Source organism: Sorex araneus, chromosome 6 (assembly GCF_027595985.1).
Source record: "Sorex araneus isolate mSorAra2 chromosome 6, mSorAra2.pri, whole genome shotgun sequence".
NCBI classification, from domain to species: Eukaryota; Metazoa; Chordata; class Mammalia; order Eulipotyphla; family Soricidae; genus Sorex; species Sorex araneus.
This window is the reverse complement of record NC_073307.1, coordinates 86,224,725-86,367,003: the sequence shown is the minus strand read 5'-3', so window position 1 is coordinate 86,367,003 and position 142,279 is coordinate 86,224,725. Positions and strand designations below refer to the sequence as shown.

At 47.9% G+C, this 142,279-nt stretch overlaps 4 protein-coding genes and 1 non-coding gene across 5 annotated transcripts in view; 1 reads left to right on the top strand and 4 right to left on the bottom strand.

Moving 5' to 3' along the window:
• Nucleotides 1-20,676: 20,676 nt before the first annotated feature.
• On the bottom strand, nucleotides 20,677-49,674 carry NDUFA9 (NADH:ubiquinone oxidoreductase subunit A9). Its single transcript, XM_004610445.2, has 11 exons — nucleotides 49,559-49,674; nucleotides 42,425-42,598; nucleotides 42,012-42,109; nucleotides 39,420-39,511; nucleotides 37,827-37,968; nucleotides 31,920-32,022; nucleotides 30,236-30,303; nucleotides 28,975-29,051; nucleotides 24,443-24,538; nucleotides 23,404-23,470; nucleotides 20,677-21,013 (listed from the first exon to the last, which is right to left on the bottom strand). The coding sequence occupies exons 1-11, from the start codon at nucleotides 49,605-49,607 to the stop codon at nucleotides 20,843-20,845; spliced, it is 1,137 nt and encodes a 378-aa protein (XP_004610502.2). The 5' UTR covers nucleotides 49,608-49,674; the 3' UTR covers nucleotides 20,677-20,842.
• Nucleotides 49,675-58,899: 9,225 nt separating this feature from the next.
• On the top strand, nucleotides 58,900-72,420 carry AKAP3 (A-kinase anchoring protein 3). The gene is made up of 3 exons (XM_004610444.1): nucleotides 58,900-58,995; nucleotides 63,786-66,107; nucleotides 72,265-72,420. Exons 1-3 carry the CDS (start codon nucleotides 58,900-58,902, stop codon nucleotides 72,418-72,420), a joined length of 2,574 nt encoding a protein of 857 aa, XP_004610501.1.
• A 5,791-nt stretch (nucleotides 72,421-78,211) lies between these two features.
• On the bottom strand, nucleotides 78,212-118,921 carry DYRK4 (dual specificity tyrosine phosphorylation regulated kinase 4). Its single transcript, XM_055143101.1, has 15 exons — nucleotides 118,812-118,921; nucleotides 113,926-114,019; nucleotides 105,346-105,426; nucleotides 104,381-104,497; nucleotides 103,439-103,577; nucleotides 100,850-101,013; nucleotides 96,044-96,180; nucleotides 95,651-95,791; nucleotides 93,369-93,507; nucleotides 88,832-88,913; nucleotides 88,019-88,191; nucleotides 87,825-87,885; nucleotides 83,524-83,653; nucleotides 79,356-79,531; nucleotides 78,212-78,447 (listed from the first exon to the last, which is right to left on the bottom strand). The coding sequence occupies exons 1-15, from the start codon at nucleotides 118,847-118,849 to the stop codon at nucleotides 78,212-78,214; spliced, it is 1,908 nt and encodes a 635-aa protein (XP_054999076.1). The 5' UTR covers nucleotides 118,850-118,921.
• LOC129406289 (small nucleolar RNA SNORA72) lies at nucleotides 98,311-98,447 on the bottom strand. The gene has a single exon (XR_008630909.1). It is a non-coding gene; the product is annotated as a small nucleolar RNA SNORA72 (small nucleolar RNA).
• A 6,622-nt stretch (nucleotides 118,922-125,543) lies between the features above and the next one.
• Nucleotides 125,544-142,279, bottom strand: part of RAD51AP1 (RAD51 associated protein 1) — a 20,189-nt gene continuing 3,453 nt past the window's right edge. The window contains exons 2-9 of the mRNA XM_055143113.1: nucleotides 140,689-140,738; nucleotides 135,531-135,660; nucleotides 131,903-132,012; nucleotides 131,506-131,592; nucleotides 130,954-131,112; nucleotides 129,113-129,286; nucleotides 128,037-128,186; nucleotides 125,544-126,179 (exon numbers count right to left, since the gene is read on the bottom strand). Coding sequence (XP_054999088.1) covers nucleotides 126,046-126,179; nucleotides 128,037-128,186; nucleotides 129,113-129,286; nucleotides 130,954-131,112; nucleotides 131,506-131,592; nucleotides 131,903-132,012; nucleotides 135,531-135,660; nucleotides 140,689-140,738 — 994 coding nt within the window. The 3' untranslated portion in view covers nucleotides 125,544-126,045. The remainder of the gene's footprint in view (nucleotides 126,180-128,036; nucleotides 128,187-129,112; nucleotides 129,287-130,953; nucleotides 131,113-131,505; nucleotides 131,593-131,902; nucleotides 132,013-135,530; nucleotides 135,661-140,688; nucleotides 140,739-142,279) is intronic.

Genomic DNA, 142,279 nt, shown 5'->3' with positions numbered 1-142,279 from the left:
TTCATTCAGGGTCTTGACAAAGGAGTCTGACCATCTCGTAGGTGGGCAGCCAGGCGTTCTGGACTGTTAATCCACCAAGAAGCTACTGAGCATCTAGAATGACTAGACCTCGTAATGACTAGATGCTAGGGATGCTGACCAAGACGGACTGATCCGATTGTTTCACTACCACCTCCAGCTGAGTCCTTCTTTTCCTTCTTTTTTCTTTTCTTTTTTTGCAATTTGAGTCATACCTGGTGATCTCAGGGATTACTCCTGGCGGTGCTGGGGAACCGTATGGGATGATGCCAGGGATTGAATGCAGGTCGGCTGCACGCAAGGCAAACACCGTATCTGCTGTACTACCGCTCTGGCCCCCTCCAGGTGACTCCTTCACCAAGCTGCCATGCACTTTGCTCGTGGGTGAATACGACCAGGGTATTTCTCTTCTCTGTGCCCCAGAGGCTGATGGTGATAACTCAGTGGATGGATCCAGATAAAGTGCCCAGAACATGCCGGAGAACCAATAGAGCTTAGGAGTTATTCTGGTTTCTCTACCCTCTCTAGGACCAGTTACTCCTTTTCTTCTTATTCTTTTTTTTTTCTTTTTGGGTCACACCCGGCAATGCACAGGGGTTACTCCTGGCTTTGCACTCAGGAATGACTCCTGGTGGTGCTCAGGAAACCCTATGGGATGCTGGGAATCGAACCCGGGTCGTCTGCGTACAAGGCCAACATCCTCCCCACTATATTATCGCTCTAGCCCCTTCTTATTATCCTTGGTTCCCCCTGCGTTTTATACACTCTAAAATCATTTCCTGTCACCTGAGATAAAGCTCAGAACTTCTCCAAATCACATAATCTTTTCTTGAAAGATGTCCAGAAGTTGAAAGCCAGTTTCATTTCTCATCCTCCTGGGCGGCTACTCATTGCCCCCCAGGAGACTGGTAGATCAAGAGGAGGGTCCCTAGGCTGTCAAGAACAAAAATCAGAACTTAGTGATAAACATACCTTTCTTGCAGAAGGAGTTTGTTTGGTCACTCTAAACCAGTTTTCTGGTACCTCCTTAGGAGTTCTTAAATACCTCACCAGAGCAATTCTCTCGGTTGTGATCCCTCCTGGGTCTTGGAAAGCTTCTGCCTAGGTCATAGGGAGTGCCTAGAGACACTTTTTTAAATATCCCGTTCAATACTATATTGTCACTGTCACTGTCATCCCGTTGCTCATCGATTTGTTCGAGTGGGCACCAGTAACGTCTGTCATTGAGAGACTTATTGTTACTGTTTTTGGCATATCCAATACACCACGGGGAGCTTGCCAGGCTCTGCCGCGTGCAATACTGTATTGACATCCTCAAATGGACTCTGGGATGCCCAGGTCCAAATGATTTTGCATCAAAGGAGTGACAAGTGAGTGCTCACCGCCAGTGCTCACTTCAGAATGCAGGGACAGAGCCCTTCTCTCTGTGTTGGACGGGGTTTTGTTTGGCTTGGAATATTCTCTCCAGACAGAGAGAATATTCCCCGAAGGGTGGGAAATCTGGACTATGGGGCATTAATGGGATAGCTATTATTGCTGCTGTGATCTAACTTAGCTACTTTTCTCTTGCCACAATGAAATCATTCTTGGCAAAGGGCAGGAAATGCTTGCAAAAAATCAATTAGGCCCATTTATCCTATTTCTAGCTGTCTGGTAATAGACTCCCCCCTCAAACCCTCCGGGGTTGCTACCTGTACCTGCTTTTTGGGTAGGCAGTGTGAACCAAATATGAGGTGGCCTGTAGGCATACGTTTGAGTTAGGTGTGTACGTATGTGTGTGGTTTTGTGTGTTTGGTGACTGGTGTCTCAGCTTTGGTCTAAATTACTGCGTTTGGGCATGCCTTGCAGACCTTTGTTGGATGCTAACCCTAAGTGTTTGAGGCTTCATCAGTGAAATGCCCCTTTTCCTCCTCCCAGAGAAGCTCCCCGTGCTCTTGCTAGCATCCGTAATTTAGTTCAATTTTATCTTTAACCTTTCCTTTGTGCTTTATCTCTCATTGTCTCATTTCCCCTAATCAGTCTGGATTGCTTATAAGGCAAACTTTCTGGTAACTCTGGACTTTGTATCTGTAGTGCTGTGTGTTTGTACCTGCTTTTCTATTTCCCTTATAGCCTTTTTATATTTTACTATAGAGCAATGTTCTTTGGTTAAACACAGAAAAAAAACATTAATGCTGTGCTCCTAATATTTAATATTTTGGGGTTTTTTGGGTTTGGGGCTTTTTTTTGGCTTTCTGGGTCACACCTGGCAATGCACAGGGGTTACACTGGCTTTGCACTCAGAAATTACTCCTGGCAGTGCTCGGGTGACCATATGGAATGCTGGGAATTGAATGCGGGTCGACTGTGTGCAAGGCAAATGCCCTACCCACTGTACAATCGCTCCAGCCCGGTTCCTTATATTTGGGAGTTGACTGACTCTGAAATATATCTACTCCTGGGCATTGGTCATAATTACTTGACTCAGGCTTCAGTTGCTGTAGATTCTAACACCCCAAAAGGGAGGTCCCACCATGGACTGGGATGGACCTGGGGCGAGTGGCAAAGCTACCCCGGCATCAAAATGGGATCACATAAATGCTTGGTTTTGATGCAAGTTGTTATGACTTAAGAGACAGGACCCCCATGGGGAAGGACTAGCTAACCCGACCTGAGCACTTAGTCTGGGATTTATGGTAAAAGCTTGCTTGCTCTCAGAGAACTAAGAGCCCAGAGAACTAAGTTTGGTTTGTTTTTTTTTATCTTTTTGGGTCACATCTGGTGATGCACAGGGGTTATTCCTGGCTCTGCACTACGGAATTGCTCCTGGCGGTGCTCAGGGGACCATATGGGATGCTGGGAATCGAACTTGGGTTGGCTGCATGCAAGGCAAACGCTCTCCCCGCTGTGCTCCAGCCCCGAGAACTAAGTTTGGGATCCTCATCTCTTACTGTGTTTGTCTAAATAACTGCAAGTATTGGTAAGAAGTTGACTTCATTGTTTGTTTGATTATTTGATTCATTGCTTGACTTAATTGTTTGACATATACGACTAGAAGGAAAGAAAGAAGCGGTATAGACATCCCTGGGAGACAGAGCGTCTCCTTGAGTTTATCTCCCCCAAAGAACTGCCTCTGCTGGAATGTTCTACCTCTGTAAATCACACGGACATGCAGTCCTACACCTCTGACCCCTTCAGATGTGCTGTAAGTATGCGCGTAGCTCTGCTTTAAACAGGTCATGGTGAGGGTGAAATTATTGCCAGCACAGGCTGCAGGTAACATGAAGTCCCAACCAGGCCTCAGTGTCTGTTTCCCCAGAGCAGGACTTGCAGTTTCTGGTAGACTCCCAGTTGAGGAATTTGCCTAGATAAGGAATTGGGCAGTTGGGTCTGGCCTGTCATGTGGGGGGGGTCACTGCACCCTCCTTAGAAACTGTTGCTAACCATTGCCTAATTACTGACCACCATTGTTATTGGGCCAATGCTAGAAATAGATCACAAAATCCCGTTGATCGTCGATTTCTCGAGCGGGCTCAGCAACCTCTCCATTCATCCTTTCCCTGAGATTTTAGAAGTCTCTCTCGACTCAGCCCTCTCAACGATGTCGCACTGGGGGCTCTTTCAGGGTCAGGGGAATGAGATTCAGCTGGTTACTGGCTTTGGCATATGGATACACCATGGGAAGCTTGCAAGGCTGTCCCATGTGGGCAGGAAACTCTCAGAAGATTGCCAGTTTCTCCCAGAGGGAGAAGTAGGCTACAAGATATCGCAGCCGTGTGCTTCTGGGAGCTTGCTTTTAAGTCTCTGGGTGCTGACCATTGATGGGATTACACACACCTGGGTTCCTCTGCCGCTACCTTCATGCATGAGGCTTGTCCGAACGTGTGGAGAGGGGCCTCGAGCATGGCTGTGGCTAGGTTCTGGTGGTCTTTGGCCGCCGGGAGCTCTGCTTGGGGCGGGGAGGGAAGCTGGAGCCCATCCCCTTCGAGGGGCCCCGGGGAAGAGAGCCAGGCATGGGGGCAAGAGACTCTCTGCACTAGAAATAGATCGGTCTGTAAATTGCTTAACTCTGAACCCTATAGAAACTGCTTGTGATTGGGAGTCGGGTCCTTGTCAAGACGCCACTGCGTTGGATGGGACTCGGACCCTAGCTGGGGCTAGCGCTGGCTCGGGCTAGTAATGAAGTTCCTTTGCTTTTGCATGATCGTGTGTGGAACTGGGTCTCTCCGCAACTGGGGATCTGAAACTCGGGCACAACATCATTTTCACCATCCGGCAGTGGTTCTCCATCTCCCTGTTTCTCTTCTGGGGAGACCTGGGGGGGGGACAGGGGGCGGCTCCTGGACACGGAACGCACCCACATATTCCGTGAACAACCAGACCCTCAGTGACCTTACGACAGACGGCGCTGCAGGTCTGAGGGGGAGTCTGGCAAGGGACTGAGTGCTCCTTCTTCTGTTTCCCCCACTGCCCGACTCGACACAGCTGGAAACAAAACCCCCCTGGCCCATCCCCTCCCCTCTCCAGAGCAGTTTGCCATCAGGACACTTCCCTGACCGTGACTCAGTCTAAATTCTGCTTTTCCGTGGAGCTTGGCCTTTACTTCCTGTTGCTCTAGGAGAAGGTCTAGGGGCTGGGCCTTGAGGGTCTACACCTCGGGGAAGGAAGGGTAGGGTCTCGATGTCGACGCCTTTGGGGTTGAGCTGAAGGGCAGATCAATAACAGGCGAGCAATAAACTAGTTTTCTGATCGATCACTCCCTGTGTCTGCAGTATCATGAAATCCCCGTTAATCGTTGATTTCTCAGTAACCTCTCCATTCGTCCTTTCCCTGAGATCTTAGAAGTCTCTCTCAGCTTGGCCCTCCCAATGATGTTGCACTGGAGGCTCTTTCAGGGTCAGGGGAAGGAGATCCAGCTTGTTACTGCATTTAGCATATGGATACACCATGGGAAGCTTGCAAGGCTGTCCCATGTGGGCAGGAAACTCTCAGAACCTTGCCAGTTTCTCCCAGAAGGAGAAGTAGGCTACAAGATATTGCGGCCACGTGCTTCTGGGAACTTGCTTTTAAGTCTCTGGGTGCTGACTGTTGATGGGATTACACACACCTGGGTTCCTCTGCTGGTACCTTCATGCGTGAGGCCTGTCCGAACGTGTAGAGAGGGGCCTCGAGCATGGCTGTGGCTAGGTTCCGGTGGTCTTTGGCCGCCAGGAGCTCTGCTCGGGGTGGGGAGAGAAGCTGGAGCCCATCCCCTCCGAGGGGCCCCGGGGAAGACAGCCAGGTGTGCAGGCTAGAGACTCTCTGCTGTATATTCTGGCTTTTTTTTTTTTTATAAACGTCTAAAGAAGGAAGATCTCATGTAAAGAAAGTGTTAGACTGCTCAAAAAAATAAAAAAAAAGAAAGAAAGAAAAAGAAAAAAATAAGCCAGCAATGATCTTATGTTTGGAGGAGATGGCTTTCCTAGAAGCCTGAGGAAGAGACGCGATATTCCCAGCAACCCAGCATGGCAGCCCATCAATTCCCAACCATATGCTCCTCTTTCCTTATTTAAAGACTCTTTACTTACCCTTGGACATAAATACTCCCTTCTTATGTAAGGGACAACGCTCGGTTACAGCTCTGTCACGAAGAGCCCGTTAAGTGTCAGCACACAACCAACCCGCTTCCTGTTTGCTCCCGCTCTGATGAAGTCCCAGTGCTCATTTCAGAACACAAATAATAATGTGCATGGACTTCCAGCCCCTCCCGGGCTCCTGAGTTACGGCCCGGGGAGGTCTGAGGACTTGAATGTGCTGATCTCGTGCTTGTCTAGCCAAGCGTCTTCTCAGCATTGCACGTCTCTCTCTGTCTCCCCTGTCTGCAATGTCTGTTCCCTTCTTCCTTTCCTTCAAGGCACGGTAAAGTGCTCCACCCCCCCAGGCCCAGGGTCAACATCTCCTTCTGTCTGCTGCTTTTCCCAAGTCTCTATTCAGCCACTGAAGTGCCCTCCAGACTTCTAGGGGTGCTTGCTTTTTTTTTTCTCTGAATGCAGCTCTGTTTTCCCAGTCCAGGCCCACCTATTCGTGGGTCTGTCTTTGCAACAAGTTCATTAGAGAAAGTTTCCGCTCCCTCTCTCATGAACAGGATCAAGAGTAGAGTTGGAGCAGTTCAAGGTCTCAAGTTTTCAATGAAACAAATAAACAAAACCATTTATTGCACTAGTGAGTCTCAAAATGTTTTCTTTTTTTTTAAGTGTCTTTCAGTGTTTCTTTTTATGTTCACTTTCAACAAGGACCTGTCTTTATTATTATTATTATTATTTATTATATTTGAGGTTGGGGCTGGAGCGATAGCACAGCGGGTAGGGCATTTGCCTTGCATGTGGCTGACCCGGGTTCGATTCCTCCGTCCCTCTCGAAGAGCCCGGCAAGCTACCGAGAGTATCCTGCCTGCACAGCAGAGCCCGGCAAGCTACCTGTGGAGTATTCAATATGCCAAAAACAGGAACAACAAGTCTCACAATGGAGACGTTACTGGTACCACTCAAGCAAATCGATGATCAATGGGATGACAGTGATACAGTGATATTTGAGGTAGTTATAAAAACGTTGAAGTACATGGCATTGATATGCAAACTTACAACAACCCCCCACCACTAAAATGTCCCCAACCCTCTGCCACTGTTCTCCTGTCCCATCAAGTCTGTCTGCTCTCCTGCTCTCTCCCTCTACTATTTGGTTATTGGTTTGTATCCTGCTGCCCAGGGTTTGTCACTGTTCCATACTGTCTCTTATTTTGACTTCCTATGGATGAGAGAGCCTTTGGCATTTGTCCTCCCTTTTATTTTGCTTACCATGATGCCCTGCGGTTCCATCCACATTGCAGCCAGCTCCATGCTTTCATCTTTGCTTACAGCTGTATAGTATTCCATTGTGTATAGGACCGACTTCTCGATCCATTCATTCAACCTTGGGCATCTGGGTTCAAACAAAGATTTCTTAATGTCTTTCATATCAGGTAAAGATGCCCAGGATACAATAGAAATAAAGATAAATTCCACTCCTTCCAGAGACTTACTATAGAGACATTTGCTTTTTTTCCCAAAAGAATTGAAGGGAAAAAAATTAATTAACCTCAGCTGTATCACTGTATTTAAAAATTTTAGAATTCCTGGAGCGACATCTCACACTCTGCACCACTGATGTACCAAGACAAGGGCCTGATGGCTCCAGGGTGAGATACAACAATCTTCACACACTTTCCTCTAAGGAAACATTTCTGGGTCATTTTTAGCAAGTCATTCATAACAAGCAGTACAATGTAAATGATTTAGGTCCTGCTCCGGGGACAGACTTTAGGGGTTAGGGTGGAAACATTCTAAATATGGTGGTGGGTAGGTGTGATAGTGGCGGGGTTGGTGTTGCAATATCAAATGTAATGAACTAGTGTGAACAACTTTATAAAATAAAATTTAAAAAGTAAAAAAATTAAGATAATTAAAATGATAGAACAGAACTTCCTGCCTTCAGTTCTCTCCCCCCGCCTCAGCAATTTCACAGACCCTCAGATATGGACAACTGTGATAACAACACTTAGTTAGATAACATTCTGTGAGGATTCTACCACCACAGAAAGCAACATGATGATTATGGTAAAAACAACAGAAGTTATTCCAGCGAGCTAATTTCCTTTCCAACTATCAATTTTTTAATTTTCTTTTTTTCATAACATTGGTAAATACTGGTTTTTACTGATTGGTTTATACTGTGCCACTGGAGTGTCAGAATCCCTCCCGCCATTATCCCAAGAATCCCTCAACCATTTTCTTATTTTTTTCCACCAGCCCCATGTTTCCTAATATTCCCCTGTAGGCTGCCCCTGACGACCCCCCCATTTTTTTTTGCATTTTGGGTCACACCGAGAGATGCACAGGGGTTACTCCTGGTGGTGCTCAGGGGACCCTATGCAATGCTGGGAATCAAACCTGGGTCGGCTGCATGCAAGGCAAATGCCCTCCCCGCTGTGCTATCACTCCGGCCCCTGCCCCTGCCCCTGATCCCTTATTCAAATCATGGTTCTTATCATATCTCCGGGGGGTTGTTTCCTTTGGGGATTGTCTAATACCCTTAATACCCTGCTTTGTTTCTCGTGTGTGTGTGTGTGTGTGTGTGTGTGTGTGTGTGTGTGTGTTGGGGGGGACGAGGAGATCTTGCTCCTGACTCTGTGCTAAGGGGCCACTCCCAGGGACCATGGATGTGCTAAGCATGGATCACACCTGGGTTAGTTGCCTTCGAGGCAAGTTCGCTACCGCTGCCCTGTCTTGCCAGCCCGAGTTTCTTTAATACCCCACGGTGGCCGCCAGTGCTGTTGCACACAGAGTTCTGTAGACCACGTGGGAGTTGGGGCCACGTGTCCTGAGCTGGCAACACGCTCACCCACACTGACGAGGGCTCCTTTCTCACCGCCTCCCCACCAGCCGTGGGTGCTCCCAGACTTTTTGCTATGTGTCTGTCTTGCTGCGGTGAGAGGTTGTCTCGCTGGGGGCTGGGGCTGAGGGACAAGAACTGGTCCGGGGCAGAGGCCCAAGGCCCTTGAGTAGCTCTTGAGAAGCAGAGTCATTGCCGGCAATCCTTCCACACTGCCATGGCCCCCAAGGGTGCCATCTCAAAGAGTAATGGTGAAGCTTCTGTCGAGATGAACAAAGTCTATTCCCTCGGAAGGCCTTAGAAAGCCTAACATAAATTCATCTGCCGCTCTTCCTTGTGATTAACTAATCCTCATGACAGATCTCTATTTGTGAGTGGAGGGCACGAGCACATACTGACCTTTGTTTGGCTTCCAAGCTAGACCCAGCAGTGATCAAGAATCAGTCCTACTGGATTTCGGGGAACCATGTGGTGCCAAGGAGCAAATCCTGGCCTCTCGGGGCTGGAGAGATACTCTAGCAGACAGGGTGAGTTTATCGGGGTTTTATCCCTGGCACCCCACCGAGTCTCCCACTAGGAATGATCCCTGAGCATAGAGATTGGAGTAATCCCTGAGTGCTGCTGAGTACGGCCCCTCGAATGAACAAACAAAACAAACCCAAAGCAAAGTGCTCTAAACTCCTGAACCGACTTTCTGGTCTGTGAGAGCTGTAAAATGGACCTTTACAAAGTACTTTAGGTTGTGGGGCGGGGGCGGGGGGCAGGGGAAAGGGCAGTATCACTGCGTCTCTGTCATCCCGTTGTTGTCGATTGACTCAAGCAGGCACCAGTAAAGTCTCTATTACACTCAGCCCTGAGATTTTAGCAGCCTCTCTTACCCGTCTTTCCCAATGATTGGAGGCTCTTTCAGGGTCAGGGGAATGAGACCTATTGTTACTGTTTTTGGCATATCAAATACACTACGGGGAGCTTGCCAGGCTCTGTCGTGCAGGCGGGATACTCTCGGTAGCTTGCTGGGCTCTCCGAGAGGGATGTATATCTCTGTTACTGTATTTGGGATATGAATACACCACGAGGCTCTCCCAAGTGGGCAGTAGACTCCCGGTAGCTTGTCAGGTTCTCCAAGAGGGTGAACTAGGCTATTAGATGTCGTGCGGCTGCGCACGCTTCCGGGAGCTTGGTTTTATATAGTCTCTGGATGTTGGCTGTTGATGGGATTACACGGTGTGGAAGGGGGGTGGGGAGGGGGACAGTCTCTGGGTGTGGCAGCCTAGCTACTGGAAAATGGGGGATCTGGGTGAGAACAAAAACTGGAAGAGGCCCAGTCCCGATCCGAGCGGCCTTGGAGATCTCGGCCCCGGATCTGGCACACCTGGGTTTCTTTGCCGCCCCCCCGCCCTCACGTGTGAGGCTCGTCTGAACCTGTGGAGAGTGACCCTGAGCATGGCCGTGGCAGTAAGTCTAGAAAAGGGACCAGCATGACAACAGTAGTTGGCAATGATCACTCTGGACAAGAACCGAGTGTTAAAAGTAGGTAAAGGGAGATGCATGATGACCTTTCAGTGTCTGTATGGCAAACCGTAATGTACTAAAGGGGGGAGGGGAGAGAGAGGCAGAGACAGAGACAGAGACAGAGACAGAGACAGAAGAAAAGTGCCTCCCACAGAGGTGGGGGGCAGCAGGGAAATGGGGAACATTGGTGGTGGGAAATGTATGTTGGTGAAGGGTTGGGTGTTGGAAAATTGTATAACTGAAACCCCATCATGAACAACTTTGTAACTGTGTATCTCACTGTGATTCAATAATAAAAAATATTTTTAAAAAAAGTTATTGGGGGGTTGGAGCGATAGCACCGTGGGTAGGGCGTTTGCGTTGCACGCGGCCAACCCAGGTTCGATCCCCAGCATCCCATAGGGTCCCCTGAGCACCACCAAGGGTAATTCCTGAGTGCAGAGCCAGGAATAACCCCTGTGCATTGCCGGGTGTGACCTAAAAAGCAAAAAAAAAAGTTATTGGGGTGGGAGATGGCTGGAGAGATAGTAAGAGAGGTAGGGCACTTGCCTTGCACCTGACTGACCTGGGTTTGATCCCCAGCATTCCCTATGGTCTCTGCGCCCACCAGGGGTCATTCCTGAGTGCAGAGCCAGGAGTAAGCCGTGAGTGCCATCGAGTGTGGCCCCAAAACAAACAAGCAAACAAATAATCAAAACAAAGAAAGAAAGAAAAGCAAAACAATCCCCCCAAATCAGTACTTGGAGGTGACCAAGGAAATAACTCAAAGCCTTGAGGAAGGAAATAACTAAAAGCCTTATGTGTCCTCCACATCCCACCAAGTGTGGCCCTGGGGGAGCCAGAGCAGCACTGAGCTGCCACTTGGCCAAATGCCTTCTGGAATGTTCCCTAGGCTCCCCCCCACCCCGCCCCAGGAAGCTCTCAGAACAAAAATAAATGAGAAGACAGATGCCATGCAAGGCTAAACCTGTGCACTCTCCCCAGCTCTGCTTCTCATTCTGACCCCTTTCAACCTTCCGTCTGCCTCTGGCTCTCAGTCCTTAGGTCTTTTCATTTGCCAGAAGATTCCTTTGGATAGATCTGTCAGTCCCTACATCTCCCATCCACTCTGCACCTTCTAGAATGTAAGTCTGAGGGTAGTAGAATGTACGTCTCCAGAGTGGGTTGGAAAATCCTTCCTGGGACAAGGAGGCTGTTTTCAGGTTTGTTTGTGTTTTTTTATTGAATTGCTGTAAGGTACGCAGTTACAAAGTTCTTCATGATTGGGTTTCAGTCATACAATATTCCAACACCACTTGGGGCAGGCTTTCAAAAAATGCCTGCCATAGAGGCAGACTGGATAGGGGTAAGGATGGCAGGAGAGAAACTGGGAACAGAGGTTATGGGAAACGTACACTGGTGTTGGAATATTGTATGACTGAAACCCAATCATGAACAACTTTGTAACTGCATACCTTACAGTAATTCAATAAAAAAACACAAACAAACCTGAAAACAGCCTCTCCCCCCCACCCCTCTCTCATGGCAGAGCCTGTCAAGCTAGCCGTGGCATATTCAATACGCCAAAAACAGTAACAACAAGTCTCACAATGAAGACGTTACTGGTGTTCGCTTGAGCAAATAGATGAACAACGGGAGGACGGTGCTATGACAGTGCTACAGTTCTCTCTCTCTCTCTCTCTCTCTCTCTCTCTCTCTCTTTCTCTCTCTCTCTCTCCTCTCTCTCCTTTTGGGCATTATGGTTTGCAATCCAGATACAGAAGGTTACCACGTCTGTTTCTTTCCTACTTCGAGCATGCAGTTCCTCTCCAGAGTGATCATTCCCAACCATCTTTGCCATCATGGTCCCTTCTCTGCCCAACTCCCTCTCCCCCCGCACTTGGGGCAGGCTTCCAACCGTGGACCAATCCTCCCAGTCCTTGTGTCTATTGTTCTTGGGTATTAGTCCCAAATTATGATTTTTTAACATCCCACACCTGAGTGCAGCTGTTCTACGTCTGTCCCTCAAAGAGGCTGCTGTGTGACCAGCAAGACCAGCTCGGCCGGCTCAGTTCCTAACAGGCCATTGGCCTTTCCCCAGTCTGTTTCGGTCCTTGAGGCACGGAGACCTCTACCTCTCAGAACAACTGTGACTCAAGACGAGCACGGCTGCGGTCCTGGCCCGAACGCCAGGCCCTCCCTGCGTCTCCCACACACCAGTTCCTTCAGTGTCGCACAGCTACATCTGCAAGTTCTTTTCCTTTTTTTAAGGTACGTTTATTTATTTTTTAAAGTTATTTTTCTTTTCGGGTCACACCCAGTGACGCTCAGGGGTTACTCCTGGCTCTGCACTCAGGAATTACTCCTGGCGGTGCTTGAGGGACAGACCCTATGGGATGCTGGGAATCGAACCCGGGCTGGCTGTGTGCATGGCAAACACCCTCCCCGATGTACTATCGCTCCAGCCCTAGATCTGGAAGTTTCACTGGCATCGTTTACAGACAAAGAAGCTGAGGCTGAGGAAGAGAGATGAGGTGATCTGGACAAAGGCAGAAAAGTGGCTCCCTCAGTGGAGGGGTGGGCAAGGTGGTTTTGAGGGGATGAAGCCCTATCCTGACAAAAGAAGTTGCCAGCGATAGTACAAATGGGTAGGGTGTTTGCCTTGCACGTGGCTTACCCGGGTTCAATCCCCTGCATCCCATAGGGTCCCCCAAGCACCACTAGGAATCACTTCTGAATGTGACTCAGAGTAATTCTCAAGAGTATTACTCAAGAGTGTTACTAGAGTATTGCTGAGTGATTCCCGAGTATTATTCAGAATATTACTCAGAGCCAGGAGTAACCCTGAGCATCATGAGTTGTGGCCCCAAACGCGGAAGGAAGGAAGGAAGGAAGGAAGGAAGGAAAGAAGGAAGGAAGGAAGGAAGGAAGGAAGGAAGGAAGGAAGGAAGGAAGGAAGGAAGAAGGGAGGGAGGGAGGGAGGGAGGGAGGGAGGAAGGAAGGAAGGAAGGAAGGAAGGAAGGAAGAAGGGAGGGAGGGAGGGAGGGAGGGAGGGAGGAAGGAAGGAAGGAAGGAAGGAAGGAAGGAAGGAAGGAAGGGAGGGAGGGAGGGAGGGAGGGAGGGAAGGAGGATGGACTGGGAAGGAAGGAAGGAAGGAAGGAAGGAAGGAAGGAAGGAAGGAAGGAAGGAAGGAAGGAAGGAAGGAAGGAAGAAGGGAGGGAGGGGGGGAGGGAGGGAGGAAGGAAGGAAGGAAGGAAGGAAGGGAGGGAGGGAGGGAGGGAGGGAGGGAGGATGGAAGGAAGGAAGGAAGGAAGGAAGGAAGGAAGGAAGGAAGGAAGGAAGAGAGGGAGGGAGGGAGGATGGAAGGAAGGAAGGAAGGAAGGAAGGAAGGAAGGAAGGAAGGAAGGAAGGAAGGAAGGAAGGAAGGAAGGAAGGAAGGAAGGGAGGGAGGGAGGATGAAAGGAAGGAAGGAAGGAAGGGAGGGAGGAAGGAAGGAAGGAAGGAAGGAAGGAAGGAAGGAAGGAAGGAAGGGAGGGAGGGAGGGAGGGAGGGAGGATGGAAGGAAGGAAGGAAGGGAGGGAGGGAGGATGGAAGGAAGGAAGGAAGGAAGGAAGGAAGGAAGGAAGGAAGGAAGGAAGGAAGGAAGGAAGGAAGGAAGGAAGGGAGGGAGGGAGGGAGGGAGGAAGGAAGGGAGGGAGGGAGGGAGGAAGGAAGGGAGGGAGGGAGGGAGGGAGGAAGGAAGGGAGGGAGGGAGGGAGGGAGGAAGGAAGTCTCCAGCATGGAGATATGGGGAGCCCAATGTCTCCTCTCTTGGCAGAAATGCCAATTCGCAGAATGACAGCTGAGCCGATGGCCCCAACCCCAACCTCTCTTACCTTCTGCAAATGTGTTAACTCCCAGTACTGCTCCCTTAGCCTCCACATACAACAGAACCAGTAACACACAGCAGGACTGATAACCCCACTTCCCTCCTCCCAGGCGAGGGTTTCCCTCCCACTGCAAGGTCCTAGAAGGCACAGGACAGTTTTATAAAAGGGCAGGAAGGGGACAGCACGGGACGGGCCTCGATTTCAGGTCAAGGTCCGGAGCATTCTGGGAAAAGTTTATCTACAACGTGCATCAGTGATTTTATCCTTCCTTACAGGAGACTAAAACCATCACCCGATGTCCATGCATCTTCCATAAACTCACTCAGTGCTTTTATTGCTTTGCGTGAGCAAACCTGGAGACAACAGCTGTGTTCATAAACGCCTTTGTATTCTGCATCATGAACCTGCACCTTCCCCCAACAATTTATCAAGGTTGTGCAACTACAGAGTGAGTATCACTGTATCACTGTATCACTGTCATCCCGTTGCTCATCGATTTGCTTGAGCAGGCACCAGTAACGTCTCCATTGTGAGACTTCTTGTTACTGTGTTTGGCATATCGAATATGCCACGGGGAGCTTGCCAGGCTCTGCCGTGCGGGCGGGATCCTCTTGGTAGCCTTCCGGGCTCTCCGAAAGGGATGGAGGAATCGAACCCGGGTTGGCCGCGTACAAGACAAATGTCCTACGTGCTGTGCTATCGCTCCAGCTTTTAATTAGTATAAATTAGTCTAATAAGCAAAGAAGTACAAGTAAAATAAAAATCATGATTAGTAAAGCATTGCAAGATTTTAAAATTAAAATTTCTCGACAACCAGGATGCTGGTCACCGGTGCGGGCCCACAGAGAATGCATGAGTGCGCCAACAGTGCAGTGAGGGATGCACACTCCCGCTCCCCTCCAGGCGTGCTGTGACGGCCGATGGGGAAGAACTGGCTCACCGAGCCAGGCTGGACTGGAAATTGCTGACCGGCCCCCACTCACGGGGGACAGAGCAGACCAGCCATTTTACTTAAAATGGGTGTTATTGAATATTGTCAATTTTTCACTATCTGGACACATGACTTCTTTTTCAGTTGATACATATATTGCATGAATTGAACTGTGTCGAACTGTCCTTGCATCCCTGGCATGAATCCCAGCTGGTCCCTCGCAATGTCAGATTCCTTTTGCAGGGGTTTTGTTGAGAAAAGCTGCTGATCAGAGACAGTTGCCCACTGTTTTCTTTTCTGCATGTGCTGCCCTTTTCTGGGTTTAGAATTGGAGTGATATTGGCCTCATAGAAGGTGTTTGTAACTGCCTCCTTTGGAAGAATTTGAACAGTCTGGGTATAAGTTCTTTGAATGTTTTTTAGATTTTACTGTTACACTATTCACTGGGCTTGAACTTTCTCCTTCTCTCTTATCTCTTTTCCTTCCTTTATTATATGTTTACCAGTATGAGAATAGAAGTCCTGCCCATACTCCTTGGAACTTTCAGCTCTTCCCTCTAAGGCTATTTGTTTACATCTGTCGTGAGCTATTTCCCCCCTACGTTTTTGGGTCATGCTTTGCTTGTTTTTGAATCCACCCAGCGACTTTACTATCTTTTGATTGCTGAGTTTATGCCTTTCACATTTCAGTAAGCATTGATTTGTGGACTTTTCTTATTGCCATCAGACATTTTTCGTTATTTCTTATTCCATTTGTTTCTACCTGCCTTTTCACTTGAAAGATTATTCAAGGTAATTCTCTAAATTCCCTAATGTTTAATTGAGCGCTGAAGGAGATAAAGGGATAAATAGGATAACTTTTCAGTACCTGTATTACAAACTGAAATGCGCAAAAGGGAAGAGAGAGAGGAGGTGTGTGTGGGGAGAGAGAGAGAGAGAGAGAGAGAGAGAGAGAGAGAGAGAGAGAGAGAGAGAGAGAGAGAGAGAGAGAGAGAGAGAGGTATCTGCCACAGAAGAAGGTTTAAGAGTGGGGGGGTGAGGATATGGGGTGGGGGTGGGTGAGGGTGAGGAGGTGGGAGGGAAGATGGAAACATCGATGGTGAGAAACGTACACCAGTGGCGGGGCAGGCTGAGGAATGCACACCGGCGAAGGGGCCAGTGTTGGAGCATTGTATGACTGAAACCCAATCATGAACAACTTTGTAACTGTATATCTCACAGTGATTCAGTAAAATAAACAAATTTCTTAAACATTCCTTAACTTTTATTTCTGTCTCTGACCCAGATTTTTGTTTTGTGGTTACCAAGAGGACCCCCTAATCATTCACGCTATTGTGCCAATTCACATGGATGGGAGCCGTTGACAAATTCATTGTGCTCAGTTGGCCCTGTTCAGACATGGCCTGCTTACGGTATGCGTGATTTATTGTGTACTACTTTCCCTTAATGTCTTTTTTTTTTATGAAGACAAGGGGTTATATTTTGATTACATATTAGATAGGTGATGTAGCCATGACTCATAATAGGATAATAATGGATGTGTTACAAAATTTAAAAGGGGACAGGAAAGAAAAACTATGTTTGCTGAATTAGGGCTTTCAAGAAAGCCAAGTACATAGCATTGAGTTATGATACAAATCGAAATGAAAAACAGAGAGTACTAAAACACGCAAATTCTATGTGAGACAGCAATTGTAGAAGTACTGTCTATTTGCAAATCAAATGTTCCCATCTCTGGATCTCCTGGTTGGCTAAAGATCAGCGGGAACTGTCACTGTCACTGTCATCCCATTGCTCATCGATTTGTTCGAGCAGGCACCAGTAACGTCTCTCATTGAGAGACTTATTGTTACTGTTTTTGGCATATCCAATACGCCATGGGGAGCTTGCCAGGCTCTGCCATGCAGGCGCGATACTCTCGGTAGCTTGCCGGGCTCTCCGAGAGGGGCGGAGGAATCGAACCCGGGTCGAACTCGTGAAAGGCAAACAGCCTACCTGCTGTGCTATCGCTCCAGTCCCCACCGGGGGCTATTCTCTGGAAAAAAAACCCCAAAAAAACATGAGAGCATGCAACTGAACGAATTGAAGCTGGAGTTTGAATTCTTTTCCCGGAGCAGATTCTCTTATTACTCCGCGTGAGCATCAACTGCCACCTTTAATTCCACTCACAATCCAAGACCCTCATTCAGTAGGTCTGGGTGGGCCATCTGAACCCCAAGATCACTTGGTATTTTATTTTATTTTTTTTAAATTTTATTGAATCACCATGTGGAGGGTTACATAGTTCTCAGGATTATGTCGGTTATACAATTCTCAAACACCCTTCCCTTCACCAGTGCCCATCCTCCATCACCAACCCCCCCAGTATACCTGCCGCCCCCTCCCACCTCCCCAGTCCCCACCCTTGTACTTGATAAGTTTCACTTCATTTATGCCTTATCTCGATTACATTCCATGTTTCAACACACAACTCACTACCGTTGTTGGGGTTTCCCCCAAAAAAGAAAAGCAGTCCTATTGCCAAGGAGGCATTTGATAGTTCTCCACTGCTAAGAATATTCACTTGGTATTTTAACGCTTTGCATGCTGATGTGAATGCAGCGATTCCCTGGGACCTGTATAAAATGCAGCTTCTGGTTGGATAACTCTGAGGGGCAGGTCCTAGTCTTGGACATTTCTTATTTTATTTATTTGCTTTTTGGGTCATATTGGGCGATGCTCAGGGGTTCCTCCTGGCTCTGCACTCAGGAATCACCCCTGGCAGTGTTCAGGGGACCCTATGGGATGCTGGGAATCAAACCCGGGTTGGCCGAGTGCAAGGCAAACACCCTACCCACTGTGCTACTGCTCCAGCCCCCAGTCTTGGACATTTCTAATGGACCAGGTGAGGCCAATGCTCCAGTCCACGGACCACACTCAGAAAATGACACTTTTGGGGCTGGAGCAATCGTCAGCGAGGAGGGCATTTGCTGTTCACGCAGCCGACCGGGGTTTGGTCCCCGGCATCCCCTACGGTCCCCCGAAGCACCTCCAGGAGGAATTCCCGAGTGCAGAGCATTGCCAGGTGTGACCCAGAAAGAAAAAGAAAAATCGTATTTTCCCCCCTTTGGAGACAAAAGATTCTGGAGCGTACAAAGACAGGTAGAAAATTCACTTTCAGATGAGTCTCTCTGCCTGGTTCTCTGCTCTCTGAAAATAGAGCATTTCTACCTGGGATGCAGGTAGGGCGTTTGCCTTGCACTGAACCCAGGTTCGATTCCTCCGTCCCTCTCGGAGAGCCCGGCAAGCTACCAAAAGTATTCCGCCCACATGGCAGAGCCTGGCAAGCTCCCCTGGCGTATTTGATATGCCAAAAAACAGTAACAAGTCTCACAATGGAGACGTTACTGGTGCCCGCTCAAGCAAATCGATGAACAATGGGACGACGGTGCTACAGTGCTACATGGGTTGGTAAGCTGATTTGGGGGAAGTGGGTGTTTCCGAACTCCACCTCCAAGAAAAAAAAAAACATTCGATACAGAAATACCATCCCCGGAGCCCCCAAATAACCTACCGAGTTCGAATGTTCTACTTTCAGAGTGGGTGAAGCCTGTGGCTTTGTGAGGATGACACGGGCACTAAGGTGACCGTCGGCGTTTATGGGGTCATTCCCATCCTCCAGAGTTGAACTGCAGCAGCAAGAGCGGCCAGCCTGGGGTTACCTGTCGTGTGTCATCGTCACCGTAAATCACATGAGTCCTTATTTGGGGAGCATGGCAAGGAGCGAGCGCCAGAGCAGGTAAGATCTGTCCCTGCATAGTGGCCCAGTAGGGAGTGTCTGGGCGTATTTTACAAGCACCAGGTATCCGGCCTTGAGTGTCACCTAACCCCCTCCCACCTGACCCAAGAACTGTCACCTACGCTTAGCGCATCATTCCTAACTGCAGCATCTAGACCTAACTGGGACTGGGCCGGGGCAGAGCAGAGTTGGGGAGGCCAGTCATGCTTAACTCATGTGACCGGACCATCCTCTGAAACCAAGACCCTCTATAAAATATGCATATATTTGGCGATAAATGAACGGCCACCAGCTGTCTCCTGGAGTGGTTCCTCCGCGTGCCCGTCACCCCTCGCCCCACGTCTGCTCGGATCCCGTGTGCAGCACGTCTGGGCACGCTGGGGAGAACTGTTCCCAACACTTATTCTAACAGTGCCGAGGGAATGTTTTGTTGTTGTTTTTTTTGGCTACACCAGCGATGCTCAGGGGTGACTCCTGGCTCTGCACTCAGGAATCACTCCTGGGAGTGCTCAGGGGAGCCTATGGGACTCTGGGAATCCAATCGGGCTGGCCGCATGCAAGGCAAACGCCCTCCCCGCTGTCCTATGGCTCCGGTCCCAGGTCCTGAGGGATTTATCCACACGAAACCAATAGTTCATCCTGATTTAGGTGGCCAGGTATTGCCCATCTTAAATAGGTCGGCATAGAAGCCAAACGCTTTGGCATTACTGACGGGAGATCATGGCCCCCTTCCTTGGGAGAGCACCTCTCCCCGTGGAGGTGAGTCATCCCGGAGCTTCTCGGCAGCTCTGAGCTGGGATGACCACAGATCGCCTAAAACCTCACTTAGCAACACTGCTCTTCCCAGGTACCACTATATGTTGCCATCAGTAAGAGAATTTTGTTGTTGTTGTCAGTATTTGGGCCACAACTAGCGGTGCTCTGGGGTTACTCCTGGTTCTACACTCTGGGATCACTCCTGGTGGGGACTGGGGGACCCTATGGGATGCTGGGAACTGAACCGGGTCAGCCAACCCACATGCTAGGTAGCACCTCACCTGCTGTAGTATGACTCTGGTCCCAAGAGAATTTTTTTTTAATTTGGAAAGTATGGAATATAATCAGAATTAAGTTATTGCACACTATAATGTTTTCTTAATTCACGATCACCCATCAGTTAAGGTCTTAACAGTATTCTCACATAAAAGAGTCCTTTACAGAACATAGGTTAGGAACGACCTCACTGAGAACATCAAATCTGGAGCATTTCGAAGAATAAACTACATGTGAAGAACACATGTGTGAGTATGTAACATATAGAATTATATGAATTCTATAGAATAGATATCTACTATTATAGTCTGACTATCTGCAGTCATTTCAGAGCCTCTAGTATATATACATAATATGCATATATTATGCACATAATATACATAAAGAATATATACACAAATATATAAAATGTATGTATATACATTAAAAAAATAAGGCTCAAATTCCAAGTGGTTGATTTCTCGTTTATACATTAAGAAAGAAGAAAAAAGAAAAGAAAAACAAAACAAACTGGCAGAGGAACCCAGGTGTGTGTGATCCCATCAACGGCCAACATCCAGAGAGACTTAAAAGCAAGCTCTCAGAGCCGATGCAGAGTCTCTTGCCCGCATGCCTGGCTGTCTTCCCTGGGGCCCCTCGGAGGGGATGGGCTCCAGCTTCCCTCCCCACCCAAGCAGAGCTCCTGGCGGCCGAAGACCACAGGAACCTAGCTGCAGCCATGCTGGAGGCCCCTCTCCACACGTTCGGACAGGCCTCATGCATGAAGGTACCGGCAGAGGAACCCAGGTGTGTGTGATCCCATCAACGGCCAACATCCAGAGAGAGACTTAAAAGCAAGCTCTCAGAAGCAATATCTTTAGCCTACTTCTCCCTCTGGGAGAAACTGGCAATCTTCTGAGAGTTTCCTGCCCCCATGGGACAGCCTTGCAAGCTCCCCATGGTGTATTCATATGCAAAATCCAGTAACAAGCTGGATCCCATTCCCCTGACCCTGAAGAGCCCCCAGTGCAACATCGTTAGGAGGGCCGAGTCGAGATGGACTTCTAAGATCTCAGGGAAAGGACAAAATGAGATGTTACTGAGCCTGCCCGAGAAATCGGTGATTAACGGGATACTGTGATCGTGATCGTGATCTAAAATGTATGTATATGCATAAAAGAAACGAGGCTCAAATTCCAAGTGGTTGATTTCTCGTTTATACATTCAGAAAGAAGAAAAAAGGAAAACGAAGCCTGCTGCAGAATTTCCTCCCCCGTGTTTTTACAGCAGGACGTCACCCCCGCGACAGGCCTGGCGCTCTGGGCAGGGGGCTGGCTGCTGGCCGGGCCGCCCAGGGGCACTAGTAGTTGACGGTCTTGGCGGGCTTCACCTCCTCGATCTCGGAAGACAGCCAGCGGTAGGTGCGGTGCCGCCGCAGCACCTCGATGGCCTTGAGCTCCAGGGGCGTCGGCTGGACGCCCAGGTCCTCCAGCCCGGGCAGGTGCGGCAGCGCCACGTCCGTGATGTGGATCTGCGGACAGACAGACACACGCCGCGGGGAGCCGTGAGCACCGGCCCCGAGACGCCCCAGGCCGCCTCGCGCGCGGATTTCCCAGACCCAGGGCGACGCTTCTGACCCCTGCAAGAGGTCGCGGGCAACGGGCCGAAGGGGAGACACGGCGAAGTGCCCAGTGCCCAGTCCCGGCTCAGAGGCTGCCGGCGCGACCCCGAGCACAGGACACGGGCTCTGACGGCCAGAGCGAGGTCTGAGGCAGGAAGGGGCCGGAAAGGAACAGGCTGGCGCGAGCCGCTCCCTGGAGGTGTGCAGGGAGGAAAGAGTTAAGAGCCAGCCCAGGCCCCTGAGCACAGACATTCTTCAGCCCGGGTTCGGGGAAGGGCCGGCATCTGTCGCTCCCATACTCAGAGGGGCTCCTTCACCCAGTGCTCTGGCCTGGCTGAGCCTGGCTGGCCTCTGCTCCCGAGACCTGCGGGGCACACGCAGCTTCCACGCAGGGTGGCAGGAGCCCGGTGCTTCTCCGAGGGCACGGGGCTCCCTGCAGGCCCGGGAGACTCCCAAGGGCCCGCTGGGTAAACGCATAAACAGGAGGGTGGGGGCGACTGCGCGAGACTGGGGCTGACTGGCAGGGTGGGGGCGGGGAGGGAGGAGGGCAGGGCAGGTGCAGGAAGGAAATAAGGTCAGATGCGGCCCAAGGTCGGGAACATGGTTGAGAAGCCAGTGAGGAGGCTTTCAAAGACACAGGACGACCCAAAAGCTCGAGAGGGAGGATCAGGGGGGCTGAGCCCGCCTCTCTGGGTGCACTGGGGCCTGGGGCTGGGTGGGGCTTGGGTGGGGGAATCCAGCGAGAAGGACTGGAAGCTCCTCCCCACCCAAGACAACCAAGTTTGTTTTTTTTTTCTTTTTGGCTTTTTGGTCCACACCCAGAGATGCCCTGGGGTTACTCCTGACTCTGGACTCAGGAATCACTCTTGGTGGTACTTAGGGGACCATGTGGGATGCTGGGGATCGAACCCAGGACGGCTGTGTGCAAGGCAAATGCCCTCCTCACTGTGCCATCGCTCCGGCCCCTATCTGTGTCTCTGACCTGGGGGCTGTGGGGCAGTGCGCAGACCCCACCCCAGCCCACACCCCACTCAGCTCTTGTGTCAACAGTGTCTTAGCCATGTGGGTGTGGAGGCTCATTAGCGGGAGAGACAGTGGCGTGTCGTTAAAGGGAGAGACGGTGGCGTGTCATTAGCGGGAGAGACAGTAGCATGTCGTTAGTGGGAGAGATAGTGGCGTGTGTTAGTGGGAGAGACAGTGGCATGTTGTTAGCGGGAGAGACAGTGGCTTGTCGTTAGCAGGACAGTGGCGTGCCGTTAGCGGGAGAGACAGTGGCGTGTCATTAGTGAGAGAGACAGTGGCATGTTGTTAGCGGGAGAGACAGTGGTGTGTCGTTAGCGGGAGACAGTGGCGTGTCGTTAGTGGGAGAGACAGTGGCGTGTCATTAGCGGGAGAGACAGTGGCGTGTCATTAAAGGGAGAGACAGTGGCGTGTCCTTAGCGGGAGAGACAGTGGCGTGTCATTAGTGAGAGAGATAGTGGCGTGTGTTAGCAGGAGAGACAGTGGCGTGTTGTTAGCGGGAGAGACAGTGGTGTGTCGTTAGCGGGAGACAGTGGCGTGTCGTTAGTGGGAGAGACAGTGGCGTGTCATTAAAGGGAGAGACAGTGGCGTGTCATTAAAGGGAGAGACAGTGGCGTGTCATTAAAGGGAGAGACAGTGGCGTGTCATTAAAGGGAGAGACAGTGGCGTGTCCTTAGCGGGAGAGACAGTGGCGTGTCATTAAAGGGAGAGACAGTGGCGTGTCCTTAGCGGGAGACAGTGGCGTGTCATTAGCGGGAGAGACAGTGGCGTGTCATTAAAGGGAGAGACAGTGGCGTGTCCTTAGCGGGAGAGACAGTGGCGTGTCCTTAGCGGGAGAGACAGTGGCGTGTCGTTAGCGGGAGAGACAAGGCGAGCCGGAGCGACGGCTCTCCTGCCATCTTTCCGGAACGGTCAAGAGCCTTCTGGGAGCCGGTCTTGGCTTCCCGGACTCCGCCCAGCCATCCTGCCTGTCCCTCGGGGCTCATTTCTCATCTTCTGGTCTAGCTTTTAGGGAGGGCTAGCGGCTTCCTGTGATGAGAGGTAAGTAAGTCTTGAGAGGCAGAGTGCTGTTTGTTTCTCTCCTTCCTAGAAACTCTTCTCCACACAACAGACAAGGGATCAATGAGGCAGGTTAACAGAGGGAGCGGGCGAGGCTCTGGGGGGAGGGCGAGAGCTCTGGAGCTGAAACACTGGGAAGGGCAGGAGAGGCGACAGGAGGTGAACTGAGAAACGAGAAAGGCTGGGGGCCTGGAGGTGCCCCGGGTCCCACGCTCACTCACCCGGTCCACTTTATCCCGCGTCGTCCAGGGCTCAAACGGGCTCATTTCGAAGAGCTGCCCCACCAGTCTGGGGGAGGGAAGGGACACGGCACGTGGGTAAGTGTCTGTCCACCGGAACCTCACGCCCACAGGAGCACCTGGCCCCGAGGCTGGGTGAGGGGCTCTGCACAGGAGACCAGGAACACCGCACGGGCAAGACCTTCTCCAAAACAACCCACGCAGGGCGGCTGCCCCGTAGGCGACTGACCTGGGTTCGATCCCTAGTGCCCCGTATGGGCCCCTGAGCCCACCAGGAGTCAGCCCTGAGCACCGCCAGGTGTGGTCCCAAAACAAACCAAAAAAAAAAGAAACCAAAAAAAGCAGGGGCTGGAGCGATAGCACAGCGGAGAGGGTGTTTGCCTTGCATGCGGCTGATCTGGGTTCGATTCCCAGCATCCCATAGGGTCCTCTGAACACCTGAGCACCGCGAGGGGTAATTTCTGAGTGCAGAGCCAGAAGTGACCCCTGTGCATCGCTGGGTGTGACCCAACAAACAAACAAACATACAAAAAAAACCCCAAAAGAAAAAAAGCTCAGTTATTTTCAAGGGGAGAGTTTCATATGTGTGTGTGTGTGTGTGTGTGTGCGTGCGCGTGCGCACGCGCGCTGGTGGGGGCGGGAGAGTTAGGCCACACCCAGCAGCACTCAGCAGCTCCACCCAACCCTGGCTCAGTGCTCAAGAGTGACCCCTGGCAGTGCTCAGGGCTCCCTCTGCAGTGCTCGGGACCAACCCAGGGTGGATCACGTGCACGGCCGCTGCCTCAAGCCCCGCGCGTCTCTCCAGACCACAGCTCGGGAGTCGGGAGATCTGCAGACTCAGTTTCCAACTCAGGCTGTTCTCCCCCCACCCACCCCTACGATTCCTCCTTTCCGAGACCTCTTGGGCTCCGGCCCCCATTAGCATCAAGACACCGGAGAGTGGGGGGAGGTCCCCCCCACCCCCGCCCCCGCCGGAGACCAGGAGGGGCGACCGTGACGAGAAGGCGCAAGGCTGACTCACTGATAGGCGAAATGCGGCAGCGGGTAGGGGAGGAAGGGCCTGTGGGCCATGGCGAAGATGTACTGCACCAGGTCGAACAGGAGGTACCGGTTGGGCCTGCAGGACACAGAATTCAGATGGCGTCACATGCTTGCTCTGCATACATTTTTCTCCACCCAGCGATACACAGGGGTTACTCCTGGCTCTGCACTCAGGAATCACTCCTGGCGGTGCTCCGGGACCCTATGGGATGCTGGGAATTGAACCCGGGTCGGTCGAGTGCAAGGCAAACGTCCTCCCCGCTGTGCTGTTGCTCCAGCCCCATTTTCTTTCTTACTTGAACAAAACAGCTGTCTGGCTCAGTGAAAGACAACAGGTGTGCACTGCAACCCATTCCGTATTAGCACCAAGGGGACAAAAGTCACGTTAGCCCCATCAGAGGCCACTGGGTTGACAGACTGAACACACTGCCTCCTTATCCCCCGACAGGGAGACCTTTTCGTCTTCCTAAAATATAAGATTACAGTCGACCCCATTCCGTCTTTTTTCACTTAGTACTGAATCACGGTTTTCTTTCTCTGCCATCCAATACTCTGGTGTGGGCCAGAGGTCAAAGCACTTGCCTTTCACCCCATTGGCCCTGGTTAGAACCACAGCCCCCTCTGCACCCCTCACCCCACCCGCAGCGCATATGGTCTCCTTGGAACCATCAGCCATCACCCCTGAGCAGAGCCAGGAAGAGCTTTGGACGCTGGGTGTGGCCCCCAAGGCAAAAATTTAAAAAAAAAAATTCTTTTTAAATTGTAATACTGTTTAGTGGTTACACATGTAGCACTGCACCAAGACTTAACTACCTCACCCACTGCCAGTGTGGGAAGGGCTAAACTAAAATGTTTCCTTTATGAATGTTTCCATAAATATTCTTGTAGTAGCAAATGTTTATGCTTATCTATAATTATGTATTCATAATGCAGTCTACAGATACGCTGGCTCAAGGTGTATTTTGAGGATTCAAGGCTTTTACTGAATGTTCCCACACTGCCCCCACCGAAGGTTAGACCAATCTACATAAAACTGTCAGCAGCCCCTCCTCAAACACTACTTTTATCATTAAAATGCGCAAGATTTTGCCCATGGGGTAAAAAGGTCCTTCCATGTTTTAATCACCTTACCTTGATACTATGGATTTATTTTTTCTTTGTATGATATATTTCTGTTTACACCTTTTCTCTGGAGTCTCTATTTGGAAGACGGCACTCTGGGTAGCACTTGCCTTGCATGCTGCTGACCCTGGTTTAATCCCTGGCACTGCAGGGGTCCTGCAGCACCGCCAGGGGTCACTCTTGAGCACAGAGCCCCTGACCAGGTAAAGACTTGGTCCCAAAGGGGCCTGAGCACTACAACAGCGTGCAAGGGTGTTTGCCTTGCACGTGGCTGACCTAGGTTCAATCCCCGGCATCCCCTATGGTCCCCCGAGCACCACCAGGAGTAATTCCTGAGTGCAGAGCCAGGAGTAACCCCTGAGCATTGCTGGGTGTAACCCAGAAAGAAAAAAAAAAATCAACAAAAAAACCCAAAAAACACTTAGTTCCAAGACTTCTTTAAATTATAAAGTGGAAACATCTGTTATAGTTTGTATTTTATTTTTTAATGTTTAAGACTTTTGTGGCATAAAAACAAGTTTAAGCATCCAATCTCATCAAATTCATTAAAGTGACTATTCTTTACTTTGATGGTTTGGTTTTATATCAAAAAAATCCCCCTACCGTCCTTCGTGACATAAATTTCTATGTATCATGTCTGATGCTGTGAAGTTGCCTTTTAAGCACGAAGAAAGTTTCTTCTGCACAGTTGATGTACTAACATATGTTGAAGCCATCATGCTATTTACTGAATACCTACATTCTAAAACGTTCCTCATCACATATTTCAATGCATCTGAAACTGTCTCTGGACTTTCCATCCTACTCTAGTGATCTGAATCTTTTATACCGGAGAAAGCAACATTTCACAATTACTACTACTTAAACTTCATTTAGATAACTCTTCCCCATTTCCCTAATCCGTAATGCCTCAGAAAGCCTATGAGAGCCAAGAACTAAATGAAGATAACTCAGTAAGAACCTCATCTTTTTTTTTTTGCTTTTTGGGTCACACCCAGCGATGCTCAGGGGTTATTCCTGGCTTTGCACTCAGGAATTATTCCTGGCGGTGCTTGGGGGACCATATGGGATGCCGGGGATCGAACCCAGGTCGGCCGTGTGCAAGACAAACGCCCTACCCGCTGTGCTATCGGTCCGGCCCCAGAACCTCATCTTTTTAACATTCACACCAAAATTTTGAAAAAAAGAAAGAAAAAAAAAAAGTCACCTAGGAAGAACAGCAGACCTGGTCTTCGAACCGTCCTCCTCCCTAAGCCGAGAGGATTTGTACGGCTCCCTGCAGGAATATCTGCTTTATGCCAAAGAACAATCTGCCACCTCTAGCTTGATTGCTCTTTGATTGCTCTTTTTTTTCTTGGGGGGGGTTTGGGTCACACCCAATGATTCTCAGAGCTTACTCCTGGCAGTGCTTGGGGAACCCTATGGGATGCCAGGGACTGAACCCAGGTCGGCCGCGTGCAAGGCAAACGGCCTCCCCGCTGTGCTATCGCTCCGGTCCCCTGTGGTTGTTTTAAAACACTTGTGCCTACCCACCAGGTGAAAGCAAAGCAGACGGAGATACTCCTGCCCCAGAGTTACTCGGAAGCCGGCCTCAGCATCACAGCTGGGCACTGGAGGTATCATTTTGCAGACATCAAACCTTGACTCGACTCTACGCTCCGGCTCCACGGTACAGAAAAGCCCCCCGAGTGCCCCCCACGGAGCTGCTTTCTCGGTGTCTGGACGCCCGGCAGCATCTCTGTGCAACATTTAAACATTTCAAATGCAGGTGATTTACTGCCGGCTCACCCCACTGAGACATGCCCGGAGCACCTGCAGCCTTGCACCCTCGCCGGCAATTCCTGCATCTCCCCCTGAGGACATGGCCCCCGGCCCTCTGGGAAGCGCCATCTCCCAGGTGCAGGCCTGAGTGCCGTGCTCTCACTATGGATGCTCTGCTTCTCTCTGGCGCCTTCCTGCGCCTGGCTGTGACTTTCTGCCTTCGCCTCGCTCAGCCGCATCATGCCAAGTGCCTGCCCGGTGAGAGGCCCTTCACAGTGCTCCCTGGGTGGATGGCCTTGCAGCCACCGGCCGCCCCTCCCCATGGCTCTTCCGTCGTTTCCCAGGGGCGTTTCCTACCTTCTTCCCCCTCACAGGTGCTCATCTGGAACTGGAGCGATAGCACAGCAGGCAAAGAGTTTGCCTTGCGCCCGGCCAAGCAGGGTTCGATCCCCGGCATCCCACAGGGTCCCCAGAGCCCTGCCAGGAGTAACCCCTGAGCACCGCCAGGAGCGACCCAGAGGCAAACACAAAACACAAGCCAATCAAATGTGCTGATCTCAGGTCCTGCCTTTTTTTTTTAAATCATCTTCCGGTGTCCTTTGCTTTTGTGTGTTTTTGGGGGCGGGGTGGGGATGTGTTAGGGGGGCCACCCTGGTAATGCTCAGGGCTCACTCCTGGCTCTGCCCTCGGGGATCACTCGCGGTGGGACACCAAATGGGGTGCTGGGGATCGAAAGCTAGGTCGGCTGTGTGCAGGGCGAGCACCTAAGCTGCTGTACCATCTCTCAGCACCCAAGCACAGAAGCTTTCCATTCTAATGACAATCATTTTAACATTTTTTTTTTGGGGGGGAGGCGTTGTTTTAGAGATAAGGGTTTTATGTCTGGTCTTAAGTTCTGCCTAAACCAAGGTCCAGATAAAGGCTTCCTTTGGGGGGGAGGGGTGGTCAGGCAACACCTAGTGATGCTCAGGGATCACTCTGGCAGTCTCGGCAGCGTAAGGGGTGCTGGGTACAGAGCTGGGGTCAGCAGCGGGGCCTCCTGTGCTCATGAGAGTGTCCGTGCCTCCTGCCTTCCGTCCGTCCTCCCATCCATCCTTCTGTCCATCTATCCTTCCTTCTGTACATCCATCCTTCCTTCCGTCCATCCGTCCATCCTTCCCGCCATCCTTCCCATCCTCCTTCCAGTCTTCTGTTCGTCCTTCCTTCTGTCTGTCCTTCCTTCCGTCTTCCCGCCTGCCCTGCCTCCCTCCTTTGCTTCCTTCCCCGATTTCTCCCTTCCTGGACACACCCAGCCTTGCGCCTCCAGTTCCCTGGCGTGTGCCTTTGTGTGGGCCCAGTTTGCGGGTCGGGCCGGGGGAGGCACCAGTCCAGGCCGCTTGCCCACCGGCAAACATTCCCGGGATCCTGCGAATTCTGACTTAGGAGCATTAGGAGAATCGGACAACAGTGACCAGCGGAAAGCTCTGGGAGCCACACTAGCCTCAGGGCTGCAGGGACACGTTGGTCGGAGGAAGCCAGAGGAAAGAATGAATGGACGGACTGAATGCAGTGGGGGACGGACAGGATGCTCACAACTTGTTCCCGTTTTACCGACCGGTACCGTTTCACAGCTGAGCCCCGGCCACGTACCCAACGAAGGCGTAGGTCTTCCCTCGGGCATCTGGCTCCTTAATGGCATTAACGATTCCTTTGGAAACGTCAACAACCTGGAAGACACCGTAAAACACCTTTAATTACGGAGAGGGTCGGGAAGAGGAGGGGAGCGAAGGCAGGAGGGAGGGAAAGGGGGGGCGACGAGAAGGGGAGGAAAGGAGGCTCCATCGGGCGCAAGAAAAACCACAACATGAGAACAGGAGCACTCCTCGCTCTCGGCACCTGCTGAAGCCACCTCCGCCCTGGAGGGCTGCTGTCGGTGTTTCCTCCGGTCAGGACGTGTGTCCCCGGAGATGGCCGGGAAGGTCTATCTGCTTTGCCCGCCATCTGCCCGCCCTCATCGCTCCCCACCCCACCCAACGCTGCACTTCTTGGTCCGGAACCTCTGGGAATTGCTCTCATAGTCCAGCGCTTGGGATTTCAAAAGTAATCCTTTCACTCGGCTTCACAGAACCAAGAGCTTTCAAAGGGGGGGTGGAGGGGTGGGGGAAACTTGGCAAAAGACTAGAGAGATTTAGTTGCCAGGTTTAAGGGTAGGGAGGATCGCTACTGCCACCTGGTGGCAAATCAGGGATACTCCGCTATTCCACAACTGTCCCCGGGCCAGAATGACACAAAAACCGAGGTTCAACTTAACAGGGAATGGACCATCTGCACATAACTGTCCCCTAACCACTTTCCTTTCTAACGGGTCACCTTAGGTGTTATTTCCTCTAGGTGGCCTTCCCTGATCTGCTTTCTGGGAACGCAACGGCAGATAATCCTCTCCCTTATCACAGTACATTTGACATATGCCGACCCGCCTCAGAGACTGACTTGAGAACAACGCCGTGTCAGCCTGGGCCGGCATCTGCTCATGCAGTAGCTCATGTTAGCACAGTAAAAGATCAACACATTCTTCTTTTTAAAAAAAATTTTTTTTTAGGATCACACCCAGTGATGCTCTGGGGTTACTCCTGGCTCTGCACTCAGGAGTTACTCCTGGCGGTGCTCAGGGGACCCTATGGGATGCCGGGATTCGAACCCGGGTTGGCCGCGTGCAAGGCAAACGCCCTCCCCGCTGTGCTATCGCTCCAGCCCCTCAACACAATCTTCTTGAGCGGACGAGAAGGCAGCTATCTCTTAGGTAAACCGAGACAACCAGTAGAAGCCGGTGATGAAGGACGTGAGCGTGAACCCGGGAACACAGACCGTCTGAACCTGAGTCCAGCTATGCCCCTTCGCCTAGGACACTTACGTAGACCGGCTGTTTCACCGTCTTCATGCCCAGGGAGACCAGGGGCACACCCCCAAACCAGCGGATGTCTGGCAGGAGAAAGAGAGCCGGGTTTAGGTGGAAGCACTATGAGACCCCGTCCACATCAATCCCCAGTGGTGTCAGTTAGCAACGGTCGTTTGGCATAATGGAAAAAAATGAAATGAACATAGCTGGTCCTGCCAAAGCCAGTGATGAGCTAAGGAGGGCTCACTTGTTATAGATACTTCAGATAACAAGCACGGGGAGTGGAAAGCTGCACATACATGGAGACACAGGGAGCACAGAAAAGGCGCCAAATGTCCTTTGCTTCAGTGCTCATCCATAGTGCTCACCGAGGGGCCCTTCCCACAGCCGCACCCACTTGAAGAAACAAAGGAAGCAACAGGTAATCAACACACAGCCTGGCAAGTGAGAGGGAGAAAAAGGTGCTGATAAAAATGGGACTGTGGACTGCAATGAATGCAGTGCCACATGGGGTGCCGGGGATTGAACCCAGGTCATCTGTGTGCAAGAGCCTTACCCGCTGTATAACCTCTCCAGTCCCTGTATCCAGAAGCTATACAGGAGGACAATTTTCAGTTCACTCAAAGAATTTTCAATTCATCATTCAATGATCAAATACTGTAATGCAATGTTCAGGACAACAACAATATATTTGAAAATTTTCATTTAAAACATGCTCCCAGGGCTGGAGCGATGGCACAGCGGGTAGGTCATTTGTCTTGCATGCGGCTGACCCGGGTTCGATCCCCAGCATTCCATAAGGTCCCCTGAGCACCTCCAGGAGTGACTCCTAAGTGCAGAGCCAGGAGGAACCCCTGAGCATCACCGGGTGTGATCCCAAAAGCAAAATAAATAAATAAATAAAACATGGATCCTAGGACTTTAGTCTTAGATTTAAAGTCTGTGGATTCACGGACTTTAATTAAAAATAATGTTTTGGGCCAGAGATAGTACAGCTGGTAGGGCGCCCTGCCTTGCACACAGCTGACCTGGGTTCAATCCCCAGCACCCCACATGTTCCCCCAAGTCTCCCAGGAGTGATTCCTGACTCCAGAGCCAAGGGTAGCCCCTGAGCACCACCAGGTGTGCCCCCAAAACAAAACAAAAATAATAATAATAATGTCTCAATACTGCCAGCTCAATTGGAACCACTGTTGCACATTAATGCAAGATGTTAATGACAGACAAAACAGCTGCAGGAAGAGAACAAGAGATAAAGGAATAGGCAGAAATGGTGTTTTCTGTTCAGTTTTCTCTGTAAACCTAAAATTGCTCTAATACATAAAGCCTATTAATTAAAGTGCAAAAGTTGCAGGTAAATAAGTCAATAATATTTTAAAAACTGCAATATAAGATGCATAGTCTTAATACAGAATCAGCTTAAATAAATAAGAAAAACATCTCAGAAAAAAAAAAGCGGGGTGGGTTAGAAAGACAGGACAGGATTCGGGTGCTTGCCCTGCATGTGAATTATTTGGTTTGATGCTCAGTACGACATGGTGCCCTGAGCCCTGCCAGGAGCACAGAACCAAGAAAAATTCATGTGTACAGCCTGGTGTGGCCACAAAAAAAAAACACCTTTATTCAACAAGTAAAATAAAGTAAGGGAGGAAAGTAAAAATAAAACTGAGTGAGAGAAAAGAACAGAACAATGACATACTTGCAAAATAATTGAGAAATCTATCCTCTCTTCCAAACAAGTCCGACGGCTTTATGATGGTCACTTCCGGAAATGCTTTTTTCACTTCTTTCTCTCCCACGGCCTAAACAAACAAACGAGCAAGCACCGTTTTGAGAGGAGCAAGCAGCATTGGCGTTCCCTTCACGCCCTGGCCATGTCTGGTATTCCAAAGGTGCTACATCCCTCCAGACCACGGTAGCGATGCCATCCCCAGAGCCAGGGGCACGCGGGGGTGCGGGGCCGTGCCTGAGTGTCAGAACCACGCACGTAAGCGTTACCGTCGCCGTGTTACCTAACCTGCAATAAAAATAAGCCAGTGACAGAATCACTGACTAAACCGCCCTGTCCCTTCTGGGCCGGGCTGCTTCTTCCCATACGTAATTCTAGGCAACGTGACACAGAGCTAAGGAGAAAATACGGGGCAGAACCTTCCAGGCCTTCACTCTGCCTTCCCGTCAAGGTTCTCTGTCTGGTTCACACCCACTGTTTGAGCCCTGCAGGGAGGGGACAACGGGGTGGAAATGGCTCCAGGCTGGGACGGTGACAGCAGGACGAAGTTCCCCGGTGCTGGGGCCGGGAGTCACGCCTGTCCCTACACCTCACCTGTCACTCTCCACTCTCCTCCAAGGCCGGGCCTCGTGCCCAGGGAGGGGCATCTGAGCGCCCAGCTCCGTTGCTGTCCCCGGGTCAACTCCCTCCCGGCACAGGAGCGGGCGGGGGGCTTCAGTGGGTCCAGCTGGACACGGACCTCCGGGGCCTCTCGCCTCCGCCGCCACCCAGAGGGCCTGTTCTCCAACCCTCAGCAGAAAGACTTGTCCCCGTGTCCATCTCCTAGACGCCCGGGCTGCCATTTCTCCGTCTGTCTGCTCCTGAGTTTCCACAAGCCCTCAGGAACTCCGGAAACTCATTCTGCCTCCCTGGCAACACTCCAACCTCTCGCCACAGTCAGCACTTCCTCTCCCTCTCCCTCTTTCTTTGGGGGGGGGCTTTTGGGTCACACCCAGTGATGGTCAGGGGCTCAGGGCTTCCTCCTGGCTCTGCACTCAGGAACTACCACTGGCCCTCCTCGGGGTACCCTATGAATGGGATGCCGGGGATCGAAGCAGGATCGAACCCAGGTCTGCCACATGCAAGGCAGACGCCCTACCTGCTGTACTATTACCCTGGCCCCTGTCAACCACGCTCATACTCGCCCCGTAAACCGCTGGTTCCTTTGGCCTTAATTCCACCCACTAGAAAAAAAATAATAATCCCAATCCTGGAAGGAGCCAGGGAGCCTGTCTCTGCACTCCGGCTGCCTGCGGAGCTGGGGGAAATGCACCTGTACAAGGTCATCAATCCACACGGAACCGGACACTCGGACACTGTCCCCCCCAAAATTGTGCTTTGTTTTCATGAGTTTACATCTGCATGAGGCACGGTCAACACTGGCTCTTCTCTTCAAATTTCTCCCTCTTTTCCTCTTCTTGCCCGCAACTGCCTTCTCCACCAGCCTCCTCCAAGGGACATTTCCAGGGGCAGAGACGAACTGCCTGGCGTTCCCACGACTCGCCTACCAAGCCGGAACCTGGATGCAACCGCACTTCCTCCTCCTCCTCCTCGGAACTGGGGAACAGGCCCCCCCTTTATTTCTTGCTTTTTGGGTCACACCCGGGGATGCTCAGGGGTGACTCCTGGCTCTGCACTCAGGAATCACTCCTGGCGGTGCTCGGGGGACCATATGGGATGCTGGGAATCGAACCCGAGTCGACCACGTGCCAAGCAAACACCCTCCCCGCTGTGCTATGGCTCCAGCCCCGGAACAGGTCCCTTCTGAACTCAGCAGTGCTCGCCGACTCCGGCTTGCTCGGGGACCTGCCCCGGTCTCTCCCTCCCGCAGCTTCAGTGCCACCGTCCTCAACAGCACCTTCTCCCCAGGGAAAACCAGCTTCGGGCTCCCCGGGCCCCTCTACTCTCCCGGTCCTGCGATCCCCTTCCCGAAGCCAGTGCAAGAAGCGCCGCCCACCCGCCCTCACGTCCCACCCTGGCCGGACATTAGGCAGAGCCCAACTCTCCTCGGTAAGGTCCCAGACGACACCCGTGCCAACCGCCCTCACCCCGCGTGGCTCCCCAAAGGCCAAGGAGCTACTCGCCTGGCACGTGCTCTGCCTCTGGCTTCCAGAACCTTCAGCAATCTGGGTCTCCCACCTTCTCAGAGCCTTTGCCCTGCAGACCTCGCCTCCCCGGCACTGCCCCAGGCCCCGTCCAGCTCTCTCGGTCACCTCTTTCCCTCAGGGCCACCCTTCCCTGTCTCAGTGCTGCCGCCATGTCCATTTCCTGCCCCGACCATCCTCCCGAGGCCCAGGACCAGCTGCCCCGCCCACTGCTGTGCAGGCCCTGGGCACCTCCAATGCAGCCTGAGCCGCCGAGTGGACGGGCCTCTTGCGCGTGTGCAGAGAGCATTTCACTGGCCACTGCACACTGGAACTCCGAGGGCGCGTCCACAGGGAGGAATGTCCAAGTGCTCTGCCCTGTGAGTGGGCCGATTGCTCGGCTGCTTCTTGGGCGTGGAGATTGCTTAAAGCTCGCCAAGACTGGGGCCAGAGCGAAAGCACAGCGGGGAGGGCGTTTGCCTTGCATGCAGCTGACCCGGGTTCGATCCCCGGCATCCCATAGGGTCCCCCAAGCAACGCCAGGAGCAATTCCTGAGTGCAGAGCCAGGAGTAACCCCTGAGCATCGCCGGGTGTGACCCAAAAATAAAAAAAAAAAAAAAACCTTGCTGAGACGAAGCACAGCTGGCCGGAGCCCAGCCCTTCCCATGGGCCTCTCATCCCACCCGGCAGGGCCAGCCCCAGCCCAGGGTCCAGGCCGGAGGGCCGGGCATCGCCTCTCCCCCGCCACCCTCCCCCCACTGCCTGCGATCATCATGAGTACAGGAGACTGGATGATGTTGGGCAGAGACGGGCCAGGGCTACCTCTCTCTCTCTCTCTCTCTCTCTCTCTCTCTCTCTCTCTCTCTCTCTCTCTCTCTCTGACACACTGTCAGGCGCTGCCAACAGGAACACTGCTCTGAAGAACAAAGCTGACGCCCAGAGGAGCCTGGGCACCAACGGAGTTCAGCCCGGCCAGGGCTGGAAACTTCTGTTCCTTTGGGCATTAAAATTCCCTTTGAGGTGTGTCTGATGACCTTTCAGGGTCCGTACTGCAAACCGTAAGGCCCAAAAGGGGAGGGAGAGAGAGAGAGAGAGAGAGAGAGAGAGAACAAGTATGAGTGAGTGTGTGTGTGTATGCAAGAAAGAGAGAGAAGGAGAGAGAGAGAGAGAGAGAGAGAGAGAATAAGTATCAGTGAGTGTGTGTGTATGCAAGAGAGAGAAGGAGAGAGAGAGAGAGAGAGAGAGAACAAGTATCAGTGAGTGTGTGTGTATGCAAGAAAGAGAAGGAGAGAGAGAGAGAGAGAATAAGTATCAGTGACTGTGTGTGTATGCAAGAAAGAGAGAGAAGGGGAGAGAGAGAGAGAGAGAGAGAGAGAAGTGCCTGGCATAGAGGAGAGAGGGAGAAACAGAAGTGCCTGCCATAGAGAAAGGAGAGAGAGAAAAAGAGAGAGAGAGAAAGAGAGAGAGGGGGAGAGAGAGAGAGGGAGAGAGAGGGAGAGAAAGAGAGAGGGAGAGAGAAAGAGAAAGAGAGAGGGAGAGAGAGAGGGAGGGAGAGGGAGAGAGAGAAAGAGGGAGAGAGGGAGGGAGAGAGAGACAGAGAGAGGGAGACAGGGAGAGAGGGAGAGAGAGAGGGGGGAGAGGGAGAGAGAGGGAGAAGGAGAGGGAGAGAGAGGGAGAGAGAGAGAGACGGAGAGAGAGAGACAGAGGGAGAGAGAGAGAGAGGTGTCTGCCATAGAGGCGGGAGGGGCTGGGGCAGGGAAGTGGGGACACTGGTGGGAAATGTGCACTGGTGACGGAACGGGAGTTGGAACGTTATATGACTGAAATCCACTCATGAAAAACTTCACAGATGTGTATCTCACTGTGATTCAATAAAAAAAATTTTTTTTCTAATTTCCTTTTGTATTCAAGCCAGTCAACAATGAATATTCTTCTGCTCCCCGTTTAGGGCTCCAACGGACGGACAGCCTGTCCCCCGTGCTAAGCCCCACGACACAGCCGGCTGCTGTGCAGCAACTGGTGGCTCTGGAATTCTCTCCCTCGACTGGAAACCAGACGTGTGCCAAGACTGAGTCCGGCTTATCCGCTACTATCTGCGCAGCACCCGATACAATACAGAACACACAGCACATCCTCAGCCAAGGACGCGCTCAGGAAGACAGGGGGGCTGAGGCCAAAAGCTGGAGCTCGTCCAAGGGACTCAAGTTCCTTTCCAGTCGACAAGGTTGCGGTGGCAGAACCAGACACGAAGTCTGCCGCTGTGCTGAGTGCTGGGTAAGAAGGAACCAGGAGGCCTGCCCCACAGCCTGGAAACTGGCCTCACAGGCTGGGGGAAAAGGCAGCTGAGACAGAGAAGGGAACACCAAGGAGAGGATGTTGGGAGGATCCATTCGGGTTGGAAGATGCGAGCTGAAAGTAGACTATAGACCGAACATGAAGGCCACTCAATACCCTTATTGTAAACTACAACACCCAAAGGGAGAGAGAACAAAAGGGAATGCCCTGCCGCAGAGGCAGGGTGAGGTGGGGGGATGGGGTGGGGGTGGGGAGAGGGATACTGGGATCATTGGTGGAGGAGAGTGGGCACTGGTGGAGGGATGTAAACCAAATGCAAACATAAAAGCTCACAAGTTTGTAACTGTACCTCACGGTGATTCACTAATAAAAATTAGAAAAAAAAAAAGAAGGTCATTTCAGGTCACGGGCAATTACAGGCGGCTCCTGCGGAGTGGCCCACCCCCAGGTATGACTGGGATGACAGCGGGGCTTGTGCAATAAAGGAGGCCAAGTCCTACGTGAACGGCGCTTTCCCCTGGCGCACACTCATCGCCCGGTCCCTAGCCTCACTGCACACCTGCAGGGCGCCCGAGGACCCCAGCTAGGCGAAGGGTTTGGGGAAGGAGGAAGTTCCTTCACGTCAGCGGGTGGCACGGGCCTGAGTCACGCAGCCAGCGGTCACCCCTCCCGCTTTGGGGGAGTCAGTCGGCACCGCGTGCGGTGTAAGCTCGTCATGTCCTGCCTGTGAGAGTCAGCGGGGACTGTGGTGTCAGCTGGGGGGAAGGTCAGTCTCGAACATGGGCTGATGGGTGGGTCTGTCCAGCTGGGGGCAGCTCGACCGCTCAGCAAGCTACGCACCGTTTATTCCCCCCTTTGGGTGGACGACGCTCTAGATTTCTCTCCCACCTGGTTAGCTGTCAGTGGTCATTCGTGGTGCTGTTTGGGGGAGCAGGTGATGCCGGGGGAGCCTGTTCCTCCCCCCCCACCCTCCCCACGCCCCTGCTTACAAAGCACACTCTTCAGCCCTCTGGCCTATCTCCCTGCCCAACAAACTTACTATGCTCCAAGAAATTGCTGAATTTGGGCAGGTGATACTAGAAAACATGGGCTATCCATGTTTCAAGGCCCTTGGCATAGTTCCCTGCAAATAAGAAGCTACTCAACTGAAACACAACACACACACACACACACACACACCCCTCACTCAAGGCTATCCATCTTTCAAGGCCTTTGGCATAGTTCCCTGCAAATAAGAGGCTACTCAACTGAAACACAACACACACACACACACACACACACACACACACACACACACACACACACACACACACACCCCCCTAATTCTGAATACAGGGAATTAGAAAGCCCTTTAACCCAGAGATCTCAGTGCAAAGCTCTTCTCACTGAACTCCCCTGTCACCGGGGCCCCCCGAAACCCAGCACTGTGAGCCACTCTCTGAGACACCCTGCAATTACCTTATTTCTCAGATACTTTGAAGAACTTTTAATATCCGCGTTCAGATGTGAAACGTGAATCAGTTTCTCAACTCCAACTTCCTTGCACGTTTGAGCAATTGTTTGCGGAATCCTCACATAAACGTCCTCGAAACCAAAGTTTCTGGAAGGGGGAAAGAGAAGGAGGGATTAGCTCGGACCGCCTGACACAGGATGTTCAAGTGTTCCAGACAGGCGTTCCCTCGGCCGACACCACAAGCCTCACTGCCTTCCACGGGCAGGACATCAGACTCACACCACACTTGACGCCGACTGACTTCTCTGAAGGGGCTCTGGGATCAGTGCTTACGGACAGACGGACAACGTCACAAACCAGGGATATTTCCATCCGATGGCACATGGCAGGAGCCCAGGCGACCGACTGAGCTTGGATACGGCGTATGCAAAGGGACCAGAGGAGTAACTCTCGGAAGAGAGCACAGAGCAGCACGCCATAGAGATGCCTCCAGACCCCGCGCCAGGATGTTCGATTCGGGGATGCCCGGAGCGGGGTGGCTGAGTTCCCCTCCCCGGCCCCGGGGGACCAGCCCCAGCAGCCGAAATCCTCCAGAACTCAACCGCCACCATCTCAGGGTGCCTCTCCACACGCTCGGATGAACCTCAGCCACGAGTCAGTCCATTCCTGGTCATCCCATACTTCACACCCTCACGTACCAAGAGTAGCACACCACGTTTGATGGGGTTTAAACAGAAGGCAACCAATCTTCGGGGGAAATGTATTTATGCCGATACAGATATAGGCACACGAGTCTCAACCTTTAGCAACATGTTACCAATCTCTTACAGCAGGACTTAATGGCTCCTGGGTGAAATACCACAATCTTCACACACTTTCCTCTAAGAAAAGGACATTTGGGGATCACTGCTAGCAGATTATTCAGAACAAGCAATACAAAATAAATTACTTCGGTTCTGCTTTGGGGGCAGGGCTTGGGGTTCAGGATGGAAGCATCCGAAATATGGGAGTGGGAAGGTGGGAAGAAGGTCATCATCATATCATCCCGTTCATCGTCGATTTTCTTGAGCGGTCTCAGTAATGTCTCCATTCGTCCTAGCCCTGAGATTTTAGCAGCCTCTCTTTACTCGTCCTTCCCAACAGTGCCGCATTGGAGGCTCTTTCAGGGTCAGGTGAACAAGACCCAGCATTGTTACTAGTTTTGGCATATGAATATGCCACAGGGAGCTTGCCAAGCTCTCCCATGTGGGCAGGAAACTCTCGGGAGCTTGCCAGGTTCTCCCAGAGGGAGAACTAGGGAAGATGGTGGATGCTCTAATTTTTTTTTCTTTTTTGGTCACACCCGGCGATGCACAGGGGTTACTCCTGGCTCTGCACTCAGGAATGACTATTGGCAGTGCTCAGGGGACCCTATGGGATGCTGGGAATCGAACCCGGGTTGGCCGTGTGCAAGGCAAATTGCCCTCCCCGCTGTGCTATCACTCCAGCCCCAGGTGTTCCAATATTAAATGGAATCAATTACTGTGAACAGCTCTATAAAAATAAAATGACATTAAAACACAAACAAATAAGCACAGAAGACCCGAGTGACCGCTTACCTGGTCTCCCACTCTCGACCCACCAGGTTGATGACCACATTGCTCTGCTCCACGGCTCTCCGGATAGAGTCTTTGTCTCTCCCGTTCCATTCCTAGGATGCGAACAGAAAGGCCACTGACCCCAGCCCCAGCTCACTGCCTCGCTGGCGGGCGAGAGGAGGAGCCAGAGCAGGCTGGCATTTTATTAGCACCCAGGAACTATACCAGCAAAGGTGCTGGGGCCTCAATTCCCGGCACATTCTCTAACTCGGATCCAGGACGGAAAAGACACTCGACACATATTACATTCAGGTCATGGAAAGACAGAACTAGAAGGGGCTGGAGCGACAGTACAGCGGGGAGGGCGTTTGCCTTGCATGCCGCCGACCCGGGTTCAATGCCCAGCATCCCAAAGGGTTCCCTGAGCACCACCAGGAGTGATTCCTAAGTGCAAAGAAGCCAGGAGTTAACACCTGTGCATCGCTGGTGTGACCCAAAAAGCAAAAAAAGGAAAAAAAAAAGAGCTAGTTAGTCAGTTAGTCAGGAAATCCGTCACCAAGTCCCTGTGACGGAGAGCCAAGGAGCCAGGGACCGTCTGAGAGGGAAGGGGACTCCCCCTTTCTAAAGCAGGAGTGTCTCCCAAAAGCTAATACTGAATTAAGAGCATTCACGACTCTTTTCTTATTGTGTTTTTAATTCTTTTTTTTTTTTCTGCTCTTTTTGGGTCACACCCAGTGATGCTCAGGGGTTACTCCTGGCTCTGCACTCAGGAATCACTCCTGGCGGTGCTCAGGGGACCTTATGGGATGCTGGGGATCGAACCCGGGTTGGCCGCGTGCAAGGCAAACCCCCTCCCCGCTGTGCTATCGCTCCAGCCCCACATTTTTAATTCTTCCCTCTTCATTATCCCGGGTGTTGTACTTTAAAAACTTTAAATTCAGAGAGAGAAGGAAACTGCCTACACTTCAGAATGAAACGGGACCGACAAAGTGAAGCAGCACATTGAAGTCTGGGCTCGTGCCTAGAACCCAAGTAAGATGTGTGAGAAGGAGAATGAGAAACAAGACGTGCCCAGTTTACATATTAGACTTTGGGAACATTCGTTCAAGTCTGCATGAAAATGGCATAAGACGAGGTCAAGATTTAAACTGATTACCAATAACCTGCAAGGATATGAGAGCAGGGGGATTATTATGTGTGAAAAGGAAATGGAAATTGAGTTCACAGGAAAATTGACTTCATGCAAGTTGCTCAAGGTAGGAAAAGAGGCTGGGGGCCCGAGCGACAGCACAGTGGGGAGGGCGTTTGCCTTGTGTGCAGCCAACCCGGGTTTGCTCCCCGGCATCCCACAGGGTCCCCCAAGTACTGCCAGGAGTGATTCCTGAGTGCAGAGCCAGGAGTAACCCCCGAGCATTGCTGGGAATGACCCAAAAAGCCCCCCGCCCCCCAAAAGTGAGGCTGAAACAAACAAACAAACAAACAAACAATGTCCAGGGACACCCCAGGGGATACTGAAGCCCTCAGGCAGCATCAGTCTCGGAACAAGAGACTGGGCACCCAGGGCACTCAGCACCCTGGCCCCTACGCAGCCAATCAGCTGCCCCCCTATAACTGACAACCAAACGGGCCCACACATCTTTAGGCGCTCCCTGGAAGGTTCCCCCCCAACCCCGCCCCCCCCACACACACTCATACTCATACTCACCTCATTACTAGCCAAATGGGAAATTCTGCAGTTTAAACACAGGGAAAGCTCTGCCAGACCAACTCTTACCAACCAGAACAGGCTTTTTGTAATGCCCTCTCCCTCCTTCCCCACTCCCTCTCTGCTCTCGGAAGACCCACTGTGCTATTGCCTTAAGCCTTAAGCCTCTCCCTCTCTCTCTCTCTCTCTCTCTCTCTCTCTCTCTCTCTCTCTCTCTCTCTCTCTCTCTCTCTCCCTCCCCCCCTCTCATCCATTAGAAATAGTTGTCATTTTGAATTTTCTATTACATTTAAAAGACTTAAAGGACGCAGGTGAAATTCATTTCAATGAGTCCTCCTGCCCAATTCGGCATAACATCATGTCACTATGGAATACAGGCAAAAAGCTATGAGTGACAGACTGCACACCTCCTTCCCACTGCATCTCTGAGTTCCGGCGTGTGATTTCAGACTCAGTGTACAGCTCCGTAGAGAACAGCCACACACCAAGGACTCAAGGACTCGGAAGCCCTACGCGAGCACACAGCACAGCTCAGAGCAGCAAGAGGTGCTGGAAAACCAAAGCCCACGGGCAAACCTAACTCTGCAACCCGATTTTACAGACAGTTTTATTGGAAAACAATAAAAACAGCAACTGATTTGCATGTCTGTGACTATTTTCTAGTTATGAAGGTGGACTCGATTAAACAGAAATACTCTTGACTGCAAAGCCTAAAACATTTACTAGCTAACGCTTTACAGACAAGGTGTGCCAATGGTTAGACCAGCGTTTACTAGAACACAGTGAATAGACGATGGCCTTGTCCATTCTGGAATAAAGCTCCCTAAGCATAACGCCTCTCTCTCGCCCAGCAATGACGGCATCACTTTCAGCCTGCTGACTCGAACGTTCAGTCTACAGACTCTTACCAAAAAGATAATCTGGCCCAGGTCACCCATAGGTCGAAGATGCATGAGGTCGTACGTGTCACACCGGTAGGGTATAATCACTTGGGACCCCATGCGTCCTAAAAACAAAAGTCAATGAGGAGATATTACATGACAGCAGTTTGGAAAATGTTCAAATCCCCCAGTGACATGTGAATTGATATCATGTTTAACCGAAAGCTGCGCTAGGTGCTCCCGGATTCCTAACCCGGTGAATATCCTATAGAGGAAGAATATCCTCTAGAGGAAGATCTCTGAATACAGAGATCAAATGCATTCAAAGATCGTTGTACTCAGCAACACCGTTCAACACAAAGGAGCAGAGCTCGTGGCCTTCCATGGGGCAGCCCTCAGAGGTGGCACCGAGGGTGCTGAACTCACACGATTTGACTTACCAAGGTGGTTAACGACGTATCGGCCCAGGAATCCCGTCGCCCCAAACACAGTGGCCACGACCCCGCTGACCGAGGAGCGCCCGCCCTTCCCGTGAGGCACCACGGCATGGTGAAGCTGGCGCTGAGGGGGCCCGTGCAGCACCCGGGCAGCGGCGAGGGCAGCGGCAGAGGAACCTTCAACAAAAGCAAAGAGTTGGGGAAAACGGTCAACGTTAAAACAGTCATCCTGAATGCAAACAACTTTTTTTTTTTTTTTTTTTTGCTTTTTGGGTCACACCCCGCGATGCTCAGGGGTTACTCCTGGCTCTGCACTCAGGAATCACTCCTGGCGGTGCTCGGGGGACCCTATGGGATGCTGGGAATCGAACCCGGGTTGGCTGCGTGTAAGGCAAACACCCTCCCTGCTGTGCTATCCCTCCAGCCCTGAATGCAAACAACTTTTCCTGCAGAACTTCTAACACAATTCTTCTGTCCCTACTCCATTCATTTACGTGCCATGAACTTTCAGAACGCATAGGATATAAGGAACTACAAATCACAAGAATGTCAAGTCTGTGACCTCTAGAATAGACTTTACCAAGAAAGTGAAACCATGCCAGAAAGAGAATACATTTCTGTGCAGAAAGACGACGAGAGATGGCCAAGGAAGGAAACTGTTCAAAACCAGGAGGGATGGTTGCAGAGAAAGTGCTTTGGGAGAGGAATTAGAAGGTATTTCCATGTGAAACTCTTGACAGGTGCAAGGATGCAAAGCAGGGATGAATAAGTCCAGTATGGGGAACAGCAAAGGACTTTCCTGGAACAGACTCTGAAACTGGCAACAAATGAAAAATAACGACAGTGTGGACTGGAGGAGGAGGACTGTTAGTAGAGAACATTTATTTTTCAAAAAGAGTACACTTGTGACAACATAAAACTGCTAAAAAAAAAAATGGATGAAATGTGCCGAGAGAAGAGGGAAAAAGCTTGGAAAATACTTGCTGGCTTTTGGAAAGGTTAATAGCAGCAGTGATGCGCCAGCCCTTTTAAAATTTTTATTATTAAAATTAAATATTAAATATAATTTTATAATTAAATAATAATTAAATATTATTTATATTTTATAATAAATAATTTAAAAATCTTTATATTTTATTTTATATTCTATAAATAATTTTATTTATAAATATTTATAAAATAAATTTTATGAATAAAATATTTATAAATAAAATATTTATAAATTTTATTTAATTATAAAGATTATGATGTTTATAATTTATAATAATATTTAAAATTAAATAATAATTAAATATTAAATATTAAAATATCCATTTTAATATTTCCTTACAAAGTGTCGGGTTTTGGTACAAGAAGAGATTTGGAGGCTCTGCCTCAGTGCTCACCACATCTCCAGAGCGTGCCCACAAAGAGATCACATGGCATTAGCGTGAACACCCACCGGCGAGGTCAGGAAAATCACTACAGAGAACAGCCCCATCTGACTGGAGACTTTCTGATAGAAGGTTCAACAAAAGGAAATATCCAAAGTCTGCTTCCTGGTGACTTTTACCCCATCCCTCTGTAATGAGGAGCGAATGGAATCCCTCTCTGCATGCAAGTGTGCCAATTATTGCTATGCTTTGTAACATGGGAGTTAATTGACTCCAAAATAGCATTTACTCCTGAGCATCCATATTTACTTGACTTAAGCCTCAGTGGCCCTTGTTCCTAGCTCTCCAAAAGCAGGGTCCTGCTGAAAGGGCTGGATGGACCAAGGGCAAGCTGTAGGCTACCCTGGCGTGGAAAAGAAAGAAGTGCCATAAGTAAAATAAGAGCACGGTCATAGAACAAACTGTCATGACCCAAAAAGAAGTGAATGAATAAGGACCCTGCTGGGGTTAGGAAAGGCTAACCCGGCCTGAGGACTATGTTCTGGGATATATAGCGAGATGTCCCCAGGAAGAGCCAACCCTTAAGCTTAGTATCTTTTACTGTGTTCATACAAAATGACTAGGAATATTATAAGAAGTAAATTCACTATGGGCTGGAGCAATAGCACAGTGGGTCGGGCATTTGCCTTGCACGTGGCCGACCCAGGTTCGATTCTTTTTTTTTTTTTTTTTTCACTTTTTGGGTCACACCCGGCGATGCACAGGGGTTACTCCTGGCTCTGCACTCAGGAATTACTCCTGGCAATACTCAGGGGACCATAAGGGATGCTGGGAATCAAATCCGGGTCGGCCACGTGCAAGACAAACACCCTCCCCGCTGTGCTATCGCTCCAGCCCCCCAGGTTCGATTCTATGGTCCCTCTCGGAGAGCTCAGCAAGCTACTGAGAGTACCCCGCTCCCGAGGCAGAGCCTGGCAAGCTATCTGTGGCATATTAGATATGCCAAAACCAGTAACAAGTATCACAATGGAGATGTTACTGGTGCCCGCTCGAGCACATCGATAAACGGGAGGACAGTGCTACAGTGCTAAATTCACTAGGATTGCTTAAACGGATTACTAGCTGAGGAAAGGAGAAGGCAATGCATCCTGGATGGAACCCCACCCTTGAGCGGGTCTCCTAGTAGTCTGGAGTGTTGAACACTCAGATGAGCTTTTGTCCTTGAGTTAAGCCAGGAAGGAGCAGTGGCCTTACATGTGTTTGTTATGATAATGTTCAACCCCACCTCTGTGTTTCCTCACCCTTCGTGACTTCTATCTATCTATGCTGTAAGGGGAAAGAAGAGACCCTGGAGCCTTTGGGACTTGGAGGACTAGAAGGAGAACTAGATGCTGAGGATGGCTGGAAGTAGAGGACTATGAGACTACGACAAGACTAGGACGGAGATAACGAAGCAGAGGACTCTGAGGTCTGCAAGGGGACTAGGATGATGGAACTATGAGGACTGGGAGTACGACCAAAATTACGACCACTACAACTGCACCGTGAGGGGAGAGATTGGACTCTGCTGGGGAGGAGAGAGAAATAAACTGTCTGCCACTGTGACCAGCCTGGCAAGCTACCGTGGCGTATTCGATATGCCAAAAACAGTAACGATAATGGGCCTCATTCCCCTGACCCTGAATGCGACAGGGACGAATGAGACATTACTGGCGCCCACTTGAGTAAATCAATGAGCAACGGGATGACAGTGATACAGCGATACCAACCAGCCTGGGCCCAGTTCCTGTTTCTCCCTTCCCCGGTCCTTCGTCCATACATCTGTCACTGCTGTGGGCCGACCAGGGGGACAGCTCTCGGCCACCGAGTGCTCCAGTCTCATGCCCGTGTTTCTTCCTTGGAAACTCACAAATTATGTCCCACTAAGCTACTTCTTTGGTGAGTTAAACCACCCAATTCTGTCAACTATTTCCAATAGGTCAGAAACTTAAAACCCCATGTGGTATACTCCAACTTCCAGCTGAGTCCCTTCAAAGGTATGAGAGCCTTAGCTGGCCTTCCTGTAAACAAGAGAGGGCAACACAAAAGGTTTAAAAGCACTAAGAACAAACTTCAGTTCCGATCCACAAACTTTGGGATGTAGCCCGCAGTGTAAACTTGGGGAAAACGGGAAGAAACAAATAGTTACTAGTTTTTTTAAATATTAAGAAGGAAGCGAGGCAAGGAAGGAGGCGAGGACAGAAGGATGCAGCAGGCAGGTGGGTCTGTGTTTGTCTCATGGGGAGTCACAGGGGCACTTTCTCATGGCCCTCTGCCGTGCCGGTGATGAGCCACATATGACAGAGGTTCCAATGAGTGTGGCAGACTACAGGGGTTGAGACCAAGTTCTCTGTGTCATTCAAACAAGGATGAAATAACCTAATGACGGCGCAGCTCAGAGTATCTCCCTGTCGATACTGGGACAGGATCTGTTGCAGAGCCACGAACACAGAAGGTGCTAGATAACTACGGTATGACCCTCCTTTGTCATAGCCTCTCCACTTCCTCCCATTCACTATAAATACAACCAGAACGGAGCTAGTCTTTATCCGTTATATTCCTCCATTCAAAAACTTACATTGATTTCTGACTGTATTTGAACCAGTAGTCTCCAAACATACTTGCTGGCAAGAATTAGTTTTATTCTGATGATTATTAAGTGCAAATAAGCTCTATGTAGTGCAACAAACTATATAGTATCAATATGTAGTGCAAAAAATTATACAGTATCAATATGTCAGACATTATCCAATATATTTTGATGTACAAGTTTTATTTTGTTGGGGTGACACGCCAACATTGCTTGGGGGCTACTCCTGGCTCTGTGCTCAGGGCTCACTCCCTGAGGTACTCAGGGGACCATGCAGTACCTAGAATCAAACCTGGCCGTCCTGTGTGAATAACATGCACTCAGCCCACTGAACTATTTCTCGAAGGTACATGTTTTAAGACATTTAACACATGAATGGTGTCCAGCATATAGTTTGATGACATAAGTATTAGCTAATATTATGACAGAAAAAAATTATGAAGTGCTAGTACTGTATTTTTTAATCCCACTAGTTCTTAAAACCCCACTTTGTAGAAAACCAATTACACTTAGCGTGGCTTTCAGAGCCCTTCATTTGTCATAATCAACCCCTTCCTAGAATTACAGATATGGAAGTATTCGATATTGCCTCCATAATACTTCATGCCTCCTTTCCTACCTCTTTCCTCGCCAGTAGCAGGAAAATGTCCAATCTTTCTAAATCTCCACACCATAATTACCCTACAAACCAGTGGAAGGGCTACAACTCGCCACTGACTCTGTAATACTTAAGAAGGCTGTCTAAATTTAGCTATGCTAAACTGTCTTTACATTTCCTGTGTTCTATGTTCTGATTATACTTCACTTTAGAACGTAACCTGCGTGGAGTTCATGCAAAAATATTCTTTATCAGAGACAATGAGATGGCACAGGTAAGAGCACAACTTATGATGTCCATTTAAAAATAAAGTTTAAGGGCTGGAGAGATAGAACAGCAGGTAACACAACTGCTTTGCGTATGGCTGACCCGGCTCGATTCCCAGCATCCCAGATGGTCCCCCAAACACCACCAAAAGTAATTCTTGGGTGTAGGGTCAGGAGTAAGCCCTGAGCACAGCTGGGTGTGGCCCCCAAAGCATATATATTTTTAAAAAATAAAGTGTAGGGCTGGAGCGATAGCACAGTGGGTAGGGTGTTTGCCTTGCACATGGTCGACCCAAGTTCGATTCCCAGCATCCCACAGGGTCCCCTGAGCATCACCAGGACTAATTCCTGAGTGCATGAGCCAAGAGTAACCCCTGTGCACTGCTCAGTGTGACTCAAAAAGCAAAAAAAAAAATTTTAATAATAATAATTAAAAACAGTGTAAACGATGTATGAAAATATCTGAAAATTCGAGCAAACCATAATGCCCCAAAGTAGAGAGAGAGAGTAGTGGGGAAATTGTCTGCCATAGAGGCAGGGTGAGGACTGGGATGGGGGTGGGGGAGAGGAAACTGGGGACATTGGTGGTGGAAAATGTGCACTGGTGGAGGGATGGGTGTTCAATCATTGTATGGCTGAGTCTCAAACATGAAAGCTTCGTAACTGTATCTCACGGTGATCCAATAAAATGTTTTTAAAAAGAAAGAAAATATCTAGGACTCAGAATAGCAGGTGTTCACTAACATGCATCATTCATACTCAGTTAATAGTCTAACAAGAATCGGGGTATGTCTCACAATGTAATCATGTCTATTAAGCCACCCACCAGAAATGATAGGCACCAACCTTCCTAGAGTGAGCACATGCTGCATTGGGGTTCAGGAGGAAGAAATGAGGATTCTTTACTCTGGCTTCGCCTCGTGCTGAGCTGATATTGATGCTAAACTTTTCAAAAATAAGCTATCAGTCAGCAATTCGGATTCAGTGCTTCCCCACTTCTATCCTTTATAAAGCTCTAAGAACCCTCCCCCCTCTCTTTCTCTCTCTCTCACTTTGAGCACATCATACTACGTAACTAATGAAAGACATCCTGGTAAACAACACCTTGAGCAGGTGAACGATGTGTCTATGAAGAGATGAAGGATGAAATGATGATGTTTAGGGCCGGAGCAACAGCACAGCAGGTAGAGTGTTTACCTTGCAGCCGACTAGGTTCGATTCCCAACATCCCACAGGGTCCCCGAGCACCGCCAGGAGTAATTCCTGAGTGTGCGTGCAGAGCCAGGAGGAACCCCTGAGCACCGCTGGGTATGACCCCAAAAGCAAAACAACAACAACAACAACAACAACAACAAAATGTATAACTATCTCTTTCCTTGCTTCTCGGTGGGAGGGCAAACGGAGCTGCTCCACCCTGCACGGTGGATTCGATCAGAAAGGGAAGAAGAGCAATACTTCACCCAGCCGTCGGAGGATCTGTAATAGTCTTCCCAACAAGCCCAGCTGTTTCTCTCTCCGCCCTCCTTCCCGCTCTGGACCTAGCCCCAGCCCGCCCCAGGTCCGCAGAAATGCCTGGGACTGCAAGGTGCACGTCTATTTTTATTTTTAGATTTATTTATTCATTTATTAACTTTTGCTTTTTGGGTCACACCCGGCGATGCACAGGGGATCCTCCTGGCTCTGCACTCAGGAATGAGCCCTGGCGGTGCTCGGGGGACCATATGGGATGCTGGGAATCGAACCCGGGCCGGCCGCGTGCAAGGCAAACGCCCTCCCCGCTGTGCTACGGCTCCAGCCCCCAGGCGGGTGCGCTTCTCGGAGCTACTGCAGCCTCCTACTCAAACTCTCCCGAACGCTGAGACCCAAACTGAGGCCGCGGCACCACCGTCATCCCCCACCCGTCCCCCACCCGGCGCCGGGTTTCGGCTCATTGGCAGCTGCGGTGCCACAAGGTCACAGTCGACCCGGGCACCTGCGCCCGGCATGTCCCCTCCTCCGGCGCCCCTGCTCCTCGGAACACCAGACACCCTCATCAGCACCGGCTCCCCGCACCTCCCGCCCACCCTGTCCCCTCCGCCCCCGGGGGCGCAGACCCTCCCCCCCCCCCCCCCAGTGCACGGTGAACGCGTCTGCCGGGAGCCGGGAAGCTCCGAGAGCAGCTCCGGGGCCGCGGGGAGCTGGCGGGGCGAACGCAGCCCGGCGCCCGTCCCCACGCCCCACGACCCTGACTCGGGATCGCGGCCGGGGAGACCCGATCCCGGGGACACTTACGTGACATTGGCAGGGTACGGACAAGCCCCGGCTGGACGGCGGCCGCCATCTTGTCCCACAATGCCCCGCGGCCAGCCGGCCGGCGACGGCTGCCGGGCTGGGTCAAAAAGCGTCCGTCCGCGCCGCCCTGCGCAGGCGCAGACCTGGTCAGGTCGGAGGGAGTCTGATACTGGGACCACTAACATCAGAGATGAGAGTTGCAAGGTCCAGGAAGAAAGGATGGGACTAGCAGGAGTAAGGGAAGAAGGGACATTAAAAAAGAAAAGAATCTGAGCGTCCGACCTTTAACATGTTACTAATCTCTTCTAGAAGGGCTTAATGGCTCCTGGGTGAAATAGAGCAATCTTCACACCCTTTCCTCTAAGAAATCTTTTTGGGATCATTTTTAGCGCATTATTTGTAACAAGCAATCACTATCACTATCATCCCATTGATCGTCAATTTGCTCGAGCAGGGCCCAGCGGACGAACATCTCCATTCGTCCTAGCCCTGAGATTTTAGCAGCCTCTCTTTATTAGTCCTTCCTAACAGTGCCACATTGGAGGCTCTTTTAGGGTCAGGGGAATGAGACCCTTCATTGTTACTGTATTTGGCATATGAATACGCCACAGGGTGCTTGCCAGGCTCTTCTTGAGGGCAGGAAGCTCTCCTAGCTTGCCAGGTTCTCTGAGAGGGAGAACTAGGCTATTAGATGTCACCGGGCCTCAAAGCACTTCCCGGAGCTTGGTTTTATAGTCTCTGGATGGTAGTCGTTGATGGAATTACATGGCGCAGGGGACAGTTTGTGGGTGTGACTGCCTAGCTACTGGAAAATGGGGGATCTGGACAGAAGAGCCCCAGTCCCGATCCGAGCAGGCTTGGAGACAAGCAATACAAAATAAATTATTTCAGTTCTGCTTTGGGGGCAGGGTTTGGGGTTCTGGATGGAAACATCATAAACATGGTGTTAGGAAGGTGTAATAGTGCTGGAATTGGTCTTCCAATATGAAATGCAATCCAATATTGAGAACAACATTATAAAAATTAAATTTAAAAAAACACGAGTGGTGGCTGCTCAGATCTGGAGCTTCTCAGGTCTGGAATCAACCTTAAAGATAATCTCATAGAGCCAAAGAACTGGAAAAAATATTGAATCAGTGACCAGCGTGCAGAATAGCAAAACCCGATCTGGAGAAGCTCAGTTCTCCTGACTCTCAGCCTAATTCTCTGGAAATGTCACATTGGACAGTTCTAGGGAGACTGAGGGAAGGAGGAAGTGGGATCTTTGCTCTAGGGAGGTAATTTTTTAAGGATAGACTCAGAAGACGGGAGATGTCTCCAAAGGATGGAGCCCTACTCGTTGCATGCAGGACTCTCAAGTTTGATCTCTGCCCAGTAAGGTGCCCCGAACACTGCAGGGAGCACTCAGCCATGAATAGCTCTGGAGCAGCGCAGGGTGTGGGGAAGACAAATAGAAATCAGGATTTCTGCCAGAGAAATAAAAGTGCCTTCTCCAAGCCTGTGCTCTTGGTTTTCCCAGGCATTCTTGCTCATACAGTTACCTGGCCCAGATCAAGGCTGCAACACAGGTGACCCAAAGACTCTGATACCCTCTCCACCAGGAGTCATTCCCTCTGTCTGCTCACATTGATTGAAGCCTGGCAGCTGAGTCCAGGGATTATTAATGTGCAGTGCGATTCGTGAGTAGGCATCTAGAAGTTTCTGAAACTCCTAGAACGTTAGATAAAAGTTCGTGAGCATATCTGACATCTCCACTTTTTTTCTTTTTTAGGAAGACATGCCGCCTAGGCTGGAGCGATAGCACAGCAGTTGGGCATTCTCCTTTCACGTGACTCACCTTCGATTCCTCCGCCCCTCTCGGAGAACCCAGCAAGCTACCAAGAGTATCGAGCCTGTGCGGCAGAGCCTGGCAAGCTACCCGTGCTATTGGATATGCCAAAACCAGTAACAATAAGTCTCTCAATGAGAGACGTTACTGGTGCCCGCTCGAACAAATCGATGAGCAACGGGATGACAGTGACTCTGAGGAAGACATGCAAAATGACTTGGAGCAATGGTTTTTGTCTTCAAAAGCAAAAGCAAGAAAAGGGAACCCTTTTGAGAATCTAGCAAGGTAATTGCCTTGCTAGCTGATTCAAGAAAGAAGGCGGCATGGAGCCAAAGGAGGACATTTCTGAAAGATCAGACATTTGCTTCCCCCAGCCCCCCTTTCTTGGGTGCTGGGTTTGATCCCTTATGTTGTCATCTTCTTCTCAGATCCAAACCATGAAATCACAATTAGGACCTGTTTGAGAGGCCCACCTTGGCTAATCACAAAACAAGCTAGCTGATGTAGAAGAGAATCTTTCTAGATTTGGTCATTCTCTCCGTGCTTTGTCTTTTGAAGAAAACAGGAGTGTGAAGTTTCTGGGATGGGCAGCAGAAGGGAAGGGCTTGGTTGTTCACACCTTGCCCTATTTGGATTGTTGACCAAAGAGTTTGCTACCAATTTCTGGACTGGCAAAGAGACCGGATCAATTTCTAACCAGAGACATATACCACAGCTAACACCTGTCTGGAACCTCTTGACTTCGCCCTGTGTTCCATTAGCTCTTTGCTAATAGTTCATCTGGAAGTCTGTAGGAACATAGACATGCTTTCATGGTTCTGATAAGTTGCCAGGATCCCTTTATCATCAGTAACCTCCTGATCTCTGGGTCACAGTGACCATTACTGTGCATCTCCAAGTCTAACTGGCTTATGTTAGTGCTAGTATCCCAGTGGCACGAAATTGTGTCCACAACACTGGTTTAAAACTCAGAATGTTGGGGGCTGGAGCGATAGCATAGCAGGTAGGGCATTTGCCTTGCACGCGGCCAACCCGGGTTCGAATCCCAGCATCCCATATGGTCCCCTGAGCACTGCCAGGAGTAATTCCTGAGTGCAAAGCCAGGAGTAACCCCTGTGCATTGCCGGGTGTGACCCAAAAAGCAAAATAAATAAATAAATAAATAAATAAAACTCAGAATGTTAGGGGTTAGAGCGATAGTACAGCAGGTATGGCACTTGCCTTGCACGCGGTCGACCCGGGTCCGATTCCCAGCATCCCATATGGTCCCCCAAGCACTGCCAAGAGTAATTCCTGAGTGTAGAGCCAGGAGTGAGCCCTGTGCATCGCCGGGTGTGACCCACAAAAGCAATAAATAAATAAAATATTTTAAAAAAATTAAATAAAACTCAGAATGTTAGACCATCTGTCCAGTCCCAGTTCTATCAGCTATTGGTTGTGACCTGGGAAATGCTTCGACATCAGCCAAAGAGAGTTCATACCTGCCCAGATACCTCAAAGGGAGATTGTGAGGATGATATGACCTATGGTCACTTCACAGTAAGTGCTCTGTGCCTCTTTGGGCATTTCTCTTCAGATGCTACTTCTGGCAGTGCTAAAGGACCATAGAGGGTGATAGGGATTGAACCCAGGTCTGCCGCGTGCAAGGTAATACAGCCTTGGTAGCTGTATTCTCTCTCCAGCCCCCCAATTTCTTTACAGATGAAGACATGAGAACTAATATAGAAGAGAATCAAAAAATAAATAATCTATGGAAGGAAGCCTGTGCTACAACCATCAAACCCATTTGAACATGTTGAAGACTTGAATCTAATTAGCGATCTTTATGTTCTCTTCTTCATGGAAGTTATGTATTATTAGTTCTGTATTTTAATCACTAGGTAAGCATACTTAAGGAAACATTTTCAAGTAATATACTGCTGATAAGGTCCTCTTTGGGCTTAAAAATTCAGTCAAGAACTTCTTTGTCTGATTTACCGCCAAAAAGTTTCCTTTGGTCATACATTGCAGATTACACCAATGACCATCTAAGATGAATTATAACACAGAGATAGTCTGGTCAGGAAAATATTAACTTTTTTCACAAAAAGTTAGATGCATATAAGTAAGAGGAGTCAAGACTGGATCCCATAAAATCAAGTGATTCCATGAGTGTTGCATGTAGTAGACACTAAATTATTTTGCATTCCTTGCACACACTGGATTTGTGAACACATTACTTCTTTTAGGTAGAATCCACTGACAACTCTTCCCCATGGCTTATCTAGATAAAACATTTCAAAATAGAAATGAAAGGGCCAAGCAACAGTACAGTGGGTAGTGAGTTTGCCTTGCACTCAGTCCACCCGGGTTCAATCCCCAGCATCCCATATGGTCCCCAAGCATAAGGAGGTGCCAGGAGTAATTCCTGAGTGCAGAGCCAGAAGTAAGCCCTGAGCATTGCCGGGTGTGACCCAAAAGGCAAAAAAAGAAAAAAATATATAGAAATTCATTGGGAGAGTGCATGCACGATTTTTCCAGAATAAGCAGTGGAGTTGTGGAAGTATTCTTGGCCCCTCCCACTTGCCCTTTGACCACTGGTAACCTCACCATGGTTACTATGGAGATGGTGATATCAGCAGTTGTGATTCTGATGTCACTCCCGGATCCCAACAAGGGACTAGATGCATGGAAGGCCAGAAGAGGAAACAAGATCTTGAGCTGAGCAAGAACATCCCAGCATCATCACTGACTTTTAAGTCTATTCTGGAGTCTCCTGTGGTCCACTGTTCCAGTGCTACAGAGGTAGGACTTCCCACTGAGCTGACCTAACAGCCCATTTTCTGATCCTCTTTGGCTGAAAGGGAGAATTCAGTGACAAAGTAATGGGCAATTTTTAATGTTCAATCCAGCCTCTCTTCTGCCCCATTTTAATTTAACATCAGACGCTTTTAGAAATAAAGAAGTCTATCTATCAACAGCATAACCACCAAACTCATTACCTTTACTGTTAGTACTGCAAATGTGGTCAACTCTCCTCGGTCATCCAATTCCACTGGGGCCATAAGGAGGTGTATCTTACTTCCTGCTTTCCTGATTTTATGAAACTGAGAGCTTAACAATGCTGATTTATCCTCGATTGTGTAGCTATTCCAAAAATTCTCTTCTTGCCCGTGTTTCGGTAGATCTGCCTTGTAGAGCTGAGGCCTGATTCTCATCCACTGTCAGACTTTGTTTCTGAAGCCTTGACTGAACCACAGGACTGTGAAAAGGCAGAACATTTATAGTTATATAAAGAAATTATCTGGATTTATAGGACGCTAAAGAAGCTATGACGAAGAAACATGTAAATAGAGGCCATTCAGGGGAATGTGTAGCAATGAAGGGTATAGTTGAGATACACACATATGCATACACATCTATACACAAATATACATATGCACACATAGCATGGGGAATCCTTAAAAAATTGAAAATTATTTCAGAAACAAGAAAATTTACTGAGTCTTTGAAGTAGATGAGGAAAGAGACAAAGGAAAACAGGATGTAATAGAATAAATTATTTTTTGTTGTTGTTTTGCTTTTTGGGTCACCCCTGGCGATGCACAGGTGTTACTCCTGGCTCTACACTCAGGAATTACTCCTGGCGGTGCTCAGGGGACCATATGGGATGCTGGGAATTGAACCTGGGTTGGCTGCATACAAGGCAAACGCCCTCCCCGCTGTGCTATTGCTCCAGCCCCGGAATAAATTATTTTTAAAACTACAAAATCTCATTAAGGAGCAAAGGATTTTGCTCAGTCATAGAGCTCATATTTCACATGTGTTGATGTTGGGTTTGATGCTTGATTCTTGGCACCACACACGCGCGCACACACACACACACACACACACACACACGAGTCTCATTAGGAGAGTTTCAAATTTTGATTAACCTAGAAAATATCCGAATGCCTTTTATCTGATACGATAGGACACAATTATGCCATATAAAGTGTATGCCATATGTCACTGTCACTGTCATCCCGCTGCTCATCGATTTGTTCGAGCGGGCACCAGTAATGTCTCTCATTGTGAGACTTATTGCTACTGTTTTTGGCATATCGAATACGTCATGGGTAGCTTGCCAGGCTCTGCTGTGTGGGCGCAATACTTTCAGTAGCTTGCTGGGCTCTCCAAGAGGGGCGGAGGAATCGAACACGGGTTGGCCGCGTGAAAGGCGAACTCCCTACCGCTGTGCTATCGCTCCGGCCCATATGCCATATGAGATATTAAAAATGCAGCAATATATTTTTTCTGAGTTTAGGAGCTTTGAGTCAACAGACCTTCTTGTTTACAAAGGATACAGGAGGACAATGTCTTGATATGGAGCCGTGGTCTGTAACATAGTAACCTTCCTCAACCCCTGTCATTTCTGCTCTACCTAACTGACATTCATTATTTGCTCTTCTCTATTATTACTGGAGTGATAATCACATCGGCATTGGAAAAGGTCATTTTTGGTCAGTCCTTCTATTGGTCACAGGATCCCCTTTTCCGTTGACTGTAGAAAAGAATCACAGCTTCTAGGACATGAACATGCAGAGCTTTAATATTTAAAGGCTGGTATTAACTGGTTTTAAGTAACCCTTTCCGAGTCTCAATTCCTCATCTCTTAAATGAAGGTGTTAGAATACATGACTTTTTTTTTCTTTTTGGGTCACACCCCTCGATGCTCAGGGGTTATTCCTGGCTCTGCACTTGGGAATTACTCCTGGCGGTGCTCAGGGGACCCTATGGGATGCTGGGAATCGAACTCAGGTCGGCCACGTGCAAGGCAAACGCCCTACCCATTGTGCTATCACTCCAGCCCCAGAATAGATGACTTTTATGGTTTAACATTGTCCATTATTTGCTTTCTTTTCTCATCAAATTTGATAAAATATAGCATCATATTAATTTTCCTCTCCCAGTCCAAGATTTTATTTACCAGCTTTGAATGTAAAATACTTATGAATATTATTGTGAATTATATTGTGAATATTATTATGAGTCATTATTATTATATTATAATTTACTGGCTTCATTAAATTTTTGGTTTTCCTTTCCTCTTTTCCATATTGGAAATGTTTATAGGTTTACACATTTGAATATCATTATCATTAAAATACATTAAAGGATCTATTTACATATATTATCTATGTTCTTTAGGGAACCTAAAGTTTAAAACAAGCTGCATGGAGGTCGATAAACATTCAAGAGGCACAAAAGACAAAATATCTTATTTTATATCAAAAATATATATTTTTTATATCTTATTTATATCAAGACTTACAAATGGAAATGCTTGCTGGATACATATGACTAACAAATCCACTGTTAAAGTACAGTATCACCTTTTGGCACTTTTTTTAAGTATTATTGGGATAAAGGCTGTTAATATACACTTGGGTAAATATTAGCACCTTGAATAATATCCAAAGCTAACTTAATTGCCAAAGGAATTGAAGTTTTCAAAAGTCTTATGTACAGCTTTCTATCTCAGCAAATTCAAGTAAGGCCTTTCTTTTATATTCTAATTCTCGCTTTAAGAAAGAAAAATGAACTACCTGTAACTAACTAGATGTAGGTAGTATTCAAATACTCATTCATTCATCAGACCAACAAGATACTAGCTACGATGAGGGGATACCAAGATGATTTGATTAAGCAGTGCCCTTGCCTTCATGAAGCCACGCAATAAAGATGGTGAAATTTACATAAGCAAAATACTATATCAAAAGTTTGAGGTTAGGTTTGAAATGTTTCCTCAATGTTAATGGTTTGGAACAGCCAGCCAATAACAATAATCATTTTAGGTATTTTTGAACAGAAGGTTAACCTTTTCTTTTTTTTTAATTCTGGGAACTGTTGCTCCAAGAATAATATGTGAAATTTAAATTTGTCGTTTGTTTTCATAAATTGTGTGCTTCATGAGAAAAGATGACTAGATTAAAATCGTTATTTTGTAATAAAAGCTGTGTGGTTCATAAGTAAAATCAGTCATTGTTTGTGCTTTTCTTTTGCAGATTCTGTATAATTCATGGCAGGAGGGGTGGGTAAAGTTAGGGATAGAGAAGACAACAGCAAATTAATCGAGTTTTTCTCATATCTCGGCACCTTTCCGCAGCAAAAGTAAGTGATGGTTTAAATTCCCTTTACATACTTAAATTTAATACTTGCTTTGGAATTATGATTTCTAGCTTAAATATATAAGTAGACCCTTTTTTGTTTTGTTTTATTTTTTGGGTCACACCCAGAAATGCTCAGGGTTTACTCCTGGCTCATGCACTCAGGAATCACTCCTGGCATTGCTCGGGGGATGAGATGGGATGCTGGGAATGAAACCCGGGTCGGCCGCGTGCAAGGCAAACGCCCTCCCCACTGTACTATTGCTCCAGCCCCAAGAGCCTATTTATTTTGACATTTTCTATTAGAAAATAAATCATTAAGCTAAACTGTACATTGAAGATTGAGACCTAAGTTTGTGATGCTAACTTGAGCTGAAAAACAGTTCAGGAAAACCCGTCTCCAAGTCTTCTCATGCTTGTTTTTTTTTTTTTGGGTCACACCCAGCGACGCACAAGGGTTACTCCTGGCTCTGCACTCAGGAATTACTCCTGGCGGTGTTGGGGGGACCCTATGGGATGCTGGGAATTGAACCCGGGTCAGCCGCATGCAAGGCAAACGCCCTACCCGCTGTGCTATCGCTCCAGCCCCACATCTTCTCGTGCTTTGACAAGTCATAGTACCACACATTCCTCTCATCATGATAATGAGTCAATCATCAATCATAAGAATAGTTATATACACCATGGCTAAGAGACCCTACATGACTTTAATTTCTTAGACCTAAATAACCTTCTTGTTAGAGTATTGGATTTTTCTGTTTGGTTGGTTGGGTTGGGGGCGCACCTCGCTGTGCTCTGGGCTTCCTCCTGGCTCTGCAGCCACAGGTCACTTCTGCTCAGTGCTGGGGATCGAACTGGGTCAGCCACATGCAAAGCAAGCACCTTAACCCCTACACGATCTCTTTTGCCCCTTGTTAGAGTTTTTTTTTTTTTTAAGATACCCGGGGCTAGAGTGATAGCACAGCGGGGAGGGCTTTTGCCTTGCATGTGGCCGACCCGGGTTCAATTCCCAGTATCCCATATGGTCCCCTGAGCACTGCCAGGAGTAATTCCTGAGTGCATGAGGCAGAAGTAACCCCTGTGCATTGCCGGGTGTGACCCAAAAACAAAACAAAACAAAAAATTAGTATACCCAGGAGCTCAGGAAATCTCAGTGATAACTTGTACAGATAAATAGTTATTTTTCTGGATTATCAGAGTTCTTTATCAGAGAATCTCTTTAGATAAGTGCTGTCCCAGAAGGGCACAGAGCAGCCCCTGAGACAGGTCTCTGTTGAAAGCATCCCACCTATTTTGCATAGCATGGTGAGTTTCCATGTTACACCTCGATTTCATGCACTCCTTTCATGCCTGATGAGCCTTTCTCATTCTTTTTCTACTTCCAGATGTCGAAGAGGGTTGATTGGTTGCAAAGTCCAAATGGAGTATGCAAAGTTGATGTCTATTCACCCAGTGATAGCCAACCCCAAGACTGGAAAACGGTGAGGGTCCACTTTACAAATACTGGGACCTGTGGGATGTTATTATGAGTAGCCGTATTCTGTGCAGCACCTTCTTCTGCCTCATATTTTTGAACAGATTTCTTGAGGAAGCATGAGCTTCTTTAGAACAATTCCCAGCTATAATTTTTGGTATTATAAACTCTGTAGCTGATATGTAGAAGTTTGCTGTAATTAATGAAAACCTACTATTATAGCTGTTATTTTCTGTTTAGTGTTTTTGTTTTTGTTTTTTGTTTTGAGATAGGGGTTGGGCCACACCGGGTGATGTTCAGGGGCCACTCCTTGCTCGACACTCAGGAATTACTCCCAATGGTACTTGAGGACCCTATGGGATGCAGGGGGATTTATCCTGGGTTGGCCACATGCAAGGCAAGCACTTAACCTGCTGTACCATCTCCCTAGCCTCTTTTCTGTTTAATTTTTAAATAGAAATGCTTCCCAAGTTCATAATAATAATATTTTATAAACAGTTTTACATAGAGCTATTTTAAAATATTTTTATTATATTTTAGGTAACATGTTATAGTTAATAGTAACTGTATTAGTAGTAAACAGTAAATAGTAAATAGCAAACAATAGTATTAGTTTTTTAAATTCTTATTTATTTATTTACTTAGGCCTGAGGCCACACCCAGCAATGCTCAGGATTTATTCCTGGCTTTGAGTTTAAGAATTATACCTATGGAAGATGCGAGCTGAAAGTAGACTATAGACTGAACATGATAGCCACTCGATACCTCTATTGCAGGCTACAACACCCAAAAGGAGAGACAACAAAGGGGAATGCCCTGCCGCAGAGGCAGGGTGGGGTGGTGGGGGATGGGGTGGGGTGGGGGTGATCCCAATGATATCGGGATCATTGGTGGAGGTAAATGGGCATTGGTGGAGGGATGGGTAAATGATCACTGTGTGAGTGAAATGCAAACACAAACGTTCATAAGTTTGTAACTGTACATCACAGTGATTCTCTAATAATTTTTTTTAAATTATACCTAGTGGTGGGGCTGGAGCGATATTACATCAGGTAGGGCATTTGCCTTGCATGTAGCTGACCTGGTTCGATTCCCAGCATCCCATAGGGTCTCCTGAGCACTGCCAGGAGTAATTCCTGAGTGTAGAGCCAGGAGTAACCCCTGTGCATCGCTGGGTGTGACCCAAAAAGAAAAAAAAAAACAAGAATTATACATAGTGGTGCTCAAGGGACCTTTGGGTTGCTGGGGATTGAACCCAGTCGGTCTCATGCAAGGCAAGCCCCCACCAGCTGTGCTCTCTCTACAGTCCCGATACTAGAGTTCTGAGTTCTGACATACAGAGTTGTTCATCACTACAGAAGTTCCCACAATCCTCCACCACTGTCATTTTAAAAATTTAATTATTCTAGTGGAGGGTATCATGCTGAGCAAAAAATATCAAGAGGAAAGCAAGTACCAAACAATCTCCCTCACCTATGGAATGTAGAGGGATACTAATAGCACTGTATCACTGTCATCCCGTTGTTGATCGATTTGCTTAAGCGGGCACCAGTAACATCTCCATGGTGAGACTTGTTACTGTTTTTGGCATATCGAATACGTCACGGGTAGCTTGCCAGGCTCTGCTGTGTGGGCGGGATACTCTCAGTAGCTTGCTAGGCTCTCTCCAAGAGGAACAGAAGGAATCGAATCCGGGTCGGCGGCGTACAAGGCAAACACCCTCCCCACTGTGCTATCGCTCCAGTCTGATCAAAGGCTATATACATTAGAAAGAACTCACACTCCTAAATGTACACGTACCTAATGAGGAACCAGCAAAATATGTGAAACAACTAATAGATTTGAAGAAAGACACTGATAGCAACATAATAGTAGTTGGAGATTTCAACATTGCGGTCACCTCTTGATAAATAGATTAACTAGATTCAAGCTCAGTAAGGAAATACTTCAAAGGAAGGAATGAAAGAAAGGGATTTAGTGTATATCATCATCATCATAATCATCATCATCATCATCATCCCGTTAATTGTCGAATTTCTTGAGTGGTCTCAGTAACATTTTCATTTTGTAAAATGTATGATGTCTCAAAATTTTGAATCTTAACCTCTCATTCAAGTATTATTGTTCTTCTGTCTTCCTCATTCAACACTCATTAATCTTACTTGGTATCAGGCACTGTAAGTTGCAGTTCAGTCAGAAGGTAGATGCCACTCTCTTAGTATGTAAAATCACCAGCAATACTTAATAGCTGCTACGTTAACCATTTTTTAAAATGAAAGGAATTATATTTACATAGAGCCTGGCAAGCTCCCTGTGGTGTACTCGATATGCCCAAAACAGTAACAAGTCTCACCATGGAGACGTTACTGGTACCTGCTTGAGCAAATCAATGAACAACAGGACAACAGTGCTACAGTGCTATTAACATTAATGCTGCTTTTGAAAATAGTTCAGAGAAAAATAGTGCACTCCAAGAGGTGCAGAAGCGTAGATAGTGCAGAAAGCAATTAGTCCCCTGAGGCTGAGAGAGCAAATGAAGAGGAAGACACAAAAAAGCTTCCCTGTCTCAGCCCACACTTTCTGTGGAGGGGGTGGTTACCACTGGATCAATCCTGAACACCACGCCAGGAATATACCCCCAAGCACTGTTGAGTATGACTCCCAAATTCCAAATGTAAAATGGTAAGATTTCATTTAACTCATTCACAGAGAATTGGTGAGGTTTGAGAGGGGATTAAAAAAAATAATCTGGCATCATCCCTGTTCAGAATTAGCTTGCTAATTAGCTTATCCAAGGTTCATTGCATAGCTCTGGTTTTTCTTTGGTTTATAGAGTTGTAAAACACACTTCCTGAGAAATAGAATCATAGAGTACAAAAGGACATAAAGTAATTCTGCAGTTTTCCACTAAGGCATAAAAATCTCCCTACGGCATAAAATCTTAAACTTAAGAGAATCGTTCAAGAGGATTTTGAACTCTGCATAAAGGGCCATACACATCTGGTAAATTGCTTTTCTTGAGGCTAGAGAGGTAGGATTGGTTATGGCTTATACTTCCATTGCATCTTACGAACCCCATTGAATCCCCAAAACTGGTGCCCCAAGCACAATCAGGAGTGGTCTCTGATCATGCAGCCAGGAGGAAGCCCTGAGCTCTTCTGGGTGTCCCCCTGCCCAGTAAAAAACTTTAAGATAAATAAATAAATATGCTTTTCTCTTTTTTCCAATTTATCAAAACATAGCACTGTCCTTTGCGAGTGGAAGCCACCTCTTCTAGAGTCAGGAATGACTTTAAATACTAGACTTCGAGTGGCTGGAAAGATAGAACAGCGCAGAAGACACAGGTTTGGTCCCTGGCATCCTATATGGTCCCCCAAGTACCACCAGGAGTAGTTCCTGAGTGCACAGTCGGGAATAAGTCCTGGGCATGGCCAGGTATAACCCTCCCCCCCAACCCAAACCAAACCAATCAAATAGAAAAAGAGAAAGAATAGAAATAAAACTAGACTCCATCCTGTAGTAGCTATGAGATCTTAAGCAATGTTCAAACTTCTCTAATCCTTAATTTGTTCACATGGAATTTAGTGATACCTAGTTTATAGGGAATGTGTAATAATTAAATGCAATATTGTGTGTTAAACAAATGGCACAGTGCCTGACAGACACAAATATCTAACAAGCTATAACTAGTAACACTGTGAGTTTAGTAATTACAATACCCAATTATTCTACAATGATGGGTGATATGTGATCATTCCCAAATAGACACGTGTCCAATAATAATAGCAATCCTTTAAATTGTGTAGTAAATAGAACTTTCACATAAGTCTTATTTTAACCAGGTTCAAATGACTGTGAGTTCCATTTCAACATATAGAGAAAACATTTAAAAAATAAACATATGAAGATACATGAGCTTATTATAGTGAGAGTCCACCAAAAACCATTCACTTAAAACAAATAAATTGGTTTCACATATTATCTTATGAGTTATAAGTTAGATTGTTAATTTAGATATCAAGTATTCCACGGAATCCATTTAGCTTATTCAAGATGGGCTAATATAGCCTGAAAAAGTGATGAGTGTACACAACTTTCCTTCAATTGCTCAATATTTTACCTTTTTTTTGTTATGAGAGACCTAAATAGAAGCAAGATAACCCAAAGAAAAATAACCATTAAAAATTAACATTAAAAACATGATAAAAATCTAATTCAATTCAAATGTTAGCTCTGTTTTTCTTATAGTTATTAAGGACTAGTTATAATATATAGTTATTAAGTTATATATAGTTTGTATTTTGGGTTTTTTTTTTGGTGGGAATCCCCACACCAGGTCATTCTGAGGGGTTACTCCTGGCAGCTCAGGGGACCTTATGGGGTGCCAGAGATCTAACCTGACTCAATTGCGTGCAAGGCAAGTGCCCTATCCGCTGTACTATCACTCCAGCCCCTAGCTCTTACAGTTATTAAGGATACATATCATTAGATGTATAGTGGCCAAATGATTAGTTATATAACCCAAGATAAGTAACTAACCTGATCTCAATTCTTCAATTTCCTCCTTAGTGGATAAGAAGCGAGTTAACATTTAACTGAACTGCAAATTTAAATGACAAAATAATGTTACAAGACACGAAACAGTGCCTGATACCTTGTCAGAATTCATTAAGTATAGGTTGAGTCTGTTGTGTTGATGGAGTTAATAAGGCCCGAGGGGGGGGGCTCTTAAGGTTGTCCTGAATATCCCGTGTCTTTACTTTGTGATAGTCGGGTGAAACCTTGTCTGTTTTTAAGGAAGCCTCAACTGATCCGGTCCGAGTGCTCAGCTGGCTCCGCAAAGACCTGGAAAAAAGCACAGCAGGATTTCAAGATGTTCGGTTCAAGCCCGGAGAATCATCAGTAGGCGGGGAAATGGCCCAACCAGCAGACCAACACATGGGGTTCATGATGGACTATTGCAACACCACCAACAAGTGCCACCCAGGGAGATTGCATTTTGAGGTGTGCCACAAAGAAATTCCACCCCAGGACATCTGTGCTCGAATTGGGAACAAGGGTGCAGTGGATGAGATTTCCTTCTACGCGAATCGCCTCACAAATCTCGTCATTGCCATGGCCCGCAAGGAAATCAATGAGAGGATAGATGGCACAGATAACAGATGTGTCCATCAGTCACTGTACCTGGGGGATGACCCTCCAACCCCCAAGAGTCTGAGCACGGTGGCCTCGGAACTGGTGCACAAAACGGTCTCCGAATGTTCCAGATCTATTATGAATGAAAAGGCTTCTGACTCTGCTGAGAGAGACACCGGCCGGAGATCCCCTGGTGTGAGATTCAAGAGTACTTTGAACATAAAGGAGAGCGCCAAGGAAGGCAGGTGTTACTACGACAAGCCTACGTCGAAGTCTTTCTTCTACAAGGAAGAATTTGAATCTCGTAATGCCGGGGATGCCCGAGAAGGCGGAAGGATATTCATCCCTGGGGAGAGAAGGCTTCTGAGAGGACTAGAGAGGCCTGATGACTTTACAACTTCCGTTAGTCAAGGGATCATGACTTATGCGAACAACGTGGTGTCGGATATGATGACGTCCATCATGAAGACACTGAAGATCCAAGTGAAGGATACCACCATAGCCACCATCCTCCTCAAGAAGGTGCTCATCAAGCATGCCAAGGACGTCGTCTCCGACCTCATCGACTCCTTCATGAAGAATCTCCACAACGTCACGGGGGCCCTGATGACAGACACAGACTTTGTCTCCGCTGTGAAAAGGAGCTTCTTCTGTCAAGGAAGCCAGAAGGCCACCGACATCATGGATGCCATGATGACAAAGCTCTACACCATGGTATTTTGCAAGAAACACCCCGAGGCTCTTAGGAAAGACATGTCTGAGGCTTATTCCCTTTTCTCCATGCATCACAGAGACCCCAAACTTCGAAACGTCAACTTTAGCTCATTGAAATCCGAAGGTAAATTTCAGGAAAAAATCTCCACGTCTCCATGCAAACCCCCGGAAAAGAGTTGTATTGAAACGCTGGGTGAACACTTAGTCAAAGAGGGGCTGTCCCTGTGGCATAAACATCATCAAAAAGAAAAAAAACCGGTGTTCCCATGCGTAAACTTTGACATCCCTAACAAGCAGTATAAGCCGGCACCTGAAATGCCTCTTGGGTTCCCACTGGACCCTTGTGATTTCTGCCATCCTGTGCCCACCCAGGGGCCTGTGCCTTGCCCAGAGACCAACTTTATGTGTGACTCTGAATCCTGGGCCAAAGACCTGATTGTGTCTGCTTTACTTCTGATCCAGTACCACCTGGCCCAGGGGGGGAATATGGATGCCCAGAGCTTCCTTGAAGCTGCTAGTTCCTCCAACTTTCCCCCCAAAAGGTCCCCTGTCATTCCCGATGAGCCCTGCGTGAAGTCCCCTGTGAAGGAAGTGGAGCAAGAAGCGGCCGAGAAGAAGGATCTGATGAGTGTTTTCTTCAACTTTATCCGGAATCTACTCGGCGAGACGATTTTCAAGGGCGACCGGAACGCTGAAAAGACGGATGCATCATCAGCTAACGAAGACGAGTTCCGCCGCTGTGAGAGACCAGTGACCCCTTGTCCCGTCAACTCGTGCGAGTCCGATGAGAGTACCGGTGGCGGTGGTTTGCTCTCTGGGTTAACCAAGATGGTGGCCAACAAGCTAGAAGGCCACATGAATGGGCAGATGATCGAACACCTGATGGACTCTGTGATGAAACTGTGTCTCATTATTGCCAAGTCCTGTGACTCGCCCTTGTCAGACCTGGGAGACGAGAAGTGTGGGGACGCCAACAGGACGACTTCGATCATCCCGGAGTGTCTACTTGAGTGTTTGCCCACCAAGGGCACGGGGACCGCCGAGGCCCTCCTGCAGAACGCCTACCACGCTATTCACAACGAATTGCGGTGTGCGTCCGGGCTGCCCCCTGAAGGCTGTGAGACCCCCAAAGTGATCGTGAACAACCACAATGACACAGATACGGTTCAGAACAAAGAACTCCAAGCTGTCCTGCAGTGGGTCGCCGCCTCTGAGCTCAATGTCCCTATCTTGTACTTCGCTGGTGATGACGAAGGCATCCAGGAAAAGGTAAGGATGGTGGTGTCAGGGGTGGGGGGTGGGGGGGTGGGGGAAGGTTGAGGAAAGGCTAGGGATGATATTCAGGTTCTGGTTTCCTTCTGATGGGGAAGGTTCTCCCCAGGAAGAGTAGAAGGAGACGAAATGAATTTGAAGATCGCGTTTGTTGGCAGAGAGAATGAAAAGTTTTTCTCAATAAGCCATATCAAGGGAACATGGCAAAGAGATATTTTTCCCTTTTTTTACACGTTTTGGTGCGAATCCACAGATGAGGAAATTCCAGTGAGAGATATTGGGGAATAAAATTGAAGAGGGAGGTCTGAGCTCCAGGCTGAATTTTGAATTCAGTGCAGTCTGGTCTAAGGATGAGGAGAAGCGACAGGAAATCAGCTTAGGAATGTGTTAAAAGAGGCTGAGTGAGGGGCTGGAGTGATAGCACAGTGGGGAGGGCGTTTGCCTTGTACGCGACCAACCCCGGTTCAAATCCCAGCATCCCATAGGGTCCCTGAGCACCGCCAGGGGTGATTCCTGAGTGCATGAGCCAGGAGTGACACCTGTGCATTGCTGGGTGTGACCCAAAAAGCAAAAAAAAAAAAAAGATGCTGAGTGAGGGTCGGGGGATGACTCCTTGAGCTGATGGATGTTTTTCAAACCTGCTATTGCTCTCTTACCTGGTTGTATTAGGAGACATTGGAATTTTGCCAGACTTCAAAAAATAGCCTCCCTTTGCCTCTCGCCCTAAGTGCTGAATCAGCTGGGAAGTCAGACTAAAGAATAAGGTAGACAGGCAATCAACACATCACTGTTGTTACAGGTCAAGGCAATGAACCCCTGACTCCTTGTCCTTGCTCCTTCCAATTTAGGCCTTGGCACGACTCACCCAAGGAAGTTTTTAGTTTGGGAAAACCATAAACAAGAATGCAAGTTGGGCATTCTAGCCGATACTACATGCCAATATGAGGGAATCACAGCATCCCACTTTTGCACACATGTACACACAGATACACACATACACACACACACAAGATTTTAGAGCTTTGACCACTTTTTCTCAATTGGGAAAGCCTAACAACAGTGGTTACTGGGGCCAGAGAGACAGTACAGCGGGTCAGATGTTTGCCTTGCATGCTGCTGACCCAGGTTCTATCACCGGCATCCCATAGGGTCCCCTGAGCACCGCCAGGAATAATTTCTGAGTGCAGAGCCAGGAATAAGCAATGAGCATCACCAGGTATAACCCAAGAAGTCAAAAAATTAAAAACAACCCTCGATAGTGTTTGCCAATTAAGTAGCAAGAGGTAGCACAGAAAATTCATCCTCATAGAAAACAGAGGTTGGGGCTGGAGCGATAGCACAGCGGGGAGGGCATTTGCCTTGCATGTGGCTGACTTGGGTTTGATTCCCAGTATCCCATATGGTCCCTGAGCACTGCTAAGAGTAATTTATGAGTGCATGAGCCAGGAGTAAACCCTGAGCATCACCCAAAGAGGCAAAAACAAAAAGACTTTCAAAAGAAAATAGATTGTGGAGGGTGGAGACTGGCTAACAGTGTTAGTAACCCTTATACAACTGGGTTGTTGGGTTTATCTAATGACTTGGGACAACATGAGTTAGAGTTATGATTAAACCATACCGAGTCGAAACAAGAAATTATGGTTTTGTTACTTGAAGTGTGGTTCATAGACAAACAATATTGGCATCGCCTGGGCGCTGGTTGGCATGCAGAATCTCAGGCTCTACTCCTTACCTATGCAATCAAGATCATTTTAGCAGACGACATGTGTGCCCATCCTAGCGTGGAGCCAGAGGACAAATCATGAAACTCTAGTCCTAGAATTATTTTTAAAAGGTTTTAATCAATTTTTATTTATTTTTGGTTTGTGGACCATATTTGGCAATACTCAGGGGCTACTATTTTTTTTCTTTTTGGGTCACACCCGACAATGCACTGGAGTATACTTGTGGCTCATGCACTCAGGAATTACTCCTGGCAGTGCTTCGGGGACTGTAGGATAACATAGCCTCAGGTAGTTTAGGTTTATTGGGTTACTCCCATCACAGTGCTCTTATTCCTATGTATTTATTTGTGATTTCTTTCTTTGTGTGCTGTTGACTTGTAAATATTGTTTTTCTCTTCTCCTTGAGTCCTTTGCATAGTTTATTCAGAGCCATGTCCTTTTTGTATGGACACAGGAAGACAGTAGCAAATGCTGTGCTTTGTAACCTGGGAGTCATTTGACTCCACATGATATTTTCCTCCTGGGCATCTGTTCTCTCGACCCAAGCTTCAGCTGCCCTTACTTCCTAGCACCCCCAAAAGCAGGGTCCCGACGAGGAACAAGATGGACCCAGGGCAAGCGGTGAGTTGTGTGCTACCCTGACATCGAGATGGGCCTGGCCAAAGTGCCTAATGCTTAACTATAAATTAAGAGCTTGGTCATGGACAAATGCTGTCATGATCCAAAAAGTAATAACTAGATTCAGACCCTGCTAGGATTAGGAATGATTAATCTGGCCTGAGTGCTGTAGTCTGAGTCTGTGGCAAGATGTTGCCAGGAGAGCTGCCCTACAAGCCTTAATGTATCTCTTAACTGTGTCCATACAAAAATAACTAGTATTAAGCTGTTGATGGAGTTTTTGGACTGAGGAAAGGAGAAAAACAATATTTACCAGTCAACAGAACACAAAGAAAGAAGTCACAAATAAACACAGAGGAATGGGAGCACCGTGATGGGAGTAACCCAACAAACCTAAACTACCTGAGGCTATGTTATCCTACAGGGGACCCTATGGGATGCTGGGAAACGAACCTGGGTCGGTTGCATGCAAGGCAAAAGCCCTCCCCGCTGTGCTATTGCTCCAGCCCTTGGGGGCTACTTTTGGCTCTCGGCTCTGTCACCCCCTGTGGTAGCGGGGGCAGGGGGAGTACCAGGTGGTGCCCAGGACTGAACCCGGACAACCCTCATGAACAGCAGGTGCTCAGCCCTTTGAGCCATTTCCTGGCCCCTATCCCCAAGCTTGGAAAGCCGTTTCTCTGCAGTTTTTCTCATCCATAAGCCACAAAGATTTTTGTACACAACAAACTAGCAGAGCAGGGCTCACCTCCCCAAACTGGGCTGATGAATAAAAACCTCAGAAGAATAATAGATTGCTAGGAGTCGGGCCTTTGTTCTATAGCCATCTTTAAGTCAAACCTATCATACAACACACCCGTACTCTACACGCCTGATACACCAAGAGTAGCACACAACATTTGATTTGGTTTAACAAACACGTTAGTAATCCCTCATACAAGAGCTTAATGGCTCCAGGATGAAATACAATAATCTTCACACGTTTTTCTCTAAGGAAACGTTATTGGGCCATTTTTATCTCTTTTTATTTTTTACTTTTTTTTGGGGGGAGTCACACCCAGTTATGCACAGGGGTTACTCCTGGGTCATGCACTCAGGAATTACTCCTGGAAGTGGTCAGGGGACCATATGGGATGTGGGGAATCGAGCCCAGGTTGGCCGTGTGCAAGGCAAATGCCCTTCCCGCTGTGCTATCGCTCCAGCCCCTATTGGGCCATTTTTAGCAGATTACTTATAACAGGCAACACAGAATTTATTGTTTCAGTTCTGCTTTGGGGGTCACTGTTTGAGATTTGGGGTGGAAATATTTGAAATATGGTGGTGGGAAGGTGCAATGGTGGTGGGATTGGTGTTTGACTATTAAATGTAATGAATTATTGTGAATAACTTTATGAAAATCAAAAAAATTTAAAACATGAATACATTCATACATCTGGTTGCAGAGCATGTTGAATTAAGATGCAATATACTTATCTCGTATAGTAACAATGGTCTTGCAGTCATCCTTCTGCAAAGATACACACATAGGTACATGTACACATACAACTTTGCTGACAGTAAAGACAAAGAGGATCCTATTTTATCAAAAAGAAAAACCAGAGGGCTGGAGCGATAGCACAGCGGGTAGGGCATTTGCCTTGCATGCGGCTGACCCGGGTTCTATTCCCAGCATCCCATATGGTTCCCTGAGCACCGCCAGGAGTGATTCCTGAGTGCAGAGCCAGGAATAACCCCTGAGCATCACCAAGTGTGACCCAAAAAGCAAAAAAAAAAAAAACCCAAACAAAACAAACAAAAAACCCCAAATGAACAAACAAACAAACAAAAAACGGGCAAGGGGCCGGGGTACAGCAGGTGGGGCGTTTGCCTTGCAGGCAGCTGACCCTCGGGCTCCCCCCAGCAGTACCTCCAAACTCCAAACTCCATCTGATGGGTACTGAGCATGTTTGTTTTATTTAAAAAGCTCGCATAATAAAATTGTTTGAGCTGGGGAGGGAGACTTTACTGTGTGTAAATATTCTCTGGGTGTAAACATTGGTGACGGTGACCCTGCATTAACCATGAGCTCAATCCCTTAAGCACATGTTCATCTATTTTTGAACTCATTTTTTGAATGTATGGTGGAAGGGATTTTTATTCGCATCTCCCTTGCCCTCCCTGAACAAAATCATTCTGACCTCTTATGCTTCCAGAAATACAGGTGTACATCCATGTGCGTACTTAGTACTGAGACATTTTTAAAGTCACACATGATTGTCCTGTGTATCACATGTAGCCAATTGCTATCCAGCTCCTGAGAATGACTCTTCCCCTCTCCTTCCTTCCTTCCTTCCTTCCTTCCTTCCTTCCTTCCTTCCTTCCTTCCTTCCTTCCTTCCTTCCTTCCTTCCTTCCTCCCTCCCTCCCTTCTTTCCTTCCTTCCTCCCTCCCTTCCTTCTTTCCTTCCTTCCTTCTGTCCCTCCTTCCTTCTTTCCTTCCTTCTTTCCTTCCTTCCTTCCTTCCTTCCTTCCTTCCTTCCTTCCTTCCTTCCTTCTGTCCCTCCTTCCTTCCTCCCTTCCTCCCTCCCTCTTGTTCCTCCTCCCTTCCTCCCTCCCTCCTTCCCTTCCTCCCTCCTTCCCTTTCTCCCTTCCTTCCTTCCTTCCTTCCTTCCTTCCTTCCTTCCTTCCTTCCTTCCTTCCTTCCTTCCTTCTTCCTTCCTTCCTTCCTTCCTTCCTTCCTTCCTCCCTTCTGTCCTTCCTTCCTTCCTTCTGTTCTTCCTCCCTTCCTCCCTCCCTCCTTCCCTTTCACCCACCCTCCTTCCCTTCCACCCACCCTCCCTTCCTCCCTTCCTTCCTCCTCCCTTCCTCCCTCCCTCCCTTCCCTCCCTTCCTCCCTTCCTCCCTCCCTCCTTCCCTTCCACCCACCCTTCCTTCCTTCCTTCCCTCCCTCCCTCCCTCCTTCCTTCCTTCCTTCCTTCCTTCCTTCCTTCCTTCCTTCCTTCCTTCCTTCTGTCCCTCCTTCCTTCTTTCCTTCCTTCTGTCCCTCCTTCCTTCCTCCCTTCCATCCTCCCTCCTTCCCTTCCTCCCTTCCTCCCTCCCTCCCTTCCTCCCTCCCTTCCTTCCTTCCTTCCTTCCTTCCTTCCTTCCTTCCTTCCTTCCTTCCTTCCTTCCTTCCTTCCTTCCTCCCTTCTGTCCTTCCTTCCTTCCTTCTGTTCTTCCTCCCTTCCTCCCTCCTTCCCTCCCTCCCTCCTTCCCTTTCACCCACCCTCCTTCCCTTCCACCCACCCTCCCTTCCTCCCTTCCTTCCTCCTCCCTTCCTCCCTCCCTCCCGTCCCTCCCTCCCTCCCTTCCTCCCTCCCTCCTTCCCTTCCACCCACCCTTCCTTCCTTCCTTCCTTCCTTCCCTCCCTCCTTCCTTCCTTCCTTCCTTCCTTCCTTCCTTCTTTCCTTCCTTCTGTCCCTCCTTCCTTCCTCCCTTCCATCCTCCCTCCTTCCCTTCCTCCCTTCCTCCCTTCCTTCCTCCCTTCCATCCTCCCTCCTTCCCTTCCTCCCTTCCTCCCTCCCTCCTTCCCTTCCTCCCTCCCTTCCTCCCTCCCTTCCTTCCTTCCTTCCTTCCTTCCTTCCTTCCTTCCTTCCTTCCTTCCTTCCTTCCTTCCTTCCTTCCTTCCTTCCTTCCTTCCTTCCGTCCCTCCTTCCTTCCTCCCTTCCATCTTCCTTCCTTCCTTCCTTCCTTCCTTCCTTCCTTCCTTCCTTCCTTCCTTCCTTCCTTCCTTCCTTCCTTCCTTCCTTCCTCCCTCCCTCCCTTCCTTCCTCCCTCCCTCCCTCCCTCCCTCCCGCAGCTGCTCCAGCTCTCGGCCGCGGCGGTGGAGAAGGGCCGCAGCGTGGGCGAGGTGCTGCAGTCGGTGCTGCGGTACGAGAAGGAGCGGCAGCTGGACGAGGCGGTGGGGAACGTGACTCGACTGCAGCTGCTGGACTGGCTGATGGCGAACCTGTGACCCAGCGCGCCCGCCCCAGCCCTGCTCACTCCCGCGTGCCCCTCCCCCCACTTCCCGCCGCACCGCGTGTCATCTCACGCCACGTCACTGGATTTTGCAGAGTTTTCTGTCCATGCGAGCAAGGACATAAAATTAAACGATTACAATGAAAAGGGCTCCTGGTGTTTGGTTTCTTCGGGGGAAACCCAGGTGGCCACTCTCAGGCTGACACCAGAATATAAAATAGCATAATATGAGACAAGGGTGGAGCGATAGCACAGCGGGAGGGCGTTTGCCTTGCACGCGCAGACCCAGGTTCGATTCCCAGCATCCCATACGGTCCCGGGAGCATGGCCAGGGGTAATTCCTGAGTGCATGAGCCAGACGTATCCCCTGTGCATCGCCGGGTGTGACCCAAAAAGAAAAAAAAATGAGACTGATACCCAAAAATCTGTAGTAGAGACAGGGCCAGGAAGATTGCTCCATGGTTGGGAGCCTGCCTCATGAGCTGGGGAGAAGGCAGCTGGGATAGAGAAGGGATCACTAAGTCAGTGATGGTTGGAGGGATCAATCAGGATGGGAGATGTGTGCTGGAAGTAGATAAAGGACCAAACGTGATGCCCTTGCAGTATCTGTATTGCAAATCATAATGCCCAAAAATAGAGAGGGAAAGAGATTGTCTGCCATAGAGGCAGGGGGTGTGGTGGGGTGGGGGTGGCGGGAGGGAGACTAGAGACATTAATGTACACTGGTGGAGGGATGGGTGTTTGGTCATTGTATGCCTGAAACTCATGAAAGCTTTGTAACCATCTCATGGTGATTCAATAGTCACTGTCACTGTCATCCCGTTGCTCATCCATTTGTTCGAGCAGGCACCAGTAACGTCTCTCATTGACTTATTGTTACTGTTTTCGGCATATCCAATACTCACGGGTAGCTTGCCAGGCTCTGCCGCACGGGGGTGATTCAATAATAAAAAATAAATAGAAGCAGGCAAAAAAAAGTGCCACCATGTATTCAGACTATCAGCCTTTATGATCATGTAAATTAGAAAATGTTTTTTCTTTTGTTTGGGGGTTAGCTGTGCTCAGGTGTTTGGGGATCACCCCTGGCAGTGCTCAGGGCACCATCTGAAATGCTGGGGATCGAACCTGGGCAGCCACATTCGAAGCAAACGTCTTACTTGCTAGACTTACTATCTCTCCAGACCTGGGAAAACAGTTTCTAACACCAATCTAAGCTCTCAAGGACTTACCTGCTTATTCTTCTTAGAGCTACAAAACTTGACACCTGCACTTCATTCACTGCTGAAAATTTTTAGAGTCCTATTGCCATTTTTCCTGTGCCTTTCTGGCCAGAGGGCCCTGAGCCAAATGTTCTGTTGGGACTCTGCTGATTTCATGTTCCTCTCACTACATATAGGAATTTTCTGTTTTTATTTTTCATTGCGGCAACATCATTTACAAAGTTCTTCACAACGAAGTTTGAGCATGCAGTGTGCTAACACCAATCCCGCCATCAACGTCAACTTCACTGTATCACTGTATCACTGTCATCCCATTGCTCATCGATTTGCTCGAGCGGGCACCAGTAACGTCTCCATCGTGAGACTTGTTACTGTTTTTGACATATCGAACATGCCACGGGTAGCTTGCCAGGCTCTGCCATGCGGGCGGGATACTCTCAGTAGCTTGCTGGGCTCTCCGAGAGAGACAGAGGAATCGAACCTGGGTCGGCCGCGTGCAAGGCAAATGCTCTACCCACTGTGCTATCACTCTAGCCCACCAATGTCAACTTATTTCCACAAATGTCCCCAGGTCCCCTCCCACACCCCAACCCTCTTCCTTGGGGGGGAGTTGCAGATGGGGTCACACCTGCAAGTGCTTAGGGCTTACTCCTAGCTCTGCAGAGATGGGTCACTCCTGGTGGACTGGAGGACCGCATGGGTCCTGGGGATCGAACCCAGGTCAGCCACATGGAAGACAAGTGTCGTACCTGCTATCCTATCACTCAAGGCCCCAGCTTGCTTCCTTGACGGGCACATTTTTCAATTTGGTGGTTGCAAGTTTGGATGTTATGTTTGCAGTATTGCTGTCTCTGTGGGTTAGGTATATCTCGACACCACTGATTTACCCGAGGCCATTTCTCCTCCCCGTTCTTACTCTCCCACCTTCCCCTGCCTTCATTTCTTTCCTTCCCCGACCTTCTCATTTTTATAATCTAGGGTCAAAGGTTATGTAGGTATCCCTGTTTTGGTACTTTGTCTTGTTATTCCATGTGCCATATATAAGTGAGATCATTCAGTGTTTGTCCTTCTGACGTAAAATGATATCTCCGGTCCATCCTAGTTGCAGCAAATTGTATGATTTAATTATGATTACATTTTATATGATTTTGAAGCTGAATAGTACTCCAGTGTGTGTGTGTGTGTGTGTGTGTGTGTGTGTGTGTGTGTGTGTGTGTGTGTACATACCAGACCCTCATTACCCACTCATCTGCATTCCAAGCAGTGTATAAGTGCTGTAGTAAATAATGGCATTCCTGTATCCTTTGGAATGGATTTTTCTGTGTCCTTGGGGGAAATTCTACGAAGTGGAATTGCTGGGTTGAATGGCAGTCCTATCATACTTTTCGAAGACATCTCCATACTATGCCATGATCTGGGAAGCAGCTGCTACTTCTTTTTTTAATTGAACCGCCCTGTGATACACAGTTACAAAGTTGTTCATATTGAGTTTCAGCCCCATAATGTTCCAACACCCTTCCCTTCACCAGTGTACATTTCCTATCACTGAAGACCCCAGTACCTCCCCTCCCCAGCTTGCCTCAATGGGGGGGGAGACACTTTTCTATTTTTCTTTTTAGGCAATGTGGTTTACAATGCTGTTACTGAAAGGGTATCATGCATGTCACTTCACCTCGATTTGGAACTCCGTTCTTGTCTACAGTGATCATTTCTAACTGACATTGCCCTAGAGGTGCCTTCCCTATTCTTACTGCACTCCCCCACCTACTTGTGGTGAGCTTTCTACCATGGGACATTCTTGATCTTCTTTTTTAGAAACTTGATCCTAAAAGAGTTTCCAGTTTTCCTATATTTCAACTTTCTTTGGAGCTCTACACAATTTAGTTAATCTCATATGTTTATATTTTCTAGGATGACCTCAACCCTCTGCTCTTACAACCTTTGAAATCATCTTCCCTGGATATTCCCACCCATGATCTTAGCTTCAATGACCTGGTATCTCCATTCGGAGAATGTGTCGGTGCTACATAGAAAAATTAGGAGTCATATCTATGGGGCTGGAGTGATAGCACAGTGGGTAGGGCGTTTGCCTTGCACCTGGCTGACCTGGGTTCGATTCCTCCACCCCTCTCGGAGAGCCTGGCAAGCTACCGAGAGTATCCCGCCCGCACAGCAGAGCCTGGCAAGCTCCCCGTGGTGTATCTGATATGTCAAAAACAGTAACAACAAGTCTCACCATGGAGAAGTTACTGAGCCCACTTGAGCAAATTGATGAGCAACGGGATGACTGTGATACAGTGACAGTGATCTATGGGGCTGGAGCAATAGCACAGCAGATAGGGCATTTGCTTTGCATGCAGCCAACCTGGGTTCGATTCCCAACATCCCATATGGTCCCCCGAGCACCCCCAGGAGTAATTCCTGAGTGCATGAGCCAGGAGTAACCCCTGTGCATTGCCTGGTGTGACCCAAAAACAAAAAAAAATATGGAGTCATATCTACTTTCCAAGTTGCTGATGCTATAATCATTGGTGTCTTGTTTACCACCACATAGAAATCATATAATCCTTTTACTCAGCCATAAAAAAAGATGAGATCATGCAATTTGCTGCTTTGTGCATGCATCTGGAGAGTATCATGCTGAAGTTAGAGGAAGGGCGAATGACACAAAATGATCTCTTTTGCATGCAGGATGTAAAGAAACATAGAAAGGAAATCTTCAATGCCCAAAGGCAACAGAAGTGAATTGCGTAAATACTGGTCCTCAGTAGGAAGTAGGGGTGGGTTGGTGTCAGGGAACAAGGAAGAGAACACTAAGACAATGGTGGAGCAAAGTGGTCACTTGGGAGGAGGAGAGGATGAAGTATTGTGCAGGAAATCCTGTCAGTAGCAGCACTACAGACCACATTGTCCAAATTAACTTTAAAAAAAATGTCTGTCATAGGGGCTGGAGCGATAGCACAGAGGGTAGGGCATTTGCCTTGCACGTGGCCGACCCGGGTTCGATTCCCAGCATCCCATAGGGTCCCCTGAGCACTGCCAGGAGTAATTCCTTTGTGAGCCAGGAATAACCCCTGTGCATTGCTGGGTGTGACCCAAAAAGCAAAAAAAAAAAAAGTGTCTGGGGGCCGGAGCGATAGCACAGCGGGTAGGGCATTTGCCTTGCACGCGGCCGACCCGGGTTCGATTCCCAACATCCCATATGGTCCCCCGAGCACCGCCAGGAGTGATTCCTGAGTGCATGAGCTAGGAGTTACCCTGAGCATCCCCGGTGTGACCCAAAAACCAAAAAAATAAAAATGTGTCTGTCATAGAGGCAGGTTGGTGGATGAGAGGAAAATGGGGAACATGGTGAAGGGAAGTGAACACCAGGGTAGGTGCTGGTGCTGGAACATTGTGTGACTGAAATCCAACCATGAATAACAGTAATTCATGGTGACTAAATAAAAAATCATATACACTGTAGAGCAGAACTAGATTTGGGATGGAGGATGAATGAATCTATTCTGTTGGTTATGTGATTTTCTTATACTTTGGGAAAACCCTCTGCCCATGGCTACATGCAGAAGAACTTGCCACCCACATCATCAAAGGCGGGGCGGGCTGATCAATCAGAGAATACCACCCAGTATCTCGGACACAGTGATGGGTTCAAGTTCAGTTATTTCTGAGACTTGCCTGCAGGCGAGGAAAAGCTATTTGTTGACCGAATGCTATAATGGTCATCTTCATTTCCAGCATCCAAGTTGAATAATCATGCAAAGATGTGAAGCTAGGAGGTGGGAGAGAGGGATTCTGAGTTCCAGGGACATATATTTTTTTTTAATTTTTACTAGATCTTGTTAGGGCTGGAGTAATAGCACAGCGGTAGGGCGTTCGCCTTTCATGTGGCCGACCTGTGTTCGATTCCTCCGCCCCTCTCAGAGAGCCCAGCACAGAGTATCGCGCCCGCACGGCAGAGCCTGGCAAGCTACCCGTGGCATATTGGATATGCCAAAAAAAAAAAAACCAGTAACAATAAGTCTCACAATGAAAGATGTTATTGGTGCCCGATTGAGCAAATCGATTAGCAACGGGATGACAGTGACAGTGAGTGACTAGCTCTTGTTCTGTGTGAAACTACACTTACTGCACCAATTCTCCCAGATGGCATAACCCCATATGCTTGGTGCTCATCATGAGTTTACATTTGACTTCGGTCATTTCCAATCAAGAATCCTGAATAACATAACCACAGCTATTTGTTGGGTAAGAAAAAAATGTTTTATTCATCGTTCTACTAGTGATGCTCTTACACCCCCTATGTCACACGCACCTCCGGTATTTTATCTGGTTTGTCAGGGGAGAGGGTGGCATCAGGAGAAAGTGTAGGTGTAAGGACCTATACTCCATTCCTCCTATAAGAGGAATCATGCCAGCTGGCCATTTGAATCAAGTTGCTGCTTTTTTTAAACAGAGCTTTATGCATTAAAAAACAACAATCTGGTGTATAGTACAATATAAGTGCTGTCTCCGGTATAAATCACTGTGGGTGGATAGGAATAGGGCGCCCACCCTTATCAAAGGTCATACAATAGGTGGCAAGATGTTCTTGATCTTGGGTGTTGAGTTTTTACTTGCTTCCTTGGAGGTCCTAGACTCATCAGACTTGGTGGCCTCTGACTTCATGGATGTTTCAATGAGTTGAGGCAGCGGGGCCACTTCAGTGGTGTGTGGGAGAGAGCACTGCGGATCACCTGAATTCTGAATGTGCTTAGATGTTCCGTCTTTGATTTTGCCCAAAACTTTTGTTGTGATCGCCTCTGCCAAAAGAATGCCAAGACACAGGAAAAAGAGTGTTCAGATGCTAGTTAGTCTTCATTGTCCTTGAGGCTACAAACTACTTTAGGGAAATCCTGGTTATAATAATAATAATAATAATAATAATAATAATAATAATAAAATAATAATAATAAAGTAATTCCCTTCCATGTGCCAAGTAATACTCTGGACACATTACATGTACTAGTTCATTTAATCCATTCAGCCATCATAGACAATTGGGTGTTATTCATAGTCTCATAAATGAAGAATAGCATGCATTGAAATTTCAAGTCAATTTTCCAGGGCCACATATGAGAAAGAAATGTTAAGACCAAAATTGAATCGTATTTATAAAACACACATATAAAACCCTGGGTAATTCTGCATATGAAAATATTTGGAAACTGTCAAAATATGAAAAAATTCTAGAGGTGATTATAGTTCATGCAGAGGCTATATAGTGGGGGGGCAGGGGAAAGGAAGGGAAAGGGAATCAAAAATAGGAGGAAAAGGCTAGTTCTAGCAAATGGGGGTACTGGGGAGAGTTGTAAAGAACTCAGCTGGAACCAGGTTTCCTAAAAGAAAAAATATCCAAAAGAGAAAGTGATAGGGGGCTGGAGCAATAGCACAGTGGGTAGGGCGTTTGCCTTGCACGCGGCCGACCCGGGTTCAATTCCCAGCATCCCATAGGGTCACCCGAGCACCGCCAGGAGTAATTCCTGAGTGCAGAGCCAGGAGTAACCCCTGAGCATTGCCGGGTGTGACCCCAAAAGCAAAAAAAAAAGAGAGAGAGAGAGAGAGAAAGTGATAGTGAGATTTCTAGTTTGGAAAAATCAATGTGTAAATACTCCAGTGGTGTCTGGCTCACAGACTATGGAAGCAGAGCAGGGTAGTGGCGTCTCTGTACCTTTTTTTCCAGGGTGACGAAGCCCTGGAACCTTATCTTTCTTTGTCTCACAGGGGAGATAGAGACTGGATTTCTTCAGGTTCTGGACCCTGTTCCGGGGTTTGATACTGCGCGATTCATGGATCCAAGCATGCTTGAGGGCCTGGTCAGGGGTCATGCGAAGAGAAGGTTCCCACCTAGACACCAACAAAACCCAGGATGGATTATTATTTTGTTTCCCTTGTTATATAAAATGAAACAATTTTTGTCCCACAGAGACTATAAACTGAGATATAGCACTTAACTTGCTTCTTTCTTAAAGATCCTATTGAAGCTATGGTTTTTTTAAAAAAAAAATCAAATATATCATCATAGAAGAGAAATTAAGGACTCTTCCATTTTCAACCACCTAGAAACAACTACTAGAAACAATTAGAAAAAGGATGTGACAAGCCAGGGAACACATGAGCATTTAAGTCTTCCCAATTCTCTCCTGGAAAGTCCCATACGAGAAATAAAGAAAACCGTGACCAATGAAATGTAGTTTAGTTTACTAAGATCAAAAAAAGTTTAAAAAAAAAGATGAGAGGGACAGTGCAGTGAGTAGGGCACTTCCGTTAGACATGCCCAACCAGGGTTCCATCCCTAGGCATCCATCTGGTCCCCTCAGCCTACCACAAGTGACACCTGAGCAGAGGCAGGAATATGCCTTGAACATTGCTGGGTGTGGTCCCAAGCCCCCAAAAAGAAGAGATTAATTTCAATTTCTAAACTATAGAATATGGGCCTCTAAACATATAACAAAGAACATTCTAGAACTCTTAAAATGATACCTCCATATGGATAAAATGCAGCCAACGTTCAACTGCAGTGACACATTAGATTATGTGTCACCCAGCAGAATTAGATATTTCAATTTTGGAAAACTTCAACTCCTTAACATGCTCACTTTTTTTTTGGGGGGGGGTCACACCTGGCGATGCACAGGGGTTACTCCTGGCTCATGCACTCAGGAATTACTCCTGGCGGTGCTCAGGGGACCCTATGGGATGCTGGGAATTGAACCCGGGTCGGCCGCGTGCAAGGCAAACGCCCTACCCGCTGTACTATTGCTCCAGCCCCAACATGCTCACTTTTGTTAATCCAAAATTCACTTTCTGAGAATTTTTACCCTGGAACTTTTATCCTACTCAGCCCACACCCTAATTCTATCCTTTAGTACTATACAGAATGAGACAACAAAGTTCCATTGACTGTTGACCCCCTGAGAAGGTTGGCACCTTCCAAGATAAATAATTTCTGTTGTTGTGTAACTAGTGTCAGACATCCTGGGAATAGCCCATAGCTGCATTTATGTGGTATGAACACTTTAGACTCGTCAAGGAACCAGAATAACTGAAGTTCCCAGGATTTTTGTCCAACGGAGCATGGTTGAGCCACATCTCTGTCCTGCCTAAAGTTAGCCTAGAACATGTAGATATAGACTTCACACTCACTGATTACATCTGACGATAAAAATTTATAGTTAAAAAATTTAAAAATTAAAAATTAATAAAATAAATAAAAATAAATTTTTAAAAAGGTGCTGGAGCAATAGCACAGCGGGTAGGGCATTTGCTTTGCACGTGGCCGATCTGGGTTTGATTCCCAGCATCCCACATGGTCCCCTGAACACTGCCAGGAGTGATTCCTGAGTGCAAAGTCAGGAGTAGCCCCTGAGCATCGCTGGGTGTGACCCAAAAAGCTGAAAAAAAAAGTTTATAGTGTCTCGCTTCAATTACCTATAAACAACTACTATAAACAATTAGAAAAAGGATGTGACAAGCCAGGGGACACATGAACATTTAAGTCTTCCCAATTCTCTCCTAGAAAGTCCCATATGAGAAATAAAGAAAACTGTGACCAGTGGAATGTAGTTCCGTTTACTAAGATCAAAAAAGAGATGCCTTGGGATGAAAGGGACAGCGCAGCGAGTTGATTAGCGAAATTAGAAAAATCTGAGCGGATGGGCTAATAGGACTTTGCAACTTCACTGCCTCTGGAAAACTGTGAGCAACCAACTCTTTGCAGAGGTGAGGAGGGGAGCTGGATGAGGGAGGAGGCCAGAGAGAGACTTGGTTGTGTGTTGTGCTTTGGATGATTGGCATTTCTGGACGATTCACCTTGGCCTCAGAAGTGAGTTTCTGGTGTTGGTTAATACACATTCTAAAACTTCATCCAGGGGGCTAGAGTGATAGCACAGCGGGTAGGGCATTCGCCTTGCATGTGGCCGACCCACGTTCAATTCCCAGCATCCCATATGGTCCCCCGAGCACCGCCAAGGGTGATTTCTGAGTACAAAGCCAGGAGTAACCCCTGTGCATTGCTGGGTGTGACCCAAAAAGCAAAACAAACAAACAAAAAAATTTCATCCAGAGTTTGGGATGGGGTATACGCAATGATGGGCCCCGGGTTCTTTCTTCTCGGCCCCATTTTTCAGTTGAGTCACATGACACAGCCTTCTCAAGGTGGGAAAACTTTCAGGAGCACACAATGACTTATCCTCTAAGCTGGTATTTTAAATGCCACAATGTGCAAATACCAGAAAAGTGTTCTGCTAAAAGGGCTCCACCCACTCGAACAGCGTTTCTCAACTCGGGATCATAAGGCCCTCTGTGGGCTCTCAGGACAACTCAAGGGGGTCACACGTGAAAATTGTGTCAACAGGAGGGCCACCGCACAAGACTAGGGGGCAGCTGGTAGGACAGGGGGGCTCCAGGATGGAAGCGAGGTTGGAAAAGAAGGTCAAGGTCAGAGAAATTGTGAGAAACACTTCTAGGAAAATGAAGACCATACGGGTACAACCGGACTGGAGTGATAGCACAGTGGGTAGGGCGTTTGTCTCCCACGCGGCCCACCCGGGTTTGATTCCTCCATCCCTCTCAGAGAGCCCGGCAAGCTACCGAGAGTATCCCGCCCGCATGGCAGAGCCTGGCAAGCTCCCTGTGGTGTATTTGATATGCCAAAAACAGTAACAGCAAGTCTCACCCTGGAGACGGTACTGGCACCCGCTCGAGCAAATCAATAAACAATGGGAGGACAGTGCTTCAGGGCTACGGATACAGCCATCCACAAATAACCATAGGACTGATCATCCTAGAGGGGTCTTAGGAGTATCCCATTTTCATAGAAAAGAAAACTGGGTCACAGGGGGGAGCAAAGACTTTCCAAATATCACAAATATCAGCGATCTGTCACTCATGGAACACAGACTTACACCACCTTTGTTCAAAGCCTGATCCCAGCTAACATGGTCTAAACATCGAGACAGTCCCCGGTGGCTGTTCCTCCTTTCCTGACGTGGTGGAAGTATAGAACCTAGTTTCTAAGATTCAAAATCAGCACAAAAATCTGTTCATAATGATTCTGAGATTCCCCCTTTCCCCCAATTCCGTAATACAAGAGGAGTTAGGTTCTAAAGCCTAAAGGAGGTTAGGGGCTGGAGCGATACCACAGCGGTAGGGCATTGGCCTTGCATGTGGCCGACCCGGGTTCGATTCCTCCACCCCTCTCGGAGAGCCCAGCAAGCTACCGAGAGTATCCCGCCCACACGGCAGAGCCTGGCAAGCTACCCATGGCGTATTGGATATGCCAAAAACAGTAACAACAAGACTCACAATGGAGATGTTACTGGTGCCTGCTCGAGCCAATCGATGAACAACGGGATGACAGTGACAGTGACAGAGGAGGTTAGGTCTTATCCCCATCTTACGTGGCAAAGCACGCAACAGCAGTCTCAACAGGCACCGGGAAGCAGTTGGCTTCAGTGCAGAGACAGAAGGCATTGAAGACTTGCCCAACCAACCTCATGGTCAAGCAGTTTGAGGCCAGGGAGGTGGCAAGTTCACCTCCAAGCACTGGCATCGCAGGCAAGTCATTAAAGCTCCTCACACGGAGTGCACCATTTTTGCAAAGCAGCACAAGTCATTTATTTCCCTGTCTATCAACAGGGAGCAGTTTGCTGAAGCAATGGAAGGAAGGGAAAGCCTTTTGTGGACTCTCAAGCTCAATGGTTAGTGTTTCTTAGTGCTGTTGTTATAACTGTCTCCCAGCCCCATGCTTTTTCATAAGCAAGTGTGTTTTTTTTTCAAGTGGGAAAGTATCTATTTAATGAAGAAAACCACAGGCAAAGACGCCCCAACAAACTCACACCAAACACCTTCTGAGGAAGTCCAGGAAGCTGGTGTCATAGGTCTTCAGCACCACCGTCAGGTCCTTGGAATCTGGGTATCTTTTTTTCCCCCTGTTGTTGGTTATATTTTTAGGAAAACCTTTGGAATCTTTAGAGATACAACATTCTGGGTTTAGTTCCAGGTGAAATACTCACTGGTCACATCACAGCTCTTCCACACTCAACCACACGTCTTAGAGTGAGTTTTGCAATTTTCTCACTCTTCGTCTACACCAACTCCCTCCCCACACACCCCCACCCCAACATACCCGACAGTTCCAACCAATTTGAAATAACCATATGCCTTTATCCAGTATAAAGAATTTTTATACCTTATAAAAATTTAAAAAATAAGAACCTCACGGTTCTTCTTGATATTCAGTATCCTCCTCCAAACCTCCTTCCCAGCACACCTCTACCCAAACCTATCATGGTTTAAGTGGTGCAAAGTCAAGTGTGATGATAATAAATAAAATAAATAAAAATAAGTCCAAAGTGACAAAACCACTCAGCTCTGACAAAGAATGTCAAAGCAAGCACAGATAATTGCCCCGGGAGATCTGTGGTTGCTTCTCCTTTTCCAGATACTAATAAAGTAAGACACGGAAGTACCTACCCCTCGGATGTAACAAGATAGTCATTTTGGGAGAAGGACTTACTTTCAGAACACCTCTTTAAGCTACTCAAGCAAATAAATAGCCTTACTTTTTTTTAACCATTAAAATGATCATCATTGGTTGTTCAGGACACAACTTAGAATGACTTTCTTCAATCATTTCCATGGATGTACATGAGTGGCTCAGAATAGAGCTTTAAGGGTTCCCTAAGACTCTCTTATGTAATTCCTGGTGGGTGAGACCACTCATTCAGACATCAGAATTCTGGTGTGCACATTTAGAAAACACACCCATACCTCAAACTCTGCAGCAGATGGACAGATGTGTACACACACAATTTATATATTAAGCTGAATTATTTTGATAACTTCAGTGGGTTCCATGTAAAGGACATTCTAGAAGAAGCCAAAGGAAGTGCTTCTAATGCTTTTGTAATCAGAGACATACACACAAACTCTCCTGGATCAGAAAAAAATCACAAGGAAATACTATAAAAAGTGTAAGTTTCTGAGTCTCACTTCTGACCTACTGTATCTTAGGTTATGTGGGGATTTTGCTGAGTACTCCCATGATTTTTTTATAATCAGACCAATTTTGGAAACCACTAAAGGATGCAACTACCAATTAAGTCCTTTTTATGCAGAAAGACAAGACATGAAATCATTGTCTCTGAAACCACATCTGTGTTCTACAGCCCATGGTGGTGGTAACAACAGGGTATTCTGGGACATGGCGACAAATGTGTCCTTGTGACCCTTGTACCAAATACATTCTTACATTCCCTTCTTTCTTACTCTCCAGTCATACACTACTGAGTTCAGAGTAACAGATTATGATGCAGACTGTGACTCTACACACAGTGTCACTCTCCCCACAATGACAAAAGAGCTAATTCCCAGCTCTTCTCTCCACAATCCTTCAAAACCCCAAATTGCATTAGAAGTGATGACTGAAAAAGTGTATTTGGGGATAATAGTTTCTATGGAGCAAAATTCCCTTGCTTCACACAAAAGTTAAACCCAGCAACAAATCACCCAGATCTTCATGTTCCACGGGGGCTTCTGTGGAAGAGGGAGGTGAGGGAAAGTGGGGGGTCTTAAGACAATCAGATTTCATTGATTATAATCATTGGTGACAATCATTGTTCATAACCATGGCAACGGTCTGCTTGCTGGTTGTTAAAATTTCAGATGACAGATCACGGGAGTTCAAGGAGTCCTGAGGGAGGTGGGCCAAGGAAACTGGCTCTGGTGAGGACTCAGAGATGTGGATTTTAATAAAGCCATACAGAGGAAGAGATTTCATTTTGAACCTCCACAGGGTTGAGCCAGTATAGAATGACTGAACGCCAGTGTCATTCATATCCTTTGGTCTGGGAAGATTCCCCCAGAAGGGGTGCATTTTGGCCCTTTGATTGATCTGGATTGATCGGGCAAGAGGTGGGGAGAAACTGTGATCCTGAAGTCACTCTAGGTTCATGAGGAAGACTAGGAAGGGCCAGGATTCCATAGCCTGTTGTGCGCGGATGGATGAACCTGACTGTAACCACAAAGCAGGTCATAAGTTTCATGCTAAGGCCGGAGCTGCAATAGGTAGGGCATTTGCTTGGCATGCAGATGACCCCCGTTCTATTCCCTGACATCACATAGGGTCCCCAGAGCCTAGCCAGGAGCGATCTGAGTGCAGAGTCAGGAAGAAGGCCAGAGCACCGCCAGGTGTGGTCCCCAAACAAAACCAAAACAGAAATGTCATTCCATATGGCATCAACCCCTTGTCGAAGAATTAATTCCCCTGATCCTCCCTCTCTATTTTTCTTCCACGTGGTGTTAGATTCCCCTTTTATAGGAGAATCTCTGGCGTGACTCTTTAAGGAGATTTTTAAATCTGGGACTATCTTGTTTTATTCGAGGTGCCCTGAAAAACCTTATTTCAGTCTTGCTTCTGCCTGGTCCTTTTATATAGAACCACCGAACAGAAAGGTAGAAGATCATGAAAATTCTAGAAACTTTGAGGAGGGGGCTGCATGCAGGTGTGGTGAACATCACGTGTAAATGGATGTTCAGTACTCCAGTGGCAAGCTACCACATCTTCATGGCAAAACTGTGCAAACTTCCCTGGCTTTGGTATAAAAATTGCACTGGGTCTGGCATAGGCATGGGGTTTGAAGCTGTGAGGAGAATTTCATCATCAGGAAGAAATAATGTCTCATTGTAGCACTGTCTTCAGTAGCACTGTTCATCGATTTGCTCGAGCGGGCACCAGTAACGTCTCCATCGTGAGACTTGTTGTTACTGTTTCTGGCATATCGAATATGCCACAGGGAGTTTTCCAGGCTCTGCCATGTGGGCAGGATCCTCTTGGTAGCTTGCCGGGCTTTCTGAGAGGGACAAAGGAGTCGAACCCGGGTTGGCCGCGTGGGAGACAAACACCCTACTCGCTGTGCTATCTCTCCAGTCCATAGTAATGGAGTTCCCCATTATTAGATTTTTTTAGAGGGGGTAGGAGAAGGAATGCCCAGATGTGCTCAGGGTTTACACCTGGATCTGCATTCAGTGATCACTCCTGGTAGTGCCCAGGGGACCACATAGGATGCCAGGGTTCAAACCTGGGTCAGCAAGGCAAACACCCTACCCACTGAACTATCACTCCAGCTAGTCCCTATTATTCTTTTTTTTCTTTTTGGGTCACACCTGGCAATGCACAGGGGTTACTCCTGGCTCTGCACTCAGGAATCACCCCTGATAGTGCTCAGAGGACCATATGGGATGCTGGGAATCGAACCTGGGCCGGCTGCATGCAAGGCAAACGCCCTACCCGCTGTGCTATTGCTCCAGCCCTGAGTCCCCACTATTCTTAAAAAGAAAAATCTGCTCTTGGATTTGTGTGTGTGTGTGTGTGTGTGTGTTGGGGCAGGGGAGAGGCAGGAAAATTTACGGGCCAGAATTCAATCATAATCTTTGTTTTGGGGGGGTTTCTGTTTGGTTCTGTTTGGGGGTCATGCTGGGAAATGTTGAAGGGTTACTCCTGGCTCTGAACTCAGGCGTCACTCTGGGAGGTGCTCAGGGGGACCATACGGGATACCAGGGATTGAACCTGGGTTGGCCTGATTCAAGACAAATGCTCCACCTGTATCACTCCGGCCCCATCCTCTTGAGGGTTCAAGATCTGAGCAGGAATCAAATCATTCTCCTCCTGCACATTTTCAATGCCAAGACTACGTTCCCAGAAGCGATGCCCAATTTCCTCTCCCTCATGCCAACTGGTACCAGTCTGGGGCATCTTTCCCCCTTTCTCAGATGAAGCCCCTTATTCCTCTTTGCCCTTCAGGATGACACCAGGGAAAGGATTACCAAAGCGGTTTGGAGGTTGACACCCTTTGGAAATTTATGAATCACAATGGGAGACATTGCACATGTGTGTCAATTGTCTATCATTGCTGGAGTGATAGTTCAGTGGGTAGGGTGTTTGCCTTGCTGACCCAGGTTTGAACCCTGGCATCCAATGTGGTCCCCTGGGCACTACCAGGAGTGATCACTGAATGCAGATCCAGGTGTAAACCCTGAGCACATCTGGGCATTCCTTCTCATCCCAGAGACATCACACACACACCCACACACACACAGAGGGAGAGAGAGAGAGAGAGAGTTGGACCTGTGAACTTACCAAAGAAGGTCTGTCTCCTGGAGGCCGTTTGAATGAAGTGGGTGGGTGGCAGGCCCAGCACCTTCAAAAAAACACAAGGCAGGAGGCTGCTCACGTGATGTGTGGGAGTAGCTCATTCAAAGCAACTTGTGGTGACCAGCTAATGAAAAAAATGAAGCCTACACAAGGCCCCCAAGGCCCCTAGGCCCCCTCACCTCCATGATGCAGGCCAGCTGCTCCACTTCATTCTCCCCAGGGAACAGAGGGTAGCCCGTGTACAATTCAGCCATGATGCAGCCTAGGCTCCACATGTCAATGGCCATGTTGTAGGGGTGGCCGAGAATCACTTCTGGGGATCGGTAGAACCGACTCTGGATATAGCTGTATACTGCAGGGAGTAAGAAAGACAAGGCATGAGTGGGAAAAACTTTCCACTCCAATCCCAAGAAGCGATTTTCACTAGGGTACCTCCTGCCTGGAGCGATGGAAGATCGTTTAAACTCCCCACATCTCTCTCTCTGCAGGATTTGCAGGAAGCTATCAAAGCAAGCACCACTTCCCGCCAACCCCCATTTAATCCTGGGCACCCAGCACCACCTATGGTCCCCCGAGCACTTCCAGGAGTGACGCCTGAGCACAGAGCCAGGAGTAGACCCCAAACACTGACAACTATCGCTTTGATTTTTAACCAAAACCCGACAAAGACAGTGACCAGGACTTAGGAGCCACGTTGTACAGCTAATTTCAAGCATTCTGATGCACGTCTAGTGAGTTTTGCCACCGAATGTTTGTGGGGGATTCTAAGTTCACAGGAGAAGGAGCAGCATGGCAAACTAATGGCCTACACGAAGTCTGAGTCCTAACATCTCCGTTTGTTGTGGTGGGAACTCAGACTCAGAGAAGAGACATGCCTTGCTCCAAACCCTCAGAGGAACTGTCCTGGCTGAGCCCACCTACGGCCCAGCTTCTAGAAGGGAGAGAGATCACAGTGGAAAGATCGAGAACCAGGAACTGGAACGGGGGCCTACCTTTCTGGTTCTCATAGCAGCTTGATCCAAAGTCAATAACTTTCACTGAGACTTGACCCTTCTGATATAATACTATATTCTCCTAGGAAGAAGGGGACGGATGTCAGTTTTGGCTGCCCAAGGCACTAACTCCCATCAAGGACTATTGTCCTTCACAACCAGGTCGAGCGCGTCAATGTGAGCCATTGTTTAAGTTGACAGCAGGGCCCGGAGTGGTGTACAGCGGGGAGGGTGTTTGCCTTGCATGCAGCTAACCTGGGTTCGATCCCTGGCATCCCCTATGGTCCCCCAAGCACCGTCAGGAGTAATTCCTGAGTGCAGAGCCAGGAGTACATCGCTGGGTGTGACCCAAAAAGCAAAAAAAAAAAATATTAATAAAAGTTGACAGTAACGTTAAGGACAGTTAGTAAGCATCCCAAATTCAATGGTACATTAAGAGCCGGCTAGGATATTTCACATAGCCAATCGGCAGGCACCCTTAAAGTACACAGTCCCAATGACACTTTCTTATCCTAATTTTTAACCTGTGTTGCCCTCTACATCTAAAAAAACCCTAAGCTGTTTAATTCTATCCTGTTTTGGGTATAGTTTGCTGCCTGAATTATATTCTCAGAGACCTAGAGTATTTTGCCCAAGTGATCTCCTGACCTTGGGGATTTTGACGTCTTCCAAGTGGACACCTATCGCTGTCACCTCCAAATCCCACTGCTCTGTCCTTCCCCGCCTGCCTACCTGTTTGTGGGCTGCACCTCCTCTTTTTTTCTTTTTCCTTTTTTTTGCTTTTTGGGTCACATCTGGCAATGCACAGGGGTTACTCCTGGCTCTGCACTCAGGAATTAACTCCTGATGGTGCTCAGGGGACCCTGTGGGATGCTGGGAATCGAACCCGGGTCGGCCACGTGCAAGGCAAATGCCCTACCCGCTGTACTATTGCTCCAGCCCCTAAATGTTTCCACTTTGGACTGGAGCGATAGCACAGCAGGTAGGGTGTTTGCCTTGCACGCAACCGACCCAGGTTCGATTCCTCATCTCTCTTGGAGAGCCCAGCAAGCCACTGAGACTATCCTGCCTGCACGGCAGAGCCTGGCAAGCTCCCTGTGGCATGTTCGATATGCCAAAAACAGTAACAACAAGTCTCACAATGGAGACGTTACTGGTGTCTGCTCGAGCAAATCGATGAACAATGGGATGACAGTGACAGTTTCCACTTTCCAACTCTGAATGTGAACATCTATATTCTCAATATTTTCACTCTTGAAAATATTGAAGAACCTGGGAATCATGAACAAACGCAGAGACCTATTTCTGCCTCATCTGCATCAGGATGGCCCTCAACACCTCCCTGGCCCCCTCCCCCAAGACAGAGCTTCTACAGGCTCCCTATATACTTGAGCTAGAGCGTATACTACCTAGAGGTGGAAGATTACAGTTCCCATTGCGTTTTCAAGGATTTCAGTGGCTGATGGATAGACAATTATTAAACATCTTAACATTCTAGATGGGCTGGAGCGATAGCACAGCAGTTGGGCGTTCGCCTTTCATGCGGCCGACCCTAGTTCGATTCCTTCGCCCCCCTCGGAGAGCCCGGCAAGCTACCAAGAGTATCGAGCCTGCGCGGCAGAGCCTGGCAAGCTACCCGTGCATATTGGATATGCCAAAAACAGTAACAATAAGTCTCACAATGAGAAACGTTACTGGTGCCCGCTCGAACATTCTAGATAGATAGCTGGTCTGGCCCGAAGCCTCTGACACCACAAGCTGAGAAGAGGACAAATATGACTTATAGCACTCACTTGAAAACATGTTCATCTTAACTGGAAGTTTGTCATCAGTAGAAGTCTTAACAGAGCAAGATTTTTCTAGTGTATCTTTAGCCCAGAGGAAAGTTTCCTTAATTAGATGCGGGAGCAGTGCCCTTCCCAATTGATGGGCAAAAAGAGTTCTATTGGGAAGATGCATTTTACCAGCAGAGTTCACTAATGTGAGCATTAATTTCAAAAGGAAAAGTCTTATTTTAAAAAACATCATCACTGGGCTGGAGCGATAGCACAGCGGGGAGGGCGTTTGCCTTGCACACCGCTGACTTGGGTTCGGTTCCCAGCATCCCATATGGTCCCCTGAGCACTGCCAGAAGTAATTCCTGAGTGCAGAGCCAGGAGTAAGCCCTGTGCATTGCCTGGTGTGACCCAAAAAGTAAAAAAAAACATCATCACCTACTAAACACTCTTCTAGGTGTGTATACTATAGGTGTGTGCCTCTACTGAGCAGCTATTATCTACTTGATCCATTTCTCAAGGGAATCTATGCCTTGAGATTTTGGATACCAAATGGCTTATGAATTTCTTTGCTGATGGCCAGCCCTGTAAGTCCAAGCATGTGGGGGTCATGTTACTTTAATACTGAAGAGCAGAGGACTGGGATCGTGGATGTGGAGGACAAATCAGTGGACCACCATTCATCAGAGGCCCCAGCAGACATTGTTGAAAGAACACCTTTAAGTCAGGGTAGAGAAGGGACCATTATGACAATGATTGTGGGAGGGATGGCTCTGGATGGGAGATGTGTGTTGAAAGTGGGTAAAGGACCAAACATGATGGTCTCTCAGTATCTGTATTGCAAACCATAATGCCCCAAAGTAAAGAGAGAGTAAGAAGAAAAGAGAGAGTAAGAAGAAAAGCAAGTGCCCAAAAGAAAAGAGAGAGTAAGAAGAAAAGTAAGTGCCCAAAAGAAAAGAAAGAGTAAGAAAAAAAGAGAGAGAGTAAGAAGAAAAGTAAGAAGAAAATAGCCTGGCAAGCTACCCGTGGCATATTCAATATGCCAAAAACAATAACAATAATATTACTGGCCTCGTTCCCCTGACCCTGAGCGCACCAGGGACAAATGGAGACATTACTGGTGCCCGCTCAAACAACTCAATGAACAATGACATGACAGTGATAGTGATACAGTGAAGAAGAAAAGTGTTTGCCATAGAGGCAGGTCTCGGGTGGAGGCAGGGTGGGGATGGTGGGACGGATTCTGGGGACAATGGTGGTCAGAAACATACACTAGTGGAGGGATAGTGTTGGAACATTGACTGAAACCCAATCATGAACAGTTTTGTAACCGTGCAACTCATGGTGATTCAATTAAAAAACACTTTTTTTAAAAAAAGGAAAAACAAGAAAGAACACCTTTAACTTGACAAACAATGATCAGGGGACCCAGGAGGCCACTCCCAGTGATATTCGGCCCTCTGGGCTAGATGCTTCAATAGTAGGGCTCAATATCAGGGCTAGCGCTGGAGGCTGGCAGGGCAACACCCACCAAGGCTGCAGGGGTGGAAGGGAGGCACGTGAAACCTTGAGCACATAAGGCATGAGCCCTGACCCCTGAGCTATCTTCCTAGCAGTCTTTCATTGCTAAACTCTCACGATTATTCAGTGAGTTTGTGTGTGGGGTTGAGGTGGGGGCGGGAGGGGAGGGATAAGTTGGGCATTTCCAATGATATTCAGTCAACTTGGTTGATGCACTGTTCAGGGCAACAGGGATGCAGTGGTGCTTGTGTCCGGAAGTGCCAGGGCTTACCCGGCCACCCCAGTGGTGCTCAGGGACCATGAGGGCCACACTTGGCTAGGTTTGGGGAACCATGTGGTGCTGTGGGATTGGACCATGACTCTGAACTACCTTTAAGGGTCCCCAAATGCATTAGTTTTCGCTTTGTGGTACTAGGAATTTAACCCAGGGTCTCAGATATGCAAAGCACATAGTCTATGGCTTCCCCAGTTGGAATTTACAGTTGTTTTTTTTAAAGCAAGCCAGTTTGGGGGATGAGTAGTTGTTAGGAGGAATTTGCATGTCATTGAGAATCTTGACATCTTTTGAGGATTTACTCATGACCTCATGTCTTCAGACCTTTATATTTTTTCCCGTGCATCCTCTCTGAACTCCTCCTATAACATATAATGCATTAACTCGTGGCATTATACTGTCAGAACTATTGCCAAGTACTGTTAGTCCAAGGAATAAAATGGTGACAACACTTGACCAGTGACCTTGGGGAAGCATATCTGAGAGTGAGAGTCCAGATAAAGAAGCAATTATCATCCACAGCCATCGATATTAAGTTGAGAACGTGAGCAGGGCAATGTTAGAAGGGCACATCATTTGGGGATAAAAGAAGTGGCCAGGGATTGGCTATGCCATGGTATCCATTTCAGGGGAGACTGACTAATGGGAGGGGGTAGCCAGGTGAAATGATCTGCAAGGAGCTTATCTCCACACACTCTGCTCCTTCTAGAGGAAACTCCACACATCCTCCTTTAAGTCTGCCTCAATCAATGACCCCCATGGCTCTCCCCATGACCCCAAAGGCTGAGTTATAATCTTCATTGCATCTCACCCAGCCTGCACAGCTTTAAAGCACAATTACTTGACTACCATCCTGATCCACTGGTTTGGGTGACAGCAGCCCAGCCTCCACTGGAGAATGGAACGGGAGGAAATTGTTTCTGAGGATGGGAACCAGCTCTTTGGGCAGAACAGAAGTTGTACTTACAGGCTTGAGATCACAGTGAATAATTTTCTCTACATAAAGCATTTGCAAACACTTCAACACAGAGAGGGTGAAGCGCCGAACTATTGAGAGACTAAAACCTTGGAAGCTATTGTTCTTCATTAATTCATATAAGTTGATTCTGGGAAAGAGAGAAGGAGACAAAGGACTGATTATGTCAGACCTAATGCTGAGCTTGAGCATCAAATGAGCAAATTAGTTTCAAAGTAGACAGAAGACCCCGAGCCAAGTGAGTTTGTTCTTCTAAGCTCAACTTCCCCCTTGATTCAAGGTGGGTCCCAGTCAAGCTCTAAACGATCCCCCCTCATTTCTTATGAGACAAGATTACAGATAGCACAGCGGGTAGGGCATTTGCCTTGCACGCAGCCGACCCGGGTTTAATTCCTCCATACCTCTCGGAGAGCCCGGCAAGCTACCAAGAGTATCCTGCCTGCATGGCAGAGCCTGGCAAGCTCCCCATGGTGTATTCAATATGCCAAACACAGTAACAACAAGTCTCACAATGGAGACATTACTGGTGCCCGCTCGAGCAAATCAATGAGCAACGGGATGAGAGTGATACAGTGATATTTTTTTGCATGAGGATATGTTAAGAGATTAGATCAAATCTGAAATTGTCATAGTTCCTTGGTACTTTGAATATTTTCACTGTCACTGTCATTGTCATCCTGTCGCTCACTGATTTGCTCAAGCGGGCACCAGTAACGTCTCTCATTGAGAGACTTATTGTTACTGTTTTTGGCATATCCAATATGCACCGGTAGCTTGCCAGGCTCTGCTGTGCGGGCTCCATACTATTGGTAGCTTGCTGGGCTCCCCGAGAGGGGCGGAGCAATCGAACACGGGTCGGTCGCATGAAAGACGAATGCCCAATCGCTGTGCTATCGCTCCAGCCCCACTTTGTATATTGATGTGCATCAATTTTTGTTCAATAAAATGGGGTGAGGGGGAAGGAAGCGTGGGTACATTTGCCTAAAAAGAATTCACCTTTGCATGTAGACAGTGGGCCTCATTCTATGACCATAATCGATGTTGGGGTGTGTGTCAAGTTTTCTTCTCCTTCAAATTCAACAGGTTCTCAGAATGTCACTATCTATCAAACAAGTCTCATAGGTCACCCAAACTACCTGCTGAGCCAAACCAAAGCTCCCGGGCCTCTGACACACACCACCGCTACCCCTCCCCCACCCCATCCCATACCACTTCTGCTTGTTCATTCACTTTGCTAAGTGCATTCTGCACTTGTTTGATCTGAATTACAGGGGAAGGCCTTTAAGAGAGATTAGTGTTCAAAAGCAGAGGACAGAGATAGATGGGGAAGTCCTTGGCTTTGCCTGCAACCAATTCAGGCAGGGCAAGAAACAAGCCCTGAGCAACATCAGGTATGAGTCCATCAAAAAAAACAAGGGTAACACATCCTATTTTGATGCCAACATTTAACCTAGCGAAGAAAGAATCTGTCTAAATCAAGTTCTCATTTGGCATCCCAAATGCCAGCTCCTGACCTCATGTCCTTAAATCCAAAGCACTCTTCAGACTCTGACCAGCCAGGGGCCTGCTCCCTTGGGATCTCAACCTCTGCTCTTGATGGTTAGAAGGCCACGGCATAGAGGATAAGGTGGGGAATGAAAGTCCTTTTCTACATGGCTCAGCTCAGGGACAGAGGACAACAGTCTGGCTTGGGTTCTGACATTCCACTTGGCACCCAGTCCCTGGGCATGTGTACATCCTGGGTCTGCTGGTGGGTGGCGGGCATAATTGGTGAGTGGGGGGCATGCTGGTGGATGGTGGGAGGAGGTGAGGTGGAAGGAGTGAGGCCACACCCTCCTCACTCCCGAGTTTTCTAGGCAACCCAGTGTCCTTCATGTTCAGTCTACTTCTGTTAGCACTGTTAGCTCTGTCGTCCCGTTGTTCGTCGATTTGCTCGAGTGGGCACCAGTAACATCTCCATGGTGAGATTTGTTGTTACTGGTTTTGGCATATCGAATACATCACAGGTAAAAATCCAGTATTCTTGGGCTGGAGCGATAGCACAGCTTGGGAGGGCATTTGCCTTGCACGCGGCCGACCCAGGTTCGATTCCCAGCATCCCATAGGGTCCCCTGAGCACCTCCAGGGGTAATTCCTGAGTGCACAGCCAGGGTGACCCCTGTGCATCACCGGGTGTGACCCAAAACAGAAAAAAAATCCAATATTCTAAAAATTTCTCCTCTCTCCCTTAAGCCATATTTGGGATTAAGAATTAACAAGGCAAAGAGGCTGACCCTAGGAGTTCAAAGGTGATGCACAGGTGGTTGCGGAAGTAGAAGAAGTCCTTCATGTGCACCACATGGTAGCTGTTGTCTTTGTCCTTCTTTTTGAGAGCCTCCAGGATCTTCAGCTCCACCAGGGCCTGGTGGTGAAACCTGAAATGATCGGGGAGTGGCAGGGATGTCACTTCCTGCGTCAGCAGTTAGCTCACGTCCTTGGGCCCGTCCCTTCCGCTCCACCAGACTGTCTGGGGGCGTTTCCGAAAGCATGAAAAACTCCACCCGCCTGCCCCATCCTGGGAGCAGTCAGGGAGAGAGGAAAGAAGGAAGAGTAAGAGAGAGAGGTAGAGTCAGAAAAGACAGGCACGGGGAAGGAAACATGAATCCTCTCCATCCGCCACGCCACACCTCTTCTTGTTCCTGATGATCTTCAAGGCCACCAGCTCATTGTTCTTGTGGTCCAGGCACTTGGCAACCTGCCCAAAGGACCCTTTTCCGATCATCTCCAGGACCTCGTAGCGGTAGGCAATGTGGTCGTGCAGGACCTGCGGAACCACGCCCGAGTGAGAGGCGCAGAGCTTCCTCTGAGTCATTACAACAGTACCAACAGCAGGAAGGGATGGGGGCTGCAATCCAGCTCTACCACCGAATAACTGGGTTCCAGTGAATTAGCTTAAAGGTAGGAGTAACAGACATCCCTGTGGAATTTCCTGGGCTGGGAATGTGGATGGAATAGAGGGAATAGAGGGACCCCCCTTTAACTCTGGGACCTCTGGACACCCACCCCCAGCTCAGGGCTGCCTCGAGGGTGGGGGTGGGTCAGTCCTATACACTGTGTTTGTCTGCCACGCCTTGCCTCTTCTCCTTGCTGCAGTGGTAGCAAGACTGGGGCTAGCATCCCAGTGTTCTAAGGACCATCTAATTGTTTCATAGACTTCAGGCTTCCCATGTGGAGCTGGAGAGAGTCCTCACCGGCTCCATCCATGGCCAGCAAAGAGCATAAAACAGTCTTTGGGCAACTTGGGTTCGAGTCCCAATGTTGCTGCCACCACAGGTTCTACACAGGTGGGAACCTGTGAAAGTAAGTGGGTTACGGACAGAGCAGGGAGGGTGCTTGCCTTGTATGCGACCGACCCAGATTTGATCCCCGGAAATTCATATGGTCTCCTGAGCACAGCCAGGAGGAAATCCGGACTGCAGAGCCAGGAGGAACCCCTGAGCATCGCCAGGTATGCCCCCCCCCCAAAAAAAATAAAATGAGTTGAACACAGTGACCCTGCAGGGCCTTTGCAGTTGGAAACACCATGATTCTTGAGTGTAGCTGAGTATGAGCTTCCATGTGGGGAAATTTCCATGTCTGACTCCTCTAGGAACCACAGAAGGCTTTGGTCTGCTCTGTCTGCACCTGGCCAGATCTGGTTTTCCTCTGCCCTTATTCAAATTTAACTCTATTTTGGAGATAGCAAAACATAATTTCAACTTCTCTCACCTAAGAAGGGACAGGGTTTCCAAAATCACTTATGTGCCTCATTGTAACAGAAATGAGTGCGGAAGCTTTCAGTCAAGGCTATAGGAAACTTCCAATTAAAAAGATTATAGAGAGGGTTGGAACTATATTACAGCGGATAGAACATTTGCCTTACACATGACTGACTGAGGTTCGATTTCCAGCATCCCCTGAGCATCACCAGGTGTAATTCCTGAGAGCAAAGCCAGGAGTAACCCCTGTGCATCACTGGCTATGACCCAAAAGCAAAAAAAAAAAAAAAACCCAAAAAGTCACCAAAACAACAAACAAACAAACAAACAGATTATAGAGGTGGGGGTTAATTGGGAGAAATGGTTCAAAAGCAATAATATCTGCCTTGCAAGTGTCAAAGGGGACAAGTCTCAGTGAGTTTAATCCCCCATGTGTATTATATGAAGATTTGGTATGTTATTTTGGGAGGGCTGGGAACACCATGACCATTAATTTATGCTTCAAAATTTGAGCATTCCCAAGCCCCCCCAAACAACTTCATCAAATCACCAAATAGGAATCTTCTACTTTCAGACAGACTGGGAATCCCACACATGGAACTGAAATGCTTTTAAAGGTTGTTTGTAAAAGGGCAAAGGGAAGGTTCCGCAACCATTGTACTGACGTCCCCAGAAGTATTTTCCAACACTTGAACATGTCTTCTGCCAACGTGAGTGTGGTTGTGTCTGCGTGATTGCTCACAGGATCGCGCACCAGCTGTGAACCTGGTAGCTCTGCCATCTGTGATTCCCTCGAAGCTGCTAGCAGATTAATGCCATATGGCAACCACATATGTGTGCGTGTGTGTAGGACCACAAGTAGAGGGAGTGGCCCCAGGGAGAACCAACACTGAAACGAGATATGAGCACTCCCAACCAGAAATGTGATTCCCACTCTCAGCTACACCACTAAAGACTGTGAGTTCTTGAAAAACACCAACAAGAGTGTGGGAAAACTGAGTCATTACAACAGTACCAACAGCAGGAAGGGTTGGGGGCTGCAACCCAGCTCTCTACCACTGAATAACTGGGTTCCAGTGAATTAGCTTAAAGGTAGGAGTAACAGACATCCCTGTGGAATTTCCTGGGCTGGGAATGTGGGTAGAATAGAGGGAAGAGGATCAAGTGGAGGATTGGGAAGGAAAATATTTAACTTGATTTATCACCATCATTTTCAAGACCAGACCTTCATAGGTAAAGAGCTAGGTCTGGGGACATATGCATGGACTTATTATAGCGAGTGATCAAGCCTGCCCTGATGATTATAAAATCAGAATAGCAAGAATATTCACTGTCTATGGGAGATTCTTAATCAAATTCCTGTTTACACCACCCCTTTGAAGTTCTGTGCCTATGCAATGCGTCTTTTCTGGGATGAGGAGCTAGAGCTTTCATCAGATTCCCAAGGGACACCCTGAACTAACATGCTAAAGTAGAACATGTGGACAAAGTCCCCTAAATCTTTGCTTCTTGACGCCTACTGAGGGCGTCATCCAGAAGCCTTTTTAGAAAGAAGACTCTTAGGTTTCCAGGCCTGTTGGGTGGGAATCCACCTTCCTTTCTAGTGGGGTGCAGATTGGACCAGGCCCAGCAATGCTCATCCTGTCGGTGCAGGTCTGGGCTTGGTATACCAGGTGAAGGCATGGCGGTTCAGGGGGCACCAGAGTAAACCTGGAGGTGCTCAGGCTAGGGATGGGGGATAACACACACAGTGATGGAGATCAAATCCATGCTAGGCCATGGCTCTGCCACATGACATAGAACCCACCTGGGGCATATGGGAGTTAGGCCACCCTCAGCAGTGCTCAGGAGCCATTTCTGGCTCTGTATTCAGGAGTCACCCCTGGTGGTACTCAAGGGACCATCTGTGATATTGGGAATTCAAACCAGGGTCGACTGCATGTAAGGTAAGCAAGCACCTTCCCTCCTCTACTAATTCTTTGTCCCCAAGAAACGTTTTAAACGTTTTAAACAAGATCTCCTGGGGATTTGTGTGCAGATAAGTTTTAAGTAAAAGAGCCCAAATGTTATTAAGGAAATCTGTCTCTGGTGTCAGAGAGAGAGAGAGAGAGAGAGAGAGAGAGAGAGAGAGAGAGAGAGAGAGAGAGAGAGAGAGAGAGAGAGAGAGAGCTCAAGGGGTAACTGCAGGCTTTGTACGCGGGAGGCCTGGGTTCTATCCCCTACACCGCGTGGTGTCCCAGCACAGAGCTGGGAGAAACGCTTGAACACTACTCAGTGTGGTCCAAAGACAAAAAAATTCAACAGTGACAAAAACATCTTTAAGCTTGTATGAAACTATCAAAGACTATTAAAGCTGAGTTCTGGAGTGCTGGTCAGAGGTGGGGGGGTGTCCCAAGGACCCCTGAGCTTAGTGGACTAAGAGGCACAAGAACTAGAGGTGGATCTTCTCAAAAGTAGAAAATGTGGGCTGGAGTGATAGCACAGCGGGTAGGGTGTTTGCCTTGCATTCAGCTAACCCGGGTTCAATTCCCAGCATCCCATATGGTCCCCTGAGCACTGCCAAGGGTGGTTCCTGAGTGCAGAGCCAGGAGTAACCCCTGTACATCGCCAGGTGTGACCCAAAAAGAAAAAAAAAGTAGAAAATGCTCCCCAAACCCAAAGTTATACCTTCTTCCCAGACTTCACCACCTAAAAGAGAGGTGACACAATACTGGAGGATCAGAAGGAGTAAGAAAAAAGAAGGATACCGCCTCCGGAACTGGAGGATTTGAATGTGAAGCACCAGGAAGGAAGTGAGTTGGTTTGTGTAGTTTTGCTTTATTATTTTTTTGCCTGTGGCTTCACTGGAATCTACTATAAAATAGAATGCCAGGGGCTGGAGCGATAATATAGCGGGTAGGGTGTTTCTCTTGCACACAGCCAACCCGAGTTCGATTCCCAGCAACCCCTATGGTCCCCCAAGCACCACCAGGAGTAAGAGTAATTCCTGAGTGCAGATCCAGGAGTAACCCCTGAGCATTGCCGGCTGTGACCCCAAAAGAAAAAAAACACAAATAAAATAAAATAAGATAAAATAAAATAAAATAGAACCCCATCCGTGAGCAGGATGTTGTGAAGAGAGATGAAGAAACTGCATCTACTGCCATACTCTGAGAGTTTCCTTTCTAAACTCATTTGGCAAACTACTTCCTTTTCAGGAAAAAAAATTACTCAGCACCGCCCCCCCCCAGGCAAATCTATCTTCTTTGAGTAAACAAACAAAATTGTCACCCAGTTCCATCTGGGTTTACTACCATCACACATTGGTATTCCAGCACCACCCTATCCCCGACCCCTGCCAGGTCTCACCCACTTTGGAAAACGCCCGTCTGGCCTCTTCAAAACATTTCAGAGCTAGGTGGGTAAAGAGCACTTAAGAATCCACCCCATCACACACCAGGGACCCCAAATTCTCTTGAACAAAGCCAGCAGTCTCCATACAAAGTTTGGATATGAGTAGTATCTTTCCTGGATGTAAACATGGCATGTCTTTGATTCCACAGTTTCTCACTAGACTCCTGTAGATCGCCTGGTGCATTAATATCAAATGCTACATGCATTAATATCAAATGCTACATGGCACCCCATCTTTTTTTTTTGCTTTTCCAGACCCCTTTGTGGGCCCCCCCATCCCTAAAGTGCCACCCAACTGCACCGGAGTTTCTGGTGGTAGCCCCGTTTCCCCACCCACCTAACCTTCATGTAGGAGCCATGTTCATCATCAAAACTTGTCCTGCTGCATTTCTGAGGGGGCACGTGGAGTTTGTCAGCATTGAGCCCCAGGAACCACAGCTCGGTGTAGCCCAGAACTTCACTCTGCTCATAAGTAGACAACTGGTTCTTAAAGAACTTGAGAGCTTCTGTGGGGAAAAGACTGCAGTGGTGTGTTCAGTTGAGGGCCCGTGGGCACCGCTTTTTCTCAGCATGCAGATGAGGCAACCGTTCTAGCTCAAGGCCAACCTTTCCCTCAACTGAGATGCTTCCTAGGGCCAGCCAGCTTCAGTCACATGGGTGCAAAGGTGACACGAATGTCCAGGTCTTGGTCTGACGCCAACAAGTCGGGGGGGAAACACAAAGGTGGGGAAGGAGAGAGTTTGGTTCCTGAAGTTCTATGGGTTGCAGGGGCTGGAGCGATAGTATGGTGGGTAGGGCATTTGCCTTGCATGCGGCTGACCAGAGTTCGATTCCCAGCATCCCATATGGTCCCCCGAGCACCTCCAGGGGTAATTCCTGAGTGGAGAGCCAAGAGTAACCCCTGAGCATCACTGGGTATGACTCAAAAAGGAAAAAAAATTAATTTTTTTTTAAAGTCCTATGGGTTGCAGTAGTATGAGCAAAAAATGTCACCGTCACTGTCACTGTCATCCCGTTGCTCATCGATTTGCTCGAGCGGGCACCAGTCATGTCTCCATTGTGAGACTTGTTTCTGGCATATCGAATATGCCACGGGGAGCTTGCCAGGCCCTGCCGTGTGGGCTAGATACTCTCGGTAGCTTACCGGGCTCTTCTTCGAGGGGTGGAGGAATCGAACCTGGGTCGGCCGTGTACGAGGCAAACACCTACCCACTGTGCTATTGATCCAGCCCGAGCAAAAACTACAAGCAGTAAACTTAGGGTCACCCATAACAGGTTATTGAGGGGGCTGTTAGTCCAAATTAAACTGGTATTTGGCTGCATTCTATAGATCACTGTAGAGTGTTTGCAAAGTACACGATCTTCAGTGACCAAGCGTAATCTGGATGTTTCTGTACAGCCTAGGAGACTCAACTCCACAGGTGAGGTGAGCCTGGGTGTCCCTCCCTTCTTGTCTACAAAGGAAACTTGGGTTGAGCTCATCTCTAGTCTACACTGGCCGTCGGACATCAGGGTTCTGGCAGCCGTGGGGTGGGATTCACACTTGAGAAAGAGAGATTTCATATTCAATGAACAGTCTCTGAGAAGACAGACTGGAAATGGAGTCAGGAGAGAGGCACCCTATTCTCTCACGACCTTCAGAAGAAGGAACTGCAGTTAGTTTGTGGGTGGCAGGGGAGAAGGGGTCAGAAATCGGCTTCTGGGGGGTTCATGACCTCTATTTTCATAGATGTGAAAGGTTAAGGTGTGGATTCACTTAGGGTCTTTTGTGGACCCTAAGAGGACAGAACCAAAGCCCAAGAGAATAAGTGGGGGCAGGGGAGGCGGGGAGAGCGGCTGGACTCGGAACTGGAATGACCACCTCATGGTAGTTTCTAAGACAATGGAAACAAGGAAGGGACTGCCTCCTCTCAATCACCAGTGTGGGCACCACAGACAGTGGTCAAGGCATCCAGAGTCTCTTCCTTGAAACTCTTATGCATCTTTGAACCCCAAGAGCATCCCAGCTCCTGGTCCAGAACCTATGATCAATGAGGTTTCAGGCTTGACTTAAAAGCAATGAAACACAGACTTTACCTGGCAAGTTCTCCTGGCTGTTCTTTCAGGGGTGCGTGGGAGGTGGGCGCTACCTCTCTACACCAGACTCACTCCTCTACCTGGGCATTGGTGTCAACACTGAAGACCCTTGAGAGTCAGCACCAAGGATCCAGCTTCCCTGGCCAGTCAGGCTCTGAGATTCACCGGATTCAGGGATTCTCTGTCAGGAACCGGCTTCAAGACTTTTTCTGCCACTCAAACTCAGTACCTTTCTACCTTTAACCCTACTTCCTTTCATGTCTTCTCCTTCCTCCTTTTCAAGTGGAGAGGTTTGGGGCTTCCAGATCACGAGATCGTCTCCCAGGAGGCCAGTCCATGGGGAGACCAAAGGGAGCACTAAGTCCCACAAATTCAAATCAGAGGCCAAACCATCCAAGTGAGCACAAAGTGTCCCCAACATCCTCAGATATATGTTTAGGGTCTTAGCCTAATCGCTAGGGCCAGGGATGAGAAACGGGGGCCTTCTTCTCCTTTGCCTCCAGTTTGGACCATCACAACAAAGGACAGAGAGAGATAGTACAGGGGTTAAGGCATTTATCTTGTCCAGTTCAATTCCTGGCACTGCATATGATCCCTTGAGCACTTTCAGGGGGTCACTCCTGGACGTAGAACCAGAAGCAGTCCCTGAGCACAGCCAGGTGTGGCCCCAAAACCAACAACAACAAAACAACCCACCAATAAGAGACGACAGTGGCAAGTGCTGAACTTTTGACTATGTTTTTTCCCTTGAGCTTGTTGCCTCAATGCACTCCTCCAAGAGCTGGCAGTTCAGCCCAGATGTTGACACCCCGACTCCCACCCCCAGACTCCTGGGTTTAAACCCTAAAGGTATACCTGAGGCTGTCAGGGGGACTTTTTGCTTCTTGGATGGTTTCTCTTCTGATTTGGATTCGTGGGATTTAGTGCTGCTATGGAAAGTTGATTCCGAAGTCGTGTGTTCAGAGGACAATGAATGGCTGTGCATTTGATTATCCTGTTGAGGGAAAGAGTCCTCCAATGAAGGGCTATCTAGGTTTCACCCTGGGGCCCTACACCATTTATACACATACACACACAGAGACACACACACACAGCTCACCAGACACCTCTCCTTTCCTCTGTATTAGGAGATAGTAGTTTCCCCTTTTTCTCTCAGGTTTCTTCCCTGAGAGACCCACGTCCATAACAGTAATAAATTAACAATTCTGTGGATATAACAGTGTACAAAATCAGGGATAGAATATTGTTTTTTTACTGCTTCCCTTGTGAAGACCAATTATTTAACTATATAAAGTGACTTGCCCAGGCTGGGGATGTCGCTCCATTTGTCTTGCATATGTGTGGTACTGGGTTCAAGCCCTAACACCGCAAAAAAAAAAAAAAACCAAAACAATTGGTGAAAGAAAGATAGGAAGTCACTGGTCTGAGGGCACAATTAACCATGAGTGTATCTAACGCCTTTGTTCCTTTGTCACATTCTCTCAATAGGTCCCTGCATAAGTAGTAACCCAGGGGAGAAGCAGAGGGTTGATGCGTTTTTTTATCATTTGCACACCAGATTCTTCATCTGTCCTCTACGAATTCTCCTGGCAGTGTTGGAGAGCACCCACTTGAGAGATGACAGAAATGATTTTCTGAAGGTCACATTGATTGTGAAAAGTGAGAGCTGAAAAGTTAATGTCTTCGGCGGACATTAATCTCTCCCCATCATCAGGGCCCTTTCTAACCCTGACTCTGTACTCAAATCAAATCTTTCTCCTGTGTCCTTGGGGGCCCTGTCCACAACCCTGTATTTACCTGATAGAGCAGTGGTGGTTTCAGCAATAATTTGTTGCTGATATGTGGAAAGTTAACCATATTCTTCTTCCCCTTGCTTTCCACAAAAGGGAGTGAAGGAATGTTGGAGTTTAAATTCTATAGAAGGAAAATTTGGGATAGGTTATAATGGTCTCCAAGGAAGCCTTCCTTTCAGCTTCCTCCCCACAGATAAAGGATCCCAATCAAAATCGGGTCTACTGTTAAAAGTTCTGGGATAGAAAAGCAGGCAGCTTATGGACTGTGGGTTTTATTCCTTGCTCTTCTGTCGGCTTCCAACAGGCTGCCTGTACAATTTATCAAGTTTTTAATGATGTCATCACTACCATGGGGACAAAAATGGGCCTACCTCATAAGGCTTTTGTGAGGTAAAGGCTTTTGTGAGTAGCTAGAGTATTCTGTAAGTGTTCACTATTATTATTATCATCATTCCCAAAACAACTACCCTATCACATGGAAAGTTCCTGTTTTGCACTGATTTTTCTGGAGCCCCAGGTACATTGATTTGACCTACACTGATTTGACCTAGACTCATGGAGGATCGATTAGGAGAGCAGTAGTCTGGCTCTCATGAAGAGGAACATTTAACATTGTGTGGAGGGCTGGAACAATAGTGCAGCAGGGAGAGCATTTGTCTTGCATGAGACTGGCCCCGGTTCAATCCCCGGCATCCCACATGTTCCCCGAAGCACCGCCAGGAGTAATTCCCAAGTATAAGGGCCAGGAGTAACCCCTGAGCATTGCCAAATTTGGCCCCCAAATCAAAATGAATAAAATTAAGTTGCATGGAGGTGAGGCATGATATCAATGGAGCATGAATGAATCAATGGAGCAGTGAATCAACATTCACCGTGCTATGGTGGGTTGATTCAAAATGCCTGTTAAATATTATACTGCCCATCCCTCTGCCCTCCACCCTATGCTAGAAATCGGATGCTATTGCCTACCTTATGTAAAAATCGAGTCACTCTGAAGTTCTTGGTCTTGGGAGGTGGCTTCTGGGTTGGAACCAAAGGCTTATTGTCAACCTAGTTCAATTTAAAAGAGAATTGAGGCCAGAGAGATGGTAAAGCACTGATCTCACATGTGGTTTGATTCCCACGTTTCATATGGTCCCAAATACGGCCAGAGGTCACTCAGCACAAATCCTGCATATAACACATGCATAGCCTATTAGGTTATTTTGAGCTGGAGCTCTGGCCACATTGTGCCACTCAAGGAGGTTCAAATGACCGTTCTAAATAGTCCCAATCCTTAAAGCTTTGAGACGTGTTGGGGGGGGGGCGGGGATATTAAGTATTAAGCACAGTTTCTACTTCAGTGTATGGGTTTACCAAATTTTTTAGACTTCTGGAAATCAGCTGTGTCTCAACTTTGAATGGATGACATTCAGTTCCCTTTGAGAGAAGATTTTTTTTAAATTAAAAATGTTACCACTCCTGGGAATATACCTGAATAGTCCAAAACCAGAATACAGAAAAGCCACCTGCACTCCTATGTTAATTGCAGCACTATACACAATAGCCAGAATCTGGAAACAACCCAAGTGCCCAAGAATGGATGAGTGGATAAACTATGGTAAGTCTACACAATGGAATACTGCACAGCCACCAGGAGAAATGAAGTCATGAAATTTGCTTATACCTGGATGGACACAGAGTATCATGCTGAGAAATCAGTCAGAGGGAAAGGGACACACATAGAATGATTGCAATCATTTGAGGGATATAAAAATAAATATAGTATGTGAATAATACCCAAAGACAGTAGAAACAAGGGCTAGAAGGACTGGTCTGTGGCAAAAAGCTTGCCACAAATCCAGAGGGGGGATGCTGTGAGGATGGAGGAGGGACCACTCTGACAATGATGGATGGAAATGATCACTCTGAACAAAAACTTAGCGCTGAAATCTATCATTAATAATGTGTCATATATGACATATGTCATTTACAAAATATATCACACATAACAATATATTAGCATTATTTTAGAAAGGGCTCTCTAACAGTAATAAACATAGCATACTGTGTATAGGTAAAGACTCAAAACTCAGACTCTGGTGTTTAATTTCATTTCTTTCTATTTTTTTCTATTCTTTGGGGGGGGGTCACATCCGGCGATGCACAGGGGTTATTCCTAGCTCTGCACTCAGGAATTACTCCTGGTGGTGCTCGAGGGACCATATGGGATGCTGGGAATTGAACCCGGATTGGCATCGTGCAAGGCAAACACCCTACCCACTGTGCTATTGCTCCAGCCCCGCTGGTGTTTAATTTCAGATCCATGATCCCTCATCATTTGCCCTTGAATAACTTACTAACCTTCCCTAATATTAGCTGGGGGCAACCATCCCAATAAGATTACGTTAGGATTAAATGGGTTAACAGGTGTATAACACTTCACTCAGTGCCTTGTACATGCTAAGGGTGATTTAGCATGTTGACTCTGGTGAGGCCATTTGTGTTCATTAAGTCACATCCAAGTGTGAGCACCAGTGACACATATACGCATCAACCTGATAAAGTTGTTAAACACATAATGGCCAGCCCCATTTTGTGAAAATAGGAACTGAGGCTGGTAAGGTTCTAACTGGTGCCAGAGCCACCCTAGAGAAGGCTGAGTCCCTGCAGCAGAAGAGAAATTTCATCAGAAACAGAAGGCTGTGATAAGGACATGAAAGAAACCCACCAGAAGTTCAAAGTTGCTCCTCATGACAATACTCGGATTAAATTTCATGGCTATAGAACTCTGCGGAACAAGACAATCTGAAAACTATTCATATAGAATTCTGTTTCAAAAGTCATTCTCCCCTCTGCAGAAGTCTGTATTCTCTCTCAAAATCTTTTCTCTTTCTTTCCTTTCTCTTATTTCTCTTAACAGTGTCACTGCACTATTGTTCTCCTCCCAAAATTCTCTTCCGTGAGGGAAAGTGATGTTCCTGGGAAACATGGACAAAGGTTAGGACACACCTTCCCTTTCCTGCGAAGAATAATCCCTCATTCCAGCCTGAGTTCCACGGAACTCCCAAGGATCTGGGCTACAGGGACCATTTCTCACACAGTGTAGATCAAGTGGGACTCAGGTGCAGTTTGATGACTGACATATGGGGCTGATGAGATGTAAGATCTACACCATGCAGGTGTTCTAGGAAAAATTTTATCAGTCCTGAACCTCCCCAGACACTCCCTTGGGTGGTGGAGATGGGTAGAGAGGAATGTGGCAGAAAGCCCATGTGAGACTCATACCTTCCTGTCTTTCACTTCGCATAAGTCATCTGCAACAAAATGATGATACTTAAAATGCCTCAATAAGTTAAATAAACTAAAAAGTAGGTGTATCCCATGGCTTGGAGGCTGTTCTCTCATTCTGGGCAACTCAGAGAAGGGAACAGCAAGTAAAATGTGGTTGTTGGTCATGTGGGGGAAAGATGATGCGGGCCAAATATAGACTAGAGACTGAACGCAATGGCCACTCAACACCTTTATTGCAAACCACAACACCTAACCAGAGAGAGAGAACAAAAGGGAATTCCCTGCCATAGTGGCAGGGTGGGGTGGGGGGAGACGGGACTGGGAAGGGGGGGTGGGATGTTGGGTTTACTGGTGGTGGAGAATGGGCACTGGTGAAGGGATGGGTTATCAAACTTTGTAAGGGAGAAACATGAGCACAAAAATGTATAAATCTGTAACTGTACCCTCACGTTGACTCACTAATTAAAAACAAACTATTAATAAAAAAAAAGAATAGGAGGAAAGAGCAAAATAATAATAATAATAATAAAAAATAAAAAAAAAAGTAGGTGTATGATACCATAACACACACACGAGCCAGAGAGATACTACAGTGGGTGAGGTGCTTGCCTCGCATATGGCCAACCCAAGTCTAGTCCCAGGCACAACATATGGTCACCCAAGCTCTATCAGGAGTGATCCCTAACTATAGAGCCACAAATGAGCCCTGAATATATCTGGATGTGGCCCAACTCCCATTACCAAAGATACCATATGCATGACAAGATTTTTAATGAATAAATTATAGCTCAAAACTAAGAAAATAGGTAAAAATTGAAAAAATTCAATATGTATATATCTGTGTGCCACACCCAGAAATTGCCCCTGGTGCCATGTAACCCCACCAACAGCCAACATCCAGATACTATAAGACCAAGTTTCCAGAAGAGAGTGACGTAGAGTCTCTTGACCGCCGCGCCTGGCTGTCTTCACCGGGGCCCCTCGGAGGGGACGGGTTGCCTTTCTCTCCCCGCCCCAAGGAGAGCCTTGACAGTTGAAGACCTCTGGAACCCAGCCACAGCTATGCTCAAGGCCACACATCTGGATGAGCCTCACGCATGAAGGGACCAGCAGAGGAACCCAGGTGTGCGGGACCCAGGGCTGAGATCTCCAAGCCGGCTCGGATTGGGACTGAGCCTTCTCCACCCAGACCCCCCATTTTCCTGTAACTTGGCAGCCATACCCACAAACTGCCTTTTGCACTGTGTAATCCCACCAACGGCCAACATCCAGAGACTATAAGACCAAGCTCTCAGAAGCGCGAGGCTGCTTTGCGACAGCTAATAGCCTTGTTCTCCCTCTTGGAGAACCTGACAAGCTACCAAGAGTCTATTGTCCGCACGGGAGAGCCTTGCAATCTCCCCATGATCCCTATATGGTGTATTCATATCCCAAATACAGTAACAGATATATACATACCTCTCGGAGAGCCTTGCAAGCTACCGAGAGTTTCCCGCCAGCACAGCAGAGCCTGGCAAGCTATCCATGGCATATTCCATATGCCAAAAACAGTAATGATAGGTCTCATTCCCCTGACCCTAAATGAGCTTCCAATCATTGGGAAAGATGAGTAAGGAGAGGCTGCTAAAATCTTAGGACTGAGTGTAATAGAGACGTTACTGGTGCCTGCTTGAGTAACGGACAATGGGATGACAGTGATACAGTGATATATACATATATGTACACATATATGTAGTTACAGAGAGTGACTTGGAAAAGATAGGTTTAAAGGCATTATGTACCTAGCAGAAATAAGTACCAAGTTTGTTCCATGGCTTGGAAGCTGGCCTCACATGCTGGGGGAAAAGGCAGCTCAGATAGAGAAGGGACCACCAAGTAAAATGTGGTTAGAGGACCCATTCGAGATGGGAGAGGCGTGCTCAAAGCAGACTATAGACTGAACACGATGGCCACCCAATACCTCCATTGCTAACCACAACACCCAAAAGGAGAGAGAGAATAAAAGGGAACGCCCTGCCACAGAGGTGGGGTGGGGGGATGGAATGGGGGGGTGGGATGGATGCTGGTGTCATCAGTGGAGAACGGGCACTGATGGAGGGATGGGTACTCAAAGTGTACAATTGAAACACAAGCACGAAAATATGTAAATCTATATCTGTACCCTTACGGTGATTCATTAATAAAAAAATAAAATAATTTTTAAAAAAAGACACAAATGCTACAAATTAGATGTTAATTTTGGCTTGAACCACTTTATCCTGGTGTTATTTTGTTTATAAATGTTTGTGTTGTTCATTGCTCAACTTCCCATCTAAATGTTTTTCAAATTTAAAAATAAAATAAAATAAAATAAAGGAATTATGTAGCAAGCATTCCAAAATAATAAAAAAATGAAAATATGTTAAAATATTGATTACATGAAAAGTCAGAGTCTATGTAACCAAAGTTTCTGAAGGAGAGAAGAAATGTGACAAACATAAAAGCAAATGGTGCTGAGAAATTTTCAAAGCTGATGTAAGACAAAACTATAGAAGTTTAAGGAAATATCTGTATCTTTACCATTTTGGAGTAGGAATTTATTAAACATACCATAAGCTTAAGTATTTTTTTTCTTTTTTGGGTCACACCTGGAATTGCACAGGGGTTACTCCTGGCTCTGCACTCAGGAATTAGCCCTGGCAGTGCTCAGGGGACCATATGGGATGCTGGGATTTGAACCCGGGTCGGCCACAGGCAAGGCAACTGCCCTACCTGCTGTGCTATTACTCCGCCCAACTTAACTACATTTTTTTTTTTATTGAATCACTATGAGAAAAGTTACAAAGCTCTCAGGTTTAAGTCTCAGTCACACAATGATCAAACACCCATCCCTTCACCAGTGCACATGTTCCACCACCAAGAACTCCAGTATACCCCCTCCCACCCACCGACCACCACTGCCTGTGTGGCTGATGATTCTCACTTTACTCTCTCTTTACTTTGATTACATTCAATATTTTGACAGAAAACTCACTATTATTATTTGGAATTTTCCCCCAACAATCAGACCCACCGAAAAGGCATCATTTGATAATTTGTTTTCCATTGCTGAGAATGAAGAGCATATGAGGTCATGTGGTCGCTCTTGCGTTTTGGATTTTTGATATTTTAGTAATTAAGTACAGAGAAATTTCTGCCAGAAGTCGTGTCACTGCAAGCTCATACCTCTGTCTGTCTAGTGGGCTCTAAAAGATGGCAGTCACCACGCTGCCGCCACCACTGAAAGGAAAGGCCAAGGGACAAAAACCTTTCCCCTCCTGGGGTGACCCGGGGCCATAGCTTAGTTCACAGTCTAGAGGAATTTCTGCAAGAAGCCGCTGGGTTCCAAAATTAGTTAGTGGGCCCCTAGATCATGGTCGTTCAGGAGCGGAGGAGCCGTTTGTGTGGGGCCGCTCGAGGTCTCCAACTACTTTTAATAAAATATTTTTGTTCATTCAAAGTGAGTATAGAGCATACTGACAAACCAAGATTATACCCAGTTTAAAAAACAATATTAATATTAAAAAAGTCAGTTGGTGGAGCCAGAGATATAGCACAAGGTGGAAAGGTACTTTGCATGCAGCCATAGGACTTGACCTGGTTTGAACTCCAACACCAGTAGGTGTGGCCAAACACTCCACCTCCAAAAAGTACATTTCTTTCTCACATAATAGCACATAACAATTGTAATTTGAACTTTAAAAGTCAACATTTACATTAGCACTTCGATAAATGGAAATACTTTCATCTAACAAAATATACACCAGATCGATATGAGGAAAAAACACAAAACTCTGATGGAATAAATTAAAATAAGATGCACATAAAAGGGCATATTTTTTATATCTTCAGGAATAATGGGTCAGTCCCCTGACCCTGAAGGAGTCCCCAATACGGCAGCATTGGGAAGAACGAGTAAGAAGAAGCTGATAAAAGCATGTGACAGGGATGAATGAAGATGTTACCGGTGCCCACTTGAGCAAATCGATGATCAATGGGACAACAGGTGATACAGGTGATACAGGGGTAACCTATAGAATGGTCACTGTGGTTAATAGTGTTGAGAGCTGCTAAGTAGTTCTTTTTTGGGGGTTCAAAAATATTTTAAAATTGATTTTTAATATTAAATCACCATGAGATACAGTTACAAAGTTGTTCATGATTGGGTTTCAGTCATACAATGTCCTGACAACCAACCCTTCGCCAGTGTACATTTCCCATCACCAATGGCCCCAATTTCCCTCCTTTCGCTCCCCACCCCGAGTCTTCCTCTTATGCCAGGTACCCTAGGTATTCTTGGGAGTGGAAAGAGAAGTACAGAGGTTAAGGTGCTTGCCTTGCATTCAATTGGTCTCGATTTAATCCCCAGCACCACATCTGGTCCCCTGAGCATCATCCAGAGTCACTCCTGAGTACAGAGCTAGAAATACCCCTTGGGCACCACTGGGTGTGCCCCCACTCCAAAAGAGAACAAAAGTAGACCAAAAGTAGCTCTCTCTCTCCCTCTCTCTCTCTTTAATATTTTTTTTAAATTTCAGGAATCACAGTTTGTAATACTGTTAATGGAAGGGTCTCGTGCATTACACAATACAGCACCACACTCCCTTCCCCAGTGTCCTTGTCCCTCCACCATTGTACTAGCTGTTCCCACTCTCACCCTAATCCACCCGTCTCTCCCCTGTGGTAAGCTTCCTTCTGAAAACTAGCTTTTGGTTCCTGTTGCTTTTATGTATTTGTTATACCCCTACTTTGTTTCTTCATATCAGAGTCTCTTGCCCCCGTGCCGGGCTGTCTTCACTGGGGCCCCTCGGAGGGGGTGAGTTGAATTTCCCTCCCCAACCCGAGCAGAGCCCCGGCAGCTGAAGACCTCCGGAACCCAGCCACAGCCATGCTCAAGGCCACTCTCCACATGCTCGGACGAGCCTCACGCATGAAGCAGAGGAACCCGGGGCTGAGATCTCCAAGCCTGCTCGGATCGGGACTGGGCCTCTTTCACCCAGATGCCCCATTTTCCAGTAGCTAGGCAGCAGTCACACCCAGAAAGCTAGCCACAGAGGAGAAAAGGGGTATATTTTTAATTCATTTTTTTCTTTTCGGGTCACACCGGCATTGCACAGGGGTTCCTCCTGGCTCATGCACCCAGGAATTACTCCTGGTGGTGCTCAGGGGACCATATGGGATCCTGGGAATCGAACCTGGGTCGGCTGCATGCCAGGCAAATGCCCTACCGGCTGTGCTATCGCTCCAGCCCCAATGGGGTATATTTTTAAAATTCCCAGTAAGCCTTAGTTTTCCCTCTCTCTCAAAATTGAGATCTCAATGGGAAGGCAGAACAAAGGAAGCAGTACTTACTCTGAAGACATCAGGAGGAAAAGTGGAACCCTAAGAGAGAATGGGGAAGTATAAGAGCATAAGCGGTCTTCCTCTGTCTAGTTTCTCTACCTTTTTCAGATATAGTGTTTTTTTAATTTTTAAATTTATTTTTATACTTTTGCTTTTTTGGGTCATACCTTGTAATGCTCAGGGGTTACTTGTGGCTCTGCACTTAGGAATTACTCCTGGCAGTGCTCAGGGGACCATATGGAATACCAGGGATTAAACCCAGGTTGGTTGCATGCAAGACAAACGCCCTACCCACGGTACTATTGCTTGGGCCTTATAGTTTTAATTTTTCTTCACTTTCATCATCACTTTAGTTGATGTCATATGCTTACAATATGGGACAGTGGTGGAGCGTTTCTGGAATCACCAGTGGAAGGATTTGTGGAGTGCTCTAAAACCACAAAACAATGACTGCAAATATTATTGTACCTTTTGATGTCCCCATCGCAGTAATTTAAAAAAAAATGCACAAAAAAGAGACAAAATAGGAGAAAAAGAAAAAAGCACAAATATCTCCTTCCAGAAATATTCCTGGATGCGCACTCAGCACTATTCCGGGACAGTGCTGGCATGGCCCTAAAAACACAGTGCCAAGTGAAAGGTATCGTGGCAACACCCCCATCCCCCATCTAGGGGCTTCTCATGGACAGAAGACCTGTGAGACGGAGGCCTTGCAGGTCTGAGTGCAGGCATGGCCCCCCACGATGCCCCCTCCAGAACCAACCGGCTGGCGGCTCTGCCCAACCCTCTTCCTCCCTCACTGTCGCCTCCTCCCTCATCAAAGCGGCTCTTGTCCTGGCCATCATCCCTAGTCCTGGGTCCCCAGGTCCCCAGGACGAGCACTTGGCCTGCCCAGGGAAACTCATGGACTCTCACCTTCACAGAGGTGCTGCTTTGTTTCTTTCTCCCTCTCAAAACCGGGAAGGATGACAGAGAGTATTTCTTTGTCTTTCTCGTATCCATTTCAAGCCTGCAGTAGAGAGAGCCAAACATCAACGGGAGGGCTGGCCAGATGTCTAAGTGGGAGAACAAATGCTTCGTGTGCACAAGGTCCTGGGTTCGATGCTCAGTGCTGCATGACCCGTCCACCCATCAAGTATGGCCTGGAGGGAGGCCCTCTAAGCACTGTAGCCCTGTAGCACTGTCATCCCATTGTTCTTTGATTTGCTCAAGCGGGCACTAGTAACGTCTCCATGGTGGACTTGTTGTTACTGTTTTTGGCATATAGAATACTCCACAGGGAGCTTGCCAGGCTCTGCCATGCGGGCGGGATACTCTTGGTAGCTTGCCGGGCATTCCGAGAGGGGTGGAGGAATCGAACCCAGGTCAGCAGCGTGCAAGGCAAATGCCCTACCCGCTGTGCTATTGCTCCATCCTTCATCTAAGCACTACGAGGGCACAAACATTGCTTTAGGTGACCCCCTACAACAATTAAGTAAAAAATTGGCAGTAGGAATTAAACGTAAGAACAAATACTCCAGCTTTTATGAAGTTCTCATTCTGCCACATGGCTTTTGTGAAAGACTACATTAGTACTTCTTTTCACTCACCATAAAAGAGGAAGTTTGCTCTTATTTTTAGAAAAAAGGTGAAAAGGGAAAATGCATTCAGTGTTAGTTTTGTAACAGCTGGAGTACTTAAAATGATCCCTGCAAGTTCCTTCCGTAAGACTTTTCCATCGGTCAGGTTATCAGTGTTCCTGTTTTCGATGTATGTTATTTCAAGTTCTACGTGTCATCTGGTCTGATTGGTCGAGTTTTGATTTGTTTCACTGGGGTTGTTTTGTGAGTCTTGGGAGGCTCCAAAATTTTTCTATCTAAATTAAGAAAAACTGCTTCTTCACATCACACTGTTTAGAATTATGAAAGAATTCATAGGAAATCTCTACGTTGTGTCTCAAGACTCAGGATTACAAAGAAAACAAACCATACTTACAGGTGGAAAATACTCAGACACCATCCATCCATATAAGCGCTAATGAGCAATAACTTACATAGCACTCACAAACTTAAGAGCAATGAAGAAGATAATACCATCGAAAAGGAAGTAGAGGGGCTGGAGCAATAGCACAGCGGGGAGGGCGTCTGCCTTGCACATGCCCGACCCGGGTTCGATTCCCAGCATCCCATATGGCCCCCCATGCACTGTCAGGAGTGATTCCTAATGCATGAGCCAGGAGTAACCCCTGTGCATTGCCAGGTGTAACCCAAAAAGAAAAAAAAATAAGGAAGGAGAGGTAGGTTGGAGTGTAGGGATACAGTGGCTAAAACTCTTGTCTTCCAATTGGCTGACCTAGGTTTAATCGATGGCACTACATCCATACCCTTTGTCCTGCCAGGAGTGATCTTTGAGCTCAGAACCAGGGATAAATCCTGATCACAGCAGTGTGTGACCCGGAATCTCCTCCCTAAAATTAATGGGTAGAGAAGCCAAAAAGACACTTCTGAGCAGAAGACATATAGATGGCCAGTAGGCACAGCAACAAGTACTCTTCGTCACTTTTCATCATGGAAGCTGCAAATCAAAATGACAATGAGCTATCACCTCACACCGGTGAGACCGGCACTTATCAGAAAGGTTGGAAGCAAGCATGCTTGGTGAGGAGGTGGTAAAAAAAAAAATCCCTCATCCACAGTTGGTGGAAATGTCATCTGGATCAGCTCCTATGGCAAACAGTAAGGAGACAATGCAAAAAATTAAAAACTGAGCTTCCATCTGACCCGGTGATTCCACTACTTGGAAATTCCCCTTAGGAGCACACGAACATTTGAAAACTGAAAATCCTGTGTCCACTGAGGCACTATTCACAACAGCCAAGGTCTGGAAACAACCCATGTGCCCAAGCGCAGATGAATGGATCAACTGTGGTACCTATACACACACACACACACACACACACACACACACACACACACACACACTGCATGACTGCGATGTTATACGAAAAAAAGAAATCCCACAATTTCTGGCAACGTTGACAGAACTAAGGGAATATTGATCAGCAACGATATGCTGAGATGTTGGCCGTTGACATCCAGAGAGACTTAAAAGCAAGGCGGCTGCGAGATATCTTTAGCCTACTTCTCCCTCTGGGAGAAACTGGCAGTGTTCTGAGAGTTTCCTGCCCACATGGGACAGCCTTGCAAGCTCCCCATGGTGTATTCATATGCAAAATCCAGTAACTAGGTGGATCCCATTCCCCTGACCCTGAGGAGCCCCCAGTGCAACATCATTGGGAGGGCCAGTCGAGATAGACTTCTAAGATCTCAGGGAAAGGACAAAATGAGATGTTATTGAGCCCGCCCGAGAAATCGGTGATTAACGGGATATCGTGATCGTGATCGATATGCTGAGGGAAGAGGATTGGTGGCGACATTTCTCCTGGACTTCCTGTGACTACATCTGCACCTTCTTTGTCCAGGGCACTGCTGTAGGAATAATTCAACACGAGCTGAAGACATTTCGCACAGATTGGTGGCATCTGGTCGATGCGGTGACCCAGGAGGTGGAAGAGAGAGTCTCACGGGGCCTTTGTGCTACGGCATTGCCCACTGCCAAAGTTCTGCTGACCTTTGGAAGTCCTGGTATCCCCTGAAAATGTACCTTCTTTAAGCAAACAGAAAGTTTGCTTAATTGCACCCCCTGCTTCTCTCCACCCACCCACTCTCATTCCAGTGCTCCTCTCCCATGGTGGGTGCATTATCACCCACTTTGGGAAACCTTAGTCTAAACCAAAGCTTCTTAACAACCTTTTCCCTTTTCCGCTGAGGTGGCAGGGGGCAGGAACACCCGGCGATGCTCAGGGCTTACTCCTGGCTCAGCACTCAGGGATCACTCCAGGCAGTGCTCAGGGGACCGTCTGCGATGTTGGGAATGGGACGCAGGTTGGCTGCCTTCCAGGCAAGTGCCCCACCTGCTGTACTGTCGCTCCGGCCCCTGAAACTTTTCCACACAAGACTCCTCTCCAGTCTAAGCAGCGAGGGCTAGGCGATGCTCTGATCAGACAGCCGGGGATTCACGTCCCTTCCTCTGGTCCCGGCGTCTCAGTGGGACCAACCAGCATTTGCTGTTTGGTCTTCGTGACTTGCTCAGGGTGGGGGTCTGGTTCTCAGGACTGGGCCTTTTGGTCACTGGACACGCCCCTATTCCAGCCCAGTTGCTGGGCTGAGGTTGTGGTCGAGCCGGGGTCAGGCACGGACACAAGTGCACCAGCCCCTTCCGCCCTAGCCTGCACCTCTTGCAAGGACCAAGGCACAACAGGGAAACTGAGCAGGCACGAAACCAGTTCTGCCAAGTCCGTGTTCGAAGCCCTCCGAGCAGCTACATCTCTCAGTTTCTCCCCGTGGAGGTGATGACAAGGCCCCAGCGAGACTTGCTGAGGTCACAGCAAGTCTCCTGGGGGCTTGGACTTACCAGGGAAACAGCCTGACCTTTTCACCCACGTCTCCGTGTTAGCCCCCATACTCGAGTCCGAGTGGAGACAGGCACCTGCGACCTCCTAGACACAGCCAGGGCTCAGGAAAGACCAGAACCATGAACTGGGCCTTTCAAACATACCAGATCCCACCCGAGCAGTCTTAAACCGCACCCTCAGATTCTGCACAGTCACTGCCTCCTCTCAGAAAAATCTGGGAGGGGAAGGGGTGTTTTCTTAGGGCTCACTCCTGGCTCTGCTCAGGGCTCACTCCTGGCTCTGTGCTCAGGGCTTACTCCTGGCTCTGTGCTCAGGGATTACTCCTGACTCTGTGCTCAGGGATCACTCCTGAAGATACCCAAGGGCCCCTTGAGGTGTTATGGATGGAACCACCATAGGACTTACTCCTGGCTCTGTGCTCAGGGCTCACTCCTGACTCTGTGCTCAAGACTCACTCCTGGCTCAGTGCTCAGGGCTCACTCCTGGCTCTGTGCTCAGGGCTTATTCTTTGACTCTGTGCTCAGGGCTCACTCCTGACTCTGTGCTCAGGGCTCACTCCTAGCTCTGTGCTCAGGGCTCACTCCTGACTCTGTGCTCAGGGCTCTCTCCTGAAGACGCCCAAGGGCCCCTTGAGGTGTTATGGATGGAACCACCATAGGACTTACTCCTGGCTCTGTGCTCAGGGCTCACTCCCGGCTCAGTGCTCAGGGCTCACTCCTGGCTAACTGTGCTCAGGGCTTATTCTTTGACTCTGTACTCAGGGCTCTCTCCTGGCTCTGTGCTCAGGGCTCACTCCTGGCTCTGTGCTCAGGGCTCACTCCTGGCTCTCTGTGCTCAGGGCTTATTCTTTGACTCCGTGCTCAGGGCTCACTCCTGGCTCTGTGCTCAGGGCTCTCTCCTGAAGACGCCCAAGGGCCCCTTGAGGTGTCATGGATGGAACCGCCATCAGCCACGTGCCAGGAAAGCGCCCTGCCTGTTGTCCCTATGTCTTCAGCTCCAACCATACTCACTTTTTGAAAAGGGAAATACCATTTCTTTTTTTTTTCTTTCTCTTTTCCCCCGATCGATGCGCTGGGAATAGGCCCAAAGCACCGTCCGCGAGGACCGTGATTCCGCGTGAAGGACCGCAGTCCTTTAGCCTCTGCGCGCAGCCTGCGCTCTGGCCAGCGCGGGGTGGAGCGGGGCAGGGCCTGAAAGTGCGCCCTTCTCTGCGCCCCCCACCCGCCCGGGCCTTCTGCTTGGGGTGGGGGGGCTCCTCCTTTCCGCGCCCGCCCCCTCCGCGCCTCGCATCTCCGCTTATTCCCCACCCCCACCCCCAGGGCCGGGTCCGAGCCGGCGTGGCCCTTACTTAATTCGGCCGTGGGCTGGCTGTGGGACCGAGCACATCGAGCCTGGTGCAGAGCCGGGGGGCGCGCAGCAAACCCCTGCCCCCGGCGGCGAGCCCGAGGGCAGGGCGGCTGCAGGGCCACACCCTCGCCCTGTTGTTATAGAAACGAGGGCTGCCCTTTTTGTGACTCTGGAGCTGAAGGCCCCCCACGGGGCTCTCCCAGCCCACCTTTCACTGCAGCCCGGAAAACACGCCCCTTCCTCTACTCACACTTCTACCGTATTTCATAGAGTTGCTGGCAGATGACAAAGTTCATCGTGATGGGGTGTCAGGCGCACAGTGGTTAAACACGCATTTCTTCACCAGGGTCCACCAAAGCCCTCCCCACCTCCCCCCCACCCCCCCGTTATTCTCTCTTGCCTCCTACCCACCAGTCTGCGCCTAAGAGAGGCTGTCACTGTCACTGTCCCTGTCATCGCATTGCTCATCGATTTGCTCGAGCGGGCACCAGTAACGTCTCTCATTGTGAGACTTATTACTGTTTTTGGCATATCCAATACACCACGGGGAGCTTGCCAGGTTCTGCCGTGCGGGCGGGATACTCTCGGTAGCTTGCTGGGCTCTCCGAGAGGGACGGAGGAATCGAACCCGGGTTGGCCGCGTGAAAGGCGAACGCCCTACTGCTGTGCTATCGCCCCAGCCCCTAAGAGAGGCACTTTTATTTGTTTATTTTGGGGTCTTTTTGGGGGGTCACATCCGGTGATGCGCAGGGGTTACTCCTGGCTCTGTGCTCAGGAATGACTCCTGGCGGTGCTCAGGGGACCCTATGGGATGCTGGGGATAGAGCCCAAGTCTGCTGTGTGCAAGGCAAACGCCCTCCCTGCTGTGCTACCTCCAGCCCCAAAAGGCACTTTTTTTTTTAATTTTATTGAATCACCTTGAGATAGTTACAAGCTTTCATGTTTGGGTTACAATCTCACAATGATCAAACACCCATCCCTCCACCAGTGCCCATTCCCCACCACCAATATCCCCGGTATACCCTCCCTTTCCCACCCTCCCCCCTGCCTCCATGGCAGACAATATTCCCCAAACTCTCTCTCTACTTTTGGGAATCATGGCTTGCAACACAGACACTGAAAGGTCATCATGTTTGGTCCATTATCTACTTTCGGCACACATCTCCCATCCCAACTGGTTCCTCCAGCCATCATTTTCTTAGTGATCCCTTCTCTATTCCACCTGCCTTCTCCCCTCCACTCATGAAGCAGTCTTCCAGCTATGGGGCAATCCCCCTGGCCCTTGTATCTACTGTCCTTGGGTGTCAGCCTCATGTGAACTTATTTTATACTCGACAAATGAGTGCAGTCCTTCTATGTCTGTCCCTCTCTTTCTGACTCATTTCACTTAGCATGATACTCTCCATGTCTGTCCATTTATAAGCAAATTTCATGACTTCATCTCTCCTAACAGCTGCATAGTATTCCATTGTGTAGATGTACCAAAGTCTCTTTAACCAGTCTTCTGTTCTAGGGCACTTGGGTTGTTTCCAGATTTTGGCTATTGTGAACAGTGCTGCAATGAATATATAGGTACAGATGTCATTTCTACTGTGCATTTTTGCATCCTCGGAATATATTCCCAGAAGTGGTATTGCGGGGTCATATGGAAGCTCAATTTCTAGTTTTTGAAGGACTGTTGAAAGGCACTTTTTATATTCAAGTTTTTGCACTGTGGTGTATTACAGTACTGGTGCTGACAGGGATTCAGACATAACACCTTAGCACCTTTGAGCACTCTCTTTCTTCTGGCTCCCTAACCCCCTCCTTGGCCTGGCTGTCACCCCCACAATGTGTCTCCGGGCACCATCTTAGCACACCAACAGCCCTGGTCCAGAGACGCCCGGTTGAATCCCAAAACGGATGAGTGCCCTAGAGAAATGTTTCTGGAACCCAACCATTTACAATCTAGGATCCCAGAAGCGTGTGGCCGTGGCACCTGAGATATTCAAAACGGGCAGTGGACAATAAATGATCTAGCATCTGCCCCCGGCAGGCAGGCTAGAGTGATGGTGGGAAAATTCGAGCAAAATATAATGCCCAAGAGTAGAACAGTGCTGTTCTACTCTTCAATATACTTCTACTTCTTCAATATAAATTGGGGAAATTGCCTGCCATGGAGGCGGAGTGAGGACTGGGTTGGGGGAGGGGTGTATACTGGGGACACTGGTGGTGGAAAGTGTGCACTAGTGGAGGGATGAGTGTTCGATCATTGTGTGGCTGAATCTCAAACATGAAAGTTTTATAACTGTTTCACACATGATTCGATAAAAAGAAAAGTAATGTGGTGTTCACGGCCAATTCAATCAGCTTAAATCAATGCCTGAATAAATAGCAGTACTCCTGTATCACTGTCACCTCATTGCTCATCGATTTGCTCGAGCGGGCACTAGTAACGTCTCCATTGTGAGACTTGTTGTTACTGTTTTTGGCATATCGAATACACCTCGGGTAGCTTTCCAGGCTCTGCTGTGCGGGCGGGATACTCTCGGTAGCTTGCTGGGCTCTCCGAGAGGAACGGAGAAATCAAACCCGGGTCGACTGCATGCAAGGCAAACGCCCTACCGGCTGTGCTATCGCTCCAGCCCAGCACAAAAATAAATAAATAAATAAATAAATAAATAGAATCGAGAGATATTCCGAGGATAGGGACTAGGCGATGACACCCCCAAAGTGTCAGAAGCCATCAGAAGCCCAGAGCAGGAGTTCTGGGTCGGATGACGGCTTTGTGTGCGCTTTCTGAAAAACAAGGAGCCACAGTTGGTCAGGCAGAATGGCCAGGTCCCGGCGGGATGTGGAAAAACGGGCTGTTGCCGAGAGCTGGAGCGTTCAGGCATCCGTGGGGGGAAGTGGCTTGAGGCCGGAAGCCGGGGAGAGAGGGCAGAGGGTCAGGGCAGAGGACACTGTCTGGGGGGCTGAGGTTGGCGCCCAGGATCGGGATGCTGGGGCTGATGATCGACCCTGACACACTGGAGCTGGCAGACACGGAAGGGACAGTGAGAGGGCACAGGGGGGAAAAGTCTGGAATGGGAGACTCCATGGTGGGGCAGCGATACGCAACACTGGGGAGCTGCTGTTAGGAGAGACGAAGGCATGAAATTTGCTTGTAAGTGGATGGACAGGGAGAGTATCACGCTAAGTGAAATGAGTCAGAAAGAGAGGGACAGACACAGAAGGACTGCACTCATTGTGGAATGTAAAGTAACGTAATAGGAGACTTTGCCTTGCATGCAGCTGACCCAGGTTCGATTCCTCCAACCCTCTCAGAGAACCCGGCAAGCTACTGAGAGTATCCCGCCCACATGGCAGAGCCTGGCAAGCTACCTGAGGCGTATTCGATATGCCAAAAACAGTCACAACAAGTCTCACAATGGAGATGTTCCTGGTGCCCACTCGAGCAAATGGATGAACAACGAGACGACAGTGCCACAGTGCTACAACACTTATCTACTGAGATAAGGGCCAGGATGATGGCTCTACGAGTTGGAAGCCTATCTTATGTGCTGGGGGAAAGGCAGCCGGGATGGAGAAGGGACCACTAAGTAAATGATGCTTGGAGAGCTCGCTCGGGATGGGAGATGCAAGCTGAAAGTAGACTATGGACCAAACGTGATGGCCGATTAGTACCTGTATTACAAACCATCACACCCAAAAGGAGCGAAAGAGTAAGAGGGAATGCGCCTGCCACAGAGGCAGAGGGTGGGAAGGGGTGGGGGTGGCGGGAGAGATACTGAGAACACTGGTGGTGGAGAATGGGCACCGGTGGAGGGATGGGTACTCGAACATTGTATGACTGAAATGGAATCACACAAGTTTGTAAGTCTGTAAAGGTGATTCGTTAAAATAAAAAAAATAAATTAAAAAAATTGAATAAGCAGATGCCAATAAAGATACGTAAAAAACAACATTGGGGAACTGCAACGTGAGGTGGTGGGGGGAGAACGTGACAGAAAAATGGGATAACAAGACGTTTTACCTCGGGGTGGGGTCAAGACCAGGGTGTCTAGAATCAGGGGAGGAAATTGCACGCTGGGTGTGGCAAGAGGAATGCCTGCTGCAAGGGCAGCCTGAATGTACTCGAAGGCATTTTCTCCCTGCAAATTGTTCCTATGAAGAAGACGGACCAAATAGTTTGACAAGCTCCAGCATGAGGACCAGGCAACGGCGGCAGCACAGGGTGCAGGACCGACTCCGCTCGGGCAGAGTTCTCGCTCTCCTTCCCTGTGGGTGTTGCCTTGGCTGGGGGGTTTGGGGAGGTGCACGTGCTCTGGTTATGGTGCTTGCCGGGATTGGGGGTGGGGGCACTCACACTTGAAGTGCTCACAGAGGGGCACCGTGCTCAGGGGTGGTGCTCGCGTGTGCCGGGCTGCAGGGCAGCTGGCGGTGGCTCACGGCTTAGGGAATTAGGGGCAGCAGAATTGCAGGTGACACAGGATTGAACTCGCAGCCGTGCATGTTGAAGCAGACGGTGCAAAGCAGGCATTCAGCCAGGCGCCATCTCCTGACCCTTCAGGTTTTTTTTGAGGGTGTGGAGCCACACCTGGTGGTGCTTAGGAGCTCCTCCTGGCCCTGTGCTCCGCTGATGGTGCCCAAGGAGCCCCCTGCAGTGCCAGGGAGCAAACTGGTGTTGGCTGCATCGCAAGCACCTGCGCAACTCCCACACCACCTCTGGTTTTTCCTGCTCCCCCCCCCTTTTTTTTCCTTTTCGGTCACACCCGGCAATGTACAGGGGTCATTCCTGGCTCTGCACTCGGGAATTACCCCTGGCGGTGCTCAGGGGACCCTATGGGATGCTGAGAATCGAACCCTGGTAGGCAGCGAGCGAGGCAAACGCCCTCCCCGCTGTGCTATTGCTCCAGCCCCTTTCCTGCTCCCTTTTATAAAATAACGGATAAATCTGTATCTACGTCTTTTTATACATATCTATTTATTTACATTTTTAATTTTATTAAAGAACCATGGACTGGAGCGATAGCACAGCGGGTAGGGCATTTGCCTTGCATGCGGCCAACCCGGGTTCATTTCTTCCATCCCTCTCGGAGAGCCCGGCAAGCTACCGAGAGTATCGAGCCTGCGCGGCAGAGCCCGGCAAGCTCCCTGTGGTGTATTGGATATGCCAAAAACAGTCACAACAAGTCTCACAATGGAGACATTACTGGTGCCCGCTCGAGCAAATAGATGAACAACGGGACGATAGTGACAGTGACAGTGAAAGAACCATGATCTACCAAGTTAGAGAGAGCTGAATAGAAGACATAGACGCTCTACCAGCAATCCTACCACCGGTGTCAGCTTCCTCCCACTAGTGTGGCCAAGCTCTCCACCCCCCACCCCCTGGCCCACCACATACACCAAATCAGCCTGCCACCTGGACAGGAACATTTTAAAGTTGGATCATTGTAGTTTGGCTCTCATGCTTTCACTGATGCCCACTCGGTGGTTTGGACACCACTGCCCACCCCGCCCCCACCCCATTTTGTTGTTGTTGTTGAGAAGAATCTTGGGTGACTGGTGGGATGCTGATACTGGTAGTCAGTTTGGAGTTAGAACGTTGTAAGCCTGTGTGCGGCTCTGTGAACAGCCTTGTAAATCATGGGGCCTAAAATAAAAACATCCAGTTCAAAATACAGAAACTAGGTAAGAAATAAAAAGTACCACAGTAACAGGAAGATGCTCACTTTAATCTTAATTCTACGTTGCTTATCTCACGCTGACAGAGATGTTTTCATAAGTCAAGAGCAGATAAATAGTACATTAGCACTGTAGCACTGTCGTCCCGTTGTTCATCGATTTACTCGAGCGGGCACCAGTAACGTCTCCATTGTGAGACTTGTTGTTATTGTTTTTGGCATATCGAATACACCTCGGGGAGCTTGCCAGGCTCTGCCATGCGGGATCCTCTCGGTAGCTTGCTGGGCTCTCCAAGAGGGACAGAGGAATTGAACCCGGGTTGGCCACGTGCAAGGCAAACACCCTACCCGCTGTGCTACTGCTCCAGCCCAAATAGTACATTAAAAATTGTTAACATGGGCACATATGCTGCCTGAGCCCATGTGCTGCTTGCGCCCATGTGGCCGAGCACATGTGTCGCCCGCATCTCTCCTCTTGAGATGTGTACTTTCATACTTCTGTGTCTAAAGCTCGGTTATGTGTAGGGGCTTCCTCCACCCTTGGAGAAGCCCTCGTTCTCTCGAGCGCGTTATTCTTACTATTCTCTCTCCCACTTATCCCTTCCTCCCTCCCTCAGAAACCTCTGAATAAAATCTATTTGCTTCAAAAAAAAAATGGTTAACATGAGTGATTTGAGGAGTATTTAGGAGTCAGCCAAAATTCATATTATAAATATAAACTCCTTCTTACTATTTTTATTCCCATGGATTCAGAAATCAACTTTCTGCAAAGTTATGCTGTCTCATACCATACTAGAAAGGAGTACTTGATATCTACCCTCCTAAGCATTGGAGTAGCATAAAGTGAGTAAGAAAGCCATTCCTCCACCCAAACTTACAAGGAAAAGGCGAAGACTAATTTCATCATGAAATGTACAGTCAGAGACAGAGAGGGGTGATGTGAAGAAGCCAGAGAAAAGCGTTTACCAAAACGTTTTCACTTTTATTGATGGTTCGGACCATGAGGATTTCATAGAAAATTATGGCAGTTCATTTGTTCTACAATCCCCATCTCCTTCCAGGTACATGACATACACATAGCATAGCAATGGTTTCCATTTAGAAAATAATCCTGAATTTCTCCTATAAAACATATGGCTTAAATATGAAACATCCTTGCAACTGAGCCCCGACACCGCCTCGGTCACTGCCACAATTTCAGAACTGTCGCCTGAAGAAACGGAACGAGTCCTTCGGCTCGATAAGCTCGAAATGGGTAAGGCGCCCAAAGAAGAGGAGCGTGTGGAAGGGGACCCTCCTCCAGGTCACACTGAAGGAAGATGACAATTCTGCAGAAGGACCACAGCACCCGAACTCCAGAAGAAAATGACACGGAAATGAACCTCTTCATGAAGGTGTGAGCCGCTTTTCAGAGGACATAATAAAATGGGAAGAGACAGTTTATGAGACAAGGCTTTCGGGTTCCTTTGTATCACAGCAACGTCCTTGAATATAAATACAAATCAAATATGAACACGTCTGCAAAAACGGTGGCCCTCCTCGCCAGCCGTTTCTTTTCCCGCACGCTCAGACGCTTGTGGCACTGGGATGCAAAGGCTTAACTCTGGCGAGCCTGGACAGGCCAAGGCGGAGACTCTGGCCGGGAGACTTCATGGACACGGCTGCCAGGGGTCGGCCCCCGCTGCTGCTTCCAGACGCGGCTGAAAGAAAACACAGTGTTGACTGTAGCACTATTCACAATAGCCAGAATCTGGGAAAAAACCCGAGTGCCCGAAAACCGAAACTCTGGTACATCTACACAAATGGAATACTATGCAGCTGTGAGAAGAGGTGAGATCATGAAATTGGCATATAAGTGGATCGACACGGAGAGTATCATGCTAAGTGAAATGAGTCAGGACAGACATAGACTGCCTGCACTCATTTGTGGAATATAAAGTAACACAACGGGAGACTAACACCGAAGGATAGTAGAGATAAGGGCCAGGAGGATGGCTCCACAGCTTGGAAGCCGGCCTCACATACTGGGGGAAAAGGCAGCTGGGAGAGATAAGGGACCACTAAGTAAATGATGGTTGGAGGGCTCGTTTGGGATGGGAGATTCGTGCTGAAAGTAGACTATGGACTGAACTTGATGGCTGCTTAGTATCTGTTATTGCAAACTATAACACCCAGAAGGAGAGAGTAAAAGGGAATGTGCCTGCCACAGAGGCAGTCACAGGCCGGGGTGGGGGGAGTCAGCGGGGAGGGTGGGAGGGATACTGGGAACACTGGTGGAGGGATGGGTACTCAATCACTGTATGACTGAAACGCAATCACAAAAAAAATTGTAAGTCTGAAACTGTATCCCACGGTGATTTATTAAAAAAATGGAAAAAAGAATGGAAAGCAACAAACACTCCTGGAAGCCAAGGTCAGGGGCCCAGAATGTTAAACCTGCAAGCTAAGACAGAACCGCGGGGAGCAAATCACATGAATATAGGGAATGTATAGAGGCAAGCAATTATATTTTTAAACTATGAGAAAAACATAATGCCTTACGAAAATTGTCATTTTGAAAAATGACCCCCCCCACACACGAGATATATAAATTCTCAAGATTAATTTCAAGACCAAAGGAGAGGCTTATTTTATTATTTGGGGGAGGAGGTTGGCCCATATCAACCTCAGGTTGGCTCAGGGCTTCCTCTTTGCTTTTTACCACTCAGAGACCATTCCCGGCAGGGGTCCTAGGGAACCCTAAGGGGGTGGGCTGAGGGGCCTGCATACAAGGCAAGCATCCCACCCACTGTACTATTGCTCTGGCATGGGAGAGGCTTATTTACTTCTGTAATTTTTTGGTTTTGGGGGCCACACCCAGCTGTGCTTCTGGCTGTGCACTCAAGTATCAATTTTGGTGGGGCTCCGGGACCATACGGGGTGCTGGGATCGATCCTGGGTCGGCCGTGTACAAGTCAGCCAAGGCAAGTGCCCTACACACCGCACTATCTCTCCGGCCCAGGAGAGGTTTATTTTCATGGCTACTGTCAAGATGCACTGTAAAAACATTATAAATATTAAAAATTTCTCATTCTCCCGTTCTCCCATGCTTCAATGTGTAGAGCCTTAGTTTCATTCTTTTCTTTTCTTTTTTTTTCCTTTTAGGGTCACACCCGGCAATGCTCAGGAGTTACTCCTGGCAGCACTCGGGGGGCTATATGGGATGCTGGGAATCGAACCTGGGTCAGCCACATGCAAGGCAAACGCCCTCCCCGCTGTGCTATCGCTCCAGTCCCAGTTTCAGTATTTTCTAGTTTGAGATCTCTTCCTTAATTACTAGAGGCTTCAATTCTTGTCACGTTCATTTCTAGTGGCAGTTCTTCGGGAAATTTCCATATCTGAGTCCAATTTTTCTATTGGGATCTTGTTGGTCTCAGATTTGTATGACAGTTAACTCGCTGGCAGCCTAAACGTCAAATCCACTATGTAGTTTGGTCCATAGGGTTTTATTAAAAAAAAAAAAAAAAAAAAAGTCAAATTTGAAAGATTAGGAGATTTCACATTAAACTGCCGCATACCTGGTGGGGTCCACTTGGGTCTCTTGCTCTCGGCGGGAGCACTGTGTGCTTGCAGTGGTGTTCTAGGGGCCGCTGAAGAAAGAAACCCCGTGTTTGATGGGGACAGACATTCTGCTTTGACAGCAGCTGGAGCAGAGGCTACCGAGGTCGCTGATGCAGGGGGAAAAACAAACAAACAAAAACCACATATGCAAAGTTTTTTTTTCTCCTTTTTTTCTTTTTATTATTTAGTTATACCATATTCAAACACCATCCCGTCACCAGTGCCCATATCACATATGCAAAGTTTGTCAGAGGAAGAAAAGGTCTAGTATGAACGTGTAAAATTATAAAGTCATACAACTAGAAAGATGATGCAATTTGAAAAACTGTTAAGTAACAAAGCTTCGTTGGCTGCCGGAGAATAGCCATCTGTCTATGGCCACACGATGGCCGTGTGGCAAGGCTATGGTACGGATTAACTTGAACCATCCGAACAACCCTGATAGAGATACTGACAGGGCCAAGGTTGGAAAAGTGAACAAAAGGGCCAAGCAATTTGCTGGTAGCTGAGAGCTCAGAAATGTCGGAGCCAGGATTCCAAACCGAACCGGAACCGGGGCTTGAGCTCAGAGGGCGAACCAGGAATTCACAACTGATAAGAACTGCAGGGGGCTGGAGCGATAGCACAGCGGGGAGGGCGTTTGCCTTGCGCCAGGCTGACCCGGGTTCGATTCCCAGCATCCCATAGGGTCCCCCGAGCACCGCCAGGAGTGGTTCCTGAGTGCAGAGCCAGGAGTAACCCCTGAGCATCGCCGGGTAGGACCCAAAAAGCAAAAAAAAAAAAGAACTGCAATAAATAAAGTTTTTTATTAACAGATTTCTCCCTATAGCAGCCAGGTGATATAATACCCACAGCGTGTGGCTGCTGGCACTCTGAATTAAGCGCTGGCTGGGCAGTGTTCCTGTCCACTCCCCGCCCCACACCCAGGGGTCCCTGCTCCTCCCCCAGAGACAACCAGGCGCTGACTGCAGGACACACTGAAGGAAAGAACCAAGCACATGTCCTTGAACCAAATCAAGTGAGCCGAGCTTACCCAAAGCCTTACATCTTGATCTGGGTTTCTTCTCTCTCTTCTCAACGGGGGGTTTGACCTTCACGTCTTTCCTTTTCACGTCTTTCACTTTACTTCCTTTACTTTTCCTTACAGTCATGTCTTCATCCTCATCGTCGCTCTCTTCGAAGTCAGACTCATCCTTGGACTCTTCCCCTGGAACGGAAGATCGGGGGTTTCTGTCTCTGCTCCCAGAGCGTCAGGCCTCCTCCGGGGGCCTCCCCTGTCTCTCTGGGCCTCTCGACCAGGTTCTTGTGGGTCTCTGGGCGGTGTCGCTGCTGGAGGAGAGACATCAGTGGTGGCGGAGAGCGTGGCTGCTGGCTCTGAATCCTAAACCCTCCATGTCCACACTGCGTGGCCTTAGGTGACCAACTCACGGTGCCCGTTTCTCTATGCAGAATCGGGGCTGAGGGCGACAGTCCAGTGGCAGGGTGACTGCCTGCGGGCGTGAGGTCCAGCGTTGGATCCCTGGGACAAGCCCACGGCCAAAGGAGATCCAGACAGCAGTGCTACTGGGAGCTCGGGCAATACAGAGGCAGTTTTTTTTGACAAAAGCACATCAAATAATGATACTGGGCCTAGATAGCGCAGTGGGTAGGGTGTTTGCCTCGCATGCGGCTGACACGGGTTCAATTCCCAACATCCCATCTGATACCCCAAGAACTGCCAGGAGTAATTCCTGAGTGCAGAGGCAGGACTAAGCCCTGTGCATCACCGGGTGTGACCCAAAAAGCAAAACAAACAAACAAAAACAAAACAAAACAAAAAGATACTGATACTCTGAAGATATGCCTGGAAAAGGCAAGTAAACCCACAAATCGTTTATTTTTGATTGTGCTGTTTTTCTCTTTATCAGGGCATTTTAAATTGGGAGCCTTAATTCTGGTTCCACTATCTTTCTTTCTGTGTGGGTGTTTCCGTTTTGGGGTCACACCTGGCAGTGCTCAGGGCTTACTCCTGGCTCTGCACTCAGGGATGGCTCCTGGTGAGGCTCGGGGACCATATGGGGAGCTGGGGGTTGAACCCAGGGTGGCTGTGTGTGAGATAAGTGCCTCGCCCACTATTTCATTACTCCCGTCCCTTGCTCACGATGCCTTTCTTCGGGGGGTGGGGTGGAAGACACACTCAGTGGTGCTCAGGGCCGACTTCTGGCTCTGTGCTCAAGGATCATTCCTGGCAGGCTCAGGGGACCATACTGGGTGCCAGGGCCTGAACCCTGTCCCCATACGCAAGGTAAATGCCCTGCCTGCTGAGCTCTTGCTCCGGCCCCTCCACACGTGTCTGGAGGTTACTTTCTTTCACTGACTCCTTTCTGGTGTTCAACACTCTTACCATCAGCCTTTCTCAGAGTCAGATCCACAGACCACCTGCTCTGAGACCTCCCGGGCTAGACAGATGGAGAGGCTCAAAGGGCCGGTTGCTGGGTTCTTTCAGCCGCTCCCTTATAGCTCTTTTATCACGGCACCTGAGACTTCCGGTCTTTGTGGCTTGTCTGTGACCCTTCACAAGGTCTGGAAAGGCCAGGAGCTTCGTCCTCTCCCCTCTATGGTCTAAGATGAAACGCCCCTCTCCAGAGCGGGCCTCCCTCGACTCTTGTACCTGCACAAGCCTCTTCCACGGTGGATGCCGTTCAACAGCTCCACAACTGCTATCTCACCACTCCTCGAGTTTGCTTAGAGGACAGTTTTCAAAACCCGGCTTGAGGATCACGTCCAGACTAGACTCACCCCTGCTCCCCTCCCCCAACCCTCTGCATAGAAGGGTCTCCAAACTCCTTCCCTGAGCTGCAGCAGATCAATGTCGGGAGGTCGGCGATGACTTACCCGTGGCAAAGTCTGGCTCAGACTCCTCAGACTCCTCAGACCTCTCCCCATCACTGCCCTCCAGGACCATCATCCTCTGCTGGGCCACAGCTTTCGACGCTGCTTTTCTTATTCCCTGGACGCCGTGAAGGTCTTCTTCCTCGGTAATCTTATCCAGATCTTCAAGAGAAGCATAGAAAAGAAAAGAAAAGGAAAGAAAAGAAAAAATAAGAAAAGAAAAAAAGAAAAAATAAGAAAATAAAAAAAAGATAAAAAAAGAAAGAAAAGAAAAAATAAGAAAAGAAAAGAGAGAAAAGAAAAAATAAGAAAAGAAAAAATAAGGAAAGAAAAGAAAAGAAGAGAAAAGGAAAGAAAAGAAGAGGAAAGAAAGAACAGGTAATAATCCAAGCACTGCGGAGCAGACGTGTACGAGGACGGAGTAGCGGTGACAGAGCCTGAGCTTTCCACATAACAAAGTGCTGAGCCTGATCACGCACACACGTATGCAGAGACCCCCCCCACCTGCAGCCCCACAAAACAACAACGATAACCACTATCGTGTCAAAAACTTACCCAAATAGTCACCGGCAACGCTGCAGTTGGAGATGTGGGGGGACCTGGTCACTGTTTCTAGTCCATCACGGTCGAGCTTTTCAACACCTAAATGCAAGGGAAAGGCAGGATTCCGATGCCCCTTAAGCAGAGACGCGGCCAGAGGTACAAGATCGCGTTTGAACCCTCGCATCACCAGTTTCACCCCACCCCCACCCCCACTGCTGCCGGGCACAGCCCTGGAGGTCTTCAAGCCCCAGAGGGCTCGCCCTGGTGGTCCCCTCACCACGCACTGCACTGTCCAGCTGGTCGGTTAAGGACTGCAGGGAGTGGCCCCAGAGCCTTGACCTTGCCCCCCCCGCCCATCAAATCAAGAAAACAAATGAAATCAATATATATACAAAGAAAATCAAGTCACTTTTATCCGGAAACTCCGCCACGCCAGCAGGGACTGTTGGAAGTTCCTTCACGGACAGCGCCAGGGCAACTTCTAAGTCTCTCTTATAGAGCTTGTCATCCAGAGCCATCCTGAAGCGGGCACAAGAAGAATGAGCTTTGAACGCCATCAGTCGCCTCTGAGAAGCAAACGTGCAGATTTTCCAGAAGAGCTGCTAGCCTCAAGAAAAGCGCGTCTAAACAATTGTGGTCAAGGGGCCAGAGAGATAGCACGATGGGTAGCCGGCCTGGGTTCAATCCCCGGCACCCCACGTGGGCTCCGAAGTCCCAGCAGGAGTGATCCCTGAGCGCAGAGGCGGGAGTAAGCCCTGAGTACCGCTTGCGTGTGGCCAAAAACCAAAACAATAATTCCACTCACACCTGCCCTTTGGCGTTACGTCCCTGCCATGTAACAATGGCAACGCTCTTTCTAGACTAGTGCATTTACAACAAGAAGAACTGTTCACTTTCCAAGGAAATAAGGAAGACGAACAGCCACCACAGACGACGAGGGAAACATTTTGAGGGTGCTAGCACTGTTCTGCATCTATTTTCTTTGAAGAGTAACTCGTTCCACGGCTTGGAAGCCGGTCTCACACGCTGTGGGAAAAGGCAGCGGGGATAGAGAAGGGACCACTACGTAGTGATGCTTGCAGGGGAGGCGAGGGATGGGAGATGTGAGCTGAAAGTAGACTGTGGACCCAACATGACGGCCGCTAAGGAACTGTTCTGCATCTTGGTTACGACTGTGTTTACACACACGTGTCCAGTGATCTATTGACCGACGCCTAATGACGTGGGGACTGGGAAGCTGCTCCCAGGGCTGAAGCCTGTGCTCAAACTTGAGGCCTCAAGTTCAACCTCTAGCAAGGCAGAGTCCCCCGACCCCATCCCCGCACCCCTGCACTTCAGCAGCACCTTACCACGAGGCTGCGCACTGGGCCATCTGGCTGCACAGCGAGGACGAGAACTTCGGGGAGCGACCCCCAAGGCCCCCAGCACTGCTTGGTAGAAACCACTATGCCCCCAATCCCCGCCCCCCCATAAAAAACCAAACCCCATGCACAATGATCTGTACAATGAAAACAAGAGCACCTTATGGGCTATACCCAGCTGTGCTCAAGGCTTACTCCTGGCTCTGTGTTCAGGGTTAACTCCTGGGGGTTCCTGGGGGACCATACATGGTACCAGGGACCAACCAAATGCCGGTTGGCTACATGCTAGCCTTACCTGATATATGTGATTAATTTTCCTCACCCCTGCAGCAATGAGCTTTGGTTTGGCATTGCTGTTCCATTTACTAATACTGTTCATATTCCTCTTCTCCCTACCTTCCTCTCACATGGGTTTTGGGCCTCTGAAGATGTCTTTCACTCTCTCTCCTCTCTAGATACTAACTAATGGGATAAGTTCCAGGGTTAGCCTAGAAACTACACGATCTTATCAGGCTCGATAAATCCCAGTGAAAAAGAAAGTACTTTGGGGAGAGTGGGGTGGATACTGTATGGGCCACACCCGATGATGCTCAGGGATCTCTCCTGGGGCCCGGGGAGGAATGTGCCATATGGGATGCTGAGGATTGTACCCAGGCCGGCCACATACAAGGCGAGAGCCGTACCCACTGCATTACTGCTCCGATCCTAAGAAAGTATTTTTTTATATGCGGAAAACTAACATGGCTTAAGTTTTGCAAAGCCTTATGTGGAGCTCGTATTTAACAAGAAGCCTTGTCTGACTGATGATACTGTGTGAGTTCTCACAGTATGTGCGGGGCTGCTGCGACAATGCGTGTGTTGGGTGACTGAGAGTCGCCTGCTGTCCTCCCCAGCAGAGAGACAGACAGACAGACAGACAGACAGGGAGCCGGGGGACCACAGCCTGATGGCAGAAATGGTCCATTCCATGCAGAGCTGCTAGCACACTTACAGAATATCTGAGGGGGCTTGCGGTAAGCACAGAGGTGTGACCGACCACTTACATAGATAAAACATCTGGCAGAGGAAATTCTCTTTGGGAGATTAACTCAAGGAGACACTCTGTCTCCCAGGGACATCTACATTGCTTTTATCTTTCCCTCTAGTTGTATACGGTATCAATACTTGCAATTGTCTGGATAAACACAGGAAGAGACAAAGATCCCAACACTTAGTTTTCTGGGCTCTGAGGGCAAGCAAGGCTTTTACTGCAAATCCCAGACTAAGTCTTCAGGCCAGTTCAGCTTGTCTTTCCCCATGGGGGTTCCTGTCTCTTAAGTCATAACAGCTTGTGTCAAAACCATGCATTTATGGGGCTGGAGCAATAGCACAGCAGGTAGGGCGTCTACCTTGCATGCGGCCAACCTGGGTTCGATTCCCAGAGTCCCATATGGTCCCCTGAGTACTGCCAGGAGGATTTCCTGAGTGCAGAGCCAGGAGTAACCCCTGTGCATCTGTGCATCGCTGGGTGTGATCCAAAAAGAAAAACAAAACAAAACAAAACATGCATTTATGCTTTTCAGACTGTCCCATTTCGATGCTGGGGGTAGCTTTGCCACTCACCCCAAGTCCACCCCAGTCCCACGGCAGGACATTCCTTTATGACCAGCGCCCACGAGTACATCTGTTTCAGAGGATTAACTTCCAAATATTAGGAGCATAGCATTGGGGGTGGACTGGAGCCATAGCATAGCGGTAGGGCATTTGCCTTACACGCGGCCGACCTGAGTTCAGTTCCTTTGGTCCCTCTCGGAGAGCCCGGCAAGCTACCAAGAGTATCTCGCCCGCACAGCAGAGCCTGACAAAGCTACCTGTGGTGTACTCGATATGCCAGAAACAGTAACAATAAGTCTCACAATGGGGACGTTAATGGTGCCCGCTCAAGCAAATCGATGAGCAACGGGATGACAGTGACAGTGACAGCATTGGTGATCTTTTCTGTGTTTAACCAAAGAAAATTGCTCTATAGTTAAATATAAAGTTCAGAATTACTAGAGTTTTGGCTTATAAGTAATCAAGACTGACTTGGGGCACTGTGACAATGAGAGGAAAAATGGAAAGGAAAGGTTAAAGATAAACTTTAAATTAGGCATGCTAGTAAGAGCACGGGAAGCTTCTCTGGGAGAAGGAAAAGAGGCAATCCACTGATGAAACCTAAAACACTTCTGGGTTAATATCCCACAATACTGACTCCTATAATAAGTCCTAACTCAGAGTCTTTGTAGCTGACTACCTAAGATGTAAATGAATGATTTCCTTTCACATTTCTGAACTTCCTATTTAACTCTGTAGCATTGTAGCACTGTCGTCCAGTTGTGCATCGATTTGCTCGAGTGGGCACCAGTAATGTCTCCATGGTGATACTTGTTGTTCCTGTTTTTGGCATATCGAATACACTATGGGTAGCTTGCCAGGCTCTGCTGTGCAGGCAAGATACTCTCAGTAGCTTGCTGGGCTCTCCAAGAGGGATGGAGGAATCGAACCCGGGTCAGCCGAAATGAACCTGAGTAAGCTGAGTGCAAGGCAAACGCCCTACCTGCTGTGCTATTGCTCCAGTCCTATTTAACTCAGAAGGGAATTACTGGCAGATTCCCGTTCTCCTGCACGTATTAAACAGCTGTTTGTCTTACCTCTCACCTTTTTTTAGGGGCTTCCTCTTGAGGTATGTCGTCTTTCTGGAGAGTTTTCAATTTGGGGTTTGGTCTCTCTTCTTTTAATTTTGTCTTGGGTTTCTTGTTTAAGGGGGCAGTGGCAGCAACAAAATCATCTAGTTTTGTACAAAATATAAACAAAAAATATGAAACTGCTTTTTCCTAAGGAAGTAAAGTGTGTGTGTGTGTGTGTGTGTATGTGTGTGTGTGAGTAATGACTGAAATCAGGGCCTTACCCATTTGAGGTCCACTCTATGACTGAGTCACTTCCCTGGACGAAATTCTTGTTTGCTTAATTGGGGTCACACCCAGTGGTGCTGGAAGCCACCAGGTCTATTCCTAGCAGTGCTGGGGTCATGGTCGGGGAAGATGGGGCAAGCATAGTACTATGGATCGATCCCAGTCAATTGATCAATCCCAATCAATCCCAGATCAATCCCACATGCAAGATATGTGTTCTGCTTCTGAGTTATATCCCTGATCCTAAAATTATTCTCTTAGTAGTTGCAACTCATTACGTTGTATGTCCAAGTTGAAATTCCACAATTTTATGAAAATAAATTGTTGGTATATAGCGCTTATCTTCACTTATGCCTTTCCACTTTTTCTCAGTGTCCTTTATTTATTCCTTTTTTTTAATGAGGGTCATTCCAGGAAATGCTCAGGAGTCCTTGTGGGGGAGGGATCGAACACAAGGCAGGCACGCACTGGACCCCACATCCACAGGTGCTCATTTTTACTTTTATTTATTTTATTAACAATGTTTATTTATTTGTTGCTTTTTGGGTCACACCCGGCGATGCTCAGGGGTTCCTCCTGGCTCTGCACTCAGGAATTACTCCTGGTGGTGCTTGGGGGGCCCTATGGGATGCTGGGAATTGAACCTGGGTCGGCTGCGTGCAAGGCAAACGCCCTCCCCGCTGAGCTATCGCTCCAGCCCCTGGTGCTCACTTTTAAAGATATCAGTCTACCAAAAATCAATTCACGGAAAAATTGCAAAGCCAATTAATCTAGTATATGTATGTCAAAGAAAAATAATGGAAACCTCAAAAACCATTAGAAAAGTTATTTAAATCTGTCACTTTGAAAATAGGAAGAAAAAGGTTTTTATGACTATTCTGCTACTGCCCAATTATCTTCTTTCAAAAGCCCATTTATTACCTTTGAATAACTTAACTAAGCCCAGAAAAATCAGAACTTAGAGAGAAAATGGTTCCTATTTGTGGAGTTCTACAACAGAGAGAACTTTCTCCTCCATTACCACAAGAGTATTCTTATAATTATCCTCATGGTAACCTTTTAACTACTGGTAAAATTCATTTTTACTCATAGGCTTTTGTGTTCTATCAGCCCCTGGGACTAATGTAGCCCTACTGGCAATCTAAGACGGTTGCCACAGCTTTCAAATTCATCTGTGATGCGTGGATGATGTTAGGATACACGCAGACCTAATCACTTACTTAGCATTGATTAGTACACAGGTTGTATTTGCTTTTCACAAAAGCTAATGCTTCTCCATGTACTAATATGACAACTTGTGACTTACCCCCTCTGCCCCTTAAGTGTTCTGTCTACAACCGGCGACTTATAAATTTTCGGGGACTCACTGATGATAGTCATTGGGTGCCAAAAGTTCTATTCTATACTATTTCCCAATCTCAGGCACACTCCAGGCTGTGTTCAACACTAAAACAGATGACTTCAAAACGTCTGACTCAAAAAGCTCTGATGATCAGAGAAGAAAATATAAAATCTTCCTCAAGGTGTAATTTAATCGAATATAAGATACATGAAGCTTTTGAGCTTTTTAACCATAATAAATAAGTATGATACCAAATAGGGTTTCAAATTCTTATTTGTTTGCATTTTTTATTGAGGTACAGTTGACAGGTAACATTAATTTCAGAAGTAAAATGGAATGATTCAATATTAAGAGACCATCACTCTAACTCCACATCTGACACCCTGTATCCTTGCAAAATGTTTTCTATTTGGGGAACTTTTATTGTATTTAGTCTTTGTGAAGCAAGATGGTTTTTAATTGAATGAAACTTATTTAGAAACTTATTGAGAGGAGAAAAGGTAGGGAAACGTGTTCAAGAAAGAACACAGCGTTCTTCAGAGTGAAAATAAGCAAAGGAGCACAGAGACCAGGAAGATTCATACTCAAGGGAGAACCGAGCTTGAAGAGCAAGTCAATTGTGGGACACATTTAGATATTAACTGTTACTTTAAAATGTGTGATACAATATTATTAACATCATATCCCATGTCATTTATTTTCCATTTTGTTTTGCTCTGTTTTGTTTTGGAGCCCCATCTGGTGGTACTCCCAGCTTACTCCTGGCTTACTTCCTTACTTACTCACTCAGGGATCACTCCTGGTAGGGATTGGGGGACCATTTGGGGTCTGGAAATTGAACCTGGGCTGGCTGCATGCAAAACAAGTGCCCTACCTGCTCTGTCTCTCGGCCCCCTGTGTCTTATTTATTTTCTAGTTGGAACATTGTACCTCTTATACCCATTTTTCATTCACCCACTCACCCCACCCTATGTAGGATTACATAGCTTCAGGTAGTTTAGGTTTATTGGGTTACTCCCGTTACAGTGCTCCCATTCGTGTTTATTTGTAGCTTCTTTCTTAGTGTTCTGTTGACTTGTAAATAATGTTTTTCTCTTCTCCTTGAGTCCTTTGCATAGTTTATTCAGAGCAAGTCCTTTTTGTATGGACAAAGAAAGACATTTAATTGGCTTTGAATATTATTAATTCCCGGGCATCTGCTTTCTTGACTGTAGCCTTGGTTGCCCTCAGTTCCTAGCCCTCTAAAAGGCAGGGTCCCAACGGGGGACGAGACGGACCCAGGGCAAGTGGTAAGTTATGTGCTACCCTGGCATCGAGATGGGCCTGGCCAAAGTGCCTCATTCTTAACTGTAAATTAAGAGTCTGATCATGGACAAGTGCTGTCATGATCTTAAAGTAATGACGAGACTAGGACCCTGCTAGGGATAGGAAAGACTAATCTGGCCTGAGCACTGCAGTCTGAGATTGAGATGGCCCCAGGAGAGCAATTCTAAAAGTTTAATGGTCTCTTGCTATGCCCATTCAAAACTCATATGTTTGTTGGACAAGGAGAAGAGAAACACAACCCTGGGATTTCATCATTGATGGGTCCTGCTGAAAGCTTGAATTGTTACATTGTAGATTCCAGGCTCTGGCCCAGCCTAGTCTTTGGGATGTAGATTTCAGGTGCTGCCCGGTTGTAATTGACAATGTAGATTTCATGTGGCAGCCTAGCCCAGTCTTTGGAATGTAAATCCCAGTGCTCTTCAGCCCAAGGAAGGCTTCGGTTTTGGTTTTGTACCTTCTTTCCAGATGCCTAGATTACTGGCCTGCAGATACAAGAGAATAATGTTGCCTCAATGTTCTTCCTGTAAGATCTTTTGGTGTCTTTGGTGATGTCAATGTATTGCGCCATGAGCAAAAAGGGGTTCCGAGAGAGAGACATGGGGAAGGAGAGACTAGAAAAAGGAGCCGAGTAGAGAGAGGCCGGAGCTGGGAGTGCAGGAGATGGGAGTTTAAAGATTGAATAAACAGTAACAAATCAGCAGCCAGCTGGGTCCTCCTCTTTCCTTCGCCTTTACTTGACCACTGGCCGCCTGTTCCAGTCTACGGCAAGCCTCGGCCCCCTGTCTCTTATTTATTTTCTAGTTGGAACATTGTGCCTCTTATACCCATTTTTCATTCACCCACTCACCCCACCCATACTGGCAACCAATCTATTCCCTGAAACAGAGCTTTTGCAAGTTTTTAAGATTCCACAGTAACTTCGTACACCAACAACATTAACTTTGACGCTAGTGTAATCATGTTACCTATTTTTTAGACATAATTAAATTATACCTTTAAATTAAATTTACAACTTTATTTGAAACAAATTTCAAAACCTTAATTAAAAATATTCCACATGTAAGTGAGATAATATAATCTTTCTCTGTCTAACCTAATTTACTTAGCACAACACCCTAAAGACCCACACACATTCTCACAAAGAACAAGATTTCCTTTTCATACAGCTAATAGTCTCTTGTGTATATGCACGTTCCCTCCAATGTGCTGGTGGACACCGGTTATTTCCATAGCGGGGCTCCCATAGACAATGTTGGAGTGGACATGAGATAGCATGCATCTTACTGAATTCGTGTTTTTATTTTCCTAGGAGAAATACTCAGAAGTTGGATTCCCCACCCCCCCCCCCAAAAAAAAAGTTGGATTCCAGGATCATATGACAGCTGTATTTTAACTACCTGAGGAACCTCCATATTGTTCTCCACTTGGTTGTCCCAAGACAGACCCTTTCCTCCAGGACCTGTTCACCCCTGGCTGACGCTACTGTAACGCTGCCATTCTAACTCATCATAGCTTTTGTTTCTGCAGTGTGAGAGATCAAAATCAGGCCTGTCCTGGTCCTTTTCATTGTGGTTCTGATTTGCTTTCCTTGATGATGATGATTTATTTATTTATTTATTTATTTGCTTTTTTGGGTCACACCCTGCGATGCACAGGGCTGACTCCTGGCTCTGCACTCAGGAATTACTCCTGGTGGTGCTGGGAGGACCATATGGGATGCTGGGGATCGAACCTGGGTCAGCCACATGCAAGGCAAATGTCCTACCCGCTGTACTATTGTTTCAGCAACTCCGTGATGACTATTAATGATGGATAATAACCATTTCACGTACCTGTTGACCCTCTTATGTCTGCTTACAAAAATTTCCTCTTCAGATTTACTGCTCGGGGTCCTTTTTTTTAAACTGAACAGTTACTGAGGATTTCACATTATATTCTGTACACAACTGTGTCTCAAACAGACATTGTTTTCCTTCTAAGGGAAGGACAGATGGTGACAACCCCAACTTTGGAAACATGGACCTTGTGTAGTTTTGAACTAAATAGCCATTTCACCTGGCTCAATCATTCATACTTACCTACACATCCCAAGTGCTTATTACTAAATTATTTTTCCTAACCTACCTCTTATGCAACTGCAAAATAAGTTCAACATATGAATTCTATGCATCACACACATACATACGATGCATATATGTATATCTGGGATCTTTTAAGCAAAATAAGGTCTACTTACCATCACTGTCAGAGTCATCAAACTGTGAGTAATCGACTGACTTCTTCTGTCTACAACCAAGAAAAAGATTTTCCTTTACACAAACATCAAATTTCCAAATCCAGTGTTCAAGGTCATTAATAGTTTCGGGTAAATGGATATGTGCTTGAATTCCCTTTAAGAATACATAAATGTGGACCAAAGAGATAAAACACCAGGCACATCCTAATGCAGCAACAACAACAACAAAAAACTGAGGGGGGGGGGAAGAAAACATAAAACATAAATGTAAAACATGATCTGTGTTTTATAGCAGGGCATTTAGCACTGGCTGAAAGTTTCTAACTATACTTGCAATACCTGATAAGAAATAATTAGTTCAGAAAACCCCCGCACACACAAAAAAACCCTTAAATAACAAAATGTATATACTGTTAAATTGTTAATAGGCACTTATGTGTTTATGTATTTTTACTTAATATGTGCACTTTTTGATTTATGTTTCTATCATCAGACCAACACGCAAGTTTGAATAATCAGTTTTCAGTCAGCTGCTTTTTCAAGTAAAAATGGTGCCTAGGGGATGGATCAGAGCTCATGCAATAAAGTGTTGGTGCTTGTTTTGCACACAGCCGACCTGAGTTCAAATCCCAGCACCGCATATAGTCCCCTGAGCATCTCCAGGAATGATCCCAGAGCACCGAGCCAGAAGTAAGTTCTGAGTGCTGCTGGATATAGTTCACCCCCTCACAGACCCTCCCTTAAAAAAATTGTGCCCTGGGCCAAAGATGCCTCAATGAACTGGCAAGCATGCATGTACACAGGAAGTCTGGGTTCTAGCCTTGGCACTGCACAATCACCCACAGTACCACAAGGAGTAACCCCAAGCACTAAGCCAGGATTAGTCCCTGAGCACCAAGGCTGCTGGGTCTTACCCATAAACCAAAAAGCATGTATATTTAAATGAGTCGTGACCTCTGAATAAAGGCTAATCTGACCATAACTCAGTCTCAAGAGTTTTTCCTTATGACGATCATTGTAAGAAGATTCATGAAACTTCTCACTTTCTCAAGAGAGAATATTAAAAAAGCATAGTTTTATTATTTTCATACTTTTTGGAGTTAAGACGTAGAATAAAACAGGAAAATCCTGAAATTGAACACTGGGCAATAAAATCTATTATATAGGGTCTATTAAAATCACATTAGGGGCTGGAGCAATAGACAGCAGGTAGGGCATTTGCCTTGTACACAGCCGACCCTGGTTCGATTCCCGCATCCTATATGGTCCCCTGAGCACTGCCAGGAGTAATTCTTGAGTGCATAAGTCAGGAGTAACCCCTGTGCATCGTCAGGTGTGATCCCCCCAAAAAAGCAAGAAACAACAACAAAATAAAATTACAATAAAGTCAAGAATTGAGCTGCCATAAACATAATCCTTACTGCTTTATCAAATATATTTTAGCAAATCTGGTGCTTTTTTCTTTTTGTATTCTGAGCATATGGCAGTAAAGAATATAATAGAATATAATACCTATTAGTTCAGTTTGGTATCACTATCTTGATTTGTGTGAAGGTGTTAATAATTTTACCACCATCACATTGCTATGTGA

Bases quoted from the DNA above. Each gene is read 5' to 3' on its own strand.
- NDUFA9 (XM_004610445.2), bottom strand. From the start codon at position 49,607: ATGGCGGCCGCCGTCCAGCCGGGGCTTGTCCGTACCCTGCCAATGTCA. The intron at 24,539-28,974 runs GTACGTGGCCGG...TGTGTCCTGCAG, and splicing joins AAGACCTACGCCTTCGTTGG to GCCCAACCGGTACCTCCTGT. The intron at 23,471-24,442 runs GTGAGTCAGCCT...TCCCTCCCCCAG, and splicing joins CTGCCGCATTTCGCCTATCA to ACTGGTGGGGCAGCTCTTCG.
- AKAP3 (XM_004610444.1), top strand. From the start codon at position 58,900: ATGTCGAAGAGGGTTGATTGGTTGCAAAGTCCAAATGGAGTATGCAAA. The intron at 58,996-63,785 runs GTGAGGGTCCAC...TCTGTTTTTAAG, and splicing joins AACCCCAAGACTGGAAAACG to GAAGCCTCAACTGATCCGGT. The intron at 66,108-72,264 runs GTAAGGATGGTG...TCCCTCCCGCAG, and splicing joins ACGAAGGCATCCAGGAAAAG to CTGCTCCAGCTCTCGGCCGC.
- DYRK4 (XM_055143101.1), bottom strand. From the start codon at position 118,849: ATGTGCTCGGTCCCACAGCCAGCCCACGGCCGAATTAA. The intron at 105,427-113,925 runs GTGAGAGTCCAT...AAATTGAACTAG, and splicing joins AAAGCAGCACCTCTGTGAAG to GTTGACAATAAGCCTTTGGT. The intron at 95,792-96,043 runs GTGTGGCGTGGC...CGATCATTTCAG, and splicing joins ATCATCAGGAACAAGAAGAG to GTTTCACCACCAGGCCCTGG.